At 40.3% G+C, this 144,179-nt stretch overlaps 3 protein-coding genes and 1 long non-coding RNA gene across 21 annotated transcripts in view; 3 read left to right on the top strand and 1 right to left on the bottom strand.

The window, feature by feature from the left end:
- LOC131817051 (zinc finger protein 883-like) overlaps window positions 1-10,809 on the top strand; it is a 13,379-nt gene extending 2,570 nt beyond the window's left edge. For all 6 annotated transcript variants that reach the window (XM_059150428.1, XM_059150432.1, XM_059150429.1 and 3 more), the window contains 4 exons: window positions 1,398-1,486; window positions 4,691-4,823; window positions 5,309-5,404; window positions 7,848-10,809. In XM_059150428.1, the coding sequence (XP_059006411.1) occupies window positions 1,454-1,486; window positions 4,691-4,823; window positions 5,309-5,404; window positions 7,848-9,466 (1,881 nt within the window). In that variant the 5' untranslated portion in view covers window positions 1,398-1,453 and the 3' untranslated portion in view covers window positions 9,467-10,809. The remainder of the gene's footprint in view (window positions 1-1,397; window positions 1,487-4,690; window positions 4,824-5,308; window positions 5,405-7,847) is intronic.
- A 14,366-nt stretch (window positions 10,810-25,175) lies between these two features.
- Window positions 25,176-69,292, bottom strand: LOC131817050 (zinc finger protein 624). Of its 8 annotated transcripts, XM_059150419.1 has the most exons (7): window positions 69,199-69,292; window positions 66,041-66,253; window positions 62,435-62,523; window positions 59,243-59,308; window positions 38,697-38,823; window positions 37,892-37,987; window positions 25,176-28,145 (listed from the first exon to the last, which is right to left on the bottom strand). In XM_059150419.1, the coding sequence occupies exons 3-7, from the start codon at window positions 62,519-62,521 to the stop codon at window positions 25,927-25,929; spliced, it is 2,595 nt and encodes an 864-aa protein (XP_059006402.1). In that variant the 5' UTR covers window positions 62,522-62,523; window positions 66,041-66,253; window positions 69,199-69,292; the 3' UTR covers window positions 25,176-25,926. The 8 variants fall into 8 exon arrangements, with proteins under 8 accessions (XP_059006402.1, XP_059006404.1, XP_059006401.1 ...); XM_059150421.1 differs by lacking the exon at window positions 59,243-59,308; XM_059150418.1 differs by lacking the exon at window positions 66,041-66,253.
- Window positions 68,478-79,769, top strand: LOC131817053 (uncharacterized). Of its 2 annotated transcripts, XR_009348299.1 has the most exons (4): window positions 68,478-69,637; window positions 70,490-70,602; window positions 74,622-74,722; window positions 78,518-79,769. It is a non-coding gene; the product is annotated as an uncharacterized LOC131817053 (long non-coding RNA). The 2 variants fall into 2 exon arrangements; XR_009348298.1 differs by lacking the exon at window positions 78,518-79,769 and having other exon boundaries at window positions 68,507-69,637; window positions 74,622-75,787.
- A 22,052-nt stretch (window positions 79,770-101,821) lies between these two features.
- ZNF286A (zinc finger protein 286A) lies at window positions 101,822-130,902 on the top strand. Of its 5 annotated transcripts, none has more exons than XM_059150438.1 (7): window positions 101,822-102,281; window positions 102,678-102,915; window positions 103,936-103,991; window positions 107,433-107,547; window positions 108,750-108,839; window positions 125,093-126,344; window positions 127,265-129,362. In XM_059150438.1, the coding sequence occupies exons 2-6, from the start codon at window positions 102,879-102,881 to the stop codon at window positions 126,319-126,321; spliced, it is 1,527 nt and encodes a 508-aa protein (XP_059006421.1). In that variant the 5' UTR covers window positions 101,822-102,281; window positions 102,678-102,878; the 3' UTR covers window positions 126,322-126,344; window positions 127,265-129,362. The 5 variants fall into 5 exon arrangements, with proteins under 5 accessions (XP_059006421.1, XP_059006418.1, XP_059006417.1 ...); XM_059150435.1 differs by lacking the exon at window positions 127,265-129,362 and adding an exon at window positions 130,429-130,902 and having other exon boundaries at window positions 101,834-102,281; window positions 103,903-103,991; XM_059150433.1 differs by having other exon boundaries at window positions 101,837-102,281; window positions 103,903-103,991.
- Window positions 130,903-144,179: the final 13,277 nt, after the last annotated feature.

Here is a 144,179-nt window from a genome sequence, read left to right as displayed (position 1 = left end):
TGATAAATGACCTTTACTGAATGCTTATTCTGTATCAGGTACCGATTTAGGCTATTTATATACATTAATGGACAATGCTTTGAAGTAGGTACCATTGTTTTTCCCATTTCTCCAATGGGGAAGCTGAAGCATAGAAGAAACTTGACTACAGCCATGCAGAGCCAGGATTTAAAAGCAGGCAGGCAACCTCCAGAGCCATTGTTTTAGTGAGAAAGCATGGTAGGAGGCATAGATTTGTTTTTTAAATCGTGAAACTCTGTGCTGTTTATAATGATAAGGACTTGAAATTCCTCCTTCTTCCCCAAATAAATCCACAAAACTTTTTTTTTTAAAATAAAAAGATTGATTGATTTATTAGAGAGCATGTGTGAGTGTGAGTGCACAGGGAGGGTCAGGAAGAGAGGGAAAGGTAGAGAGAGAATCTCCAGCACACTCCCCTCTGAGCAGGGAGCCCTATATGGGGCTCAGTTCCATGACCCCCAAGACCATGACCTGAGCCTAAATCAAGAGTCTGACACTTAACTGACTGAGCCACTCAGGCGCCTCCACAAGGGACTTAAAGTATTGCTTTTTGGTGGTAGGGGAGAGTGAGGGTTCAAGAAATAAACTGTGGAATGTTAGGAAGACAATTATATGGAGGATAAAATAAGTGACATACAATCCCACCACCCAAAGATAAGCTCAAAGAAGTGCTCAACATTGATACTGGTTTTCTCCCAGTAGGCAAATAATCAAAATGGGAAAGGAGATCGTGAGTAGCAGGTTGCTTGATGGGCGTGGAGTCAAAGTAGTTGGGGGGATTAGGAGTTCATTCTCAACACTTTGGGGCTCTGCAACCAGGCATAGTATGTTGGGTGCTTGGGATGCAGGGGAGTACGAGATGACAGACTGCGATTCAGTGGATCCCATGTGCGGTGTCACGAACCTAGGATAGCTGCAGTCTTAGCGGGGGCCTGGAATAGTCACAGTCTGGTGGCTGGTGCTTCCTGTGCCCTAAACTGGCAGGACAGGTCCTGTTGCCCTTTGCCTCCATGGCTCCTTTTCCTTGTTCTCTATTTGTAAACAGAGGAGTCGAGGCAGGAGGTCTGGAACCTTCATGCAAGCCCTAATAGTATATGGGTTTTGGTGTTACCATAGGGATCCCCATTTTCTCAAAGCACAGGCTCAGGCTTATCCCGAACCCAGTTAATGACCATACCTTTCCCTGACTTAGTTTACATTCAGTCAACTCTCTGAGGTTACCTTGGAAGCCTCATTACACAGGTGTCTGTGCGATCCTTCCAACCACATGACAGCCAAGGTCAGAGGGACTTTTTGTCATAAGTGGCTCTTTCTAATATAATGGGTCCGAGACACACAATAATAAACTGGGTTCCTTTATTATTCTTCCCTTCCAGTTCCGGCATCAAGGGAGTCTGCCCTTTTCCAAAAGGGGTATCTTGAGGAGGAGAATATGGCTGCTCTTCTCCAGGCAGCAAAGTCCCAGGTGAGTTGGGGATTTTCCTCTCATCCCTAAAATCTCATCTCAATTCCTGAAGGAAATAAATTTTCCCTCTCATCCCATGAAGCTCATCAGTCCTATTAGCCTGGGCAGTTTTCAAAGATGGGATTAAGAAGGTGGGATAGTGGGGCGCCTGGGTGGCTCAGTGGATTAAAGCCTCTGCCTTCGGCTCAGGTCATGATCTCAGGGTCCTGGGATAGAGCCCAGCGGGCGGGCGTCGGGTTCTTTGCTCAGTGGGGAGCCTGCTTCCTCTCTTTCTGCCTGACTCACTGCCTGCTTGTGATCTCTATCTGTCAAGTAAATAAATAAAATCTTTAAAAAAAATAAAAATAAAAAATAAATTAAAAAAAAAAAAAAGATCTCTCTCTCTCTCTGCCTGCCTCTCCACCTACTTGAGATTGAAATAAATAATATCTTAAAAAAAAAAAAAGAAAGAAAGTGGGATGGACCGCCAGCAACATGGCAACTGGGTGTTTCTTTCTGTGAAAGTAGCACTGCAGGTGGGGCTCAGCAGTCTCTCCTATAGGTTGGCCACAGAGGACAGAGGTCCGAGAGCAGGGTGGGGAGAGAGCCAGGTTCCCTTTTGTCCAGTTGAGGCACTTGGCTTAGATCAGCAAAGGCAAGTGAGGTACCTTTCGTATCCATCTGCCGGGAGGAGAAAAGACCCATCCACAAATCAATCAGCCAATTAACTGACCCTCTACTTCAGGGAGAATGTTGGATGGTTTCAGAAGAGAGCGAGCAAGCATGTCTGGCTGAGAGAGTTTGGGGAGGGCTTTATTCATTCAGCCAGCATCTTTGAGCCCTTTTAAGGAGCCCCGGGCTAATAGAAGCAGTGAGATTTGGAGTGGGCCTTGAAGGATGAATAAGTTTTTTTTTTTTTAAGATTGTATTTATTTACTTATTTTATTTTATTTTTTAAAAGATTTTATTTATGTATTTCACAGACAGATCACAAGTAGGCAGAGAGTCAGGCAGAGAGAGAGGAGGAAGCAGGCTCCCCGTGGAGCAGAGAGCCCGATGTGGAGCTCTATCCCAGGACCCTGGAATCATGACCTGAGTAGAGGCTTTAACCCACTGAGCCACCCAGGTGCCCCTTACTTATTTTAGAGAGAGAGCAGGGTGATGGGCAGAGGGAGAGAAAATCTTGAGCAGACTCTGCTTGTTTGCAGAGCCTGGACTTGATCTCATGACTTAAGATCAGGACAAAATCAAGAGTCAGACACTTAATGACTGAGCCATCTAAGCGCCCTGGATGAGATTTTTGAGAAGAAATATTTGGGAAGTCAATGACATAAGTGGCTTAATATTGAGGAAAGGTACTACTTCTTCTGATACAGGAAAAAAGGAAGTACAAAGTACATTGAAATCATGGATATAGGACACCTGGGTGGCTCAGTCTGTTGAGTGCCTGCCTTCAGCTCAGGTCATGATCCCGGGGTCCTGGGATCAAGCCCCAAGTTGGGCTCCATGCCCAGAGGGGAACCTGCTTTCCCTACCTACCCCCCAACTCGCTTCCTGCTCCCCGATTGTACTTTCTCTCTTTCTCTCTCTCTCGCAAATAAACAATAAATAAAATCTTAAAAAAAAAAAGAAAGAAAGAAATCATGGATATATTGTCCTATAAAAACTTAAGCTTCTGATCCCTTTGCCGTATACTAATAATCACACAAAATTCTTTCCTGGCTATAAGTCTCAAGCTTGGTATATTTCTCAGTTTGTTATGTACCATGTCTCTTTCTTAATGAAGATAACTTTAAGGCTTGCGAGCAATAGGCTTGGATGGGAACGCCATATCCTTAACTTGATCTTTTTTATAGGGCTAAGTTACTTTGTTTAGCTGGGAAGTTTCAATGGACCTTTGTTGTTCAAAGCCTTTTTTAGACTTCCTATTGTATATGAGATCTAGAAACAAGTTTGCTTTTCCAGCCAGTGAAGCTCCAAATTTCTGGACTCTGTATTCTATTTGTTTTAGCTTGAAAATTGGTAAATTCTTTCCTGGGCTCAACTCTTTTTTTCTTTGCCAAATATATCCAGAAGCGTCCTGCACAAGCTAGCAGTCTGGCTCTTGTCCAGCCTGTTCCCCCAAAGCTACAGGCCCAGTGAATTTTTGGTCTGCCTTCCCAGGTACTAATTACTTTGCGGGTTATAGATCAAGAGTCTACATCAGTGGTGCCTGGGTGGCTCAGTGGGTTAAAGCCTCTGCCTTTGGCTCAGGTCATGATCTCAGGGTCCTGGGATCGAGTCCCACATCAAGCTCTCTGCTCAGCAGGGAGCCTGCTTCCCCTTCTCCATCTGGCTGCTGCTCTGTCTGCTTGTGATCTCTCTCTCTCTGTCAAATAAACAAAATCTTAAAAAAAAAAAAAAAAGAGTCTACATCTTTCCAGCCTTAACTACCTGTTTCTTTGAAGCTTGCCGCCTGTCAAGCCTTTGCCCCTGTATATTTTAGGTGTTTGTTTTGATACCTTCTACTTGAGGGTGTGAGTTTCTGAATTAATTGGGATTGGCTAACTTGTAACTGGTAAAACCAATAGACCCAAAATGTGTAGTAGCCCTAGTGTAATAGAAGTTTATTTCTTGTTCTTGTAACCATACGACTGGGTCGTAGGTTGATAGGGTGGCCATTCAGGGCCTTGAGCTATCTGAAGCTCTAATATCTCTAGCACATGGGTCCCAAACTCACTTTTGGGGTCATCCCCATGACCCGGCCACAAGGGAAAAATAGCATGGAGGAACGTATGCGAGTCTGGCCTGGAAACTGGTGCATCTCACTTCTGCTTGCATTCTCTTGGCTTAAACTCAGCCACATGGCCACATCTAACTGCAAAGGAGACCGGGAAATGTTTGTCCACCTAGAAAGAGGAGGAGGGGACGTGTCCTTTAGTGAGCAGTTAGCTGCTTCTGCCACTCTCCACAAACATTTAGGTTATTTAGAACTATTTTGTTATTGCAAATTATAAATGGATGAGGAATCTGGTGATAACTCTTTACTCATATCTCCGATCATTTTATTACAGTTGATTTCTAGATATAAGATCAGTATGTCAAAGGGTAAAACATTTAAGGCTCTTTAACCTACGAGTCTGTATGCCTTTGACACTGTGAACATGGTTGGATCCATTTCCTCTCCATTCCATGGATCTCCCCTAATTCTGCCTTATTCAGCCGTTACTTCCGAACCCTGTGCAGGTGTTTCAGGGCTTGTCCTTCGAGGACGTGGCTGTGAACTTCACCGAGGAAGAATGGAGAGAACTGGACCCCGCTCAGAGAGACTTGTACAGGGATGTAATGCTTGAGAACTACAGGAACCTGGTCTCCTTGGGTAAGGTTGAGTGCTTGCCACAGGTAGGCATTTTGGGATGCCATTGCTTTCTAAGGATTCCAGTGCTCCTGTGAGGGGATGATCAGAAAGGAGGCTTTGTGGGGAGTCTGGGTGGCTCAGTCAGTTAAGCATTTGATTCTTGATTTCGGCTCAGGTCATGATCTCCGAGTTGTGGGATCCAGCCCCGTGTGGGACCTGTGCTCAGCAGGGACTCAGCTTGTCCGTCTTCCTCTGCTTCTCCCCCCACCCGCCAAAAGAAGGAAAAGGAAGAAAGATAGGAAGGAAGGAGGCTTTGGTTAACATTTTCCTCCATGACCCAGAGCAGATCCTTAAACTGTTTCTCCCCCTACTTTGGTAGAAAATATATAATTGCATTTGACAATTATTTGTCTTGTTTTCTGCTTTTGAAAACACAAGAGTGGGACTGAAAATGGGTGATCCTTTGTCTTGGAAGCAGTCACATGCTATTTCTTTTCCTTGAGTAGGATTTCCATTTTCTAAGTCTGATATCATCTCCCAGTCGGAACAAGCAGAAAACCCGTGGATGCAGGAGAGAGAAGTGCCCAGAAGCAGCTGCATATGTAAGTGAGAATAAGGCAGACAACTGATCTTTTGAAATATAAGTCAGGGGTTCTTCTCCACATCCTCCAAGTCTGTAGAAAATATTGAGACTCAGTGTTAATATTAATTATTTAATATTAGTTAATATTTATTGTTAATTATTAATAATTATTAATTAATATTGATTAATATTAATATCAACATTAATATTGAGTCTCAATATTTTCTACAGTCTCATCTTCATTTGGATATATCAGAGTCTCATTAGCCCAACTCTGCTTCTTCCCAGACTCAAGGAAGGGTACTTCCTTCTTAAGGTATACCCCTGACACTCGATCCAGTGATCATGGTGGTGCCTTCCTCCGGCATTTTATGAGGTCATTCCCTTTTCCTCTCTAGAGGCTGGAGTCTCTCCTTCATTTACTTTGTCTTCGTTGAGCCTAGGTTTTGCCTACCTAAAAAGTGAGAAGAGAATGAAAGAATTTGAATGTAAGTCTAAGGAATGTGATTTCACATCCAATTTTAAGGTTGTAATATTGATAGAATTTGCTGAACTTATGTAGGAGGTGGGGGAGAAATAAGACAAAGGTGATTTCCAGGTTTCTGGCTTGGCTGTGTAGGTAGATGGAAGTTCATTTCCCTGAGATGGAAAAAATAGAAGAAATGGCGAGTTTAGGGGGTGATGGGATGGAAGGTGAGTTCTGTTTCTTCTGCTTGAAGAGTCTGTAGCAGATCTAAACCAGTGGTTCTCAAATAGGATCGGTTTTGCCACCAGGGGGCATGTCTGAAGACTGGGAGGATGCTATGGGCATCTAGTGGGTCAAGGCCAAAGATGGTACCAAGTATCCTACCATGCACAGGACAGCCCCTCCCACAAAGACTTGTCTGACAAAATGTCGGTACTGCTGCAGTTGCGAAAATTAAGTAGCGGTGTCTAGAAGGTAGAGAAATATATGGAGATGTCAAATGGATCTTGGCGAGGGAAAGAGATACCTGGTGGTACAGGAAATAGGTGGTAATTAAAGACACTGGAGTGGATAAAATGTGAAAAGAGAGAAATAGGGCATGCAAGAGAACTTAGAAGCCCAATGAACATACAGATTTAAGTATCTGCTGGATGTCTATCTATATCTGTATATATCTATATCACTTGTGTACTTAAAAAAAAACACGTGGGGCAAAATGGTGTCAAAATAATAAAATAGCAATAATTCTTAATAATGGGTGATGGCAGGAGAGATATGTTGTACAGATTTTATTAAAATAAATGAAGGAAAGGGAATCCAGAAAGGATACTAGGAAAGGGTGGCCAGAGTAGAAGGAAACCAAGTCAGATTCTTGTCATAGAAGCCTGCAGAAAAGAGCATTTCAGGGTGGGGAGGTGTGCATAGTGATAGACACTAGAGAGGTCAAGTAAGGACCTGAAGAATGTCCATTGGAATTAACAGGTAGTTCCTTCTTTTTGGCTAATGTGGTAGTGGATTAGTGCCCTGCTACCAACTCTCCCCCCTAGTTAACTTACGTTGCCTTCTTTTAACTTCCATTTTCCTACATTATATAAGGTTTTCAAAGCCACATACTGAGTTTACGTTGAAGGCAGTCCAGCTTGCAAAACACATGTGCTATTTGTCTTACCCTTCATCGGGCTGAAAAACTCCTTACAAGATCCCTAATTACAAAGTCCCAACTTTACAACAACTCAAATGTCATTTATAGTTTACCCATAAGAAAGCTGAACTAGTACTAGTAGTAAGCCTAAGCCCCGATCCTCCTAAAATTTCTGCATCCTCCTGAACTTTGACCCTCTTTGTCTTTTCTTGGGGCATGTACGTGTGTATTTGGGGAGGCCCAAAGAGAGAGAGGGAAAAAAGGGAAAGCTGAGCAAGTCTCTGGCAAATGCTAACATTCACAGTAGCAAGGGAAAATATGGCGAATGATTTTACTGAATCCAACAGCAACCTCAGGCATAATCAAGGACAGTTACTGGGGAGCTGTGCCAGTGGGAGTGGAAGAGGTAGGCATTGAAGGATGTCCCTAGCAGGAGTGAACTCCAGACAGGGAACATGGGACTGCTGGTGGTGGTGGCATCAGAAGCCAGGAAACATTCTCATGGTTCAAAAGCTAGGGGCAGGGTAATCATCCCAGTGTATGGTACTGATCGTTTCCAATTGAAATCTCCCTCACCCAAATTTTACAGCATTCATCATTCTTAAAATTATTTAATACTTGTTTTCCCCAAAAGACTGTAAACCTCAAAAGAGTTGATACTACATCTGCTTCGTTTATCATTGAATCCTGGCATATAACACAGTGACTAGCCCATAATAGGTGTTCAATAAATTATCTATTGACTACTTGGCTTATACTTGTGACTAATCGTATGTATGCAATTTTATTATCTCATTCCTACTTGAGTCATTTCCTCCTTCTACTACAGGGAACATTTTTACTTTTCCCCTCCAGATTTGGAGACCAGAAAGTCAAACCCAAAGGAGTTATTTTCTGGAAAAGAATCATACCAGGGGATAAATATGGAGAAAAGCACAGGGGCTGATGTTCCTTCCAGTTTGAAGGAAGCCTGGGGATATGCAGAGATCAAAGAGGATGCTCAAGATAGACTCTGGAAAGAAGCAACAGTTCTCCTCAAGAAAAGAACTTCTATGGCCGATAGTAACCCCATATGTATTGGATCTGGCAGACATGTTAGTCTGAAGTCAGACTTTGTTATACAATCAAGACACCCCGAAGAAGAGAGACCTTATACATCTGATGCTCAGGGAAAGAGTTTTAAACAGAATTCAAAATTAATAAGACATCAGGAAAAGGGCATAAATGAGAAAGCTCTTCAGTGTAATGTACGCAGTAAAATACTCAGTGATCATTCAGTTTATGTCCAACATTGTACAGTTCATAATGAAGAAAAAAATGTGGAATGTAATCAGTATGGGAAGACCTTTGGTCATGGTATACACCAAACGGAACATCAGAAAAGTAATACTGGAGAGAAGTCTTGTGAAGATGGGAAAGTCTACACCTGGAACTCACACCTTGCCAAACACCATCAGAGCGTTCATGGTGGGAAGGCACATGAAAGAGCCTTAATTCAGAATGCACTATTTATTCTGCATCAGAGATCTGAACATGGAGAGAATCCTTATGAGTGTAGTGAATGTGGAAAAACTTATGGTAATTATTCAGCTCTTACAGTACATCAGAGAATTCACACTGGAGAGAAACCCTATGCATGCAAGGAATGTGGGAAAGCCTTTAATCATAACGTCTCTCTTATTCAACACCAGAGAATCCATACTGCAGAGAAACCTCATGAATGTAGTGAGTGCGGGATGGCTTTTAGTCAGATAAGGCACTTTATTCAACATCAGCGAATTCATGCCCGTGAGAAACCTTATGAATGTAACGCATGCGGTAAAGCCTTCAGTCATGACTCATCCCGGATTGAACATCAGTTTATTCATACTGGAGAGAAGCCCTTCAAATGCAGCGAATGTGGGAAAGCCTTTAGTCACAACTCTTCCCTAACTGTCCATCAGTTTATTCACACTGGAGAGAAACCCTATGAATGTAGCGAGTGTGGCAAGGTCTTTAGTCAGAGCTCACACCTCTATCAGCATCAGAGAACTCACACTGGAGAGAAACCGCACGCCTGTAAGGACTGCGGGAAAACCTTCAGTGATCCATCAGCCCTTATTCGACACCAGAGAACTCATACTGGAGAAAAACCCTACAAGTGCAGAGAATGCGGTAAAGCTTTCAGCCAGAGCTCAACGCTCATAAAACACACAAAAACCCACACTGGAGAGAAACCGTATGCCTGTAAAGACTGTGGGAGAGCCTTCAGCCAGAGTTCATCCCTGACGCAACATCAGAAGATTCACACTGGAGAAAAGCCGTTCAACTGTCACGAGTGTGGGAAAGCCTTCAGCAGGAGTGCCCATCTTACTCAGCACCAGAGGATTCACACCGGAGAGAAACCCTGTGGGTGTAATGAATGTGGCAGAGCTTTCAGGTGTAGTTCAGCCCTCATTAGGCATCAGAGGCTTCACAGTGGAGAATCACTCTGAATGTGTGGTCATTCCGACTCTCGCTTTGTTAAAGACCAAAGAATCCTACTTTCATGAGTTACTATAATTGTGATTCCCCCCCCCCCGCCTTTTTTTGAGGGCTGATAATCCTTGCCTCTCATTTTCTCCTGCAAAGAATTAGCTGCCAGCATATCACAAATCCATGTGAAAAAGTACTGATCTGGAAGATGGAATAGCCCGAGAGCAACCATTGGTCTTTCTGCGTATATATTTTCATCATGCCTGAAGATGACTGATGTCACCATGAAGTGAATTTTTTTCCCCTAACCCCAGGATTGGACTATTCCAACGTGCAAAGGAATTCCGGTTGTTTAAACTTGAGCTCATTGCCCCTCTTTGTACTGATCGGAATACCGCCCATGTCCAAGTCAAATAGACTCACGGTCGGTCGTATATTTGAAAACCGCCTTTCTAGAAATCTTTGCCTTAATGTAAATCATTCCTACTCCTAGCAGTACTGTCTTCACTAAAAGGGCTACTTTGAACTCTCCCTTCTCACTCACTTCCCTGTCCTTCTCTTCTGTTTAAAGGGTTAGCTACAGCTTGAAGTTCAACAGGGCTTGAGTTTCAGAGCTGAAAAGCACAACTGAAGATAGAGGGAAAAAGGATTTTTGTTCTGAAAATTGTAAGACAAAGTACTCTGAAGAAATGGTGACATCTGGAAATAATTTTTGAAATATATGAAATTCTTAGTAACTTTTAGAAATTGGAGGCAAGGAAAAAAAGAGTCCTCCAAGGAAGGGTCTTGTTATTAGAATCAGAGCTTTTCAAACAGTGGTAGTTAACATGTTAGGTATAACAAGGTCCTTTCAAAAAACTTTTCTTTCCTGGAGCCAGTTAGTTTGGGTTGTGGAGAAACATTTGACCTTCCTTCCTTCAGAGGTCTCATCTATGATAACCTCATTTAGAATGAATTTATATGGTTAAAACTAATTTATGTGTTAAAACTGCTTGTGATTGACTTATTTGTGTTGAGTGGAAGGAAGATTAACATACATGTTTCATCTCAAATTCCTCCAAGAAGGATAGTGTTCAGTATTGTGATGAGTTTTCAGTCATTGTATGATGACCCCAGGCTTGATTTGAGGATTGCAGGAAGAGAACTTTGTTGATTAAAGCAGGGCTTTCTGCTTTTTCTGAGGAGACATAAATCCTTTTTTGTTTGTTTGTTTATTATTATTATTTTATTTTTTTAATCAAAAGGTAGTTGTCACATCAGTCTTTTCAGTTTGCAAGTCAGTCTTCTTTAGGACCCAACTTAAAGTGTCACTTGACCACCACAATTGCAAATAAATTCCTCCTCTGAAAAACTTTGCAACTCATGAGATCCCTCATATATGCCTATAAAACATTTTTAGTTCCATCTTTTTTTAAAAAAGATTTTATTTATTTATTTGACAGACCGAGATCACAAGTAGGCAGAGAGGCAGGCAGAGAGAGGAAGAAGCAGGCTCCCCGCTGAGCAGAGAGCCCGATGCAGGGCTCAATCCCAGGACCCTGGGATCATGACCTGAGCCTAAGGCAGTGGCTTAACCCACTGAGCCACCCAGGTGCCCCTTAGTTCCATCTTAATATCTGGTTTTATCTCCAGCTTTAACAGTTTTCCCCATGAGGAAGATAACTAACTTGTTAGGTCTTTTGTTGTTGGCTAAGAAAAAAATAATACACGCAGTTTTAAAAATTCATATGAGTTCAGTGAAAAGTCATCCCTGTAGTACCTTTGATATGCATCATATGCTAGATGATTTCTGGATATGTTTTGCCAAAGTCATACATATAAAATATAGTGGCTTGAGATAACCATCTTGGGGAAAATCATATCATACTTACATTTTACTTAATAAGAATTCAACCATATGCACCAAGACACTCGCCTCCAAAAAAAGCCCAACAGATAAATTAGTGAAATTAGAAATACTGTAAAATTATATTTTACATAGAGATATAGCATTCTGTTGTTTACCTGTACATTTTTATGTATGAACACGTAATAGCCTGCATTATCAGAGTTATACATAAAGCTATGTTACTGCATTTTATGAGCAACACAGAGATTTATAAGGACAATATTGATAATACTCTATTTCCATCTTATAGGCTCACCACTGAAAGTGATTTTGTTTCTCCAAAGAATTGAGAGGCATAGCCAATACATTTACATTTGTGTATTACTTAACTCCTCTCCATGAATGTTTCTACTCAATTGGCCAGAGTTGATTATATGAGAAGATATGCTGATTCATCCTAGTAGGAAGGTTGCTATGATACAGCATCATGGAGAACTGGGAAATACTTCTGTTTCATCTAGGTTAAAAAAAAAATCCATTTCCCCAAATAAACCTGGCCTGAGGTATCCATAGCATTGCCTCAGTTTGTAAGGCAGACCTCATTTGTACCTCCTCTTTAGTAAATGTAAGAAAGGAAAGTTACCTGGCTTTTCCCCTTATCCTAGAAAGGCAACTCAAGAGGTAGGCATTGATACTCCATTCCTTTCCTTTTATAAGCATAAAGTAAGGCAGAATTCAGTGTATAATTTGTTTTTTCTTTGTATTTCAGTTCTTCCCAGACCCCTTTCAGAGGATTTCCATGACAGTAATAGCTAATACTTGTAGTAAAGGTTTATTCCATGCTAGACACTGTTCAGTCACTTTTGTATGCATCAATTCATTCATTTCTTCCAACAATGCCCTTAAATAGGCACACCATATCCCTATTTTGTAGAGGAGGCCACTAGGACTCAGAAAGGCAAAGTCACTGGCTGACCTGGAAACTGTGGGGCTGAGATTTAAACTCAGGGAGTCCGGCTCAAGAGTCCTTGTTCTTAACCTGTTTACTCTACTGCCTCTCTGCACATGTGTATATGTACGTGTGGCTCTGAGATAAGGATTGAGGAAGGCTACTGAGCGTGCCAGTTACCAGGGCGCTTGTTATGGATGGTAGAAGCATCAGGGACTGATGGAATCACGGATGTCCAAATTTGGCTTTTCTCCCTGTTGTACAATCTGGGAGCCTTCGGGAGGACAATATGCCAAGAGTAGACGCTTCTTTATTGACTTAAGAGCTCAGAGTTAGAGCACACTTCACATTAAGACACCATCCAAAAGGAGCCGTGTTGGATGGGACAGTATTGTTGGGATTTGTTCCTGTGTAGGCTTCAAAGGAAACATTTCTGGATTAAGGGATGCCTCCTCTAATATAATCCAGGTTACGGTGCCTACTTAGGCAACTGCTATAAATGCAATAAGATATTGAATAGCATATAGGAAAAAGTGGTTTTCCTTGGACAGAATAGCCCAACTTTACTTACCCAGTCCCTTTTGAGAGAGGCCAATGTTTTTGAGAACTTCTGTGTGGTCCTTGAGATTCTTAACTGTGACAAGGACCGGGGCCTCTTAAGAGCAGAGAGTGGGGCTGATAGTCCCTCCTGAAGAAGGCTTTCTGAATCCTGCCCCCGCCCCCGTACTTGATGACTGACATGGTAATAAGCGCACACGAGAAGGGATTCAGAGGTTTCTCTGTGGAGGAAAATCAGGAGGTCAGAGTTCGAGGAAATTAGGAGAAGAAAGAGACAATCCATGAGATTCGTTGCCTTTTATTTCTTGCCGTTTTAAGAGTGCAGCATAGGATTCCTGGGACCCTTCCAACATTATTCATAGTCCAGTGATGTCATTGTTCCGTTTGCCATGAGAGGAAAGGTCTCCAGCAGAGGAGAAGGCTGGTAAATCAAAGATGAGTTGGCGGGGTGGGCGGGGTGGGGTCCTTCCCTGCCAAGCTGGTCCGAGGGGAGGGCAGTCGCAGACCCTGTCCTTTGAGGGGTTGGTCTCCTCCCTCCTGGAGCGCGCCCTTGCCTTGCCCCTGGCGAAAAGCTCTTCGCTTTCTGTGTTGGCTACAAGGTTGTCCATCTTCTCTGCCATTTTGGGAGGATATTTCGTCTTCGCATCCTTAGTTGCCGGTGGTTATTTCTCACTTTCATTTTTGACTTTAAAAAGATTTTTTAATCTTTTATTTGTAAAGGCCGTTTATTTAGTTTTGAGATCTCCCACCCAAGGTGGGGCTCAGCCCCACAAGGACATCAAGAGCCCCTCGCTCTTCCGACTGGGCCAGCCCGGGGCCCTTATCCTTCACGTTTCAGAACGTGTCCTCTGGCTTCCTCTTTCAGGGACGCTCACATTCGCGCAGCTCCCCGGCCTCTTGTTCCTGGTTCTGGATCTTTCTTTCTCCTGTTCTTGTTCATCGATCAGGTGGGGCCGTGAAGACCTTTTCCTCTTACGACAGCCCTACCTGCTTAAGATGATAAGCACAGAAATTAGCCCCCTTCCTCCTGCCTTTTTCGTCTCTTGGCGCTGATGCTCTTGGAGGTTGGGTTCACCGTTTGTGGGACGGGGAGAGACGCTCAGGAGTTGTCATGGAGACCAGACGCGGGCGAGTCGCTTGGAGGCGGGGCGAGGAAACGCAGCCGCTGCTGATTGGCCAGGAAGCCACGCTGTTGCTAGGAGACCGAGAGATTTCGGTGCGCAGGCGCATTGCTTTCCGGGCCGAGAGGTGTGGCGCCGTTTGTCTTGGGGTGTGCGTTGGGATCCCGGCGGGCTCCTGGTCGACTGATCCCAGTGCGGAGCTACGTGTCATAGCAGACCGCGGGGCGGGACTGATTCCCGCGCGGCCCGCGTGCTGACTCCGCCGCCACTTCCGGAACTCCCCAGCGAGGCAGGCCCGGGGCGCTGCGGCTTCGCTTCGGGTCCATGCGCCAGCTCACCGCGGTCACTCCTGGAGAGGCTGCGCGGCCGGGCAGGTGCCGGCCTGGTGGCTCGTACCGCGGCGCAGCGACTCGGGCGCCAAGGACGGCCGGTGGCCTTGGGCGGTTATCTGCTGTGGGGCGGCGAGTCCCGCTGTGTCCACTGTGGGAGCCCGGAGAGCCACTGACCGTGGGTGCGGCGAGGAACCCGCGGGGACATGTTCGAGAGGGCGCAGGACTCCGTCTGGAGCCTTTGGAGCCTGCACAGGAAGAAACTGCAGGCGAGACTGTCCCTAGCCAAGGAAGGCCCCCATTCGGATGGTGTCTTAAATCGATGTGGGGGAATTTCCAGCAAGGTGGCTGGGTGCCATCCCGGTCTCCTCCTGACTCCTTTTCCTGTTTCAGGACTCCTGTGTTGGCAGGAAGGAGCACTAATCCGGCCCAATTCCCCGCATGCCGATGCTCTTGTCCATCTTTGCTATGGTGCTGAGTGCTAAGATTTTATTTTGTCCCTCTTCATCACGGCATTGGACTTCTCAAAGAGTAAAGATGGGGACCCCCCACCCTTTTCTTTTTAAAGATTTTATTTATTTATTTGTTAGCGAGCGCGTAAGCATAGGCAGACAGAGTGGCAGGCAGAGGCAGAGGGAGAAGCAGGCTCCCTGCTGAGCAAGTAGCCGGATGTGGGACTTGATCCAAGGACACTGGGATCATGACCTGAGCCAAAGGTAGACGCTTAACCAACTGAGCCACCCAGGCGTCCGGATGGGAACCCTTTTTGTCCACTCCCTCACTTAGGGGAGAAATATTCAGGCCGATTGTTTAATGACAGTAAAAATATTATATAATAGGGTAAGAAAATGTTTCCAGGTATTTTTCGTGTGCAAAATTTTAGTCCTTACTATGAATTAATGTCTCTAAACTTTTTATTTCAAACCTTCCCTCACAATCAAATTCCTACTTGAAAGACCTAAAATGACTTACAAAACCATTATGAATCTTCTAGTAGAAACACTGAAGTAGACTTGAAGAATCAGGTTTTTTTTTTTAAGATTTTATTTATTTGACACAGAAGGAAAGATCACAGGTAGGCAGAGTGGCAGGCAGAGAGAGAGAGGAGGAAGCAGGCTCCCCACTGAGCAGAGAGCCCGATGCAGGTCTCCATCCCAGGACCCTGGGATCATGACCCCAGCTGAAGGCAGAGGCTTTAATCCACTGAGCCACTCAGGCGCCCCTAAACAATCAGTTTCGAAAGGAAAAATGCTCACCAGGGAACTGCAAGACTAATCAATTAAATGTCTGACTTTACAAAACAATTTGCATTTGAGGAAGTAACTTTACAAAGCTTTACAGAACAGTTTGTATTTGAGTAACAATTATTGTTTTAACAAAATGGCTCTTGGAGTCTTGGGTGGTTCAGTTGGTTAAGCAACAGACTTCCACTTGGTTTCAGCTCAGGTCTTGATATGGGTGGTGGGATCCAGCCCCATATATAGGGGTTTGTGCTCAGCGAGGGAGTCTTTCCCTCTACCCCTCCCCACCTGTGCACGTGCTTGTGTGTGGTGAAGATAAGTCAATACGAAGACCCATGAATAACTTAGGGGTTTGGTTTTAAACACACAGTCTTAGCAGGGGCTTCCCCCAACGCTGACTCAGACAAGAGTTTAGGAGGCAAGTAGTTAATCTGGAGGTGATCCCAAGAACCATGGTGAGGAAATGGAGTAGTGAGAAAGTCAATAAAGGGCAGGTAATGAGCAGGTGACCATTGAGGCTCACTGCCTCTGTAGACCCCCTGAGAGACTGTGTAGATGACGTCTCAGACTTGCCCAGGAAGGGTCCAGGAACATGGGTGTTTATTCACCGACTTCCATTCCTCATTGGTTGAGGTTTGCTTTTGGAGTCTTAATTGGCACTTTGTACATCTTTGCTGTATAACTTTTTTTTTTTTTTTTACTTATTTATTTAGAGAGCATGTTAAAGGTTGGAGGGCAGAGGCAAAGGGAGAGAATCCCAAGCAGTTTCCACACTGAGTGTGGAGCCTGAGGTGGGCTCCATCTCACGACCTGAGATCATGACCTGAGCTGAAATCAAGAGTCTGATACTTAACTGACTGAGCCTCCCCAGTACCCCCTGACTGGTTGTATCTTTAAGATGAAGTGCCAGAAGTGGAATTTCTTGGTCAAATTATACCTGTATTTTAATGGGTTTTTTTTTTAAGATTTTATTTATTTATTTGAAAGAGCAAGAGTGAGAGCAGGAACACAAGCAAGGGGAGTTGGAGAGGGAAATTAGACTTCTTGGCCTGAGGTAGGGCTTGATCCCAGGACCCTGGGATCACAACCCAAGCCAAAGGCAGGCACTTAATGACTGAGCCATCCAGGTACCCCAAAATTATACCCATATTTTAAACAAATATTGTCAACTTGCCCACCCAAAAGTCACCTACATACCTTCCCCCAGAGCTTGTGTTGCTCTCTTGGCCGTGTGAGCAGAAAACGGAAGGGCTGCTTGTGACCCGAGAATCGCAGTGGGTAGGCCGGGCAACTGTGAGGGTTGGGCTAGGTGGAGGGGAAGAGTTTTTCATGTCTTACCGTTCACAGAGGACAGAAATGGCAGGCTAAGATAATATCAAAGATAATTTTCTTGTACCTTATTTAGATACTGAGAGACAAACTTCCTGATATTTTTTAGGAAAATAATAAGGCAAGCATTTAAAAGGGGATTTTAAGCTAGGGAATCTCAAAACTTTTTATTTTTAATTGGAGGATAGTTGACATATGAGTGTCGGTATACAACATAGTGAAGGGATGATTGTATATGTTGTGGAATGCTCACCATGATAAGGGCGGCTACCATTTATCACCAACTATTATAATACTATTGGCCATATTCCCAAAGCTGTACTTTTCATTTCTGTGACTTATGTATTGTATAACTGGAAGCAATTTTTTTTCCTAATTTGCCTATCCCTCTATCCCGCTACCCTTTGGCAGCTGCCAGTTTGTTCTCTGTATCTCTGAGTCTTTTTATGTTTTGTTATTAGACTCCACATAGAAGCTGGGGAAACTTGATTTTATTGGAGAGGTGCACCTTCTCTCATAGAGAGGTGTATGTGGAACTTGGTACACCCAAGGGTATGCTGGGAAATTCTCAACAACTAGACTTTGGGAGGGAGAGCGGGGAAAGTCTGGATTTGTAGTATTAGCCATTTTCTGCGGTGCAAGTAATGCCATCATGGCTGATTTCAAGCTACCAACAGCACCGAGTCAGGAAAACATGCACAACGTTTCCTAGGCATTTCAAATATTTTGAAATTTTGCCAAGTGTCTCCATAACCCATAGTCTCAAAGATCTTCTGTTTTCTAACTCCCAACTGATCCCAACTGAATTGTAAATGTTTGCCATATAACCATCTTTTTTTTTTTTTTAAGATTTTATTTATCCTCTTAGCAGGACCACTTTTAAAGGATTCCAAGTGACATTAGCACCAGGGTACATGTGAGTAGTGCCCCCCTACCCTCACCTCTGGAGTTTCATAGAGCACAGGCTCAAAAGAGTAGTAGAAAGATTTCTGCAGAATGTCTCTTCTCTGGAATGTCTGTGTTTGAATAAGACTGTGAAAGCCTGAAACTAATATAACACTATGTTCACCATACTAGAATTTAAAATAAAATGGCATTAGGGTGGCTTAGTCCATTAAGCCTCTGACTCTTGGTTTTGGCTCAGGTCATGATCTCAGGGTCATGAGACTGAGCCCTACATCAGGCTCTGTGCTGAGTGCGAAGCCTGCTTACAATTCTCTCTCTCCCTCTCCTACCCCTCCCACCCCGCCAGCTCTCTCTCTCTCTTAAAAACCTAAAACCAAAAACCAAACCAAACCAAAGGCTTATGCTAGAAAGAAGCCATATAATGCAGTAAGTATGGAATGGCCTTCAGTAATCACGGAAACCTAATTTGATATAAAATAATCCATACTTGAAAGAAACCCTCCGAATATTTCAAAAGTGGAACACCCTTGACCGTGACACACATCTTGCTCTTCCAACACTCACACCAGAGAGAAGAATATGGATGCAACTACCGTGTCAAAGCCCCTGGTCTTAGCTCCCCCCTTACTCTTTATCGGACAATTCACACTAACAAGAAGTCTTACAAATGCTGTGAATTTGAGGGGACCTGTCATCACTGAGCTTTTAACCTAGCTCTGTGAATTCATCCTAGAGAGATCATATAAATAAAATAAAACCTTCTGTTTTCAGTTAACCTTAATCAGCACCAGATAACTTACATACTACACATAAAATAAATATGAATATATTAATATAATGAAAATGAGAATACAATTCATATAGTATTGATATCAGATAATGCCCACTGGCAAAAACAACACAGCCCCAGAAATACAATAAATGTATCGGCAGGGCACCTGGGTGGCTCAGTGGGTTAAAGTCTCTGCCTTCGGCGTCGGTCATGATCCCAGGGTCCTGGTATCAAGCCCACATCGGACTCTCTACTCGGCAGGGGGCCTGCTTCCCTTCCTGTGTGCCTCTCTGCCTACTTGTGATCTCTATCAAATAAATAAATAAAATCTTTAAAAAAATGTTTCAGGAAACTGCGGTTTAGAATTCTATGCTTATTCAGCAATTACAATTCTTATAGGACACCCAAGTCCTGGAATTAAAATAGACAAATAGATAAATAAAAAGACTCCAGTAACACCTGCTCAATTTTATACAGGATAATCCTTACTGGAGAAAATACTTACATTGCCATTGGCATAGCAAAGCCTATGGTGGATCATTTCCAGTTGTCTCTAATCATAGATTTTAGAACTGAAAAGGAGCTTCAAATATGTAGTATTAATCTTCTGTTTCATAAATAAGGAGATTGAGATCTGTTGAGATTAACTGTGATGCCCAAGGCCATGTTTGAGGTTTTTGTTTCTGTGGTTTCTGTGGGTTTGGGGGGGCAGGGGTAATCAATAGCAGAGGTTAATTTCCACAGAGGTCCCCCCGCCCCACATTCCACCCTCCTACCCTCCACCCCCTCCACCCCCCACCTGCCAAATACTTCTTGGTAACCTGTAGACTCTAAGGCAGTAATACTGTGAGTGCAATGGACATAGGAATGGTTCCACACAGGGTAAATCAGTCGGCTGAGTGAGGGACAGGAGGTGACCGGCTTACTGTTTTGTGGCACTTACTGCCTGGGGCACTGGGCTGAGGCCACAACGTAGGGGGCTGTGAATTCCTGCTGTGGGTCTGGGAGCGGGGTGTGGGGCACCCGTGCTGGGATTTACTTGAGGCAGTTAGGGATTCACTGGATAAGAATGGCTTTTCTTTTTCTTTCTTTTAAAAAAGATCTTATTTATTTATTTATTTATTTGACAGAGAGAGCACAAGCAGTGAGAAGGGGCAGAGGGAGAGGGAGAAGCCGACTCCCCACTGAGTAGGGAGCCCAAGGTCATAAACCCCAAGATCATGACCTGAGGCAAAGGCAGATGCTTAACTGACTGAGCCGCCTGGGAGCCCAAGAATGGCTTTTCTTGCTACTGAATTTAAGCCTCAGAGTATTGCAAAGCTATGAAAAGAATTCTGTGTGGGCACAACCATGGGTCAAAGATTGTTGGTTCCAGCTGACATTAGAAACAGATCTCGTAAAGATACCTTGTCTACTGTAAACTTTTTAAAAGATTTTATTTATTTATATGACACACAGAGAGAGATCACAAGTAGGCAGAAAGGCAGGCAGAGGGGGAGGAAGCAGGCTCCCTGCTCAGCAGAGATCCCAGTGCAGGACATGATCCCAGGACCCTGAGACCTTGACCTGAGCTGAAGGCAGAGGCTTAACCCGCTGAGCCACGCAGGAGCCCCTACTGTAATATTTTTGTGAGTGAACAAATGAGCACATCTTGTATGTTTACTGTACATTCACAAGACTTCCATTCTCTTAGATCAGGGGTTCTCAACCAAAGTCAGTTGTGCCCTGTCCCCTTTGTGGGGGGAGAATTGCCAGCCTAGAAACCTCTTAAGTTGTCACAACTTAGGGAGAGGGTATCACTGGCATCTAGAAGTTAGAGGCAAGGGACGCTACTAAACATCCTGCAACACACAGGACAGCCGCCCATCCCACCCCACCCCCATTTATCTGGCACCAAATGGCAAGAGTGCAGACATGGAGAAATGTTCAGATGCGCAATTTGTCATGACTCTGTGTGACCACCAGATGACAGTCATGACGCCTGCTGCCGAGCCCGTAACAGAGTTCACCAGGGGCAGAGTTGATTGGAGCAGTCTTTCTCCTTTCAACACAGACAGACACAAACTGTTTTTACATTACAAAAGTGAAAATAATTTTACAATAGGGTCAAATAATATACAAGTTTATACACTGGGGGCCCCGGGTGGCTCAGTCGGTTAAGCGTCTGCCTTCGTCTCAGGTCAGGATCTCAGAGTCCTGAAATCCAGCCCGGCATGGGGCTCTCTGCTCAGCTGGAGTCTGCTTCTCCCTCTCCCCCTGCTTGTGTTCTCTCCCCTTCTCACTCTGTCAAATAAATAAATAAATATAAGTATATACACTAAAAAAACTAAGTATATAAACTAAATATAAACTATGAACTATAAATATGAACTATTATAAACTAAAAAGGGTTGTTCTGTTCCCCCTTCAATTTTTCAAGCCTTTAGAACTGTTTGACGCGGACCTGGCCAGATTTCTGTGTACTTGTGTATGTACACACACATATAATTAGTCTCATACTGTTGGTTATGTTTTGCAACTCCTTTTAATTCTCAACACTATACTGTGAACGAAGTAATTTAGAGCTACCTCATTTTGTTTTTTGAGCTACCGCATTTTGTAAGTGGATACATAGTATTCTGATATTACATGGACTAGAATTTATTCAAATATATTCTTATTGATAGGCATTTGGGTCGTTGCAATTTTTTGCTGATACAAGCAATTCTGTGTTGTTGCTGTTATTTCTGTAGGACAGACTCCTGGAAATGTGAGAGCTGGGTCAGAGTGCAGGTACATTTAGAATCTTGACGAATTAGCAGTACTCATCTGTACTCTCATAGTGTAAGGGAATACCTATTTCCCCATAGTTTTTCCTACATTGGATATGATCAATATTTTATCTTAATTTATATTTTATTATACTGCCATTCTTAGTAATTCATCATTTCATATACTTATCTATATTTTCATCTTAGTCCATGAATTGCCCATTGAATCACCCATTCATTTCCTTTTCTCATTATTATATTGAGCTGTTTTCTTTTTATGAGTTTGAAGTAGCTTTTTTAAAAATTTTATTTATTTATTTGACACATAGAGAGAGAAATCACAAGTAGGCAGAGAGGCAGGCAGAGAGAGAGGAGGAAGCAGGCTCCCCACTCAGCAGAGAGCCCGATACAGGACTCGATCCCAGGATGCTGAGATCACGACCTGAGCCAAAGGCAAAGACTTAACCCACTGAGCCATCCAGGCGCCCCTACGTTTCACATTTGAGACAATTTCAAACTCACAAAGGCAGTGGAGAAAATAGGACAGAATTTTCGTATACCTTTCATCAGACTTCTCTGAACATTAACACTTCTTTAACTACAGTACATTGACCAAAACCAGGAAACGAACATCAGTTTTCTGCTATTAACCAATCTGTAGAATTATCCGAGCGTTTCAGCAAGCGTGCCAACCAGTGTCCTTTTTCTGGCCCCTAGTCTGATCCAGGATCACAGATGTTTCCCTGCCTCCTTAGTCTCCCCCAACCTGGGTCCAATCCCTTAGCCTGTCTTTCATGAACTTGGCAGGTCGGAAGCTCCTGGCTAGTTACCAGATGACTCCCTGTTGTCCTGTCATTGTGTAGTTCTGATCTGGTCTGTTAGCATGTTTTAGAACACTGTGTTTCCAAGGGCGCCTGGGTGGCTCAGAAGGTTAGGTGTCTCCCTTTGGCTCAAGTCACGTTCCCCAGGGGTCCTGGGATCCAGTCCCGCACCAGGCTCCCTGCTCCTTGGGGAGCCTGCTTCTCCCTCTGCCTCTCCTTCTGTCTCTCATGAATAAATAAATAATTAAAAAAAATAAAACACTGTGTTTCCGATCAGGACATAACCAGTCCATATGCTTTCATCTCCCAGGAGAGGCAGAACTGCATATTTTTATGACATTTGGCAAATTAATCTTTTTGGGACACGCCATTGAATCCTGTTACTGCTTGTTTTCTGGGGGTGACTGCTGGTTGGATAAGTGCGGGACCTCCTTCTCCATGGAGCCCCAGGTTCCAAGGACTGTTTCCTGTTTTTGCCACGGCTCCTACTTTTTCTCAGGACCTCTCCACTTCCACATAGTTTCCTTTATGTATTCTTTCCTGCTTCCTGAAAGAAGCACATCTGTATTGTTATACACAGATCTAATGAATACAAGAAACCAAACACGCTTTATTCCTGACATTAAGATAAAGATGAAATATATCATATTATAACCTCTGTTCTTTGGCATTACGGAGGTCTTTGTCCACACCCGATACTAACTTTGTGTTTTGGGGGATTGTGACAAACTTTGAGGCTTTTATAGAGTCCACTTGTTGGACCTGTCAAAGTCATGTGGCTCAAATTGCCAACTTGACCAGTGGGGACCACTCTTCCTCCTTTAAGAGTTTAAAGGATTTTTTTTTTATGGATTTTTTTTTTTTAAAAGATTTTCTTTATTTGACAGACAGACATCACAAGTAGCCAGAGCATCAGGGAGAGGAGGAAGCAGGCTCCTTGATCCCAGGACCCTGAGATTGTGACCTGAGCCGAAGGCAGAGGCATAACCCACTGAACCACCCAGGCGCCCCAAAATATGCCTTTTTAAAACACATTTTTTGGGGCACCTGGGCGGCTCAGATGGTTAGGCATCAGCCTTGGTCTCAGGTCATGATCTCCAGGTACTGGGATCGAGGCTGCATCAGGCTCCCAGCTCAGCAGGGAGTCTGTTTCTCTTTATCCCTCTGCCTTTCACCCTCCTTGGCTCTCACTGTCTTTCTCTCTCTTAAATGCATAAAAACAGAAAAACACATTTTTTGAGGTGTTATTGATATACAACGTAGCCTAGTTGTACGTGTACAAGATAATGATTTGACATACACCTATATTGTGAAATGAAGAGTATGGTTAGCATCCATCACCTCATATAGTTACAAAATTCTTTTTAAGATTTTATTATTTATTTGACAGGAAGAGATCACAAATAGGCAGAGAGGCAGGCAGAGAGAGAAGGGGAAGCAGGCTCCCCGCTGAGCAGAGAGCCCGTCCAGGCTCCATTGCAGGACCCCGGGATCATGACCCCAGCCGAAGGCAGAGGCTTTAACTCACTGAACCAGCCATGCACCCCACCCCCACCCCCACCCCCGCTTTCATTTTTAAAGCGAAGTTCGGTTCTCAGACGCAAGCATAGCTCACAGTCGTGTTTCTCAAAGTGCGATTTCCCCACCAGCGGCGTCAGCACCATCCAGAAATTTCTTAGAAATGTAAATTCTGGGGCTCCCAGCCTGGATTTAGGAATCAGAAACTCTGGGGACCGGGCAAAGCAGTCTGGTTTATTAAGGCCTCGAGGCGATTCTGAAGCCCGCGCGAAGTGTGAGAACCACGGTTCGCATCTCTCTCTCCCTAACCGGCTCTGCTCGTCAACTGCCAGCAGCTGGGCTTCCAGCTTTTCTGTGCTTGTCTCCGTCCTCCCCCTCGTGCATCATAAAACACGTCGAGCCAAGGCCCTTGTGTTCCACCTTTCAAAGTCAATGGGCCATTTGAAAGCCTAGAAATTGACGGGCTTCTCGGGAGCAGAAACTTTGCTCGATTGACTTTGAAACGCTGCATGAAGGAGAGATGATGATAAAATGTGAGTTTCCCCCGCTTTCCCGGGGGAAAACCAGTGACAGCTGGTCTCACACATCTGATCTCATCCTAGAGGGAAGCTGTAATTTTTAAAAAATTTTATTTATTTATTTGACACAGGGAGAGAGAGATCACAAGTAGGCAGAGAGAGAGAGAGAGGGAAGCAGGCTCTCTGCTGAGCAGAGAGCCAGATGTGGGGGGTCGATCCCAGGGGCCATGACCTGAGCCTAAAGCAGAGGCTTAACCCTCTGAGCCACCCAGGTGCCCCCAGGAAGAGAGAGAATCTTAAGAAGGCTCCCAAACAGAGCTTGATCTCATGACCCTAAGACCATGATCGGAGCCCAAACCAAGAGTCAGACACTTAACTGACTGAGCCACCCAGGTGTCCCGCGTGTCTGTCATCTTTAACCTCAGGTTCCCAACTTTTGTCTTCATCATTCTAGTGTTTTTTCTTCTTTTCTGTTCTATTTCACTCTCTAAAAATGCCCTGTACACATAAAACTCTGTAATAAAGCAATTATCAAAATTGTGGAAATACCTTGAGATCAACTAGTGTACATATAACTAATTTTAAAAATCACTCTCATGCTGTTCCACAGAATGGTTATATCACCATTTATTCAACCATTCCCCCATTAATGGTCATTCACTTTGTCTCCACTTGGTTTTCTACTTGCCTCTACAAACAATAGTTCAACAAAACGCCTTAACTGTATCTTTATGCATTGAAGATGTTACTTCTGTGGGGGCAGATTCCCAACATGAGACTGCTAGGTCAAAGGATTTTTATTTTAAAAATTTAAAAACTTACATATTGCTGAATTGCTGCTGGAAATATAAGTTGATATATAACCTTTTTGTAAAAGTAGATGGTTTCCCAAAATGCACTAGCAAAAGATCTCTTTAATTTTTGCCAACTTCACGAAGTCAAAGTGATAGCTCATTGGTTGGGGATTTTTGTGTGTTCTTTTTTGTTTTTCATTGGTTGTTTTAATTCACATTTCCCTGAGTACTTCTTAGATTCATTAACACTTTCAGAGATTAATCGCCATTTGCTCTTCTATGATTAGCCATCTAGTCCAGATGGATTAAAGACTTTAATGTAAAAAATAATCAAAATCTCAGAAACAAATTAGGGATTAAGGAGACCATTTTAACTTTTTAAAAGAGTAAAGTAACAATCTAAAAAGGAGAATATATAAATATCTTACTGTGAAAAATTAAAATGTTCTTTTACTATATAAAAAAAGCATAAAGACAATCACTAGATTAAAAAAATTTGCAACACACATGAAAAAAGATTAACATTTCAAACATATAAAGAGCACCTCCAGATTTATAAGAAAGTCAAACCAATACAAAAATAGGCCAAAAATATATAGGCAATTCACTGAAGATGATTTGTTGAGTACAGTATGAAATCTGGATGAGTATTTTCATTTGTCCATTATTTTTCTCTATTGTTAATTTTCTTAGAACTTCTAAGATTTAATGATGGTATGCTTTAACACATTCTTATGTTTCTAAAGTATCTCTCTCTTTTTAAAAGACTATTTATCTGAGAGAGAGCATGAGAGAGAGAGCAAGAGCAGGGGGAGGGGCAGAGGGAGAAGCAGACTCCCCGCTGAGCAGGGAGCCCGATGTGGGGCTCCATCCCCGGACCCCAGAATCATGACCTGAGTGAAGGTAGATGTTTAACCAACTGAGCCACCCAGACACCCCCTCTAAAGTATCTCTTAAGTGTGTATTTTCTCTGGTGAATTGTCCATAAAAGATACAGTTTGATTCTTCTTGTGGTTTTGGCATCTGGATGAATGCTTTATTAATCTTTATATTAGCTGAGTTTCTCTTTGATGGATTCTTTGATGTACAGTAAGGCTGGAGCTACTCCTAAAGGCTTTCCCACACTCATTACATTTATAGGGTTTTTCTCCAGTATGCATCCTCAGATGTACAGTAAAGTCTGAGTTGGTTCTGAAGGCTTTTCCACATTCTTCACATTTATAGGGCCTTTCCCCAGTATGAATTCTCTGATGGAGAGTTAGCTGCGATAGAGTGATACAACCTTTTCCACATTCCTTACATGTGTAGGGTTTTTCTCCAGTATGTGTTCGCCAATGCACTGTAAGGTATGAACCTCTCCTAAAGGCTTTTCCACAGACATCACATTTATAGGGTTTCTCTCCGCTATGGATTTTCTGATGTTCTGTGACATGTACCATCTGGCTAAATGCTTTCCCACAGTCATTACACTTAAATGGTTTCTCTCCAGTATGTGTTCTTTGATGGGTATTAAAGCCTGAGTTACTTGTGAAAACCTTCCCACACTCATTACATTTATAGGGTTTTTCTCCAGTGTGCCTTCTTTGATGTACAGTAAGTTGTGACGTATTAGTGAAAGCTTTCTCACATTCATTACACTTATATGGTTTTTCTCCAGTATGGGTCCTTTGATGTACAATAAGATATGACTTAGTCCTGAACGATTTTTCACAATCACAGCATTTATAAGGTTTCACTCCAGTATGAATTTTCTGATGTTCTTTGAGATTTACCATTTTGGTAAATGCCCTCTCACAGTCAGTGCACTTATATGGTTTCTCTCCAGTATGAATCCTCTGATGTACAGTTAGGTGTGATTTTATTCTGAAAGATTCCCCGCACTCATTACATAGGTAAGGTTTCTCTTCAGTATGAATCCTCTGATGTATAATTAGGGATGAAGAACGCATGAAGGCCTTTCCACATTCATTACATTTATAAGGTTTCTCTCCTGTATGCATTCTGTGGTGTACGGTAAGGCATGAATAATTAATGAATGCTTTCCCACATTCATTACATTTATAGGGTTTTTCTCCTGTATGAATTCTTTGATGTTCTGTGAAATTTGCTATACGATTGAATGCTTTCCCACATTCATTACATTCATAGGGTTTTTCCCCAGTATGAGTTCTTATATGTACAATAAGGCTTGAATTACTTCTGTAGGCTTTCCCACATTCATTACATCTAAAGGGTTTCTCTCCAGTATGAATTCTCTGATGGACATTAAAAATTGTGGTATTCTTGAAAGATTTCCCACACTCATTGCATTTATATGGTTTCTCTTCAGTATGGGTCTTCTGATGTACACTAAGATATGACTTATTCCTAAAGGCTTTCCCACAATCATTACATTTGTAGGGTTTCTCTCTATTGTGAGTTTCCAGATGTCTTGCAAGTTTTGATTTATCACTGAATGCTTTCCCACATTCACTACACTTATAGGGTTTCTCTCCGGTTTGAATTCTCTGGTGTTGATTAAGGCGAGCACACTGGCTAAAAGACTTTCCACAGACATTGCACTGATAAGGTTTCTCCTTAGTATGAATTCTCTGATGTACCATAAGTGATGAAGAAGCAATGAAGGCCTTTCCACATTCATTGCATTTATAGGGTTTTTCTCCTGTGTGAATTTTTTTGTGTTGACTGAGATATGAAGGCTGGCTAAACATTTTCCCACATTCATTACATTCATAAGGTTTTTCTTTAGTGTGAGTTCTCTGATGTTGAATGAGCAATGACCTGTAACGGAAGGACTTTTCACATGTACTACATTTATAGGGCTTTTCTTTATTATTGTATTTTTCCCCTATGGTAAGTTCTGAAGTAGGCCTTATGGCTTTGCCGCCTTCTGTATCCTTGCAAAGTTTCTTCCCCAGATGGGTATCTGTAATCAAATCTAAATTCTCAGTGGAATTCTCATGTGTTTGACATTTGCTGTGGGGTTCTTCTGTGATAATGCCTGCTTCAGGAAAAAGAAGAGATCCAAATCTAAATCTTCTTTGACCAGAGGGAATTTTCTTGTGAGTAACTATTTTTTGATTCAAATGATTTTCCTGACTGTTTTGCAATTTTAATTTCCTTTCATTCCATTTCCATAATCCTCCCATTCTTGAGTTCCATAGACCATTCTCTGTGAGTTTATCTATTATGGTCTCTTGTGATACATCTTCAGAACCATCCTCTGTTGATAAAGCATTCTTGGTTGCAGGTTTGGTCTCCAACTCTGGGGGAAATAAAAAAGAAAGCAAATGACTCCTATTTCTGAAGTTAGGAAGATCTCAGTAAAAAAGAAAATAAAATGTAAACCTTAGCTGATAATGAATGTCAAGTTTTAACTGCTTGCAAACTGGCCTTGTTTTTAAGAAGAAAGACGTATGTTTGAAGGAGGCCAGTTGAGTCAAGAACCAAAGCAGCAAATTCACTTTTCCCCTACAAAAAAAATTCATTCATGGTAACCCTCCTAGAATCTAGGTATCTCTAATACTTCTCTTTTCATTCCCTTAATAATAAACTTTTTTTTTCCCAGACCATTCTTCATAGGTTGTGATTATTTTTTTGATTCCCATTTACTCTACAAACCAGATGTTGCTCCCAACCATACTTTCTATTTATTCTCACTCGTTTGCTAGCTTTTTAAATGATGGCTTTCTCAACTTTCTGTGTCAGAGTAGCTTATTCAAATCTTTTTATGTAGTTTTTAATAAAATGTTAATGGAAAACAACACTTTGATTTTTCAGAAAGTAGGCTGAACAGTAAATTAGTCAAAATTAATGTTTATAGTTATTAATATTTCCAACAGTGATAATAATTATGAAGGGTGGTTTTGCAACCTTCTTGTGTTTTAAGATCATGCCTAAAAGCTTGTTCAAAAAAACTGGATAAAAACGACTTACACACTGAATTTTAAAGCCATGAAGCATTCCACTATCCACAAAAGGTTTTGATCTAATTAGTTTTTAAACATTTAGAAATAATTGCCTGAAAATTAGTTAGAAATTTAAAAGAAGTATAAAAATACAGAGTGCCTGAGTGGCTCTGTACTGACTCTTGATCTCTTGATCAAGAGCATCTGACTCTGATCTCAGCTCGGGTTTTCTCAGGGTTGTGAGTTCAAGCCCAACACTGCATTCCATGTGGAGCCTACTTAAAAAAACAAAGTATAAAACTGTTCTAAAAGTAAACTATTGGGGAGCCTGGGTGTCACAGTTAGTTAAGTGTCCAGGTCTTAATTTCAGCTCAGGTTGTGATCTCAGAGTTGTGAGATCAAGCCCCGGGTTGGGCTCTGTGCTGTGTGGAGTTTGCTTTAGATTCTCTCTCCCTCTCCTGCTTCTGCTTGTGTTCACTCTCAAATAAATCCTTTAAAAAAAGGTAAAATATTCGGGCACGTGGGTGGCTCACTTGGTGAGTGTCCATCTCTTGGTTTTGGCTCAGGTCATGATCTCATGGGTTGTGAGACTGAGCCTTGCACTGGGCTCCACACTCAGCAGAGGGTCTGCCTGAGGATTCTTTCCCTCTGCCCCTTCCCCCACGTGTGCAGGCACACATGTTCGGTCTCTCTCAAATAAATAAATTTTTCAAAAAGAGTAAAATTTTAAATTGTATATACAAGCAAGTTTTAAGACAACCATCCCACAGTGTAACCTTTTTTTAAAAAGACCAAGAGTTGAGGGGCGCCTGGCTGGCTCAGTTGGTAGACCGTGCAACTCTTGATCTCAGGGTTTTAAGTTTTAGCCCCATGTTGGGTGCAGAGATTACTTAAAAATAAAATCTTTAAAAAAAAAAAAAAAAGACAAAGATTTGAATTCCAAGACACCAAAGAGGAGAACCCTAGAACCCAGTTCACTTAAATGTCTAATTCAATTAAGGTAACTGGGGATGGTTACAGCCTTTACCCTAGCAGCCCACCAAAGCAAACAATTCTCCATGGAAAAAGGTTACACAATCCAGAACTTCAAACTATTTTTACAGGTTCTCATATCAATGCTTGACAATGAAAAATAATAAACATATAAGAAGATCAAAGTCTTGTGTCTCTTGACAAGTCATGTCTCTCAACCAAAAAGTCAAGAGAGGGGCACCTGGGTGCTGCAGCTGGTCAGTGTCCAACTCCTGGTTTCAGCTTGGAGGGTTGTGAGATCAAGCCCTGCACTGGGCTCTTTGCTGAGCCAAAGAGTCTGCTTAAGTTTCTCTCTCTCCCTCCCCACCCCCATTCTCTTTCTCTCTCAAATAAATATTAAAAAGAGAGAGACAGAGAAAAGAAAAAAGTCAAGAGAAAAAAACAGATAATACAAACAGATTTAAAAGGTATCCAGACAATTGAGGTTTCAGACATAAACTTAAAATAATCACGATTATACATTTAAGAAAATAAGACCCATAATTTCACCAAATAATTGGAAAGTTTAAATATAGAAGTTAAAATAAGAATCAACTGGCAATTCTAGAACTGGACAATAAGAACTCAAAGACTAAAAGCACAGTAGATATGGCACATGAGCGTGTTAACAAAATGGAAAATAGGTCAGTAGACAATATGCATATTGAAGTACAGCATGATGAAAAACTTGAAAAAATTATTTTAAAAAATTACAGAGAAATACAGGATAGAGTGAAAAGGTCGATCACAGATGTCCCAGAAGACTAGAAAGGTGTGTGAGACAGAATGAGATTAAATCAAATTCAAAGACATTAACACCAAAGCATTTTCCAAAACATTTAAAAAATATCAAGCCATAGATATTAGAAGCCAAATGAATCCCATGTAGGAGAAATACAAAGGAAATATAATATATTATGAATCATTAAAATTATATGAATTTCAAATTTCAGTGTCCATAAATAAGATTTTAGTGGAATATAACCACATTCTTTGGTTAACACTTTGTCTTTGGATGCTTTTGTGCTTTTAATTGCTAAATGGTGTAGTTGCAAAAGAGCTATCATATTCCCCAAATGCCTAAAATATCTACTGTCTTACCTTTTACAGAAAAGGTTTGCCAAGTCCTGAATTAAACAGATGGTTGACTTGTCAACAGGTATGATATAAGACAGAAAAAAATGGAATGATACCTTCATAATGCTGAAAGAATTTAATACAAACCTAGAAGTCTAAACCTACCAAAAAACTATCCAAAAATGAAGATTAAATGAAGATAAAAAGAAAAATGGAGGGAATATGATATTGGCAGGTATGAATAAAATTAAATATTAGAGGGTATTCTTTATGCAGAAGAAAAATAATCCCAGGTAGAAGCTTAGAAATGAGGAAAAATAAAAAGAGAAAGTATAGGCAAAATTATAGGTAAATCTAAATGAATACTGACTGCATAGAACATAGTCTTTTGAAATTTGACATATAAATAGGATTAAGGGGCGCCTGGGTGGCTCAGTGGATTAAGCCGCTGCCTTCGGCTCAGGTCATGATCTCAGGGTCCTGGGATCGAGGCCCGCATCGGGCTCTCTGCTCAGCAGGGAGCCTGCTTCCCTCTCTCTCTCTCTCTCTGCCTGCCTCTCTGCCTACTTGTGATTTCTCTCTGTCAAATAAATAAATAAATAATCTTTAAAAAAATAAAAAAATAAAAAAAAAAATAAATAGGATTAAAATACATAATTTGAACAACATAGAAATTAGGTTAAGTAAGTTATTCTAAGGGATGCCTGGGTGGCTCAGTTGGTTGAGCAGCTGCCTTCGGCCCAGGTCATGATCCCAGCGTCCTGAGATGGAGTCCCACATCGGGCTCCTTGCTCAGCAGGGAGCCTGCTTCTCCCTCTGTCTCTGCCTGCCATTCTGTCTGCCTGTGCTTGCTCTCTCTCCCTCTCTCTCTCTCTGACAAATAAATAAAATATTTTTTTAAAAAAAGTAAGTTATTCTAAGATCTCTGTGTTGTTTGGTAAGAGAGAAAATCTAATCTAAGAGAGAAAATCTAAGATGAATCATTGATGTGTGCTTTAATCTCAAAGTTAACCACCACACAAATAATTCTAGAAATTTATAATTACCAAGTGATTAGGGAGGAAATAGAAAAATAAAAGTTAATAAACCTGAAGGCATAAATGGGGAAAAAGAGAATATAGAACAGGAAAGAGACTTTCATAGTCAGATGACAGATTTAAACACTATATAATTGTATTATGTAAATATAAACTAAATACTCCAAAAGATATGGACACTCCCTCAGGTTATTTAGAGGTAATTTTGTACCATCTGCCTTAAAAACAAAATCTGGTTAAAACAAAAATCTAATATGCTACTTATAAGAGAAACAAAATACAAGGATATACAAAAGATAACAGTGAAAGAATTAAAATGAGGCACCATATACACAATAACTGAAAGAAAGATGCTACTGTAAAAAAAAAAAAAAAGAAAGAAAGAAAATCAACAAAAACAAAAAAGAAAGATGCTACTGTGATGTGAGTATGAGGCAAAATAGACTTTAAGGCAAAAACCATTATGGAGATAGAGAAGACACTTCAGAAGAATAAAAGGTCCAATTTAACTGAAAGGACAGTGTAACTTTGTATTTGCCTAATAACACAGCCATAAAATACATAGACCAAAAATTAAAGTAACTAAAATAAGAAACAGAGAAATCTACAGTCTTACTAGGAAATATTAAAAATCTCTCTCAGGGGGCACCTGGGTGGCTCAGTGGGTTAAAGCCTCTGCCTTCGGCTCAGGTCATGATCCCAGGGTCCTGGGATGGAGCCCCACGTCGGGCTCTCTGCTCAGTGGGGAGCCTGCTTCCTCCTCTCTCTCTCTCTGCCTGCCTCTCTGCCTACTTGTAATCTCTGCCTGTCAAATAAATAAATAAAATCTAAAAAAAAAAAAAATCTCTCCCAGTACCTGACAGAAAAAGCTGACAATCCGTAAGTACATAGATTTTAGCAACATAAACAATTTGACATCGCTGGGGTGCCTTCATAGCTCAGGCAGCCAAGCCTCTGACTCTCGGTGTCAGCTCAGGTCCTGATCTCAGGGTCGTGAGACTGATTAGGAGCCACACTTGGTGCAGAGTCTGCTTGCGATTCTTTCCCCCATTTTCCTGCCTCCGCCCTCTGTTCCTCCCCATTCGTGTGCTCTCTCAAATAAACAAATGAATAAAATTTAAAACAAAAACTTGTATCTAAAACTGCACTCAATACCTATAGACTACACATTTTCCAAGTGCACACAAAATATTCTCAAAATTGTCCATGTGGTGAATAAAATTTTAATAAATTTGTAAAGACTGAATTCATACACAGTATCTCTGACCACAGGAAAAAATAAGGTAGCAAGATTACCAAAAACTCCCCAGATGGTACAACATTAAGAAAAATATTTCTGAATAACTTGAAGGACTAAGACATCACAATGGATATTATCAAATGCTTGGAATTCAGTAATTATGAAGTTGCTAATCTTAAAAAGGTTTGATATAGGGGTTTTTACTTGTTAATTTTTTTTTTGTCCTTTTTGGGGTGTGATGCAATCTAGATAGCCTTAAATAAGTTCTAAAAAAAGAATGGCTGAAAATCAATGATACAAGTATCCAACTCAGAACTTAGACAAGATCAGCCAATTAAATGCTAAAAAGGTTAAAAACAATAAAGAGCAGAAAATAATGATAACAGAAGTCAAACATACAAAAAAGATTCTTTAAAAGCCAAATAAGATTGATAAACCCTAGGCAAGACCTTGATAAAAGAGAGAAAACAAAGAAACAAAAAATCAATGTCAGGAATGAAAAGGGAGACATCACTTCAGATCCATACCGACATTTAAGAGAAGATAATATGCCAATAAATTTAAATTTTAGATAAAATGGATCCACTGCCAGACAAACATAACTTACTAAACTGAAACAAAAAGAACCAAGACATATCAATATTTCTATAACTACAGAAGGAATAGAAGCTAAAAAAACCTTCCATAATAAAAGCATCAGGCCAACATGGCTTCCCTCATGAAATCTATGTACCTTAAAATATCTATCGTTCCCTCTCTCACAGCTCTTTCTTTACTCCTCACCATAAGCTGATGGTCTTGCTTCTTATTTTTCTATCAATTCAGAATCTATTATAATAGAATGCCTTGATCTTCCTATCACGGGTTGACCTATCATCTGCACTTGCCTTCTCCATCCTTCCAAGTGTTAGAACCAAAGAGGCGGCCTCTGCCTATAAATGGTAAAACCCTCCTTTTCCTTTCTTGAGTTTATGCACTTTAACCTTCTGACACACTTTAGTTTTCATTCTTCACTGAGTCCCATCTTGGTCTTGCAACATAAATTTCTCCCTCTCTACTACGGCATTATTCTTATCAGCACTCAAATATGCCATAAAAACTCCCATCTCAAATATAAGACAAAAGAGCTTTGTTCTTCATTCTGTACTTTCCTGTAGCTACTGCCCCATTTCTCTTTCCCTCTTCATGGTGGTGGGGGGTATCTTCTTCTCTAAAGAGTCATATAAACTATCTCCAAAGTCTACTTTTCATTCGCTCTTTTAAAAATATATAGTATTTTCCTTTTTTAAATTGTTTTTATTTTCTTAAAGATTTTATTTAATTGTCAGAGAGAGAGAGGGAGAGAGTGCACCAGCAGAGGGAGAAGCAGGCTTCCCGCTGCGCAAGGAGCCCGATGTGGGACTGGATCCCAGGATCCTGGGATCATGACCTGAGCCAAAGGCAGAATGCTTAAAAATATATATAATATTTCCAACACTCAATGTTAATGAAAAGGACTGAAGATGACACAAACAAATGGAAAGGTATTCCATGCTTATGGACTACAAGAACCAGTACTGTTAAAATGTCCATACTACTCAAAGGAATATACATATTCAATGTAATTCCGATTAAATACCAACAATATATTTCATAGAATTAGAACAAATAATCCCAAAATTTGTATGGAACCAGAGAAGACCCCACATAGCCAAAGCAATCTCAAAAAAAAAAAAAAAAAGGGGGCTCCTGGATGGCTCATTTGGTTAAGTATCTGCCCCTTGATTTTGGCTCAGGTTATGATCACCAACCCCTTTCAAAAAAAAAAAAAGAAAAGAAAAGAACAAAGCTGGGGGTTTCAGTCTCAGATTTCATGATATATTATAATGTGGCAGTGATCAAAACAGTGTAATACTGGCACAAAAACAGACATAGATCAATGCAACAGGACAGAACAGAGAGTCCAGAAATAAACCCATATTTATATGGTCAATTAACAAAGGACGCAAGAATATATAACAGGGAAAAGATCGTGTCATCAACAAACAGTGCTGGGAAAACTGGACAGCTACATGCAAAAGAGTGATAATAGACCCCTTTCTTACACCATGCAGAAAAATAAACTCAAAATGGATTAAACACCTAAGTGTGGGAGCTCAAACCATAAAATTCCTAGAAGAAAACATAGGCAGTGATTTCTTTGACACTGGGCACAGAACATTTTTCTAGATATATCTCCTCAGGCAACGAAATCAGAGGAAAAATTAAATTACTGGGATCACACAAAGCTAAAAAACTTTATGCATAGTGAAGGAAATCACCCACAAAACATGAAGACAACCTACTGAATGGGAGAAGATAATTGTAAATGATAATTCTGATAAGGGCTTAACATCCAAAATAAAGAACTTAACACCCAAACAACAAACGATTCAATTGAAAATGGGGAGAAGGCAGGAAAACACATTTTTCTGAAGAAATACAGAACGGAAACATGGTAAGATGCTCAACATCACTACCCATCAGGAAAATTCAAATTAAAATCACAATGAGATATCCCTCACACATGCCAGAAAGGCTGAAATAAAAAAACACAACAAATAAGAAATGTTGGTGAGGATGTGAAGAAAAAGGAACCCTCAAAAAAACAAAACAAACAAACAAAAAACAAAAAGGAACCCTCATTCACCACTGGTGGGAATGTAAATTGGTGCAGCCTCTGTGGGAAACAGTAGGTAGGTTCCTCAAAAACTTTAAAACAATTATCATATGATCCACTCATTCCACTACTGGGTACGTACCCAAATAAAACAAAAACACTAATTTGAAAAGATATATGTACCCCCATGTTTACTACAGCATTTTTTACAATAGTCAAGCTATGGAAGCCACCCACGTGTCCAATGACAGAGGAATGGATAAAGGTGATGTGGTGTGTACATACAATAGAATATTACTTGGCCACGATAAAGAATGAAATCTTGCCATTTGCAACAACATAGATGGACCTAGAGAGTATTATGCCAAGTGAAATAAGTCAGTCAGAGTTTAATACAGGAAACAAAACAATGAACAATGAAAAAAAGAGATTAAAGAAAACCCCAGACTCTTGAATACCAAGAACAAACTGGTGGCCACCAGTGGAGGCAGGTGGGGGATGGGTGAAATAGGTGAAGGGGATTAAGAGCACATTTATCTTGATGAGCACCGAGTGATGAACAGAATTACTGAATCATTACATTGTATACCTGAAACTCATATAAAACTATGTTAATTATACTTGACTAAAAAATCTGTAATATTGATACATGAAAAGACATGTATAACACCTACTGAGTTACCAATGGCATCACAATAAAATTCTCAAGTGAACTAGAATCCAACTCGTGGATTCCATCTCCACTATCAGCTTAACCCAAGTTACAATCTCTGCCTAGACTATCCTAACAACCTCATTACCTAGTTTAATGTCCTCAAGCTCGATTTCCACATACACAGTTACTTCCTAAAAATCCTTGATTAAAGTCCTTCAATGCCTTCACACTTGCTTTGATTAAAATCCAAATGGTTTTAAGCTACAAAGCTTAAAGTAGGCAGGCGGTTGTCTACGCAGTCTCCTGCTTACTTAGGCTTCATTCATAGCAGCCTCCTTTTCATTTTGAGAACACATTTCATTCCTTTACTTTTTAAAAAAGATTTTATTTATTTGACAGAGAGAGACACAGCAAGAGGGGGAACACAAGCAGAGGGAGTGGGAGAGGGAGAAGCAGGCTTTTTGCTGAGCAGGGAGCCTGACATGGGGCTCGATCCCAGGACCCTGGGATCATGACCTGAACCTAAGGCAGAGGCCCAACGACTGAGCCACCCAGACGCCCCTCATTCTTTTCTGTGTCCAGTCCTTTGCCTGGAATGCTTCTCTTTTCCCCTTCCCTTGGCTGGTTGCTTCTGAATCTTCAAGGCAGATGTCGCCCCTCAGAAGCCTTCCTTAACCATTTGGAGGAGGCACCCTCATCCCCATCCCAGTCACTCTTTTATATCCCCCAATTTATCTCATAAATGAAGACTTACAGCCATTATTTAGCTTCTTTTTATTTCTATACCTGTTAATTTCTCAAAATTTAATCTTCATGATGGCAGGGACCCGGTCCATCTTACTCATTGCTCTAGAACTAGTACCTAACCCACTACGCAGAATACAGATATCCAATAAATATTCATTAAATACATAAATACTGTATTTTGACTTTCCACTGGTTCCTTGTTTGTATTTTCAATTAGCAAAGAATTTGGAGGAGAAGAGGAGCGTGCCCCCAGAATTGCAGCAGGCTTACAGGGGAAGAAAGTTAAATAATGAGTAAGTAGGTCTGGCTTAAACGGAAAGAGTAGGGACCCTTAGAAAAGCATTTTCAGGAAAAATAATGAAGGAAGAGATGTCAGAAAATGGTTAAACAGATGAGAAAAGTGTAAAGTTAAAGTTAACTTAAGAGACAGAACTGAAAGCGGTGCTTCCTGCATGTCTGAATGAAGGACTAATTACGAAGATCATGTCCTCAAGAAAGTAAAGTAGCATGGAAATCAAAAGCAGAGAGGAGAAACAACAGGACAGGGAAAAGGAGAGAGCGAGCAAGGGACGGAGAGGCTCCCTTCTTCTGAGATCGTTTAGAGCAAGGATACTGCCCAAAATATTTCAGAGGTTCTGCTCCATCCATAACCCATGAACTTGAAAGAAATCCACTCCTCCTGGTTCTTATGCACTCACCTGGGTAGGGGGTTCTTGCAATTTCTCTCACTACCACCCATGGTCCTTTTCCAGCCTCCAAATGAGATATCATGTCTGGTTTGGAAACTGCGAGCCCTGTTCAGAGAAAAATGAATAGGACTTGACTGTGTCTAGGAGTAAGAACTACTGCCAAATTTACTCTCAGCTCTTAATCTTCAGTGCAGAGTGGTTATTATGGAAGGTTCTAGAGATGCACTGCCCAATACAGTTGTCAACAGCCACAGGTGGCTATTTAAATTTAAGTTAGTGAAAACTATATAAAATTTAAAATTCAGTTATTCCATTGGACTAGCCAGATTTCAGGTTCTCAGCAGCCCCAAATATCTAGTGCCTGTCATACTGGACAGCACAGACACAGAACATTCTATTGTACAGCGGTGTTACAGATGATTACAAAGGAGTCCAACACTATGATCCTAGGTTTTCTGGGATTATAGATCATGGGAATAATCTGCATTTAGAAAGAAAATGAACACATCTGTTCCTTTCTTTCTGGAGGTACTGATAACTCCCATTTATAAAAATGATCAGAAAAAAATTCAGTCTTAAATCTGGGGAGCTGTCCACAATCTCCCAAGATGCCAATGAAATATGTATTTCTTACTCTACAATGGGTGGGCCACTTAACTAAGAGCAAGGGATAGCATGATCCCAACAATATCCCCCTAATATGAGATTTTAATGCCTAAACTCTAAGTCCAGGTCAGTTAAGTACTTTAGAGGCTCTGTATCTTCAGCACACCTGATCAAGTGGGTAGGTAGGGGAACCGGAAGTTATTCTTACCCAGGGAGACAAGATTCCTATAATTCTCTAGCATCACATCCTTGTGTAGGTTCCTCTGTGAAGGGTCCATCAACCTCCACTCTTCTAACGTGAAGTCTATAGCCACATCTTTAAACGTCACGGGATCCTAAAATAAATACACTGTGATCACCCAGCACTACACAGGGAGACCTGTTGGGCAGAATGATACATATAAAACTGGAGGAATACTCCAGAAATCAGAATCACCAAACTACCACTGAAGTCAACCAGTTCAACCCTCAGAGGCTGACGGAATCTCTCCAGCAATAAGAACTTAAAACCACAAGACGAAGCCCATTCGATTTCCTGAGTTTGACTTGAAGCAGGATTTTCTTTTCAGACTAATTAAAATCTGCCTTTCTCTAATTTTGAAATATGGGTCTTACTATATTATCTGGAGTAAAACAGCATGGTTTCCTCCTTCCCTAGAAAGTCCTAACATCTGATAACAGCTAGTAGTCTCTACCCAAATCATCCTTTCTCCCTCAAAACTCTGGCTTATCTATACTATCTGCTCTTCTTCAGTACCAAATCTACATAATATGACTTAATAAAACATACAGTTTATCATTCAGATTGTAGATACAGAATATCATAAGCTCTGTCTTTGAGCAAGAAAAAAATAAGAAATCATGGGCACTGTGGAGAACTTCTTTGGTCAGGATATGAATTATACATGTGCTTGTATAAAAAAATGCAAGAATGAGCCATAAAATTTTTTTAGTGGTTACCTGTTAAAAGAAGAAGGGAACAGAGAGAGTGCAGAGGACTGGAATTAGAAGCTAGATTCTTTTGAATATTTCTTGTTTTGTAGACCATGTCAATGTGTTATGAAAAAAATTAAAATCTCCAAAAATTAAAAGGAAAATGAAACCAGTCTGAAGCACATTCATCAAAGATGAAATATTTTAAGTGACTTTAAAACAACAATTTTTTATATATCCTTTGTTAAATATATCCCAAGAAGAAAAAGAACGGCAAAAAGCAAAAACTGTTTTTTTTGTTTTGGTTTTGGTTTTGGCCAAACTTTTTATTTAGTATTCTGTAGTTGCTTAACATATACTTAAATGGTCTTATTGGTGGGAGGGGAAAGGGGAGGTTCTTGTAGATTCCCACGGAAATGTCAGAAAGGCAAAATATGGCCTGCATTATCCATTTGGTTTTTTGGGTTTACTGGGTGAATAGCACTTTCCTTACATAAGCATCCAATCTCAGGTTTTTCATACTGAGAACATTGAGATTTCAGTTTGAAAACCCTCTGAAATCCTACAAGTAGCATACCCCGACCACCCTCTAACAGCTAGCTTGTTTGTATAGGCAGAAGGATTCACCTCTCCAGTTTAGATGGCTAGATGTTTGTGGAAGGTCTTAGAATTGCTTTGCCTCACTTACTGGGAAAAATCGAACGTAGGAAGTGGCCTTTAGGGACACTTTTAACTTGAAAAATTACAATACTAGTACAAAAGTCAAGTCTTACCACATTTAATATTTGCTTATTGAAAGCAATGTCATAAAGTCAAATAAGATTAAACAGGTTTTACTTTTTTTCCCTCACAAGAACATAAAAATTATAAAAAACTATGTTTTCAATAAAAAACCATACTGTTGGTGGTAGTGAAGAAAATGTTATTTTGTAACTGCTGTGTGCATAGTGTTTGCTAAAGCAAATTAGTATATTGACGCCAATGAGAACCAATAAAATTAGCGTGATAGAAAGAAGATATATGATATTGGTGAGATGATGTAATAACTCCATAGATCCAAATTTGAATTGGAAGTATCAGTATAAACTCATGAATTATTTTAGTTTTAAGGAAGAAAATAAAATATATTTCTTAGTTTCATCTATGGAAAAGGCCTAAAAATATAAACAATAACTAATAAGGTAACATGATGCAAGCTAGAATTTGGCCTCTAAATATTACTTATCACTAAAAGGAACAAAGGCCTGGAACATTCTGAGATACCAAAGGCAAGGCAGCTATCAAAGACTACTAAGATCATATCTAAGATGCAGGAGAAACTTGAAGAGACTCCCACTACTTAATAATAATGGGATAATTTTAATATCAGTGAGGATAATAAATAGAATGGGTTTCAAAAACACATTTAAATTCATGATTCCATATACTACTATAAAAATACTCAATATTTTTGGAGGATGACTGGAAACTGATAAATAGAAAGAATTAACCTTTTATCCATTTCTTATGGAAAATATTTATGGCTTGCATAGTAATCAATTGTGATCACACAATTGGTGAGGAGAGATTTCTCTTTATGGAAGGATTCCAGCTAATACATGAAAAGGAACAGAAAATTCAAATATCATCATTTTGCAAGCTCTAATAAATTAAAGGGTCATCAGTGGGGCATTATGGGCCTTCTGGGGGTATATACCAGATATCTGCCAAAAATATTTTGAAAACAATCATATCAGAATCTGATTAAGCCTCCAGATCCAACTAACAATATCCAGGGACAATCAATAAAATCCATGTTGTATGAAATGCTAAATCAATACTGTCCAATAGAAGTGTATTGTCCAATAGAAATGTATTGCAAGTCACATATGTAATTTAAGGTTTCTAGCAGACCCATTAAAATAAAAAGAAACAAGTGAAATTTTCAATATTACTTAGCCTAATATATATGCAATATTATAATCTCAACACACAATCAAAGTAAAAATTATTAATAAGACACTATCCTTGGTACTAAGACTTTGAAATAGGACACGCATTTTATTTTTATTTTTTTAAGATTTTTTTTTATTCGACAGAGAAAGATCACAAGTAGGCAGAGAGGCAGGCAGAGACAGAGAGAGAGGGAAGCAGGCTCCCCACTGTGCAAAGAGCCCGATGTGGAGCTCGATCCCAGGACCATGAGATCATGGCCTAAGCCGAAGGCAGAGGCTCCCAGGTGCCACTGAGCCACCCAGGTGCCCCATGACACGCATTTTAAATTTACAGGGCATCCCAATTTGGACTAGTTACATTTCAGGTGCTCAACAGCCATATGTGGCTAGAGGCTACTCTACTGGGCAACAGTACAAGTAAGTACAAATAACAGTACAAAGAAAGTACAAATAACGTGGGTTTCTTCAACGAATTATTACAAGGAGAAAAAAAGAGGAAAGCAGGAGACACTATTAACCAATCATAACATATGAATCAACCAGGGAAACAAATACCAAGTCAACATTTGATAATATTAAGGCTTTCTGCTGATTTTTAGCTGAAACTATGGTAATATACTTAACATTAAAAAACATGTTAAAGATATGTGACAAGATATTTATCAATGAAATTATATAACGTATATGCTTAAAAATAATTAATGAGAGAGGGTAAGATTACAAATGAAATATGATTATCCAGTGGCTGATCATTGTTGAACACAGGCATTAGGTACAAAGGGATTCATGAAACCACTCTCTCTTCTTTTGTATACATACAGTGCATAATATTTGTCAGGTACTGATCTAAGGCCTTGTTATATAATGACTAAATCTTCCAATAACAAAGGTGCTAATAAGAAAATTGAAGCATGAAAAGGTTCCATGTCTTGTCCAAGTTCTCATAAAGGTAAAGTCTAGATTCAAATTCAGGCAGTTTGACTTCAGAATTTAAACTCATAATCCCTAACTCTGTGATCTAATAAACTAAAGATCCTGATTAGCTGATTAGCCAAAAGCCTCAAGTTAGATTTTATTTGTCTATGATTTGCTCTATATCAGAAGAAACAGATTTCCTCTGGGGAGTTTTCCCGCCATATAGATCTGTATACTTGTCAACTGTTTAAACCCTTTATTTATTTGTACCTGAAAGTTCATGAAACAAACTTTTCATTCTGCTAATAATAAACTATAGCTAATATGGAAGAGAATGACAGTACATAAACTTTACTGTTAAACACTTCACATGTCACTCAAAGTATAATGAACTTACTGGGCTTTATTTTCTTTTCCCACCAAGAGCTAAGCCCCCAGTTAAGAAGGCCCTCAGCTCTCACCTTGGGCTTACCCTGAGGTTCTGTGAAAGTAGGAGTTGTAAACTCCTACTTAAGACTAGGAAGAGAAGGTATGCCCAGCACATACAAAAATCTTCTGACAAGTGCTAGAAGACTTGCTGGTTTAAGATGTTTAAGGAAATCTCTGTCCAGTCATTAATTACTATGTCAACCAAGCAGATTATTTCAAAGACTGCACATGACAAAGAATACAAACTTTACTGAATTAGTCCAGAAAAGTCACAAAACAGAACAGCATAGCAGCAGCAGCAACAACAAACCCTGGGGACCAGAGAATCTGATTTCTAGAGTTGCTGCATCATTTTATTTAAATATGTGTTTTGAGGGGCACCTGGGTGGCTCAGTGGGTTAAGGCCTCTGCCTTCAGCTCAGGTCATGATCGCAGGGTTCTGGGATTGAGCCCTGCATTGGGCTCTCTGCTTAGCAGGGAGTCTGCTTCCTCCCCTCTCTCTCTCTCTCTTCTCCCTCTCTTCCTACTAGTGATCTCACTCTCTGTCAAATAAATTTTTTTAAAAATATGTTTTTTGAATAAGAATTACAACATACACAAAGAAATTGGGGCACCTGGGTGGCTCAGTGGGTTAAAGCCTCTGCCTTCGGCTCAGGTCATGATCCCAGGGTCCTGGGATGGAGCCCCACATCAGGCTCTCTGCTCAGCAGGGAACCTGCTTCCTCCTCTCTCTCTGCTTGCTTCTCTGCCTACTTGTGATCTCTGTCTGTCAAATAAATAAATAAAATCTTTAAAAAAAAAAGATATAAAAGAAACAAGAAAGCATGGGCCAAGCTTAAAAAAAAGTCAATGGAAAATGTCCTTAAGGAAGCCAAGAAATTGTACTTACCAAATAAAGATATTAAATGAATATTAAAAGTATATTCAGGGGCACCTGGGTGGCTCAGTGGGTTAAAGCCTCTGCCTTTGGCTCAGGTTGTGATCTCCGGGTCCTGGGATCAAGTCCTGCATCGGGCTCTCTGCTCAGCAGGGAGCCTGCTTCCCTTCCTCTCTCTTCTGCCTGCCTCTCTGCCTACTTGTGATCTCTCTCTCTGTCAAATAAATAAATAAAATCTTTAAAAAAATATATCCAAAGATCTAAAGAATTAAAGGAAATTATGAAAATGGTATCTCATGAAATAGAAATTCTGTAGTTGAAAAACATAATAACTGAAATAAAAAATTCACTAGAGAGGTTCCGTGAAGGGAAAGAGCAAATTGAGCAGCAGTAGAGTGTGAATGTTTGTGTCTCCTTCTCCTTCCCCACTTTCATGTGTCAAAATCATAATGCCCAGTGTGATGACATTAGAAAGTCTGGCCTTTGGGAGATACTTAAGTCATGAAGGTGGAACCCTCATTAATGGAAGTAATGCCTTAGTAAAGTAGCTCCAGACAGATCCCTAGCTCCTTCTGCCACGTCAGAGTACAGTGAGAAATCTGTGACCCAGAAGAGAGCCTTCATCTGAACATGCTGGCACACTGATATCAGACATCCAGCCTTCAGAACTGTGATGAATAAGTTTCCATTCTCTATAAGCCACCCAGTCTTTTGTCTATAGAAGCCCAAACAGATTAAAATAAGGAGGCAAAAAAGAGAGAGAGAGAGAGAATTGGTAACTTGAAAAAAGATAAAATGACATTATTTAGACTGAGGAACAGAGCAAAAAAGAATGAAAAAAGTAAATAGAACTTCAGAGACTTGTGGAACAATGAGAATACCAATATACGCATGATGGGAGTCCATGAAGGAGAGGGGGGAAAGAGGCAGAAAAAATATTCAAATAAATAATGGTTGGGGCACCTACATGGCTCAGTGGGTTGAACATCTGCCTTCTGCTCAGATTGTGATCCCAAGGTCCTGGGATAGAGTCCTGCATTGGGCTTTCTGCTCAGTGGGGAGCCTGCTTCTCCCTTTCCCTCTGTCCCCCTCTCATGCACTCTCTCTCTCATTGTAAAAAAAAAAAAAAAAAAAAAAAACCTCCCCAAATTTGGTGAACATTAATCTGCACATACAAGAAGCTCAAAGAACACTAAGTAGGATAAAATCAGAGACCCATGCCTACATATGTCATAGTCAAACTGATGAAAAGATTAGGAGAGAATCTTGAAAAAAGCAAAACAGAAGGGACTCCTTATGTGCAAGGGATCTTCAGTAACGATGTTAGTTGATTTCTAACCAGAAATCAGTGAAAGTAGAAGGCTGTGTTACAACATTCAGAATGCTGGAAGAAAAAAAGTCAACAAAGAATTCTACAACCAGCAAAATTATCCTTCAAAAATGATATATAGGGTGCCTGGTGGCTCAGTGGGTTAAGCCGGTGCCTTCGGCTCAGGTCATGATCTCAGGGTCCTAGGATCGAGGCCCGAATCGGGCTCTCTGCTCAGCAGGGAGCCTGCTTCCCTCTCTCTCTCTCTGCCTGCCTCTCCATCTACTTGTGATTTCTCTCTATCAAATAAATAAATAAAATCTTGAAAAAAAAGATATATAAAACATGAGAGAATACACTGCTAACACATCTGGCCTGCAATAAATTCATTTCAAGTAAAATGAAAGGACATTAGACAGTAACACAAGTCCACATAAAGAAATAGAAAAACATAATTCTACAGATAACAAAACAAACATATTTTCATTTGTAAATTTTTCATTTCTTATTTTCTGTTATTTTTTATTTTTCAAAGATTTATTTATTTGTGGGGCACCTGGGTGGCTCAGTGGGTTAAAGCCTCTGCCTTTGGCTAAGGTCATGATCTTGGGGTCCTCGGATTGGGCCCCACATCAGGCTCTCTGCCTGGCAGGGAGCCTGCTTCCCCCTCCTTTGCCTGCCTCTCTGCCTACTTGTGATCTTTCTCTCTCTGTTAAATAAATAAATAAAATCTTTAAAAAAAATTGTTATTAGAAGCAAAGAAAGCTATTTTGTAATGATAAACTGGTTAATTTATTAGTAAGACATAAAAAATTTAAACATATATTCCCTTAAAGGAATCTCAAAAAAACAAGAAACAAAATTCATTGAATTGAAGAAACAAAAACATTAGCCAACAACAGACTTCAATGCCCCATTTCCAAAAACCGTACAAGTCAAAAGATCAACAAGGAAACAGTTGACTTGAACAGACATCTGTAGAACACGGAGGCATCCAGTTATAGCAGAACATACATTCTTCTCAAGTGTACATGGAATATTTTCCAAGACTGACCATATGTTAGGACACAAAGCAACTCTCAAAATTTTAAAAGACTGAAATCGTACAAAGTATCACTTCTGATTACAATGAAATGAAACTGCAAATCAACAAAAAAAAAAACTAGAAAATTCAAAAGCACATAAGAAATAAATAATTCTTAAAAAACTAATGAGTCAGGACACCTGGGTGGCTCAGTGGGTTAAAACCTCTGCCTTCAGCTCAGGTCATGATCCCAGGGTCCTGGGACTGAGCCCCGCATCAGGCTCTCTGCTCAGCAGGGAGCCTGCTTCCTCCTCTCTCTCTGCCTGCTTCTCTGCTTACTTGTGATCTCTGTCAAATAAATAAACAAAATCTTTAAAAAAAAAAAAAACCTAATGAGTCAAAGAAAAAATCACAAGAGAATTTAGAAAATAATTTGAGAAAAATAAAAATGAATTACTTTCTATCAAAACCTGTGGGATAAGTGTAAGAAGTGTGTGGTTGGAAGAAGATGCAGTGTAAGAAGTGTGTAGTTGGAAATGTATAGCTGTGAATGCCTACATTAAAGAAAGAAAGATATCAAATCAACACTCTAAACTCATACCTTGTGGAAATAGGTACTATGCAGACCCGTACTCTGAAAACTATAAAATGCTGATGAAAAAAACTGAAGACAACACAAAGAAATGGAAAGATATTCCATGTTCATGGATTGTAAGAACAAACATTGTTAAAATGTCTATACTACCTAAAGCAATGTGCAGATTAAATGCAACCCCACTCAAAATACCAACAGCATTTTTAACAGAACTAGAACAAACAATTCTAAAATTTGTATGGAACCACAAAAGACCCTAAATAGCCAAAGAAATCTTGAAAAAGAAAAGTGAAACAAGGTATCAAAATTCCAGACTTCAAATTATGTTACAAAGCTGTAGTAACCAAAGCACTATAGGACTGGCATAAATACAGACACATAGATCAATGGAACAGAATAGAAAACCTAGAAGTAAAACCATAATTACATGGTCAACTAATCTTCAACAAAAGAAGAAAGAATATACAATGGAAGAAAGACAGTATCCTCAGCAAAGGGGATTGGTAAAACTGGACAGCTACCTGCAAATGAATGAAACTGGATGACTTTCTTACACCAGACAGAAAAAATAAACTCAAAATGTATTGAAGGCTGAAATGTGAGAACTGAAACCGTAAAAATCCTAGAAGACCACACAGATAGTCATTTCTCTGACAACAGCCATAGCAAAATTTTAAGATACGTCTCCTGAGGCAAGGGAAAGAAAAGCAAAAATAAACTACTGGGACTACATCAAAACAAAAAGCTTCTGCACAGAGAAGAAAGAACCAACAATCCAAAAACAATGTATTGAATGGGAGAAGATATTTGCAAATGACATATCTGATAAAGCACTAGTATTCAAAATATATACAGAACTGATACAACTCAACAAAAACACAAATAATCCAATCAAAAAATGGACAAGAGGGGCGCCTGGGTGGCTCAGTAAGTTAAAGCCTCTGTCTTCGGCTCGGGTCATGATCCCAGGATCCTGGGATCGAGCCTCACATCGGGCTCTCTGCTCAGCAGAGAGGCTGCTTCCCCCCGTCTCACTCTTATGCCTCTCTGCCTACTTGTGATCTCTCTCTGTCAAATAAATAAGTAAAATATTTTAAAATTTTAAAAAATGGACAAGAAGACTTTAACAGACATTTGGCCAACAGACACATGAAAAGATGCTCAACAACACTCATTAGGGAAATGCAAATCAAAACTACAATGAGATACCATCTCACACCTGTTAGAATGGCTAAAATCAAAAATCCAAAAAGAACTGCTGGTGAAGTTGTGAAGAAAAGGAACACTCATGCACTACTGGTGGGAATGCATCCTGGTACAGCCACTGTGGAAAACAGTATGGAGCTTCCTCAAAAAGTTAAAAATAGAACTACCCTATGATCCAGGAATTGTATTTCTGGTTATTTATCTAAAAATATGAAAACTAATTCGGAAAGATATATGCACCCCTATGATTACTGCAGCATTATTTACAATAGGCAAATTATGGAAGCAATCCAAGTTGTCCATCGATAGATGAATGGATAAAGAAGATGTGATATACATGTGTGTATACATAATGGAATATTATTCATCCATCAAAAATGAAACCTTGCCACTTATAACAACATAAATGGATCTAGAGAGTATAATCCTAAGTGAAATAAGTTAGTCAGAGAAGGACAAATATCATATGATTTCACTCATATGTGCAATTTAAGAAACAAAACAAATGATTAAAGGAAAACAAAGAGAGAGAGACAAACCAAGAAACAGATTTTTAACTATAGAGAACAAACTGATGGTTACCAGGGGTGAGCTGGGTAGAAAGATGAAGGAAATGGGTGATGGGGATTAAGAGTACACTTATCACGATAAACACTGAGTAAGGTACAGATCTGTTGAATTGGTTAGTATATTGTACACCTGAAACTAATACAACACTGTATGTAACTATACTGGAATTAAAATTAAAAATTAATACAAAATAAATTTATACCTTAAGGAACTAGAAAAAGAAGAACTAGAAAAGGAACTAAATTTTTCTTTAAAGCAGAAGAAAATAATGAATATCTAAATGGAGATAAACAAGATAGAGAATAAAAAAAAGAGAGAGAAAATCAACAAATGCAGAAGTTGGTTCTTTGAAAAGATTACAAACCCTTAACTAGACAAAGAGATAAGACTCAAACTGTTAAAATCAGGAATGAAAAAGGAGACATTGAGAGAGCAACGGAGCACAAAATCGGGACTTTTACAAGTCTGTTCCACTGAGGGACAACGCTCCAGAGGCTAAAACGGGACGAAGCCCACGCGGGGTCAGCGTGGCCTCAGGTCCCGCGGGGTGACAGAAGGATCGGGGGTGTCTGAGTGTCCCAGAGCTTGCGGGTATTGGAACGGGAAAGCCGGCTACAGAGACAGAGCCGACAGTAAGATCACAGCTCGGGGTTACTTTGAACCAGTCGCAGGCTCGGTGAGCTCGGAGCGTGGCCGGAGGTCAGGCAGACAGGAGTTACTGGGTGCTGTTCTCTGAGGGCACACTGAGGAGTGGGGCCCCAGGCTCTCGGCTCCTCCGGGCCGGAGACCAGAAGGCCGCCATTTGTATTCCCGTCCTCTGGAACTCTACAGAAAGTGCTCAGGGAAAAAAGCTTCTGAAAGCAAACCTGAGCGGATTACTCAGCCCGGCCCCTGGTAAAGGCGGTGCAATTCCGCCTGGGGCAAAGACACTTGAGAATCACTACACCAGGCCCCTTCCCCAGAAGATCAACAAGAAATCCAGCCAAGACCAAGTTCACCTACCAAGGAGTACGGTTTCAATACCAAGGAGAGCAGCAGAACTCCAGAGGAGGAGAAAGCAAAGCACGGAACTCATGGCTTTCTCCCTGTGATTTTTTTTAGTTTTGCAGTCAATTTAATTTTTTTCTTTTTCATTTTTTTTCTCTTCTTCTGCTAAAATTTTTTTTTAACTTTTACCCTTTTCTTTTTTAACGTTTTTAACTAGTTTATCTAATATATATATTTTTTCCTTTTTATATTTTTCTTAATTCGTTTTCTTTTTTTTAAATTCTTTTATTTGCTTTCTTTTTCTTTCTTTTTGAACCTCTTTTTATCCCCTTTCTCCCCCCCTCACGATTTGGGATCTCTTCGGATTTGATTAAAGCATATTTTCCTGGAGTTCTTGCCACCCTTTTAGTATTTTACTTGCTCCTTCATATACTCTTATCTGGACAAACTGACAAGGCGGAAAAATTCACCACAAAAAAAAGAACAAGAGGCAGTACCAAAGGCTATGGACCTAATCAATAAAGATACTGGTAATATGTCAGATCTAGAATTCAGAATGACAATTCTCAAGGTTCTAGCCAGGCTCGAAAAAGGCATGGAAGATATTAGAGTAACCCTCTCGGAAGATATAAAAGCCCTTTTTGGAGAAATAAAAGAACTAAAATCTAACCAAGTTGAAATCAAAAAAGCTATTAATGAGGTGCAAACAAAAATGGAGGCTCTCACTGCTAGGATAAATGAGGCAGAAGAAAGAATTAGTGATATAGAGGACCAAATGACAGAGAATAAAGAAGCTGAGCAACAGAGGGACAAACAGCTACTGGACCACGAGGGGAGAATTCAAGAGATAAGTGACACCATAAGACGAAACAACATTAGAATAATTGGGATTCCAGAAGAAGAAGAAAGAGAGAGGGGAGCAGAAGGTATACTGGAGAGAATTATTGGGGAGAATTTCCCCAATATGGCAAAGGGAACGAGCATCAAAATTCAGGAGGTTCAGCCGTGAGTTTCCGTAGTGTAGTGGTTATCACGTTAGCCTAACAAAATTCAGGAGGTTCAGAGAACGCCCCTCAAAATCAATAAGAATAGGCCCACACCCCGTCACCTAATAGTAAAATTTACAAGTCTTAGTGACAAAGAGAAAATCCTGAAAGCAGCCGTGGAAAAGAAGTCTGTAACATACAATGGTAAAAATATTAGATTGGCAGCTGACTTATCCACAGAGACATGGCAGGCCAGAAAGAGCTGGCATGATATTTTCAGAGCACTAAACAAGAAAAACATGCAGCCAAGAATACTCTATCCAGCTAGGCTATCATTGAAAATAGAAGGAGAGATTAAAAGCTTCCAGGACAAACAAAAACTGAAAGAATTTGCAAACACCAAACCAGCTCTACAGGAAATATTGAAAGGGGTCCTCTAAGCAAAGAGAAAGCCTACAGGTGATAGATCAGTAAGGAACAGAGACAATATACAGTAACAGTCACCTTACAGGCAATACAATGGCACTAAATTCATATCTCTCAATAGTTACCCTGAATGTGAATGGGCTAAATGCCCCAATCAAAAGACACAGGGTATCAGAATGGATAAAAAACAAAACCCATCTATATGTTGCCTCCAAGAAACTCATTTTAAGCCCGAAGACACCTCCAGATTTAAAGTGAGGGGGTGGAAAAGAATTTACCATGCTAATGGACATCAGAAGAAAGCAGGAGTGGCAATCCTTATATCAGATCAATTAGATTTTAAGCCAAAGACTATAATAAGAGATGAGGAAGGACACCATATCATACTCAAAGGGTCTGTCCAACAAGAAGATCTAACAATTTTAAATATCTATGCCCCCAACGTGGGAGCAGCCAACTATATAAACCAATTAATAACAAAATCAAAGAAACACATCAACAATAATACAATAATAGTAGGGGACTTTAACACACCCCTCACTGAAATGGACAGATCATCCAAGCAAAAGATCTGCAAGGAAATAAAGGCCTTAAATGACACACTGGACCAGATGGACATCACAGATATATTCAGAACATTTCATCCCAAAGCAACAGAATACACATTCTTCTCTAGTGCACATGGAACATTCTCCAGAATAGATCACATCCTCAGTCCTAAATCAGGACTCAACTGGTATCAAAAGATTGGGATCATTCCTGCATATTTTCAGACCACAATGCTCTGAAGCTAGAACTCAACCACAAAAGGAAGTTTGGAAAGAACCCAAATACATGGAGACTAAACAGGATCCTTCTAAAGAATGAATGGGTCAACTGGGAAATTAAAGAAGAATTGAAAAAAATCATGGAAACAAATGATAATGAAAATACAACGGTTCAAAATCTGTGGGACACAACAAAGGCAGTCCTGAGAGGAAAATATATAGCAGTACAAGCCTTTCTCAAGAAACAAGAACGGTCTCAGGTACACAACCTAACCCTACACCTAAAGGAGCTGGAGAAAGAACAAGAAAGAAACCCTAAGCCCAGAAGGAGAAGAGAAATCATAAAGATCAGAGCAGAAATCAATGAAATAGAAACCAAAAAAAACAATAGAGCAAATCAACGAAACTAGGAGCTGGTTCTTTGAAAGAATTAATAAAATTGATAAACCCCTGGCCAGACTTATCAAAAAGAAAAGAGAAAGGACCCAAATAAATAAAATCATGAATGAAAGAGGAGAGATCACAACTAACACCAAAGAAATACAAACTATTATAAGAACATACTATGAACAACTCTATGCCAACAAATTTGACAATCTGGAAGAAATGGATGCATTCCTAGAAACATAGAAACTACCACAAATGCACCAGGAAGAAATAGAAAGCCTGAATAGACCCATAACCAGTAAGGAGATTGAAACAGTCATTAAAAATCTCCAAACAAACAAAAGCCCAGGGCCAGACGGCTTCCCAGAGGAATTCTACCAAACATTTAAAGAAGAACTAATTCCTATTCTCCTGAAACTGTTCTAAAAAATAGAAATGGAAGGAAAATTTCCAAACTCATTTTATGAGGCCAGCATCACCTTGATCCCAAAACCAGACAAAGATCCCATCAAAAAAGAGAGCTATAGACCAATATCCTTGATGAACACAGATGCGAAAATTCTCACCAAAATACTAGCCAATAGGATTCAACAGTACATTAAAAGGATTATTCACCACGACCAAGTGGGATTTATTCCAGGGCTGCAAGGTTGGTTCAACATCCGCAAATCAGTCAATGTGATACAACACATCATTAAAAGAAAGAACAAGAACCATATGATACTCTCAATAGATGCTGAAAAAGCATTTGACAAAGTACAGCATCCCTTCCTGATCAAAACTCTTCAAAGTGTAGGGATAGAGGGCACATACCTCAATATCATCAAAGCCATCTATGAAAAACCCACCTCAAATATCATTCTCAATGGAGAAAAACTGAAAGCTTTTCCGCTAAGGTCAGGAACACGGCAGGGATGTCCATTATCACCACTGCTATTCAACATAGTACTAGAAGTCCTAGCCTCAGCAATCAGACAACAAAAGGAAATTAAAGGCATCCAAATCGGCAAAGAAGAAGTCAAATTATCACTCTTCGCAGATGATATGATACTATATGTGGAAAACCCAAAAGACTCCACTCCAAAACTGCTAGAAGTTGTACAGGAATTCAGTAAAGTGTCAGGATATAAAATCAATGCACAGAAATCAGTTGCATTTCTCTACACCAACAAAAAAACAGAAGAAAGAGAAATTAAGGAGTCCATCCCATTTACAATTGCACCCCAAACCATAAGATACCTGGGAATAAACCCAACCAAATAGGCACAGAATCTATACTCAGAAAACTATAAAGTACTCATGAAAGAAATTGAGGAAGACACAAAGAAATGGAAAATTGTTCCATGCTCCTGGATTGGAAGAATAAATATTGTGAAAATGTCTATGCTACCTAAAGCAATCTACACATTTAATGCAATTCCTATCAAAGTACCATCCATCTTTTTCAAAGAAATGGAACAAATAATTCTAAAATTTATATGGAACCAGAAAAGACCTCGAATAGCCAAAGGGATATTGAAAAAGAAAACCAAAGTTGGTGGCATCACAATTCCGGACTTCAAGCTCTATTACAAAGCTGTCATCATCAAGACAGCACGGTACTGGCACAAAACCAGACACATAGATCAATGGAACAGAATAGAGAGCCCAGAAATAGACCCTCAACTCTATGGTCAACTCATCTTCGACAAAGCAGGAAAGAATGTCCAATGGAAAATAGACAGTCTCTTCAATAAATGGTGTTGGGAAAATTGGACAGCCACATGCAGAAAAATGAAACTGGACCATTTCCTTACACCACACACAAAAATAGACTCAAAATGGATGAAGGACCTCAATGTGAGAAAGAAATCCATCAAAATCCTTGAGGAGAACACAGGCAGCAACCTCTTCCACCTCAGCCGCAGCAACATCTTCCTAGGAACATCGCCAAAGGCAAGGGAAGCAAGGGCAAAAATGAACTATTGGGATTTCATCAAGATCAAAAGCTTTTGCACAGCAAAGGAAACAGTTAACAAATCAAAAGACAACAGACAGAATGGGAGAAGATATTTGCAAATGACATATCAGATAAAGGACTAGTGTCCAAAATCTATAAAGAACTTAGCAAACTCAACACCCAAAGAACAAATAATCCAATCAAGAAATGGGCAGAGGACATGAACAGACATTTCTGCAAAGAAGACATCCAGATGGCCAACAGACACATGAAAAAGTGCTCCGTATCACTCGGCATCAGGGAAATACAAATCAAAACCACAATGCGATATCACCTCACACCAGTCAGAATGGCTAAAATCAACAAGTCAGGAAATGACAGATGCTGGCGAGGATGCGGAGAAAGGGGAACCCTCCTACACTGTTGGTGGGAATGCAAGCTGGTGCAACCACTCTGGAAAACAGCATGGAGGTTCCTCAAAATGTTGAAAATAGAACTGCCCTATGACCCAGCAATTGCACTATTGGGTATTTACCCTAAAGATACAAACGTAGTAATCCAAAGGGGCAGGTGCACCCGAATGTTTATAGCAGCAATGTCCACAACAGCCAAACTATGGAAAGAACCTAAATGTCCATCAACAGATGAATGGATCAAGAAGATGTGGTATATATACACAATGGAATACTATGCAGCCATCAAAAGAAATGAAATCTTGCCATTTGCGACAACATGGATGGAACTAGAGCGTATCATGCTTAGTGAAATAAGTCAAGCAGAGAAAGACAACTATCATATGATCTCCCTGATATGACGAAGTGGTGATGCAACATGGGGGCTTAAGTGGGTAGGAGAAGAATGAAACAAGATGGGATTGGGAGGGAGACAAACCATAAGTCACTCTTAATCTCACAAAACAAACTGAGGGTTGCTGGGGGGAAGGAGGTTGGGTGAAGGGGAGTGGGGTTATGGACATTGGAGAGGGTATGTGCTATGGTGAGTGCTGTGAAAGTGTGTAAACCTGGCGATTCACAGACCTGTACCCCTGGGGATAAAAATATATGTTTATAAAAAATAAAAAATTTTTAAAAAAGGAGACATTACTACTGACCTTACAGAAATAAAAAGGATTATAAGAGAATACTAGGAACAACTGTATGCCAAAAAATTAGAAAACCTAGATAATATGGCAGATTCCTAGAAACACACAAACTACCAAAACTGACTCAAGATGACATAGAAAATACAAATAGGTCTATAATAATTAAACTTCCCACAATAAAAGCCCAGGTTCAAGTGGCTTCCCTGAATTCTAACAAACATTTCAAGAAGAATTAATACCAATCTTACACTAACTCTTCCAAAAAAACTTTAGGAAATAATCCTCAACTCATTCTATGAGGTCAGTGTTAATAAAACAAGACAGATGCAAAATTTAAGGAAGAACCAGGCAGAACTAATTCAGTCTGATTCAGTTTGAATCTTGCAACAAAGAAAACAAAATATATGCCATGGCAAATGCGATTTACCCCAGGGATACAAAATTCATTTAATATCTTAAAATCAACCAACATAACACATAATATTAGCAGAATAAAAAACAAAACCCACACAATTATCTTAACAGAATCAAAAAATTATGTGACAAAACCCAACAAACCAGAAACAGAAGCAAGCTTCATCAACGCGATAAAGACCATCTATGAAAGCATGAATCTAACATCATACTTAACAGTGAATGGCCATATGCGTTCCCCCTGGGATTACAAATCTCACAAAGATGTCCTATCTCCTCACTTCTATTCAACAGTGTACTGTATGTTTAAGCAATAAAAACTAGAGAAGAAAAAGAAATAGAAGGTATCCAGACTCAAAAGGAAAAAGTGAATTTCTATTTGGAAATGACATAATCTCTACTTACAGATGATATCATCTTACATACAGAAAACCCTAAGGATTCCACACTCGTGCACATGCACATACAAACAAACAAAAACCCTTTTCCTATGAAAAAAACTAGATTAGCAAGGTTCAGGACACAAGATCAATATACATAAGTCAACTGTTCTATACATTATCATTGAACATTTCAAATAAGAAACTAAGAAAAAAAATCCATTTAAGAGAACAAAAAGAATAAAACACTTAGGAATGAATTTAACAAAAAATGTGTAAGACCCATACATTAAAAATACAAAATATCACTAAAAGAGACTGAAGGACACTTAAATAAATGAGAGGACATTCCATATTCTTCTTACTAGAATGCAGTATGAACACAGGAATATTTCCCAAATTGATTAACACTTTCAACACAAGCCCTAAGAAAAGTCTATCTGCCTTTCTTGGAGCAACAGAAATGTTAAAATGTATCATCAAAATACTGGTTCTACTCAAATTAAAATTAAAACTAGGGGCACCTGGGTGGCTCAGTCAGTTAAATGTCTGACTCTTGATCTCAGCTCACATCTTCATCTCAGGGTTTTGAGTTCAAGCCTCAAATTGGACTCAATGGTAGGCGTGGAGCCTACTTTAAAAAAAATATTAAACAAAACTAAGCTCAGTACTTATAAACAGGATGCAGAATTTAAGAAAGAGTCAGACAGGGGGGTGCCTGTGTGGCTCAGTGGGTTAAAGCCTCAGCTTTCAGCTCAGGTCATGATTCAAGGTCCTGGGATAGAGCCTCACATCCAGCTCTCTGCCCAGCAGGGAGTCTGCTTTCCTTCCTCTCTCTGCCTGCCACTCTGCCTACTTGTGATCTCTATCCCTCAAATAAATTAAAAAAAATAAAAAAGGAAAGAAAGAGCCAGACAGAATTAACCTTCTCCCAAGGACTCCCCATCAGAACAAAAATAAACCCCATGAATTTTTCACCATGTCAAAAATAATGGTATTTTCCGACAGTTCATGGTTCAAAGCCTGAAACTATTAATATTTTCACCTTAAAAATTTTTAAGTCTAAACTGTCATATGTTCAAGGACAAATTTAAGAAGGATTGGCCCAGTATTAAATTTCAAAAAGACTATATAAAAATTATGTGTAAGAGTCTCAGAATGTATGTTGTCACAGAGCAAAAAGAAAAGCCCAGTTTCACATAAAATATTCTTGGAATAAAACCAAATTCTAAAGTGTAATTTTGTAAAAACTTAAAAACATAATTCTGGGGGAAAAAAAAGGAGCTGAACTTCAACATACTCTTTTTTTTTAAACCATAATTATCTATAAGAGAGGAAGTAAGAATATAAATGGGGAAAAGGCAGTCTCTTCAACAAACGGGTATGGGGAAAGCTTGAAGCTATATGGAAAAGAATGAAGCTGGACAACCTTCTTATACCCCCCCACAAAAATAAGGTAACAACAAATTAAAGACCTAAATATAAGACCTGAAACCATAAAACATCTAAAAGAAAACAAGGACAGTAAACTCTTGGACACTGGCCTTAGCAACAGTTTTCTGGATCTGTCTCCTCAGGCAAGGGAAATAAAAGCAAAAGCAAACAACTGGGACCATATCAAACTTAAAAGCTTTTGCACAGCGGAAAAATCACCAACACAAAAATGGAAGAAGGTATTTGCAAACGATATATCTGATAAGGAGTTAATATCCAAACTATAAAAAATGCATACAACTCAGCTAAACACCAAGTAACCCAATTAAAATTGGGCAGGGGACCTGAACAGATATTTTATCAAAGAGGACATACATATAGATGGCCAACAGACACATGAAAGGATGCTTAACATCATTAATTACCAAAGAAATGCAAATCAAAACCACGATGAGAAAATACAGCTGTCAGAATGGCTAAAATAAAAAAGACAAGAAATAACAAGGATTCGCAGGGTGTGGAGAAAAGGGGCCACTTGGGCATTGTGGGTGGGGATGCAAGCAGGTGCAGTAGCTATGGAAAACAGTATGGAGGTTCCTCAAAAAATTAAAAATAGAATGACCATATATGATCCAGTAATTCCACTGCTACTTATCCAAAGAAAATGAAAACACTAATTCAAAAAGACATGTGCACCCTTATGATTATTGTAGCATTATTTCCAATAGCTAAGATACAGAAGGAATCCAAGTGTCTACCAAAAGATAAATAGATAAAGATGTGAGATATATATACACAATTCAGCCATAAAAAGGAAAAAAATTTTTGTCACTTGTTGTAACACCAATGGACCTAGAGGGTATTATAATAAGTGAAATAAATCAAAGACAAACACCATATGACTACACTTACATATGAAATCTAAAAAAAAACAAAACAAAATGAACAAACAAAAACCAGAAACAAGCTCCAAAATTTAGAGAACAAACCAGTGGTTCCTAGGAGGGGAGGGTAAAGAGTGAAAGAGGTGAAGAGGATTAGGAGGTACAAACTTCCAGTTATAAAATAAATAAGTCACAGAGAAGAAAAGTACAGTATAGAGAGTATAGGTAATAATACTGTCACAACTTTTTACGGTAACAGATGGTAACTACAGCTACTGCGGTGAGCACTGTGTAATGTATAGAGTTGTCCGATCACTAGGCTAGACAACTGAAACTAATAAACTTTGTACATCAACTAGACTTCCAACAAAAAATTTTAAAAAAATTTAAACCCCACAATTCTAAAATCAAAAGAAGCCAAAGATTAATGTAAGTCATTAATCAGAGATCAGCTGCTTGACAAAGCTGGTTCAAAGTGGATACAAAAACAGGTACTGACGGCAGAAAAAAGAATGCCAAAATAAGACAGACATGTCTAATATGACACTGAAATGGTATACATTAATTTTTTGATTTATTTCTTATTTCTAAGTTTTAGATAATTTATCTTACATAATTCATAAATTTCTGACTTCGTTATTTTTGAAAAAGTCGGGTGGATTCTGTACTCACAAATAAAAAAGCAAGCACATGATAATGAAAGAAAAAATGTAAACTAATTTAAACACATCTTAAGAATGTTTCCACTCACATTGATGCATTCTTGTTTTCGTACTTTTTCTTAATTTTTATTTATTTATTTGAGAGAGACAGAGTGTGACAGACAGCAGGGGAGGGGGCAGAGGGAGAAGGAGAAACAGACTCCTGGCTGAGCAGGGAGCCAGATTCCAGGCTCGATCCCAACACCCTGGGATCGTAACCAGGGCAAAGGCAGACGCTTAACTGACTGATCCACACAGGTGCCCATTCTTGGTATCTTCAATGACATTGAGTCTCACAAGGCAAATTGAGAATCAGAGAATGTCATAAAGGATACTTCATCAATTAGCCATGACAATGTGACCATCTGCCACATTAGGGCTGCCACCACTGACAGAAATGAAATCTGCCAAATGGATGGGACCAGCCCTGGGGTTACCACACCTATCAAGTGAGATGGTGTTCACTGTAAACTTGCAGTGAACTAGGAACATTAAGAACCAGAGGCAGTAAAAGAGACCCTTCTCCATCTCCTTACATATATGTTAAGTTATTACCTTTACCAGCTCTGGCTCTTCTGGCTGAAGGTAAGGATCATTATCTGCCTGGGAATCTTCAGGATTCTGAGGGGATACAGGATAAGATCTTTCAGTGACAGGCTGCCTATGACCTATAGCAGAGCCTCAAGAAGCAACATCCGTCCACGGTGGATATGGCATATATAGGATAACCTCTTTTGTTGTTTTATTTAGGGCTGAAATTAATGTCCTGGAGTAACATCCAACTATAATTTTCTGTGACCTTGTTTAAGACAAGGACAAACATAAGACTGAGACAGATATAGGGGTGCCTGGGTGCTCAGTGGGTTAAGCCTCTGCCGTTGGCTCGGGTCATGATCTTGGGGTCCTGGGATGGAGCCCCACATCAGGCTCTCTGCTCCGTGGGGAGCCAGCTTCCCCCTCTCTCTCTGCCTGCCTCTCTGCCTACTTGTGACCTCTGTCTGTCAAATAAATAAATAAAAGCTTAAAAAAAAAAAAAGACTGAGACAGATATAACTGCATAGTTTCTAAAGCAGGCTTCCAACAAAGAACCTACCACAACAAAAATAAATTTACAAAAAGAGGCCTTCAGATGCTACACAATTTTCCCTTTAGATGTAGGGTTCAAATGTATTTCTCAGAAACAATCTCTCTCACTCAAGAAAAGTACTCAATACCTGCCAACACTACATATTTTTCACAGCTGAAAATCATTACAGTGTTGTGGGGGGGTCCAAGGGACCATCTCATTCAGGAAATATTTCAGGGACTTCTCACTATATTGTTTTCTTCCAAACCTTATAAACTGTATCCCCATGAGGGCCTGATTTTATAGATGAAATGATCTTTTATTGTATCTTTCCATTAGCACTTCACAATTTTAGGTTTTATGTGTGTCATTTTAAAAACTATGGGTAATATAACTATCTAAAGTCCATTGAGAAAAAAATGTTATCTTTCTCCCCTCCCAAGTTCTTATCTAAAAAATGTGAACTTCAACATCTGGTAATTAGGGATGGGTTTGACCACGTCAATACTAGACATATGCTTTGGATCTACTGATCAAATGCAATATTATGCTTTTTATTTATCTTTTCTCTTTTTCAAAAAAAAGGATCCATGTGGAGGTCCTGAACGCAGAACCTGAACCCAAGACCCTAAGATCAAGATGTGAGCTGAGATCAAGAGTCAAACACTTGAGGCATCTGAGTGGCTCAGTTGGTTAAGTGTATGCCTTCAGCTCAGGTCGGCATCCCAGAGTCCGGGGATCCCACCCTGCATCAGGCTCCCTGCTCAGCTGGAAGCCTGCTTCCCACTCTCCCTCTGACTGCTGCTTCCCCTGCTTGTGCTTTCTCCCTCTCTCTGTCAAATAAATAAATAAAATCTTACAAAAAAAATAATCATACGGGCGCCTGGGTGGCTCAGTGGGTTAAAGCTCTGCCTTTGGCTCAGGTCATGATCCTAGGGTCCTGGGATCGAGCCCCACATCACATCGGGCTCTCTGCTCAGCAGGGAGCCTGCTTCCTCCTCTCTCTCTGCCTGCCTCTCAGCCTACTTGTGATCTCTGTCTGTCAAATAAATAAATAAAATCCTAAGAAAAAAATCAGATGTTCAACCAACTAAAGCACCCAGGTGCCCCTCACTTACATTTCAAGGTATGTTTTAAGGACTATTTTCACTGTACATCCCAACAACAAAGAATAAAAGATCACAACTACAGGTTACTGCGGATTATTACTAGAACAAATTATATTTGTTGGTATCATCTTTCTTCGGGATCTCCTATTTCAGAAAGTCATGCTAAAGTATAGCTTTTATCACATTAACACCTATCTCAAACACATTCACACACACATACATACATACACTTAAATGTCTTCAGGGAAACATTGAAAGACTCAGCTTTAATATCTAACTCCCAGGCTTCCTTTTCATAACTTTCCCACTGGAATCACTAGCTCACTGCACTGTTCTCTGACGCAGAGCCTTGCCCTTGAACTCCCTTCTCACCTAAAGTACTTTCACAAACACTTCAAGACAATTTAAATCATTGAATCATTGCCTGGATACCACCTTAAGTCTCATTGCCCTCATGAGCTTTATCATAGACCAATTTTGCCCATACTCATGTCCCATTTCTTTTCTTTCTTTCTTTTTTTTTTTTTTAAGATTTTATTTATTTATTTATCTGTCAGAGAGAGAGGGAGAGAGAGAGAGCACAGCAGGCAGAGGGGGAGAAAGAAGCAGACTCCTATGCAGGACTCAATCCCAGGACCCTGGGAACACGACCCGAACCAAAGGCACCAGCCTAACTGACTGTGCCATCCATGGGGTCCCCATTTCTTTTCTCTTATAGCAATCATTTCTTCAGCATATGGCTAAGCAACCTCCATTCACCTAAATAAATTATGGAACTATTTCTTTTGTATGCCTTACTCAATGAGACGATAGTTCCCTACAGCCAAGCACTGTGTCTTAAACATTTTCTCTCTCTCCATGTCATCTATTAAGCTCAATCACTTCTTAATGGGTAGAAAAGAGGAGATCACTGAGAGTGGTGGACACAAGGGGAATGGTCCCTCTTAATTAAGAGGGTATATGGGTGTGTCTGTGTGTGTACATTTTTTTCCAAAATTTCCTAAACAAAATTTCCAATTTAAAATATTCCATTCTTTGGGGCACCTGGGTGGCTCAGTGGGTTAAAGCCTCTGCCTTCAGCTCAGGTCATGATCTCAGGGTCCTGGCATTGAGCCTCACATCGGGCTCTCTGCTCAGCAGGGAGCCTGCTTTCTCCTCTCTCTTTGCCTGCCTCTCTGCCTACTTGTGGTTTCTGTCTGTCAATTAAATAAATAAAATCTTTAAAAACATAAAATAAAATAAAATATTCCATTCTTCTATCCCATAAATATCTGAAATTTCCTGGGAACTATACAAACTGAACATCAAAAGTAAATTTCCTAGGCTCTCTATCAAAACTAGCAAAAGTATTTTTTGAAAGCTCATGTACCTTGATAATTGGTTCAATATGTATAATGAATCTTTTTATAGAGTCCAAGCTTTACTATGATGAACCCAATTTCCATGGGTGAAACAATTTGATTCAGTTACCAGAAGGGATGTGGGTAAGGTAGAGAAGTCACAGACTTCAACAAAAACCGACATGCTCTCAACCCACAAGGCAGGTCAGGACCTGAAAAAACCCCAACTTACCAGAGGTCCAACTGAAAAAAACATGGCAGCCATAATCTCTTCCTCTGTGTTCCCCTCTCTGGCAAGAGTGGAGTCCTGCAGGGGCATACCTGAGAAAGAGAAATAAGCCATGAAAACCCATGCTGCCTTGGAAATCATAGATTTACGCAGGTGGAACCCTGACATTACAAGAAAGCAATGACTTCCCTAAAGAACACAAGATTAACCCTCCAAAATCAGTGAGAAAAAATGATCCTTGATCCTGGAGATCTTGTCATTTTAATGCCATTAAATGTAGTCATGGCTAGGAGGCCAGACATTGTACAAGGTTCTTTTAATTTGAACTTCACATCAGTCCAATGGGAATTGTATTGCCATTCCACTGATCAGGAAAATGAAGCTTAGAGAATACTATTTATCCAAGGCAATGCATGACCCCAAATCAGTCTAATTCCAATGCTCACAACTTTTCCATTAAATCAGCTTGCTACGTGATGTGGATGAAAACAATATAATCTTTCTTTGCCACAATCACCTATTCATCTAAAAATGAAACATTCGAGGGGCGCCTGGGTGGCTCGGTGGGTTAAAGCCTCTGCCTTCGGCTCAGGTCATGATCTCAGGGTCCTGGGATCGAGCCCCACATCGGGCTCTCTGCTCTGCGGGAAGCCTGCTTCCTCCTCTCTCTCTGCCTGCCTCTCTGCCTACTTGTGGTCTCTCTCTGTCAAATAAATAAATTAAAAAATAATAATAATAAAAAAATAAATAAAAATGAAACATTCGGGGCACCTGGGTGGCTCAGTGGGTTAAGCCTCTGCCTTCAGCTCAGGTCATGATCTCGGGGTCCTGGGGTCGAGCCCCTCATCAGGCTCTCTGCTCAGCAGGGAGCCTGCTTCTCTACTCCACCTGCTTGTGATCTCTGTCAAATAAATAAGTAAAATCTTTTAAAAAAAATAAAAATAAATAAAAATGAAACATTCTAAGAATCTCTTCTTCCTTTCATGTGATGATTAATTTGCTAACATTTTCAGAGATTTCAGCTACAAATTCCAAATTTAAAAGAAGCCCTGATATGTTTCTCTCAATCTCATATTCAAACAGATCTTTATCTAGTCATTCTGTATCAGGCAAACCCAAATAAGAAGGAAGCAGAGGGGGGAAAAAAAAAGAATATGACCCAGCTAATGCTGAGTTTGGTTGCAAAACGAGAGTCTGCAAACTCTTATAAAAATGTTTGTAAACGTTCTCTTAATTAAAGGGCAAAGTTTCAGGATGATGCTGTAAGACATATAAAAGGGCAGTGGTGCAATAAGAATAAAGCTTCCCAGATTTTGTGAAATTCATATTAATGACAGTTTCCCAGGAAGTTTGATGCTCTCACCATGCAGTAGGGCTTGTGGGGCCCAAGGGAATCTGTGCAGAATCATGCTGAATCTGTCCCTGCTTTACAGAGTCCATTTGCCTCCATTAAGAATTCATATCCAAGACCTTTGTATTCAAAAGCGTAGTCCAAAGAACAGCAGAATAAATATTATTGGAGGGCTTGTGAAAATGTAAAATTTGAGGTCCAACTCCAGAACCGATTGAATCAAGAATCAGCTTTTTAATAAGATCTCTAGCTGATTCATGTGCACACATCAAATTTTAAGACAATATGGATCTAATAAAGATCATGCCAACAAATGGACAACCTAGAAGAAATGAGTAAATTCCTGAAACATACCAATCTACCAAGACTGAATCATGATGAAAGAGAAAATATGACTGACTGAATACTAGTAAGGAGATTGAATCAATAATAAGAAGTCTCTCAAAAAACAAAGTCCAGGACTAGGTAGTTTCATTGGTGAATTCCACCAAACATTTAAGATATGAATTAGTACCAATCCTTCTCAAACTCTTCCAAAGAACATAGAGGAAGGAATACTTTCAAACACATTTTATGAGGCCAGAATTATTGTGAAACCAAAACCAGGCAAAGACACCACAAGAAAAGAAAATTAGATGTCAATGACCCTCTTGAATATAGATGCAAAATTCCTCAAAAAAATTAGCAAACTGAATTCAACAATACATCAAAAGGATCATACACAATGACCAAGTGGGATTTATTCCAGGGATCCAAGAATGGTTCAACATCTGCAAGTCAATCAATGTGATGTTCACCACATTAATAAAATGAAGAATAAAAATGATATGATCATCTCAAGTGATACAGAAAAAGCATTTGGCAAAATTCAGCATCCATTTATGATTTTAAAAACTTTCAATAAAGGCCATATATGACAAGACCACAGCTAACATACTCAGTGGTGAAATGATAAAACTTCTCATCATTGCCCACTCTCAACATTTATATTCAGCATAATATTGGAAGTCCTAGCCACAGCAATTTGGCAAGAAAAAGAAATCAAAACTATACAGACTGGAAAAGAACCATTACTATTCGCAGATGACATAATATTATACAGAGAAACCCCTAAAGACTCTGCCAAAAAACTGTTAGGATAAACAAAAAACGGTTAGGATACAAATCAACTTACAAAAATCAGTTGCATTTCCATACGCTAATAATAAACTGTAAGAAAGAGAAATTAAGAAAATAATCCCATTTAGAATTGCATCAAAAAGAAAAAAATACCTAGGGATAAATTTAACCAAGGGGCTTAAAGACCTGTGCATTGAAACCAGAAGACATTAAATGGAAAGATATTCTGTGCTCAAGGATTAGAAGAACCAATATTGTTAAAATGTCCATACTACCCAAAGCAATTTATAGGTTTAATACAATCCCTATCAAGTACCAACAACATTTTTCACAAAACTAGAACAAAGCATACTAAAATTTCCTCAAAAAATTAAAAATAGTACTACATTTTCCAGCAATTCCACTTCTGGGCATTTATCTGATGGAAACAAAAACCCTACCTCAAAAAGATATCCATACTCATATGTTCACTGTAGCATTAATTACAATAGTCAAGAAATGGAAGTGTTTGTTGACAGCTGAATAGATAATATAATACCCTCAGAGGAATATTATTCATAAAAAAGAAGGAAATCTTGCCATTTGTGAAAAACGTGGATGGACCATGAGAGCATTATGCTAGGTGAAACAAGTCAGACAGATGTAGACAACTATCACCTCGCTGCTATGTGGCATCTAAAATAAAAAACAAAACAACCGCCTATTGCAAACTTGAACTCACAGATACAGAGAACAGATTGCCAGAGATGACTGCCAGAGGCAGCGGTGAGCAGTGGACGAGATGGGCAAAGGTGGTCCAAAAGCTATAAACTCCTAGTTACAAAATAAGTCAGTCCTGGCGATGTAATGTACAGAATGGTGACTATAGTTAATAATATTGTATTATATATTTTAAGTTAATAAGGGTAAATCCTAAAAATTATCATCACAAGAAAAAAAAAACCTGTAATTACGTGTGATGATGGATATTGACTAGATTTGTAATGATCACTTTGTTATCTATATCTATAATGATTATTTTATATACCTGAAACTAATAATATTTATGTCAATTACATTTCAATTAAAAAATGAAGTACTAAGTATCTCTGTAGATGAAAAAAAGAAAGCAAGCTCTCATTATAAACACACATACATACACTAAAATAAATCATCATGCCAGGGGGTGGGGAGGTGGGGGGCACATGGGTAGCTCAGTTGGTTAAGTGTCCAACTCTTGATTTTGGCTCAGGTCATGATCTCAGGATCATGGGATTGAGTCCCATGTGGGGCTCCATGCTCAGTGTGGATTCTGCTTGATTCTCTCTCTTCCTCTTCTTCTGTCCCTCCGCCCGCTCTCATATGCTCTCTCTCTAGAATAAAATAAATAAAACCTGAATATATGACGTTCTCTAACCATGATGTAGTAGAATTACGAATTTAAGTTTGGAGAGGGGGGAACCCAATCACCAGGAAATTAAAATAGATCCTCCTGAGTACTTATACTTATTAAGTCAAAGAGAGAACTTTAACTGCCAGTGAAACAGAAAATGAGAGAATTATAGGTTAAAAACTCATGGGTTGCCAAAACTTTCAGAAAGATAAAATTTATATCCCTAAATACATGCAACTGAAATTTTTAAAAATAAAAATATTTTTTTTAAATTTATTTATTTATTTATTTATTTGACAGAGATTGCAAGTAGGCAGAGAGGCAGGCAGAGAGAGAGAGAGAGAGAGAGAGAGAGGGAAGCAGGCTCCCTGCTGAGCAGAGAGCCCGATGCGGGACTCGATCCCAGGACCCTGAGATCATGACCTGAGCCGAAGGCAGTGGCTTAACCCACTGAGCCACCCAGGTGCCCTAAAAATAAAAATATTAAACATTCAACTATATAAGAGAAATAATTAACAAGCAAACCATAAAGAAAAAATAATAAAGAAACTAGTAAGAAAACAAAACAGTTGACAAAGGCAGGAGCTGATTCTCCAAATAATGAAATACATATGCCACTGGCCAAAGAACAAAAATACCAGTAAATCAAAAATAGAAACAAGAAAGGGGCTATAACATATAAATCATCTTAAAACCATATGCCAATAAAAAGAAAATTTCCCAAAGAACAATTTTTGCTTAAAAAATTTGTAAGACTGACTCAAACGGCAGGAAACTTATGTAGGCCAAAGTAGCAGATACTGCTAATTGCCTTCCAACATCCAGTCTCCCCTTTTATACAGACAACGGCTTGAAATCTCAGCTGGACACAAGGCCACCCAGGTAGAGACATTTCCCAGCCACCACACAGGCAGGTGTGCCCATGTGACTAAATTATAGCAAATGGGATTTAAACAAGAGAGCTGACGTCACATATTTAAAAGGGAGCTGCAAGGCCTCCAGTTCCTCATTTCCCCTTCCAAAGGCCTGGAACAAAACGGGCTGAGAGTGAGCCAGCCTCTGCCATAGGAAAGACAACACATTCAGGAGGTGCCAAAGCGAAAAGCTGAATGGAAACTGGGTTTCCAGAAAACCGAATGGATGAGAGCTGCCTACTGCTATCACCTTGGGCCACCTAACAGCTCAGACTTCTGTATCAGAAAGAAACAGGTTTTCTTGTTCAAATCACACAGACTCTGTTAAAGCTGAGAAATTAATTTCCTAGTTAGTAGAATGAGTGGCCCTGAAAGAAAAATGGCGAGTTCTCAGGTAAGCAGGGGAGAGTAAGGTTTTCGTTAAATCAACAAAACATGTGGGGGGGAGGGGCCTGGGTGGCTCATTGGGCTCCAGTCATGATCTCAGGGTCCTGGGATCCAGTCCCTCATCAGACTCTCTGCTCAGCAGGGAGCCTGCTTCTCCACCACCCCTCCACCACCACCCGCCTCTCTGCCTACTTGTGATCTCTGTCAAATAAGTAAATCTTTAAAAAAAAATAAATAAATAACCTAAAGAGTGCATGGGTGGGTGGCTCAGTGGGTTGAGCATCTGCTTTCAGCTCTGGTGGAGATCCTGGATCCTGGAATCAATCCCTAAACTGGGCTCCCCGATCAGCCCAGAGACCGCTTCTCTCTGTCCTTCTGCCCCTCCCCCATCTGTGCTCTCAAATAAATAAAATCTTAAAAAAAAAAAAAAAAGAATGACATGTGTCATCATTGCTTTTTAAATTTGTAAGGATTAATAAACTCCCCCTGGGCAATATGCCATACAGATAATGCTAGCTAAATATGGTTAATACCAAACTGTGCCATAAACATCTTTTAAAGTTTTATCATCAGAATAAGCAATGCTACTTCAAATTCAATAAATTCAGCCTGATCTCAGTTATGTCAAAATAATGCACAGAGACAAAGACAGCATGCGAATCAGCCAAAACTCCACTGTGACCTGAGCGCTGGGCCGGAGGTGTCTACCTTCCTTCAGTTTTTCTTCACTTTCCACGTTGACAATGAGGAGGAGTCTGGTGTAGGTTCTAACTTAACTTCGGTTTGGCTACAGTGGAGACTCGCCCACAAGCAAACCATCTGGGCTCAAGGCGAATCATCTGAGCAGTCGCTCCTTTCACCTCCGACAGGACACAGAAGATACCCAGGCCGATACTTCATTCAGCAGTCATAATTTCCTAGATGTTTTCTCTGGATATTGCGACTTCACCCAAGCCCTGTCTACCCAAGCACTGCGGAAGCATCAGGGACTTGAGAAACTTCTCTCGCTGTGGCTCCCAAGCCAGCTTTGTTATTTTAAAATAACGACGGGGACCCTATTCTCCGTGAGAACTTCAGCGCCTGGGACCAGTGCAGCATTTCCCAGCCGAAGCAATGGTGCCATTACCACGTCAGGGAGAGACAAGGGACTTAAAAGTGATGATGTGAAGTGCCATAAAACGAGGCAGGGAAAAACTGCCCCGGGCACAGAAGGACAGGAGTTCGTCCGCCTGTCAGGTCACCAGGTGTGAAACCGGTCCGTCCCCGCCGCTTCAGGAAGACTCCTTCCTCCCCGGTCGCCCCCTTCCCCAAGGAGCACATCTGGCGTCCCCTCCTCCCTCCGTCAAAGGCGCGGGACTGGGAAGAGAAGGCCAGCCCCGGTCGAACCACGCAAGCCGGGGCCCCGCGCCCGAGCCAAGGACACCGACGGCTTCCGAGCCAGGCCAGCTGGAGACCGAGCGGAAAGCCAGGCAGGAGGCCCAGCCCCAGTCGCCTCTCAGGTGGGCGTGTCGGCTCAGGGACAGGGACTCCGGAGGGACCCGCCACGCCCCAGACGCCGCCGGGAGCCAAGCGCCGAGGGAGGGGCAGCGGAGAACCGGGGCCTGGCGCCGGGGGCAATGAGTACCTGGCTGCCGAACTGAGGACAACTGCGGGCACTCACAGAGCCGGACGAGACCGCTTCCATCAATGGCGCCGGCTTGGCGGGGCCGGCCACCAGGCAAGCCAGTGCGCCTGCGCAGTCGGGCTGCCGAACTACAGCGCCCGGAATCCTCAGCGCGGAGCGTTTTTGGTTTTGGTTTTTTGTGGGGTTTTTTGGCCCCCCATTTTTCTTCTTTTTCTTCTTCTACTTTTTTTGTCTGGCTTAAGAGGAAATTGGATGTGTTTATCGACAGTTTGGGTGACTTAAAAAAATCTATTCAAATTGAACAAACTTGTATTGAGAGGCTATAACTATGTGTCAAGCATTAGCACGAAAGAGGCAAAAGATGACACCACCTCTTGTCAATTATAGAAGATAAAGGCCTTTTGCAAATTAGCTGAAACTTCGGATGCCAGTAGAGTTGGTAAGTGCGTGGGCGCACTTTTGCTTGTCTTTCTTGTATGAAAAATTATAATGCTTTCATTATAATTTCTGGGGTTTTTATCTAGAACTTTCTCAGCTCATCCAAATTTAAGAATAATTTTTATATTAATTTATAGTAATATTTTTATCTTATTATTCATATCGGGTTTTATTATATTATTATATATTATATATGATAAAGCATGCATTTCTTTGCCTCAGTTCCACGGTTTAACGCCCAAAGGCCTTATTTTCCATAGTGAAACAGGCTCCATAAAGTCTCTAGGGCATCTTCCCTCAGTGAAACCATTTCCTCCCTAACCCAGTCCTACTATATGTGCCTTGGATTTTATGCTGCTGTGATTGTATATGGGGCCCACACAGGGTGAGCATATGGGGAGCATATGACATATGGGGATCTTCAGGGAAATAGCTCAGTGAAGCTGAACGCTGTAGAACTGGGTTCTTCGGATCTCAAAAAGCCAGTGGATAACTTTGGTGAAAATATGACATGTGACACTTGAACTATGAAAGGAAAAATTTTAAGTGGGAAATCAAACAATTGGAGATAACAAGTATATCTGAAATGGAAAAAAAAAAAAAAAAACAGAAGATTAAGAGCTAATTAGACACTGCAAAAGGAAAGAATCATGAATTCAAAGGCACAGAAATAGAAACTGTCCAAAATGAAACACAGGGAAGAAAAATAGAGCATCAGTGAGTTATGGAACAACATGAAGTAGCCTGTGTGTAATTAGAATGGTAGAAGGAGGGGAGAGAGATAGGGTGTAGAAAAATACTTGAAGAAATGACTAAATACTGTCAAAATTTGATGAAAATTATAAATCCACAGATCCAAGAAGCTCAGTGAAATTCAGAGAAAACACATGAAGAAAATCACACCAAGGCACAGCATAATCAAATTGCTACAAACCAGTAATAAAGGAAAATCTTAGAAAAACAAAAGTAAGTATTTACTGGGTTCAAAGATAATTACTTTTCATCAAGGGGGGGAAAAAAGCAAAAAGCAAGCCAGAGGACAATGGAGTGCTTTTAAAGTACCGAAAGGGGGTCCACCTGGGTGGCTCAGTGGGTTAAACCTCTGCCTTCAGCTCAGGTCATGGTGTCAGGGTCCTGGGATCGAGCCCTGCATGGGGCTCTCTGCTCAGTGGAGAGCCTGCTTCCCCCTCTCTCTGCCTGCTTCCCTGCCTACTTGTGACCTCTCTCTGTGTCAAATAAATAAATAAAATATTTAAAAATAAATAAATAAATAAAGTACCGAAAGGGGGGGAAAACCTGTCAACCCAGAAATCTATACCCATCAAATTATTCTCATAAATGAAGGTAAACTGATAGTGAGATGAGATGGAATAGGAACACTTCTCTCTGTATCCATTAATTACAGCTAAAAACCCTTGATACTCTATATAAAACAAATTAAGAAGACTCTGAAAGTTGGACAGGAGGCAGACCAGCTAGGGATCTTACAACCTGGGGAAAGACACAGTGGTAGGTTTTCTACATTTTTGTTTTGCATCCTGTATCCTGAGCTGGGTGCTGGAGAAGCTGGCAATCCAATATTCCAGTGGGTGCAGATACCAAAAAAGAAAGAAAGAAAGAAAAAGAGAAAAAGCTCCAAGGAAAGCTTGTCGCTCTCCGGCTAATGGACCAAGAAAAGAGCAGCCTAGAGTGGCAAAAATCCTTTAAGAAAATAACCACTCTGCTTCAGCCAAACACCACAGAAAAAACTGTGGTCCTATTTCATCCCCAACAACAAAGACTGAAATGGGGTGCTCTTCTTTCCTTGCAGGGATAGTGTCAGAGCAGGCAGTATGGGCAGCTGCAACCTTCATTCCCACCCAGCTAGTAGTATTGAGCCTCCCTACACACAATGTCAGTGACAGCTACATGGAAGTGGTAAGAGATGCCTCTCTTCTCCTAGACAAGGTGTCATTAATGGTGATGGTTTAGTGAGGAGCCTGAAATTCTACCCCTGACCAGCAGGAACAAGAAATAACCCTCCTCAGAGCTGTTAATAGAAGCTGAGTTTCTTGGACTCGAATTCCCACCATAGTGGTGAACATCCTTCTCCCACCAGAGTGGTGTCAGGGGAGGCCTGCTAAAACACAGATTTAACCAAAATTTGGTCTCTAAATTTGACCTAAGACAAAATTCTTCATATGCAAGATGATAAGAAAATGCCAACTGCAGTCTAATACAGATCATAATCAAATTCTTGAGAACTAAAGATGAAGAATCCTGGAAGCAACAAGAAATAAAGGACATTGTACAAGTAACGGAAAAACAATTCAAATGACAGTAGACTTCTCATCAGAAACCATGGGGGTCAGAAGGAGATGAAACAACATTTTTCAAGAAAGAAAGTAATTGTAAACCCAGAATCTGAATTTAGTCAGTGACAATGAAGCAAACATTCTTCCCATCATGTCTCTACCCTTGTACTGCAATTTAAAGGTACATGGAAACAAGAAAATACATTGTTTGATATAACATGCTAAGATTCTTCCTGAAGATGAGCCAAAAACTATTTGATGACAACAGTCAATAATTTAAAGAAGAGAAACTGTAAGAGAAGCTAGAAGTGAAAGAATAAGAAGCAGTGTGGGTTAAAAATAGATGATCTAGGAGAAAAGTAAAGTTCTCCAGCATGTAGTATATAGTTAAGCATGTGCCTTCTGGCTGCAATGGTGACAGATGGTCTTTATTTCAAGTTGTTCAGATGCTAAGATAGTTCATGAAAGAGGTTTGCCAAGCACAGAAGGGTCAGAAGCATTTTCCTCTCTTGGACCCTGGATGTCAGAGCTGGTTCAGAATATGCATAGCTGAGAAAACCTTGGGTGCTCACTGCAGACATGCTGAGCTGGTTTCCCAGATGAGCATTAGCTTTTCATGGTGTAATGTGTTAGGTAGTGGGGATGCCTTTTTTTCTGGATACTTGGGTGCCTAGGTGGCTCAGTGGGTTAAAGCCTCTGCCTTCGGCTCAGGTCGTGATCCCAGGGTCCTGGGATCGAGCTCTGCATCGGGCTCTCTGTTTAGCAGGGAGCCTGCTCCCTCCTCTCTCTCTCTCTGCCTGCCTCTCTGCCTACTTGTGGTCTCTGTCTGTCAAATAAATAAAATCTTTTTTTAAAAAAAGAAATGAAAATACATACTTCTTTTTGCCATAAAAATCAGTTACACTTGAAAATCAAAGTTTTCTCTCTCCCAGTTTCATAGGAATTGCAAATTTCTGCATTACCTCAAGATTCGGTATTCAAACAATAGCAAATTGCCAGATTTCATTTTTATAAATATTTCACCGCATATGTGATGGTGTCATCACAAGAATAGAATATTCTTTTTTTTTTTAAAGATTTTATTTATTTATTTGACAGGCAGAGATTACAAGTAGGCTGAGAGGCAGGCAGAGAGAGAGGAGGAAGCAGGCTTCCTGCTGAGCAGAGAGCCCGATGTGGGGCTCGATCCCAGGACCCTGGGATCATGACCTGAGCTGAAGGCAGAGGCTTTAACCCACTGAGCCACCCAGGCGCCCCAAGAATAGAATATTCTTAAGTAAGAATATTTCACATAATCAGATCTACAGAAAAGCAACTTGGTCATCATCTTCATGTTCTCCCAAAATGAAAGTTTTGACAACTTAAAATAGATGGTTCTATGATATCAGTATTTTTCAAAGGCACAGTTTAAAAGGTACTACACATTTAAGACTTTACAACTCTGGAAATTATTCCCAAGTGTTACCAGCATTAAAAAAAAAAAAAAATCATAGCAATTGTTCTTTGCTTTTGTGTTCTAAAGGGCTTGGAAAAATTAACTTGGTAATCCTTAGCCATTGTTCTTTTCTAGAATTTTCCTTACATTTGTTAATGACGTACATGTGTATATACCATGTCCAAATTCTATTATGCATATCCAAATCCTTGTTTCCAACTCTTTTGTATAGCACCAGGATTTCAGGAGTAAGAGAGTAGGAGAAATTTATTTTAAAAAGATCTTTCTTTAAAAAAAAAATGGGGGGGGGGTCTTTCTGTACTTTAAAATTAGAACTAAAAATTGTTTTTATATTTTTATTTGCAGAATTTCTTTCTTACTCAGCCTCCCTGTTGCTGTTGAACTTAAATGAACTGGACTCTTGAACATAATAAATATAGTATCTAAGAATTTCATATTTTCATGGACGGTTAGAATGAGATCATTTTAAGTTACATTAGTTTTGGGCCCAAAGCAAACTGCAGCTGCCTTTAGGCATAATGTAACCAAAAAAATCCTGTGTGTTGGCCATGGCTAGGATGTTCAGTTATTGACTTAATATGGATCTAAGAGCTTAAAGGAGGCAATACTGAGATGATTTTAAATGAATCTTTTTTTTTAAAGTGCACACATTATAAACATTTCATAAGTGAAATACAAGTTTTCATCTTGAATGTGTCTATATATTTCATACATTTATTCGCATGTATTGAGCTTTTTTGTTCTAGATGGAAGAGTAAGAAAACGCTTTAAACTTAGTGCTTTGTCTAGTCTATCTTCCTCAGGATGGAAATTATTTTAACTTATTTATTTTTGCTTGAAAGTTATCTGAGATGTCACTGTTTTTTTTGTTTTGTTTTGTTTTTTGTTTTTTGGGGTTTATTTGAGAAAGAGAGAACATGAGTGGGGGAAGGGCAGAGGGAGAAGGAAGAAGAAACACCTGAATGCGGAGCCACTGGACAATCCCAAGACCCTGAAATTATGACCTGAGCCTAAGGCAGACACATAACCAACTGAGCCACCCAGGCACCCCTTACTTATTCAAAAGATGTCTCAAGATAATAGATTCTTGGGGGTAAAAAAACCTTCTGAAGTGTGATGTTAAAATGAAAATATTGGAGAAAGCCCCAAGATAACGATCAGATGTACATTTTAAAAGTACATGGCCAAGAATGAATTAGATGGCTCCTAATTCTTTTTTCCCCCTCTCTATTAAGGTCATAAACTGGAGAATACAAAAAGACTTTTAAAGATCCCTTGTATGTATTTGATATGCATTCTCTGCAGATGAAGTCTGACCACTGAAGAAATCCAAAGGGTAAGAAATGAGGTGTCTAATGGCTTATATGTATGAGAGGAGTGGTTGCACGAGTGCCTTGCATTTGCAGAGTTCCTTAAGGCAAAGTGTCCATACCATGAACATGCGAGAGATGGCAATGGGGTCATCTCTGAGATGAGAGGTAGAGTACATGGGCTTTTAGCAGAAGCAGCTGAAGTTACTACCAGCTTCCTAAGAACTGAGGAAGGTATAATTGCTTAGTGCTCAGATGCATGAGCACATACTAGAATTCCAGAAACATGAGAAGATTCCAGAAAGATGGGAAGATTGCTTAAGAACCCGTGGAGGGGCCCCTGGGTGGCTCAGTCATTAAGCATCTGGCTTCTGCTCAGGTCTTGTCCTGGGAACAAGTCTGTGTCCAGGCTCTGTGCTGAGCAGGGAGTCTGCTTCTCCGTCTCCCACTCTCTGCTTGTGTTCCCTCTCTTGTTGCTCTGTCTCTATTAAAACACACACACACACACACACACACACACACACACACAAAACAAACCCATGGAAGTGTTGAGTCACTTTTACACCTCTACAAAGTCCGAAAAGTACAAGACCAGGCTACAACAGCACCAGCCAAGGACTTTTCTTAATTATATGGAACCAGCCATTTTCATTTCTAAGTTGTGACTACATTTTACAAATACAATCACAAAATCTCTTTTTCCCAAAATGTTATGGGGCTCCTTTTCCCCAAATTGTGATGGACAGGATTCAAGATGACTCTATTGCCATCCCTCTCACATGTGACCCTCAGTTGGTTCATATTCATGTGATGCAGACTTTGCCTGAATTTTCAGCCAAATGAAAAACCAGCCATTTATGAAATTTCAACTTAAAGTGACACATAAAAATTAAGTTGCTCCCTCCTCCTTCTCTTGATTTCTGTTTAACACCCTGGTTACACTTCACACCACAAAGGGGAAATATATCTATGATGTAATGTTATGGAAACATCTGCATAGTGAGATTTTTTTTTAAGTTCATTTACTCTTTTTTAGTAACCATTACACCCAATGTGGGGCTCAAACTCTTGACCCCAAGATCAAGAGTCACATGCTCTTCTGAGAGAGCCAGGAACCCCCTCATCTGTGTAATAAGATAAAAACTACAAAATAGGTACATAAAAATAAATCCTAGAATAAACATGTGATACTACTTATTTCTGGGTGGCAAGATTTAGGTTGTTAACATTTTTCTCTGTTTTTACCCTTATTACAATGTTATTTTTACAATACAACATATGGCTATTTTATTTTTAGGAAAGACTTGAGGGGTGCCTGGGTGGCTCAGTTGTTAGGAGTCTTCCTTCAGCTCAGGTCATGATTCCAGGGTCCTGGCATCAAGCCCCACATGTGGCTCCCTCCTTGGAGTGGGGGCTGGTTCTCCCTCTCCCACTCCCCCTGCTTGTGCTCCCTCTCTTGCTGTCTCTGTAAAATAAATAAATAAAATCTTTTTAAAAAAAGACTTGAAATAAATAAGCAAAATTTATGAAATGATTATTAGGATTGTTGGGTTATAGGGAATGTTTTCTTTTTTCTATACTTCCTTAGTATCTAGCAATATAATTACATGGGTTTTATAAGATAAAAATAATTTTTAAAATTTTGCATATCTTTCTGTGCTAGATTATACATGTTACTGATTTTCTACCAAAGTTTTTATTTTACTAATTAACATAATTCTTTCAGAGACTGATGAACTAGGGACTTTTGTTTTCTCAATTTTGAAGTTGAATACTTACTTCCACAATTCACTCTCCTCCGTTTGTTGTGCTATACAATTGATTTCCAAGATGGTTTCCAAGGTATTCAGTGAAAACTGAAAGAATGATATTTGGAAAAAAAATCCATGTCAATTATGGTTCATTTATTAACTCTAAATTTTCTAGTAAGCCACAAAACTCGATATATAATTAATTTCCCATGTTTGTTATAGTTGTAAGTTTTCACTCTCCAGAATTTTTTTGATGAATATGAGTTGTAAATAATTGCTGAAGATTTTCCGTCCTGTATTCATTAAACATATAAAATGTATTTCAGCATGCATTCTGACATTATATGGCCTCTTGTATTCCTTATAGCCATACTGTTTGCTATGTTCTCTGATGTACGCTAAGGCACGAGCTACATCTGAAAGCTTGTCCACATTCACTTATGAAGTTTTTCTCTATTATGTACTTTGTAATGTACAGTAAAGTCAGAATTACTCCTGATGGTGTTCCCACATTCCTTCCATGCATAGGGCTTCTCCCTGATATGAGCTCTCCAAAGAAGGATGAGTCGTGATACACTGGTAAAACATTCCGGATATTTCTTCTCTCTAGTATGTGTTCTCAGATGCACAGCAAGGTTAAGAACCTTTATTGAAGGCCTTTCTAAATTCATCACATTTATGGGGTTTCTCCCCAGTTTGAATTCTCTGATGTTCTACACCATGTATCATCTGGCTGAATGCACTTTCCATAGTCATTACCCGTCAGTGGTTTCTCTCCTGTATGTACTCTTTTTTTATTTTTTAAGATTTTATTTATTTATTTGTTTGTTTGTTTGATAGAGATCACAAGGAGGCAGAGAGGCAGGCAGAGAGAGAGAGGAAGGGAAGCAGGCTCCCTGCTGAGCAGAGAGCCCAATGCAGGGCTTGATCCCAGGACCTGGAGATCATGACCTAGCTGAGAGAAGAAGCTTAACCCACTGAGCCACCCAGGAGCCCCTCCTGTATGTATTCTTTGATGGGCATTGAGGCCTGCATTACTGGGTGAAGACCTTTTCACATTGATTACATTTGAAAGGTTTCTTTTATTTTTTTTTAAGATTTTATTTATTCATTTGACAGAGAGAGAGATCACAAGTAGGCAGAGAGGCAGGCAGAGAGAGGGGGAAGCAGGCGCCCTGCTGAGCAGACAGCCCGGTGCGGCGCTTGATCCCAGGACCCGGAGATCATGACCTGAGCAGAAGGCAGAGGCTTTAACCCACTGAGCCACCCAGGTGCCCCACATTTGAAAGGTTTCTCACCAGTAGGAAAGAATTTATGCAGACTGAGCTGTGACATGGTAGCAAAAATTTCCTACATTCATTAATGTTTTTTCTTCATCGTGGGTCTTTTGATGTACAATTACTCCTCAAAGATTTCCCACACTAGGTACATTGAGATGGTTTGAATCCAATGCGAATTTTCTCACGTTCTGTAAGACTTACCATTTGAGTGAATACTTCCTCACATTCAGCACATTGGTACGGTTTCTCAACAGTACGGATTCTGTGGTGAACAATTAGGTGTGATTTTAGCCTGAATAGTTCCTTGCATTCATTACTCCCATAAGGTTTTTCGCTTGTATGAATTCACTGATGAACAGGAAGAGATGAGGAACACGAGGAGGCCTTTCCATATTCACTGCACGTGTACAGTTTGTCTCTCATGAATTCTTTTTTTTTTAATATTTTATTTGTTTATTTGACAGCTAGAGAGAGAGCACAAGTACGCAGAGTGGCAGGGAGATAGGGAGAGAGAGAAGCAGGCTCTCTGCTGAGAGCCTGATGTGGGGCTTGATCCCAGGACCCTGGAATCATGACCCGAGCCGAAGGTAGCCGCTTAACCAACTGAGCCACCCGGGCGCCCCTCTCATGAATTCTTTGATGTACAGTAAGGCTTGATTTATTTCTGAAGTTTCTCCCACATTCATTACATATATACATGTAAAGCCACGTATATGGCCACGTAATTCTCTGATGTGCCCTGAGGTTTTGTATACAACTAGATGATTTTCCACATTCACTACATTCATAGGGTTTCTCTCCAGTGTGGATTCTCTGACATATGGCAAAATCTGGGAAACTCCTGAATACCTTCCCACATTCATTGCATTTACGTGGCCTTTCTTCAGAATGGATCCTCATGTACAGTAAGGTATAAGTTATTGCTGAAAGCTTTCCCACAATTGCCACATCTGTAGGGCTTCTTTACAGTGTGATTTTCTTGATGTCTGGTGAGTTTTGATGTTGGAGGCTTTACTGGAGGCTTTACCCCATTCATGACATACATAAAGTTTCTTCCAGTATGAATTCTCAGTAGTTGGGTAAAGGGTGCACATTTCCCAAAGGCTTTTCCACAGACAGTGTGCTCATAAGGTTTGACTTCAGCATAAATTTGCTGATAAGCGATTAAAGTTGAAGAAACGGGGGCATCTGGGTGGCTCAGTCAGTTAAGTGTCTGCCTTTGGCTCAGGTCATAGTCTCAGGGTCCTGGGATCGAGCCCTACATTGGGCTCTCTGCTCAGCGGGGAGCCTGCTCCCCACCCCTGCCTGCTTCTCTGCCTACGTGTGATCTCTCTCTCTCTCTCTGTCAAATAAATAAATGAAATCCTTTAAAAGTTGAAGAAACAATGAAGGCTTTCCCACATTGATTACATTTATAGGGTTTTCTTCACTGTGAATTTTCTGTTGATTTTCTTCTGTTGATATGAAGGTCTGCAGGTTGACTCAAAACTTTCCCACATTTATCACATTTAGATTCATACAGTTTCTCTCTAGTATGAATTCTGTGGCATTGAATAAGGGATGACCTAAAACTAAAAGCTTTTCCACATGTATTACATTTATAAGATTTCTCTTTACCATTACTTATCTCTTCTATTTTAAGTCGGGAGGCCTGGCTCACATCTCTGTTGCCTTTAGTAGTTTTGAAAATTGTCTTACCCAGGTTAGTTCCTGATGGAATAATTAGCTCAGAGTTTTCTTGACAACTTTGTCCATATAGATCACTTAGGTATCACTATCTTCTATAAGAATTCTCTGTTCTTTAAAGTTTGGTTTTTTTTTTTAATTTATTTATTTGACAGACAGGGATCACAAGTAGTCAGAGAAGCAGGCAGAGAGAGAGAGGAGGAAGCAGGCTCTTGGCTGAGCAGAGAACCCGAAGTGGGGCTTGATCCCAGGCCCCTGGGATCATGACCTAAGCTGAAAGCAGAGGCTTTAACCCACTGAGCCACCCTGGTGCCCCCAGAATTCTCTGTTCTTTAAAGAGAATAGACTTCAACAAGAAGTAACTTTCTCGGGGACAGTTTTTTCATGGGTAATTGTTTTCCATTCAAAATTTCCTAACTATTCTGTCACAATAACCTGTTATATCTTTTCCAGGATTCTCTTAAACTAGGGTCCTGTGGGTCATTATTAATGAATCATTCTATTATGGTCCCCTGGCAAGTTTCTTCAGAAGTATCTAGGATCAGGTTGCTTAGTTTCAAGTTTGATCTTGTAGTCTGAAAGAGATGGAAAAAGCAGAAAATTATTTCCAATGCAAAGGGAAAGTTAACTGCTCTAGTGTAAAAGTGATAGTGAAAGTGAAAAGGATCAACTTTCTACTACTAAATTATTACTAAAATGAATTCCAATCATTTGTCAAAGCATGCAAACATCACAGTGAATTTTCATTGTATTAGCTTTTCATCCCATGACCATCTACACATGGAATATTATATAGCCACCAAGTATTTTTATTTTTTTTAAAGATTTTATTTATTTATTTGACATACAGAGATCACAAGTAGGCAGAGAGACAGGCAGAGAGAGAGAGAGAGAGAGGAGGAAGCAGGCTCCCCGCTGAGCAGAGAGCCTGATGTGGGGCTCGATCTCAGGACCCTGATCATGAGCCGAAGGCAGAGGCCCAACCCACTGAGCCACCCAGACGCCCCACCCACAAAGTATTTTTTAAAAGACAAAGTAGGGTGCCTGGGTGGCTCAGTTGGTTAAGCATCTGCCTTTGGTGCAGGACATGATCCCAAGATCCTGGGATTGAGTCCCGCATCAGGCTCCCTGCCACTCCCCCTGCTTGTGTGCTCACTCTCTGGCATATAAATGAATATAACCTTTTAAAAAAAGACAGAAGTATTGTACTAGATACTTTAAGGTTTTAAAAATAAGATAAAAGCAACATATGAAGGTATATAAAATATAATTCCATTTCTGTAAAAACAATGACCAATGTCCCCAAATGTGAATATTCAAGTACATATATATGTGCATTTAAGTACAGAGAAAAATATGTCAAAATACATATGTTTGTTAACATGGGTCATCAGAGGTGGGGAGAGGGGAATATTGGAGGGAGGGCCTATCAAAAGAGAAAAAGAAAATGAAAGACTCTACTAAATATAAATAGTAAATGATTCATGCATTTATTTAAAATTAGGTATATTTATGGAAATAAGGGTTTAAAAAATTAAATTTATTTTCAGCAAATGCAACTTATTTTCCAATATAGCTATTTAAGTGATATTTTGACAACATATTTTACATTTTAGTATCTTTTATTACCTTTAGCATAAAATCCCCTGCTTTACTCATATTTGATACAACTTATATACCAAGATTACAACTACAGTGAAAAGTATTTATAACTATAATATAGATTTAGGATACAAGAGAAGGGTAATGATATTTTAAAATTGCCCAACTTAGAAAATTAAAAAAATTAATGCATGGAAGTTTATAGAGATAACTAGAGTCCATAAAAGTCATCATATATTAACTAATGATTGAAAAAATTTTTTCTCAGTAATTTGCTTTATGACAATTCCCATAAAGTTGAAAGAGACAAAAATTCATGATCATAGTGCCAATTAAGTAGAACATATATAAATGCTTGGAAACAAATAGGAAATTTTAAAAAGCAAAAATTCTTCAAAATGCAAAGAAAAACTATAGAAATTCTCCACCGTGCATATAAAATGAGAGTTCTTAAAATACAATAACTGAAAGTATTCATTTACAGCATTCTTTTTTTATTTTTTTCAAGGGCTATTCATCTACAAGCTGTGGTAAGATTTATTTACTTCTAAATAAAAAGATTTATTTTCTTCTACTGCCAAAGAGGAAATCTTGGAAACAGAAACTATGTGTCATGGAGTTTATTATCCATGCTGACTACTTGGCAAAGGGCTCATATAATAAATATAAGAAGAATGAATTATTTAAAGCCCTCTTTCTAATATATTCCCACATGTAGATATGCTCAGGGAAAGAGGCAGATTCTCAAAGGAGAGTGGTATCAGAGATTAATTAAACAACATATTTTTCACACAAGACTGGAATAAAAAAAGTGTTTGCAGTGAAAAAGATTTTTAAACGTGTTTCTTTAAGGGATGCCTTGGTGGCTCAGTTGGTTAAGCGTCTGTCTTTGGCTCAAGTCACGGTCCCAGGATCCTGGAATAGAGCCCCACATTGGGCTCCCTGCTCAGTGGGGAGCCTGTTTCTCCCTCTGCCTGCTGCTCCCCCTGCTTGTGCTCTCTTTCTGATAAATAAAATCTTTAAAAATAAAATAAAATTGAAAAAATATTTCTTTAGAATATTCTGAGATTAGAAACTGAGCAAATGCAAATCTGTGGAGACCCCAGTTCACTATAAACTGAACAACAGTGCACCCATACCCAGCTTAAAAAAAAAGAAACAATAAAATAAAATTAAATTAAATTAATCATTACCAATACATTTGAATCCACCTGTGTGGCCTTCCTGGATTTTATCCTTGTGGGGGTAATAACCTATCCTAAATGTTGGGTTAAACATTTCCTTGCTTTTCTTTATAGTTTGACTAAATGTATATGTATCTCTAAACAATACACTGATTAGCTTTGTTTCTGTTACAGAAACCAATTGTATCTATCAAATTTAAGTGACCATCAACTTAATACACACTACTATATGCATAAGATGTTATATATAAACCTAATGGTAACCATAAATTAAAAATCAGTATAGATACACAAAAACTAGAGAGAAAGTAATCCAAGTATATCACCAATGAAAGCCCGAAAACTGTGGGAAAAGAGAGCAAGAGAATAACCATAAAAACAATCATGACAAGTAACAAAATGTACATACCTATAAATGAACTGGATGCTCCAGTTAAAAGACAGAGGGTGATGGAGGGGATTAAAAAAAAAAAAGACCTATCTATATGCTGCCTACAAGACAGTCAGTCATTCCAGAATTAACGACACATGCAGATTGATAGGGAAGGGATGGTAAAGCATTTATCATGCAAATGGATGTGAAAAGAAAGCCAGGATAGCAATATTTATATCAGACAAAACAGACTTTATGACAAAGACCATAATAAGAGATGAAGAAGGATACTTCATAATCATAAAAGGAAGAAACCCAAAAAGAATGTAAAACAATTGGGATGCCCAGGTGGCTCCGTCAGTTAGGTGGCCGCCTTTGGCTCAGATCATGATGGCAGGTTCCCGGGATTGAGTCCTACATTGGGCTTCTGGCTCAGTGGGGAGCCTGTTCTATCTGCATGTTCTATCTGCATGAATTCCATCTCTTGCTATCAAAGAAAAATTTAATAAATTTTTTTAAATAGCAAAAACTTCATTTATATGAAGAAATCTACATTTTTTTAAAGGACAATAAAAACTTGAGCTCTCTCCTTTTCTCTGCTTTTGTGATGTATATGGTTGACTGCTCCTTGCCTTGTGTTCTCAAAAGACTTTCAGGAGGGCACCTGGTTGGCTCAGTTGTTAAGCGTCTGCCTTTGGTCTGGGTCTTGCCGTGGGATGGAGCCCTGCACCGAGCCCCACATCGGGTTCTCTGCTCAACGGGAAGCCTGTTCTCCCTCTCCCACTCCTCCTGCTTGTGTTCCCTCTCTCGCTGTCTCTGTCAAATAAATAAATAAAATCTTTTTAAAAAAAAAAAGGACTTTCAGGATCAAGGGCTTCCTGGTCATGAAACAAAAGGAGAATTGTCCCATTCCACAGTGGATTCAGATGAAAACTGGTAGTAAAATCAAGTACAACTCCAAAAGGAGGCACTGAAAGGGAACAAGCTGGGTCTATAAGGGTGGCACATAAGACCACACACATATTTATGCCGCTTGAAGGTCACACGCTTCTATCTTGTCACTCTATAAACATCCCTACTATATAAACAACAGACTTGTTTCATCACAGAAGTGATTTTTTTCTGTTACTATGCTTCTGCACCAGTAGGTTGGTTCAGTAATAAATATGTGAGACCTTTTGAGTGAAAAAAAAAAAAGGCATTAAAAACTTGAAAAATGGGAACCTATATCATTTTTCCTAGGTTGGCAGACTTAATGTCTATCAATTGCCTCCAAAATAATCTATAAATCCAATACAATTCCAATTATAATGGAATATTTGCTACATGGCATATTTGCTAAAACTTGGTAAATAGATTACAAAATTCTGATAGTCAATGTACTAGAGTAGTCAAGAAACTTTCCTTCCTTCTTTTTTTTTTTTTAAAGATTTTATTTACTTATTTCACACAGGGTGGGGAAAGCAAGCACAAGCAGGGGGTACGGCAGACAGAGGGAGAGGGAGAAGCAGATTCCCCGTTGACCAGGGAGCCCCATGTAGGGCTTGATCCCACGACCCTCGGATCATGACCTGAGCAGAAGGCAGCTGCTTAACTAACTGAGCCACCCTGGTGCCCCAAGAAACTTTCAGAAAAGGAAAATATCGGAAATATTTTCTACCAGATATCTGCTAGTGCTTTATATCTCTATAAATCAGGACTATGTGATGATCCTCGTGCACAAATGTATAAATACATCAGTCAAACAGATTAAGGAATAAGGAAACACTACCTGGTACATAGATCAAGTTGGTTTATAATAAAGGCAGCATTTCAGACAACTGAGGAAAACATGACTCGTTCAGAAAATATTGCATCGGCTACTCATTTGGCAAGATAGATTTTTACTTAATTGATCTCTAAAAATAAATTCCATAATGTGATACATTTTCTCATTAGTACATGCCTGGCAAAAATGTTGAAGCTTGACAGCACCTAACATTGATATTTACACGTACTGGAAATTGATATTCTCATTCTTATTTACAAATGATGAGAATCTTTCAAAAGGCATTTTTGAAGCCTCTATCAAAATCTTTAAGGTGGAAATCTTATGATCTGTAACACATTAATACAAGTCTGTAAATGATTTGTGCAAGAATTCTTGCTGTAGCATGGAGTGTAAAAGCAAGGAAGTCAGCCACCAAAAGGGGAATATATGAAGAAATTATGGAACAACCATATGATGCCATATACAATCACTTAAAAGAAGAAGGTGCTTCTAGAACATTCGAACGTACACGCACTCAAACAAGTGGGACAAAATCCCAATGGTCACATCCCAAACTTGCTAACAGTTATTTCTGTGGGGTGGGACTGAAGGGATGATAAAAGGTTTCACTCTTTATTTTACAAACTTCTTTGTTATTTAATGAAAACCAAAATAGTTGTTTAGAAATGGCAGAAGGAAAAAAAAAAAAAAAAGAAATGGCAGAAGGTACATCCTACCTCACACAAAACTGATAAATGTAGAGCAGTCATACTTCCTATGGAATTCTCCTCTAAATGATGGGGCTCTGGGAAGACTTTACCTGAAGACGAGATAAAAGACATGAAAATCAAGTCTATCTTGAAAGTCCCAGACACTTCGGACTCGAAATCCTGACATACCAATTCATAGGAGTGTGATGTCCTCACCCAGGAGCACCCATCAGAACCCTTACAGTGTCCCACCTCAGAAGGGTCACAAGAGTTGCTACATTTCCTCACAGATCCCAGAGAGGGGCATCCGTGGTCCTTGCTGCCAGGGGTCTTAACACTCTCACTATTTTCCTAGAGGCCAGCAATAACCACAAAGCAGATTAGCTCCGGATATCAGAACACACATACAAGAAAGAGAAGGAAATGTTTGTTGAGTGCCTTCCTTGTTCCATGGAACTCTACTAAGATTTACCTGTATCACTACATCTAATGTTTATTTCATCCCCATACAGAAGCTATAATTTTGCACATTTCCTTTTTTTTTAAATTTTTTTAAAAAAGATTTTATTTATTTATTTGACAGAGAGAGATCACAAGTAGGCAGAGAGGCAGGCAGAGAGAGAGGGGAAGCAGGCTCCCTGCTGAGCAGAAAGCCTGATTCGGGGCTTGATCCCACGACCCTGGGATCATGACCTGAGCGAAAGGCAGCAGCTTAACCCACTGAGCCACCCAGGTGCCCCCATTTTCTTTCTTAAAAAAAAGATTTTATTTATTTATTTGGGAGAGAGCTCATGAGCAGAGGGAGAGGCAGAGGGAAAGGGAGAAACAGACTGAGCTGAGAGAAGTTGATTCCAATCATATGGATGACTACTTCAGTAGAGGAAGTTACTGAAGAAGTGGTAGAATTAGTAAGAGACCTAGAATTAGAAGTGGAACCCAAACATGGGACCGAATTATTGCAATCTCATGATAAAACTTTTATTTTATTTTATTTTATTTTATTTTATTTTAGGGAGAGCCAGAGAGAGAACGGTGGGGGCAGGGGCACTGCAGAGGGAGAAGGAGGGAAAGAGAATCTTTTTTTTTTTTTTAACATTCCAAGTATCTTTATTTTATTTTATTTTTTTTATATAATTTTTTATTTTTTATAAACATATATTTTTATCCCCAGGGGTACAGGTCTGTGAATCACCAGGTTTACACACTTCACAGCACTCACCAAAGCACATACCCTCCCCAATGTCCATAATCCCACCCCCTTCTCCCAAACCCCCTCCCCCCAGAAACCCTCAGTTTGTTTTGTGAGATTAAGAGTCACTTATGGTTTCTCTCCCTCCCAATCCCATATTGTTTCATTGATTCTTCTCCTACCCACTAAAGCCCCCATGTTGCATCACCACTTCCTCATATCAGGGAGATCATATGATAGTTGTCTTTCTCCGCTTGACGTATTTCGCTAAGCATGATATGCTCTAGTTCCATCCATGTTGTCGCAAATGGCAAGATTTCATTTCTTTTGATGGCTGCATAGTATTCCATTCCATTGTGTATATATACCACATCTTCTGATCCATTCATCTGTTGATGGACATCTAGGTTCTTTCCATAGTTTGGCTATTGTGGACATTGCTGCTATAAACATTCGGGTGCACGTGCCCCTTTGGATCACTACGTTTGTATCTTTAGGGTAAATACCCAATAGTGCAATTCCTGGGTCATAGGGCAGTTCTATTTTCAACATTTTGAGGAACCGCCATGCTGTTTTCCAGAGTGGTTGCACCAGCTTGCATTCCCACCAACAGTGTAGGAGGGTTCCCCTTTCTCCGCATCCTCGCCAGCATCTGTCATTTCCTGACTTGTTGATTTTAGCCATTCTGACTGGTGTGAGGTGATATCGCATTGTGGTTTTGATTTGTATTTCCCTGATGCCGAGTGATACGGAGCACTTTTTCATGTGTCTGTTGGCCATCTGGATGTCTTCTTTGCAGAAATGTCTGTTCATGTCCTCTGCCCATTTCTTGATTGGATTATTTGTTCTTTGGGTGTTGAGTTTGCTAAGTTCTTTATAGATTTTGGACACTAGTCCTTTATCTGATATGTCGTTTGCAAATATCTTCTCCCATTCTGTCTGTTGTCTTTTGATTTTGTTAACTGTTTCCTTTGCTGTGCAAAAGCTTTTGATCTTGATGAAATCCCAATAGTTCATTTTTGCCCTTGCTTCCCTTGCCTTTGGCGTTGTTCCTAGGAAGATGTTGCTGCGGCTGAGGTCGAAGAGGTTGCTGCCTGTGTTCTCCTCAAGGATTTTGATGGATTCCTTTCTCACATTGAGGTCCTTCATCCATTTTGAGTCTATTTTTGTGTGTGGTGTAAGGAAATGGTCCAGTTTCATTTTTCTGCATGTGGCTGTCCAATTTTCCCAGCACCATTTATTGAAGAGGCTGTCTTTTTTCCATTGGACATTCTGGGAAAGAGAATCTTAAGCAGGCTCCACACCCAACGTGGAGGCTGATTTGGGGCTCGATCTCATGACCCTGAGATTATGATAAAACTTTAACAGATGAGAAGTTGCTTCCTATGGATAAACAAAAAGCTGTTCCTTGAGATGAAATCTATCCTGATAAAGATGCTCTGAAGAGTGTTGAAATGACACCAAAGGATTTAGATTACATGAATTTAGTTGATAAAGCAGAGGCAGGGTTTGAGAAGACTGACTCCAATTCTAATAGAAGTTCTGCTGTGGGCAAAATGCTATCAGTCGGTACCACATGTCACAAAGAAATTGTGAAAGGAAGAGTCAACCCATGTGCTTACCTTCACTGTTGTCTTATTTTGGGAAATTGCCTCAGCCATCCCAAACTTCAGCAACCACCACCCTGACTGGTCAGCAGCCATCAGCACTGAACCAAGACCCTCCGCCTGCAAAAAGATTAGGACTTGCTGAAAGCTCAGATGATGGTTATGTGCATTGCTTTTTTAGATATGATGCACACTTAATGGACTACAGTATAGTCAATATAATTTTATATGTACTCATAACACTCATTTCTGATTTTTTAAATAATTTTATGATTTTAATTATATAATTAAATTTTATGATTTGTAATTTTAATAATTATAATTATAATTTTATAAATTTTTTATAATTTTATATGTACTCATAACACTCATTTCTGATTTTTTTTCTCACTGCTATGATTTATCAGTAGGTTCCGGTTATAAAACTATTTTTGGAATATTCTAAAAATATGTACTATACTGACAACAGTGGTTCCTCTGAGGAGATGGAGGAAATGATCTTAAGGTGGTAATCAAAGGAGTCTTTAGATTTACCTGTGATGCTTGGGGTTTTGTTTTTAGTTGAAAATTGATTTATGTTTTATTTGTATCTTGTATAAAATTTAAGGATTAAAGAAAAATGGGCAAAAAAGTAGGCAGTTTCACAACATGAAATGCAATGCCCAATAAACATGAAAAGATAGTCTCAGCAATCATTAGTGAAATAGAAATGAATCAATTTAATCAATTCATTCAATTAAAAAAAGTGATACAGTAAAAAGTTCTGACAATACCAAATGTGGCAGAATGTGGGGAAACACTGCCAGTAAATACAGGCAGCAATAAAAAATAAATAAATAAATAAATAACATTAAATAGTATAACCACTGTAAGGACAAGTTGGTGATAAATATTTATGTAATCAGAAGATTAAAATCTTTTGATCTGTAATTCCATGTCTTGATTGTGGCAATGCCTGGAAGGGTGATTTGGGCAATTTCCTTCCGCTTCAGGGCTTTGGGTAACCTCTTTTAAACAGGGAAAACCATCCTATTTTCCTTTCTCCCTCTAATAGGAAGTGTCCTCTGCCAGTCATCTGCTAAATGACCAGCTACTTCCCGCCCCTTAGGTCAGAACATTTTCCTGGGGTATTTTAGGGTGTTGTTAATTTAAATCTTCAACCTCTCAAAGCAGGATGGCCAAGATTAGGTGATGTGTAAGCAGCTTGGGTATTTTATCAGAAAGAAATTTCCTATGCCGTGATTCCTAAACCTGACTTGCTCTGTAAAATACATGAGATCATCCCTTGTGTGATCTTCAGGGCCCCAGCCCAATCTAGCAACCCTTGATTCGTGCAATCATAATATGCCAAGGAAGAGGGATTTAAAGGGGATTATCTGGGCACCTGGGTGGCTCAGTGGGTTAGGCCTCTGCCTTCAGCTGGGGTCATCATCTCAGGGTTCTAGGATAGAGGCCCGCATTGGGCTCCCTGCTTGGCAGGGAGCCTGCTTCCTCCTCTCTCTACCTACTTGTGATCTCTGTCAAATAAATAAAATCTTTTTAAAAAAAATAAAAAAGGGGATTATCTGCACTGCCTCTGCATTCCAGCGGGCTTACAAAAAAGGGACTGGGTCCAAGGAGAAGAATGCCCACCTGGCAGGAAGGACACGTGACCCTCAGAAGGCAACCACTCACACCGCCAGATGCACTTTTCAGAAGACACCTGAGATTCTATCAGCTTCCTCCTCCTGCCCAGGTTGAGCAGGGGACACGCGGGCTAGGGGGCCCTACTGCCAGGGGTTGGCACGTTAGGCTCTCGGGGGAATAGGCTCCAGGCCCAGGACTCCCAACACCAGGACATACAAAGTTGTTGGCCTCTGGATGTCCCCCAAAGAGAGTCAACGTTACTCCCCCCAATACGCCTCAGCCCCTCTGGCATTTCAGGGGTCCCCCAACCAAAGGCAAGAGGCCTGCCCAGCGCCCCGCACGGGTCTGGCCCTGTGCCTGGGGTGGCACGGAACGCCCAGTTGGTCACAATGGCGCTGGCGGGCAGCAGGGACACTCAGTGCGCGTGCACTCCAGTGCACTCCAGTACACACGAGGGGCTTGCCTTTGCTTCGGGTTTCGGTGAATGGAGGCTGGTCTGCTTGATGCCCTAACCCAGGGTGGTGCAGGGCACTGCTGGGCGAGGCAAACCCAAGGAAACCTGTAAGGGCATACTTAGCCAGAGCGAGCCATTTTGTTGTTTATGCAGTAAACTTAGATTGAACCTGCCCCTTCCCCCCCAAGAGGAAAGCGCTTAGAAACAGAACTGGTTAAATACGGCCAAATAGCCCCAATAACGGAACACAGATACCAGGACATGTCAGGCTGGGCAAAAATAACGGAGCCCAGATACAAGGACCTGTCCGGCCAGGTGGAAACATCCAATCAGTAAAAGCACACGTATTACCTCCCTACCCGCCAAAGATGAGCCAGGCCAGGTGGAAACGTCCAATCAATGGAAAGCGCAGGTATTACCCCCCAAAGAGTGTGAGCCCCGCCTATCAGGCGCCAGACAAGGGTGCCGATTCCAGCCAAGGTCACAGGCTGAATTAAATGACTATCATGGGGTGAATTGTAATTCAATTGGCCTCCTGTCTGTGGCCAGGCTCAACCACATGGCCTTTACTCTATAAAAGTTAGTCTGTGAGGCTGGGAGGGTCGCCTCTTTGCAAGAGACGGCCCTGGCAGGTCAGTTTGATTCTCGATGTTTGGCACAAAATAAAGCCCTGCTTAACTTTCGCTTTGTATCAGTCTCGTCCTTTTGCCACAGACCCTTTCAAACCGATGTAGACTCCAATAGGGACTGTAAAAGTATGACTGAGAAGCACACGAGAGACTGTGGCCCACAGGCAGGATAGGCGGACTTTTGTAACTTAGGTAAAAGCCTTCGATTCTGGCCTGGAGGGGCCCATGGTGTCCAGTCCTCAGCTCGTTCTTCCTCAGATCCGCGAATGAAAACCCTGCCCTCACCCCATGCTCTGTAACAGAACGTCCCTTTCCTGGGTGTTGGGCCACATATTCCTCCTGGTGCTGCCCCAGTTTTGTTCTTAATACCCAGAAAAGTATCTTCCAGCTCTTTGGTGAAGTTGAGGACATTTGGGTTCTTTGAGGCTGCTCCACTTAAGCAGGAGAGGGTTCTCTCTCTAGACTGTTCCTGCACCAGCCTGGGGGCTCCGGGTTCTCCTCCTGCCTTCATGGTAGCAGCTCGTGTCTCACACCTGTTTTGGATCCACTTCTCACAGTGCAAAGCAGTATTTTTGGTGGTGTTGCATGTCATCAACAGCCATGAGCATGTAGATAACTGCCTTATTGCTATGTGCAGTTCACACTAGAAAGCTCTAGCTACATCATAATGATTAGCGTGTATAGAATTTACTATGGACCAGGCGGTTCTAAGCAGCTTACATACACTGATTCATTGAATTCTCACAATAACCTATCAAGAATGTATTACGTTATTATGCCACTTTTCAGATAAGGTAGTACAGAGAGGTGATCTGACCTGCCCAGGGCCCCTCTAAACACCTCAGATGGAACCTGTCCCACATTGAACTTACTGTCTTGTGCTGTCACACAGGCTTCCCCCATTTTATTCATTTTAATGATATTAGCTTCTGTCGGGTTGGAGGAAACTTGTTTTTATATAGATGAACCTACCACATGCTGCATACAGCACTCTAGTGTTTTTTCATCAAAATAGACACACTGTTCTCCCTAACTGCCTTGCTAGCAAGTGAACTTTGAACTTACAACATGGATGTATTCTAATATAACGTCATTTTGTCTATGTTCCACATTGAGCTTTTACAGAAGAAGATGATTTGCAAATAGGATTTTGTTGTTGAAAATGTTTGAAAAGCCCACTGAGTCCCTGATCTCTTTCTGGGTCATAAGTGACAGCAGAAGCCTTCTGTTTGGAAACCTGCGGGACCATGTGCACTCCGAGGGCTAGCTGTAATGACCCAAGTCATCACTCCTGGATGGATCATAAGCCGCGGCAAATGGTAAAGACCTCACGAAATAGGTACACCACATTTCATGTCCTTCTTTTTTTTCTTTTTAAGTGGGCTCCACTCAGAGTGAAGCCCAGCATAGGGCTTGAACTCACTTTAATGATTCGTTAATTCTTTTAGGTATTCTCTAGAGATACTCATACCCTGTTATATCACCAGCAAATAACTACATAAAATACATAAGAGTTCAACTCATTTAATCCTCTCTTAGATAGCTCATTTCATTTTCACACCACCATTGAAGTATGTATTACTTATTGCCCTCATTCTACAAAAAGACAACTGAGATACAGAGATGTTAAGGAATGCGCCTGGGGTCATATAATATGCAGCAGAGCCAAGATTTTAAATTTAATACCTGGTAGTCGGGCTCTAGGGTCTGTGATCTTAACTTCTATGTATATAAATAATTGCCATTCAGATGTTATCTCTTCCAACACCCTAACAAGCCCCTCCTCTTTTCTCCCCCCTCCTTCCTTATATTGGGCAGTACTGTATTTTCTCTTCTACTATGTTGAACATCAACAATGATAATGTTCTTGTCTAATTCCAAGTCTGCAAGGGAATGCTCCTAATCACCCTTATTAAACTCACATTTATGCTTTTGGAATATAGATTTATAAACGTTAAGAAGGCTTGGGGCGCCTGGGTAGCTCAGTGGGTTAAAGCCTCTGCCTTCAATTCAGGTCATGATCCCAGGGTCCTGGGATAGAGCCCCCCATCAAGCCCTGCATTGAACCCCGAATCAGGCCCCGCATTGGGCTCTCTGCTCAGCAGGGAGCCTGCTTCCCTTCCTCCCTCTCTCTGCCTACTTGTGATCTCTTTCTGTCAAATAAATAAATAAAATCTTTTTTAAAAAGTTAAGGAGGCTAAAAAAAAAAGGGGGGGGGGCGCCTGGGTGGCTCAGTGGGTTAAACCGCTGCCTTCGGCTCAGGTCATGATCTCAGGGTCCTGGGATCAAGTCCCGCATCAGGCTCTCTGCTCAGCAGGGAGCCTGCTTCCTCCTCTCTCTCTCTGCCTGCCTCTCTGCCTACTTGTGATCTCTCTCTGTCAAATAAATAAATAAATAAAAAAGTTAAGGAGGCTTATCTGAGTTTTCAACCTAATCGTAAATAGATATTGAACTTTACTAATGATATTTGTTTCTGTTGATTTAATCATTTTAATTTTATCCTTTAGAGTCCATTAATGTGGAAAATTTCATAGCTAGATTTTCTGATGTTAAAGTCTGTATGATCATGGTATTAGTTAAATTCAGTTACCTAATATTCTATTTAGGACTTTTGCATCTATATCTAAAGTTAGAATTACTTTATAATTTTCCTATTCCATATAGTGTTGTTATCAATGTTAAGAATCCAGGTTATACTGGGTTACTAAAACAAATGTGACAGCTTTATCTCTTTTTATTTTCCTCGGGTTTTTTTTAATCATTTTTTTAACCATTTAATTTATTTATTTATTTGACAGAGAGCTAGAGAGCACAAGTAGGCAGAGCAGCAGGCACAGGGAGAGGTAGGAGCAGGCTCTCCACTGAGCAAGGAGCCTGATGCAGGGCTTGATCCTGGGATCGTGACCTGAGCCGAAGGCAGCTTCTTAACTAACTGAGCCACCCAGGTGCCCCTTTCCTGGTTTGTTTGTTTTTTAAGATTTTATTTATTTACTTGAAAGAGAGAGAGAGCAAGCACAAGCAGGTGGAGGGAAAGAGAGAGAGAGAAAAACAGACTCATTGCTGACTAGAGAGCCTGACGTGGGGCTCGGTCCCAGGACCTGGGGTCATGACCTGAGCTGAAGGCAGAGGCTTAACCAACTGAGCCATCCAGGCACTCCTATTTTCCTGTTTTTAGAACATCTTACATAAGATAGAGATTTATTCCTTAAAAGTTTAGTAGAATTTGGAAATTGGCTTCTTATTTCAATCTTTTCAATCTTTTATGGTAATTGATCTATTAAAATATCTATTTTAATTTTGTACTGATTTTTTCATTGTATATTTTCTCGTATTTTATGGTAAGTGATCTATTAAAATATCTACTTTAGTTTTGTACTGATTTTTTTCATTGTATATTTTCATAAATTTATGTTTTCAAATGTATTGTTTATTAATCTGTTGTGTCTCCATTTTTTCTGCTTAGTTCATCTGTCTGCTTTCTTTTTTATTTTTTTAAGATTTTATTTATTTATTTGACAGACAGAGATCACAAGTAGGCAGAGAGGCAGGCAGAGAGAGAGGAGGAAGCTGACTCCTGGCTGAGCAGAGAGTCCCACGAGGGGCTTGATCCCAGGATCCTGGGATCACGACCTGAGCAGAGGCAGAGGCTTCAACCCACTGAGCCACCCAGACACCCCTGCTTTCTTTTTGAGATTCATTACTGTCACTGCAGTTTTTTTGTAACTTCTTAATCTATTTATTGAACCAGCTTTGGTTTTATCTTCTCCATTGGTTTTGGGTATGCTACTTCATTGACTTTAATCCTTTCTTATTTCCATATTTCTTATTTCTTTTGATTAATCTGTCCTTCTTTTTAGCTCTTTGAATAGACTCCTTAGCCCATTTGTTTCCAATTTTTCTAAAATGTGTTTGAAATTATGTGTATCCCCTTAAGTACTCTTCTGGTTGTGTCCCACAAATTTTGAATGAATCTTTTCATTGTATTCCCTTATTTCTTTCACTATTTCCTCTTTAACCCAAAATTTATTTAGTAGTATATTTCGTTTTGGTTTTATTATTCGGAAAGAGAATTTTTAGCTCTTTTTATTTTTGATTTCTGTTTTATAACATATGGTCAAAAAAGATAGATCTGTGCTATCCAATATGGTAGCCAATAGCCATATGTGGATAGAGAACTCGAAATGTGCCTAATCTGAATTGAGATGTGCTATTAGTGAACAATACACACAGATTTGGACAACTTGGCACAAAAATACAAAGTGTCTTATTACTAAATTTGATATTGATTGCAAGTTAAATATATTGGGTTTATTGGGTTAAGTAAATATATTTAATATATAAATATTATATATAATATATAAATATTTTAAAAATACAGCTACTTTTTTAAAATTATTATTATTTTTTTTTTGACAGAGAAAGCACAAGCAGGGGAAGAATCAGGCAGAGGGAAAAGCAGGCTCCCCAATGAGCAGGGAGCCTGATGCAGGACTTGATCCCAGCACCCTGAGATCATGACAGGAGCCAAAGGCAGATGCTTAACCAACTGAGCCACCCAGGTCACTGGCTAGTTTTAAATTACATATGCGGTTTACATTATATTTCAATGATCTATAATGTATGTAGTGAATAGATGTGTGATAGTTAAACTCACTGAGGCATCTTCTGTATTAAAGCCTATAGTCAATTTTTCTGAATAATGCCTGTATATGAGAAAAGAATGCATATCTGTTTGTTGCATGTCAAGTTGCATGTCAATCTATTACCTTGGCCTTCCTTTTTAAAAACATTTTATTTAGTTATTTGACAGAAAGAGAGAGTATAAGCAGGGGGAGTGTCAGGGAGAAGGAGAAGCAAGCTCCCACTGAGCAGAGAGCTTAACGCAGTGCATGATCCCATGATGCTGGGATCATGACCTGAGCTGAAGGGCAGACGCTTAACCAACTGAGCCACCCAGATGCCCCTTATCTTGGGTTCCTTAATCCTGTTATTCAAACTTCTATAGCTCTCCTTCCTCTTGTCTGCTTATTTCACCATTTTCTCAGGGGTTATGTAAAACTTTCCTACTATAATTATTGATATCAGTCATACTATCTACTTGATCTCTCATTTCTTTTATAAGTATACAATCGGTCTAGATGAGATGATACGTAGACTTATTTCTCCCTAATCCTTCCTGCTGCATTTATTATAAATTCTAGAAATAACAAACAAGAACTCTGACAGGTGGAAAGAGGAACGTGGACTGGGTAGAGAGACAGACCTCAGGACTTGAGGAACAGCATGGTGGCAGGGCAAGTCACAACCCAAACCTAGCATGGGAAGGTGGCCCAGGTGGACTCATTTCTCCCATAGAATGAATAGAGGCCCTACCTATAATACCAGGGGATCCTTGTAGCACTGGAAGGGGGACATATTGGAAGCCCCACCAACAATAAGAAGCCAGGGAAAGTATCCTCCTTCCCTACCAGCCTGACTCTCTTCCCCCATCCATAACACCAAGTAGATGGGCAGCACTCGCAAAAGGAGAGGATCTGCCACATCGTCCAGTCAGGAAGCTGAAACCTCCCTCCCCAACCTAGAGCTAAGGTAGGAGGGGACTGTCACTAATGAGAAATGGCACTGATAAAGGGGATCCCACCACTACAACTGTCCTGATTGAGAAGCTTCTTTGCCCCCCCCCCAAATGTGAGACCTCTCTCATGCACAGAGAGAAACAGACTCTAGATGTCACAATCTGGGGGATCTGACCACAACAACCAGTTGGCCCAAGAAGTGCTCTCTGCCCCAGCTAGACCCAGGAATCCCCACCTGCCCACCGCAGCACACATCCACACCCACATCTAGAGATACCAGTTGGATGGGTCCTACTGCTGGCATGTGAATGCCACCACATAAAGGGCCCAACCCAGGAAGCACTCTTCTTCTTCTTGGGCTGGAAACCCTTTACCCCACCTTAGCCCAGCCTGGGAAGCTCTTTCCACTCACTCAAGCAGCACCAGCAGGGACCAGTGGGAGACCCAGCAGTACCAGATACACCAACCAGACCAAAATTGTACCACAAAAGCTCTGAAAATTAAATTCTTGCTGAAATCACAGACTACAAAAGTAGGCTAAGACCTGTATGCTAAGCCTAAAAAGAGTGATAGTGGTCTAAAACAGAAGATTTAAATAGAACACCGAGTCTCCTAATATAACAGGCAAAATCTCCAGGAATCAATCCAAAATTACCCATCATACTAAGAACCAGGAAGATCACAACCTAAAGGAGAAAAGGCAGTTGACAGTGCCAACACTGAGAAGGCAGTGGAGAGATGTCACATTACCTACAGGACCACAGCTATTTGAATGACAGGAAGTTTTTCACCAAAAACCATGAGAGCCAGATGAAAATAGCACATTTTCAAGTGCTGTCAGCTTGAAGGGAAAAAAATTGCCAACCATGACGTGAGTATCAAAAGTATCTTTGGGAATGAAGAGATGATCCAGACATTCTCAGATGAGTGGTAACTAAAAAAATTGGTCACTTAGCAGATCTACCCTTAAAGAATGGCAAAGCGAAATTCTAAAACGACAAAAACAAACAAACAAACAAACAAACGATATAGCAAGGACTCATAGAACATCATAAAAGAAAGAACCATGGAAGAAACAGAAATGTAGGCAAATACAATACTCCTCATGAGTTTTACAGGTATATAGATCCCTCTTTTGTCCATTATGGTGCTTTTATCTTGAATCTAATTCTATTAATAACATTTTATGTGGGTATTATTTTAGTTCAATTTGCTTGGTATATCCTTTGTCATCACTTTGTTTTCCATTTTTCTGTGTTGCTTCATTTCCAATGTGTATTTTGTAAAGAACATATTGCTGCATCTTTGGGTTTGTGTTAGTTTTTTTTTCTTAATTAATTAATTTTAGAGAAAGAGACAGTGAATGCAGTGGGTGGGGGAGGACATAGTGGGAGGGAGAAGTAGGCTCTCTGCTGAGCAGGAAGCCCAACACAGAGCTCAATGCCAGGTCCCTGGGATCATGACCTGAGCTAAAGGCAGATGCTTAACCAATTGAGCCACCCAAGTGCCCCAGTTTTTGGTTTTGTTTTGAATTCAAACAGAGATTCCCTGCCTTTTGATGGATGAGTTTGACTCATTTACATTTTTTGTAATAAGTTATGTAACAGGTCTTATTCTGTGTTTTCCCTTGACCATACTTTATTGTTGTTTCTCATTTTCCTCTTGTCTGGGTTTCCATTAAATTATCAGTTCTTGGGGTGACTGGGTAGCACAGTCGGTTAAGTGTCTGCCTTCAGCTCAGATCATGATACCAGGGTCCTGGGATCCCTGTTCAGTGAGGAGTCTACTTCTCCCTCTATCTCTGCCCCTCACCCTGCATGTTCTCTCTGCCTCTCTCAAAAATAAATAAAATCTTTAAAAAAAATTTTTTAAATCAGTTCTTTGGATGTTATACATGTTCTTTTACTCTCATGGTACTTGTACCTAATTTATTAAAACTCACACCTACATTTCTTACCCACAGCCCATCTCTTTATCCAACTTGTAACTATGTATATCCTCCCTCTACTCAGGACAAGTAACTTAGTCATCTTATTTGTGCATTTCTACTTCCCAACCTCATCCTCACTGATACTAAAATTTTAGTGGAATTTTTATTTACATGTAGTTGGTGTCACCCTGTTTCACTACCTCTGTTCCTTAAAGATGATAACAAATCCTTTATTAAATTATTTTTGCCCTTACTGTCTTTTATATCCTAAAGCATCTTCCTGAACTCTTTTCCTTCTTGCTGACATACATCCTCCAAGAAAATTTCCAAGGTCTTGTATGCACGAGAGTAGCCTTATTTTGACTCATTTGCATGATACTTAATTAAAATATAAAATTCTAGATTCAAACTTTTAATCTTTTACAATTTGAAAATATCATTACATTTTCTTCTGTAGTCAGTACTATTAGTGAACAATTAGGTTTATTTATTCAATTATTACTTATTAAAGGGCCACAAAATGCCAGGCACTGCTTTTAACACAGGGGATTTGGCAGTGAACTCTGTTTTATATGTGATCAGTTTTGTATCTGGGAGGTTTTAGAATTTCTTGCCATTTTTTGTGTAAGAGGTCATGAAGAGTGACTTCCAATTGACCTATGAGCTACACCCAAGCAATGGGAGACTCCTCACCCCCTCCCCTGCCCTTGGAAATATATGTTCTACCCAGCATTCCCACAGTAGGAGTCATTTTGGGGATGTAGCCTTGAGAGAGTAATGTGTTATTTAGACCATATGGACTGAATCCAGTTAAAGCCTGTACAGAAACTTTAAAGATTCTGGTGGGCAGGTGCAGAGATCAACTTGTCTCTTGAACAGCTGCTCAAGAGAACCTAGTATATTAGTTCCCTTGCTTATTAAAATTGCTGCCTACCAACCTGCAGAAGTCTGCCTCTTCCTTCAGTCTTCCCTTGCCATATATGGGGGCCAGTTTCAAATCCCACCTAGGGAACTCCCAAGGTTGTAAATCAAAATTTATGTTGTTATATTTTATTATAATATGCAGTGTCTTTTCATATTTTTCTTGTTTGACTTTCTAGGAGAACTTTCTATTGAAGTTCCTAAACTTTCATTTCTCTATAATCCTTGGTTATTATTTCTTTAAGTGTTTTACCTGTTTATTCTTCCTTTCCTTTTAGGATTCTCATTATATAAGTAACTATTCAGTCTCCATGTTGCTTAACATTTCTTTTCTAGGGGCACGTGGGTGGCTCACTTGTTAGACATCTGCCTTCAGCTCCAATCATGATCCCAGGGTCCTAGATCAAGCCTGGCATCAGGCTCCCTGCTCAGCCAGAAGCCTGTTCTCCCTCCTACACTTCCGCTGCTTGTGTTCCCTCTCTCGCTGTGTCTCTCTCTGTCAAATATTAAATAAAATCTTTTTTAAAAATTTCTTTTATATTTTTCAACTTTTTATCCATTTCTGTCTCTTATGGAAGAGTGGTGCCCAGCTTTAAAATTTACTCTAGCTTTATACATTCTGGTATTCAATAAAATATTGACTATTTTATTTCAACCATTTATTTTTCACACATGGTTTCGTTTTTATGATACATTCTCACTAAATATTTCTTATGCCCTCCTTTATCTTTTAGGACAACTTTTTTAAAATACATATATTTTATCCTAAATGATCCACTAATTCTGCTTTATCTTCTATAAATTGTCCAGTTTAATTTTTTTCAGTTTATTTTCTTTTTATGGCAACAGAGTTCTTCAGGTATTTCTTTTTCCCTGTAAACCCATACTCTCCAGGCCCAGGTTATAAGCTGGTAACACAGGATGGGAAGGGAACCAAGCCCTGGAGTGTTTCCTCAGTCTTCTTCAACTCACCAGGAAGTGCCCAAGTTGTAGATCATATGTTTGTATGTAGACAGGGCAAAGACTATTTAGGGGAATTTGAGTTATTTTAAAAACAGAGAATCTATGGCATTTACTACTCTCTACCTACCAGATGATCTTATCCCTCAGAGAACCTTTCTATCTCTACCTCTTTTTTTTTTTTTTTTTTACAGTAATTGCCTGGCTCAGTGTGTGTGTGTGTGTGTGTGTCAGAATGGGAGAAAGCTCAATAAAACCCTTTGAGGTGGGTATGATTGCATCTATTAATATCCACTCTTCTCCTGGCCCTGTTCTAGGGCTACCCTGTGCAATGGTGAAGGAGTGGGCAAAGAATTACACAGGGTAGTGTGGGAGTAGATGGAAAGGAGCACAACAAAACACCAAAAAGCACCCCACTTCCTAGGACCAACTGTAGCCATCTACCTTCCAGAGGGTTTCCAATCAATTTTTGCTTTAAAGATTTTATTTATCGGACAGAGAGACACAGCGCGAGAGGGAACACAACAAGGAGAGTCGGGGAGAGAGAAGCAGGCTTCCCGCTGAGCAGGGTGGTAGATGTGGGGCTCAATCCCAGAACCCTGGGATCATGACCTGAGCCAAAGGTAGACGCTTAATGACTGAGCCACCCAGGTGCCCCGCCAATCAATTTTTCAATAGTTTCTCAATTCAACAACCTCCCTCCTTCCAATGGATATTCAGGTTAGGTTTTGGGAAAGGAGTTAGTCCTCTACATTAGGATGCTGTATTAGTAATCTTTTCTTTGCATAGCAATATTACTATATACTTAGTAGCTCAATACAGCATACATTTATTATCACATGGTATCTTTGGGTGAGGTCTGAGCACAGCTTATCTGGGTCCTCTGCAGCCAGCTATTAAGGTTTGGGCCAGGACTGGGTTCTCATTGACGATTCTACTAGAAATGATCCGCTTCCAAGCACCTGGGGTTTGTTGACAGATTTTAGTTCTTGCTGACTGTTGGCTGAAGTCCATCCATAGATCCTTGCCATGTGAGCCCTCCAACATCACACCCTTGCTTCATCAAAGCCAGCAAGAAGTCTCCAGCCAAGAGGCAAGAGACACATCACCTTTGTTGTGTTCAATTGTTTTAACAGTAAGTCCCAGGTGCTACTTAACTCCTGAAGAGATTACACAGGAAGAGAGGATTACACAAGCGTGTGAGCCACAGCAGATAATGGGAACCAGAGAAGGAGTACCTTCTCCTGGGGACTAACAATCATCTTTCCTCAAAGTTTTTTGAAAGCCATTTCAAAAGTTTTAAGCAGTAAAGGAACATTAAATTCTGGCTCTAGAATGATCAGTGCCCAGAAAGTGTGGAGAATGGACACACAGGAGAGAAAAATGGAATTAGGAAAATCACTTAGGAGACTCGGTGTAATCCTCGTGAAATGGTGGTGGTCGGAGATAAGGGAAGGCCAGTGGGAATAGAAAGAGATGAACAAAACTGGAGAGCTGTTTAAAAATGTAACAAATAGGACTTGGGAGATAAATAGTGAAAAGGAAGAGTTGAGGATATTCTGGTTCTGGCTTTTGTGAACGGGTTTATGGACAGTGAAAACAATTCACTGAGAAGAGGAAGAGCAGTTTAGATGTATTTAGATGTTTAGTTTGGGCTGGGTAGCTTCGTGCAAGAGCAGAATCGGAGACTAACAGTGCTCCACTGAGCAAACAACCTCTTTATATAAATTAAATTTTTACGGCTGCAAGGAAATCTGTTGCTCCAAATTTGTTGAAACTGGCTGAGTCTTTTCAACTCATCTATTTCATGCAAGTTAATATGCAGTATCACAAAGCAGTCTATGGATACAGGAACATCGGTCTGGGTAGACAATCTGCTGTTCTGCAAAACACGACTTTCACGTTGTTTGAAGGCAAAGGCTGAGTTTGGGGAGGGCAAAAGCATGGGAAAAGACATATCCTGTAATATAGTTTACAGGTAAGTCATTAGGGTTGAATTCCTCAGCAGCCCTAAGCACTGCGGGGCAGTCCCACGAGCACACAAGGCTCGGGTACCGATACCAACTCTGCTCTGTCTCTCCACCGTTCGCGCTCTCCCTTGGGTGAATCCGACACCAGCACCGCGGCCCGATACTCTCGCGAGAGGGAAGGAGACCACAGCTCCCTCGATTCTCCCAACCGCGCCACGTGTGCTCCCACCTGCAGAGAAACGGAGTATGGCAACGCCCAGGGGCTTCTGGGATTCGTAGTTCCGGGGCTGGCTGAGGCCTGGCAGCCTTGCCCCGCTCCTTCTTACGCATGCGCGACTCCGAGCCGGCCCAAGAAGTTCGTAGCCTTTGTCAGGCCCGGGATGGGAGGTGAGTTGGCCGTTCCCATGGCGCTCTTCTCCACTCAGCCTGGATGGTGGCCCCTAGGGCATCAGTTCATGCCCAGTCGGGGCTGGAGTGCGCGTTTATGGAGGGGGCCTCGAGGGCGGACCATGAGCCCCATCCCTTCGCGCTCCGTCCCGAATCCCTCCCGCGGCTGCCGCCTCCCCGGGACGCGGGTGTGAGCACGGTGCCGGCGGGTGCGCGAGGGGCGGGGCGCGGGGCCTTGGCGGGGCGCGGGGCCAAGCCCGGAGCGCGGCGGGATTTGTCTGCGCGCCTGGTACCTGGCTGGTCCCTCGCAGCCGCTCAGTGCCCCCAGGGACAGCTGCAGGCGGCAGGGACAGGCACCTGGCACCCAGCCTCAGGGATGCTGTCCCCGGTTTCCAGATTCCAGCCTCGTAGGACCGAGCCAGGCTCGAGAGTGAGGAAAAATCCCGACCCGATCTGATCGAAGCCTTCCAGCAGAGCCCCCGGAGGGAGGGCAGGAAGGAGGACGACGAGGCCGCGGGGGCTTCTCGCTGTTCTGCCTGGAGAAGTCTGAACTGGGTGGGAGATCAGAATATTCGGAACCCGGAGCAGGGAGTGATCATGGAGACCGACTTGGCCGACAAGCCTGAGAAGAGAGGTAGGAGTTGCCGAAGTGTTGTTGAACTTGTGTTGGGGAGGGAGAAATTCTTTCCTCCCGAAAGGAAAATCAGTTGCCTCACAGAAGGTGACTCTTGGCCGAGAGGGCTGTCCGTCTCCTTTGTCTGGGGGACCCATGGGCTCTTGCAGGGAGCACGAAGGGCTTGGTGTGGGATCCACCCTCTCTCCTCTCCAGCTGGGCGCATAATGGACCCTTCAAAGCCACCCCCAAAATCCGAGCGTAAGGTTAGCTTCTAAGGCGTGAGCAGAGCCTCGATTACTTTTTCCGCACACGTTCTTCCTCCCAGATGATTATGCCAACTTAGCCTCAGTCGTGGGTCTGAGAATTTCGCTTTCTGGTTGGCAAAATATTTTCCACACCTTTTATGCCACTTTGCACGATTACCATGTGACTTCAATAAGCAAATCATTTTTTGTGTTATATAGGAGAAAGCGGGCCTAGAAGTCAGTAACTGACCTCCAGTTTACCAGAGCAGTCTTTGTTGAAGTTTGGTCTGTGACCTCCTACATCAGGATTACCTTCCTGAGTGCCTGTTAGATTTCTAGATTGCACCATAGATTCAACTAATGATAATTATTTGGAGGTGGTATGCAGCAATCTTCGTTTTAAATAAGCTTGCAGGGTGATTTCTGAAAGCTACTGAGCCTGTTTTTTTTTTTTTTTTTTTTTTTTTATATGGACATTAAGCTCAGGGGGAAAACTGACTTAGTTTTATTTCTAGATCAGAGTGTGCCATCTTTCCAGAATGTGTTAGAATTACAGCAACTGAGTGAACTTAAGTCCTGAGTAGCAACACTTGTAGACATTTCTCCATGATCCCGGGATCCTGGGTTTTTTGGGGCTCCCTCCCTTTCTTTACAGTGTTTGTAGGGAGCACCATTAGTATGGGGAGGGAATTTTCGACTTGTAAATCAAAGTCACAGGATGGTTCTAGGCCCTATCATTATACTGCTTTCTTGTCCTTAGCTCTGTCTTCCCAGGACTCTCCCTTTTCCCCAGAGCAGAGCACAGAAGAGGGAGAAGTGGCAGCTCTGCGCCTCACAGCTAGATCCCAGGTGAGTGTGAGTCTCTGTTAAAAAAACCCCTCTCCCCGTTATTTCTCAGAGTACAGATGTACTCTCTCGCTTTTGATTAGGAGTTTCTGTGTCCGGTAGAGCCCGTATAGAGAGCTGGATTCCAGCTCTAAGAGACTCCTTGAGTATCTAATGAACTCGGTAGAAAATGGCTAGTATGTACCTCTAGTACCTTCTCCACCTAGTGTTTATTGTCATTATCAGTAGGTATGTAGAAAGCCTTGCCCTTCTTTTAACTTTTATGCTAATTTCTGTGCTTGAATAACATAGGAAAACTATTTTGAAAGATGTGGCACATACCTATTGAAATATGTGTCTGTCTAGGGGAAACAACATACATATGACTGTTAAATAGAAGTGTAAGAAAGCACCTTAAATGCTGAAGCGAATTATGAAAACAAAGGTTCAAATAGTTCAAAGAAGTGCTAAAAGGGGAAAGCCTGTGCAGGATTTAATTTAAAGAGCTAGAATCCGGTCTTCCGTGATGATGAACATTGAAGTATTTTAGAGGTGAAGTGTTAACGTCTGCGGCTTACTTCCCAACCCCCACCCAAGAGAATATATCAGGGATTGTTGAACTTGAGTGGTGGCTGTACCATATGGGTGAATAGTGTGTTAGTCTCTCAATTTTTTTGTATATTTGAAAGTTTTTTTTTTTAAAGATTTATTTATTTGACAGATCACAAGTAGGCAGAGAGAGAGAGGAGGAAACAGGCTTCTTGCTAAGCGGAGAGCCAGATGTGGGGCTTGATCCCAGGATCCTAGAATCATGACCCGAGCCAAAAGCAGAGGCTTTAACCCACTGAGCCACCCAGGCACCCCTGTATATTTGAAAGTTTTTATGAAAAGAAGGTGGGTAGGAGAAAAGAACTCTCCATGATGTGTGTGGCATACCTCTGTTCGCTTTCTCTTTGCTACTATAATCAGAGTGTAGAAAGTAGACATTGCACTACTATTACTATTTGAAAAGTGACTTCTCAGGATCCCTTTTTTTTTTTAGTTTTTTTTTTTTTAAATAAGTTTTTTACTTATTTAAGCAATCTCCACACCCAACTTGGGTCTTGAATTCATGACCAGAGTCATAAACTCATCTGACTAAGTCAGCCAGGCATCCCTTCTCAGGATCCTTCTATACTTGCTTATTTCCATTGCTTTCTCAGCTGCCTTACATGATTACTGAAGACTTTATCAGTCAAGAAGTTGTAAGTTGCAGCTCATGAAAATTCAGATTGGCTTAAGCAAAAAGAGTTATTGAGTCACATAACTGAAAAATCCAAGTGTGGCTAGAAATAGAACCCAGACAGTAATATTAGCATGTATTCTCTCCATTTCATTGAGTTTTATTTTTTGTTTTTGTTTTTGTTTCTCTCATTGTGTTCTCAAGCAGGCTTTTTTCCTTAGTGCCTGTTCCTAACAAATTCAAGCTTACATCTTCCCTATGTTGAAGACCACTGAAAAAAGTTATCTTGTCTCCTAGTCACTGGAGCCCAGGTCCTGGAATTAACTCTTGAACGGGTATGAGGAATATTCTGGCACCATTTTTGGCCAGATATAGTTGTAATTCTCTAATTAATTGGTGAGGCCTAGGGAATAAACCTGCACACACTCAAACAAATACACATCCCATCCATGAATCAGGGATGGAATTAGTAATACCTGAGCTATACTAACAGTAGCCAAACATAGTGGCCAGAGGAGAATCAGGGTGTAGGTACCAGAGGAGGGGTGAATGCTTTATATATTTCAACACTTTGATATTGGATTTAAGACTGTTAATAGCTTCAGGATGGATTAGACCTTTTTTTTTTTTTAAGATTTTATTTATTTATTTGACAGAGAGAGAGAGAGAGAGAGATCACAAGTAGGCGGGGAAGCAGGTTTCCTGCTGAACAGAGAGCCTGATGTGGGGCTCAGTCCCAGGACCCTGAGATCATGACCTGAGCTGAAGGTAGAGGCAGAGGCTTAACCCACTGATCTTTTATATAAATTTTAAAAACTGTCTTTTGCATTGCATTAGATTTTGTTTGATGCTAACAACTATCTTTCTTACTGGAATTTGCCTGAGCTGGTTGCTCTTTTTTTTTTTTTTTTTTTTTTTTATCTTTAACGTATTAGATTTTTAAAAAATATTAAAGTTTTAATTCTTGCTCACTGTAACCAGGTGAACAGCACAGATATATATAATAAGCATACTATTACTTGCCTCCCCAAATTCAGCCCTCCCCCTCTCCCTACGGAGGAGGACAGTTTGGTGTATATCTCTTTCCACTTCCCTCTCATTCCCAGCTTTGGGTTTTTTGTTTGAGTGTCCTTTCTGTAAATAGGATTTGGATTTTTTTTTTTTAAAAAAAAACACCTTTTTATGCGGTAAATGAACTAAGTCATATTAACTTTATGTTTCAGATTTTTCTTGCCACATGATTTTTATAATTGTTTATTATGCTTTATTTCTTTTGTATTTTCTGCCTTTCATGCAATAGCTTGCATTTTTGTTTGTTTTTTTTCTTTTAATGGTTTGGAAATTAATTCCTATTGTGTGTCATTTTAGCTACAGATATGCAGATTATAGGAACAAGGTCATTTTTTCCTTATAATATCTACTCAGTGGCTACTTAATGATTTTCATATTGTATTTTATTTTCCAAAGATGATTCTTGATTTTGTTTTATTACTTAAGTCTCAGATTATTTCTACTTTGGAAACTTTATTTTGAAATAATTTTAGATTTAAATAAATGTTATAAATAGTAAAAAGATTTTTCATATTCTCTCCAGTTAGTCTCCAAAAGTTAACATTTACCTTACTTTTTATAATTCATCACAGCTTTTATATATTTTGTGTTATATGAACTTGACCCTGTGATATTTACACAGGAACATTTATAAGTTATATCTGTACCTTCAATTAATTTGTTCCTGTTAGTTTCTAGTTTAATGCTTTTTCCTTTGAATTCTGTGCTTGACTGTCAGTCTTCTCACTGCGTGACTATTTCGCATTTCCAAATCCTGTGTTTCAGTTCATCTTCTGGTTGGCTAGATTTATTCTTTAAGTTTTTATTGAGGACACACAAGGAGAATGACTCAGACATGCCTTTTTCCTCGGGCCAAGTTTTGTTTACTTTGCCAACCTGCACTGCTGACCCGTTGATTCATGTTTTAACTTTGTATTCCCTAGAAAAATGATAGTCTCAATGGAGAAACTGTAGTCTTACCTCTCTGGATTCTCATACTGAATCCGCAGTCTGCCTGGCACATGATTGATACCCAGTGGCTTTATACCTAGAGTATTTCAAATCTAGTACATTACTGTTATTTCCTGTCCTGTGTATAGCTTACGCATCTGCTCGAGGGCCAGCAGAAACTGGGGGTTGAAATTGAGTCTGTTAAGTGAGAGATGGTGAACAAAAGTGTGTTTGTGTCTTAGGCATCAGTGACGTTCAAGGACGTGGCCATGGACTTCACCCCAGAGGAGTGGGGGAAGCTGGATCCCGCACAAAGGGAGGTGATGCTGGAGAACTATAAGAACCTGGTCTCGCTTTGTAAGGATGGGTTCTCATCGTGACTCTAGAATCTGTGTATGGGGACATCATTACGTTACTGGAAGTGAAATAGCTTAATGAAGCCTTTACCTTTGCATTCAGGAATCATAAAGTATTGCTCCCTTTGTGCCCAGAGAAAAATCTATTTCTGCCATAGTTTCTTGGTGAAATGTCTATGCTGGTTTTGTGTCAAAATTCTTTTTCGAATGTTAGAAACCTAATTCACACTGGCTTAAAGGGGATAAAAATATTGATTCAGGGAATCCTATATACTGGCAGAAATTTTCTTAATTTTTTTAAACATGTGGCTTGGCATTACTCCTGTCTAAGCTTTATTCTTAGGATCTCCCCCTGTGGCAGAGATGGCCATTGGCAGCTCCAAGGTTGCATGATTCTTCCAGTTAGAGTACTCTCCAGCCAGTAGGGATCTCGTGTTCACCTCTCTGGGGGTGTGTGTGTGCGCGTGTGCATAATGTGTGCCCCTATATGATTCACACTGGGTAGAAGAAACTATGTTAACTCTTCCCAGTGATAGTTACACATGAACATTGTAAATTACATCTGAACCCCTAATTTGTTGCCATCGTTTTCCAATTGAATGCTTTTGGCCTTGAGTTCATTTTGTGCTTATGTAATAAATTCTCTAAGAAAGTGGGTTCTGGTAACTAAAGAAGGAAGAAGAGAAAAACCTTTAGAAAGAAGACAAAAATTCTGGTCACCATGGTCACAACTTTTAGCCACTGAGGTCCGCTTTCTTCATCTCTTCCCAAAGCTAAAGCACTCACCTGTAGTGTCTCCCTGGAAGAGAGAATTCCTCAATAGAGAAAAAAGAGAAATTCTCTTCTCTCTGTCTTTTAAAGTAAGCTCTCTGCCCAGTGTGATTCTTGACCTCATGACCCTGAGATCAAGGGTCCCATGCTCTGTGGACTGAGCCAGCCAGGTACCCTAGAAGTTCTCTTCTTTTTGACAGGCAAAAATATCTGCCTTTTCCAATGCATATAAGCACCTTCCCAGACCCAGACTCTTGCTTCAAATACTTTAAGCAGCATTCAGAAGCCCACCCTCCCTCATTCCTGATCTTCCTATAATACCCTGTCTTTGTAGATCATAGGATTGGGTCTATGTTATAGAATAGGTCTTTGTGCCCATCACAGATAGTTAAGTCCTGTTTCTTTTTTGTTCTTTCTTTTTTAAACGAGCAGGGCTTCCAGTTTCTAAACCTGAGAACTACAGTTTGGAGAATGGAAAAGAACCATTGGTGCTTGAGAGAAAAGCCCCCAAAAGCAACTATGGTGAGTTGGCCAAATGGGGGTCTCCAGAAATAACAGCCCCACAGGACAGCAGAAAGGGGCACTTTTCAGTGCTTAAGAGAGAATATTAGAAATGCCTATGTGGTTTTATTTTAAGTGGTGCACTTATTTTAAGTGATAGAGCACTGTGACTAATATAAAAGTAGAGAAGAAAAGTAACATATGGTTTCACTGTCAAAATCAAACATACTCTAATATTCTGTTCCTCTTTCCTTTGTTTCTTTCTTCTGTTTGGCAACACAAAATAAAAATATCATAACTGGGGGCGCCTGGGTGGCTCAGTGGGTTAAAGCCTCTGATTTTGGCTCAGGTCATGATCTCAGGGTCATGGGATCGAGCCCCACGTCGGGCTCTCTGCTCAGCAGGGAGCCTGCTTCCTCCTCTCTCTCTGCCTGCCTCTCTGCCTACTTGTGATCTCTGTCTGTCAAATAAATAAATAAAATCTTAAAAAAAAAAAATCATAACTGTACGGGTCTGTGAATTTTCACAAATGAACACGTTCATGTAACTAGTGTCCAGATCAAGGAGCAACCTTACCAGCCTAGCAGTACTCTTGTCACTCATTTCTCCCAAGGATAACCTTATCTCAACTTCTAACACCACAGACTAATTTTGGCTGTTCTTGAACTTCATACAGACTATGTTCTAACGTCTGGCTTTCTTCACTGAATGTTACTGTGAGAAACAGCCATGTCTTTGCATGTAGATGGGTTCCATTCTGTGTTGTGTGGTCTTTCACTGGTCTAGACCAGTTTATCCATTCTCTTGGGATGGGCATCGGGGAGGTTTCCAGTTTGGGGCTATATGAGTAGCGCCACTGCGTATATTCTTTGGTATGTCTTATGGCGAACCCATAGAGGCAGACCTTGGAGATAGTATGGGTTAGGTTTCAGAGCACCAGAGTAAAAGTGAGCATTGCAAAAAAGGAAGTCAAATGAATTTTTTGTTTCCCATTGCATGTAAAAGTTAACATTTATACTATACTGTAGCCTAGTAAGTGTATAATACCATTAAATCTAAAAAAAAAAAAAGTGTATACACCTTAATTAAAACATATTGTTAAAAAATGCTAACCATTGCGGGGTGCCTGGGTGGCTCAGTGGGTTAAGCCTCTGCCTTCAACTCAGGTCATGATCTCAGGGTCCTGGGATCAAGCCCCGCATCAGGCTCTCTGCTCAGCGGGGAGCCTGCTTCCTCCTCTCTCTGCCTGCCTCTCTGCCTACTTGGGATCTCTGTCAAATAAATAAATAAAATCTTTAAAAAAAAATTGCTAACCATCGGGGTGCTGGGTGGTGCAGTCGGTTAAGTATCAAACTCTTGATTTTGTCTTAGGTCATGATCTCGGGGTCCTGAGATTGAGCCCAGCGTTAGGCTCCAAGCTTGCTTAATATTCTCTCTCCCTCTGACCCTCTCCCACTGTCACTCACACTTTCTTTCCCAAAAAAAATGCTCATTGTCATCTGAACTTTTAGCAAGTCATGAACACTGATGACATCACCATAACAAATATAATAATAATGATAAAGTTTAAAATATTGCAAGAATGTGACTCAGAGACACAAAATGAGCAAATGCTGTTGGAAAAATGGAGTTGTTAGACTAGCTTGATGCAGAGTCTCTGCAAACCTTCAATTTATAAAACAAAACAAAAACGCAGTATCTGCAAACTCAGTGAAGTAGACGATAATGAAAGCAAGGTGTGCCTATCTGTGCGTTTCTGTTGCATTAACACACGGGGAGCAGTGTTGGGTCCTGGGATAGGTGCATGTTTACTTCTGGTAGATAACTGCCAGATAGGCTTGCAAAGGCATTGTCCTAGTTACAGTTGCACTTCTACTAGCAGAATATGTGATTGTGGGAGCTGCTCAGCATCCTTCCCAGCACTTAATATTGTCTGATGGCTTCACTGAAGCCATTCTTATTGGTGCATGAAATCTTTTCAATAAATAAGAAGAGTTGGGGCCCCTGGGTGGCTCTGTCAATTAAGAGTCCAACTCTCGATTTTATTTTAAGTCATGATCTCAGGGTCATGAGATCGAGCCCCACATGGGGCTCTGCGCTTGGTGGGGAGTTTGCTTGAGATTCTCTCTTCCGTCTGCCCATACCCCAACTCGTGCTTGCACACTCTTTAAAATAAATAAATAAAATCTTTTTTAAAAATAGAAAGTTTCTAAAAAAGGAAAAATGTTACAGATATAGTTGAAGTCCTTTTGCTTTCTCCATAGAAGTAACTAGTTGGGATAAATCATTTTAATGTGTTTTGTGTATCTTGAGAGTTGGTTTAGGTCCATAACTAGAGTAAGAACTACTGGATCTTCAAGTATCACATGTTTAGCTTTCTTAGGACCTGCCAAGGTCCTACCACCATCCTGGCAAACAATTGATGCTATTGCATTTAGTAATTTGTGTCAGTCTGATGGGTATGAAATGAAATTTCTTATTTGTTTTTTTAAATTTATTTTATTTTATTTATTTGAGAGAGAGAGACCATGAGAGGGGAGAGGTCAGAGGGAGAAGCAGATTCCCCGCTGAGCGGGGAGCCCAATGGAAATTTCTTATTTCTTAATTTACATTTCTCTAATTTCTTAATTTACATTTCTCAAACTCATGAGTTTGAGTATTTCATATGTTTATTGACTATTCAGGGTTCCTCGTTTGTAAATTACCTGTTTATATCTTTTGCCTTATTTTTTGAAATTGGGCCATTCCCATCTTTTTCTTGATTTGTTGGAGTTCTTTATACATTTTCAATAGTAATACATGACAGAGGTACCATTAGAAATCAGTGAGGGAAAAAAACGGTCCTTTTTATCTGTGGCTTAGTCTATTTTAGGGTGTCTTATGCATACAAAATTTTAAAATTTTAATGTTATTAGATTTATTTCTTTTTTTTAAGTGCTTTACTATTTTCTGAATTGCCTTCCTTATTCCAATGTTGGGAAGATGATCTCTACTTTATTCTAAAATGTTCAAGTTTTGTCTTTTTTTTTTTTTTTTTTTTTAATATTTTATTTATTTATTTGACAGAGAGAGATCACAAGTAGGCAGAGAGGCAGGCAGAGAGAGAGAGAGAGAGGAGGAAACAGGCTCCCTGCTGAGCAGAGAGCCCGATGCGGAACTCGATCCCAGGACCCTGAGATCATGACCTGAGCCGAAGGCAGCGGCCTAACTCACTGAGCCACTCAGGCGCCCTCAAGTTTTGTCTTAACGGTAGGACCTCTTGGGGGTTTTTTGCATGCTATGTGAGTAAGGAACTACCTTTAATTTTTTTTCCATGCTGAAAACTGGTAGTCCAGAATCATTTATTCAAAAATCTATGTTTTTTCACAGATTTGTAGCGCTAACTCTGGTAGACTCTGGTCCCATGTATACTTTGGTCTGTTTCCAGGCTCCTTGGCTTATTTGTCTGTCTTTACCACAGCAACACGTTGTTTGAATTATACTTTCTAGTATGTATCGCTAAAATGAAACTTACTGTCATATTCTGTTTTTAAAATCTTCTTGGTTTTGGAATGTTGAGTTTTTAAATCTTCCCCTGTGATTGTAGATATGTCTGTTTCCTCTTGTATGTAAGCCTGTCAGTTTTTGTGACTTTCCTATTCACCACCCTTCTCCCTTTTTATGAGGGAGATATTGCCATTTTCTGAATGATCTAAAACTCTTCATACCTGAGGCATTTATTATTATTGTCAGACATTTTTTCTAGCTTTTGCTTTTAGGCTTTGCTTTTTAATGTACAAATTTAATGCATTACAGTCTTCTCCATTTTCTTTCTTTTTTTTTTTTATAAACATATATTTTTATCCCCAGGGGTACAGGTCTGTGAATCGCCAGGTTTACACACTTCACAGCACTCACCAAAGCACATACCCTCCCCAATGTCCATAATCCCACCCCCCTTCTCCCAACCCCCCTCCCCCCAGCATCCCTCAGTTTGTTTTGTGAGATTAAGAGTCACTTATGGTTTGTCTCCCTCCCAATCCCATCTTGTTTCATTGATTCTTCTCCTACCCACTAAAGCCCCCATGTTGCATCACCACTTCCTCATATCAGGGAGATCATATGATAGTTGTCTTTCTCCGCTTGACGTATTTCGCTAAGCATGATATGCTCTAGTTCCATCCATGTTGTCGCAAATGGCAAGATTTCATTTCTTTTGATGGCTGCATAGTATTCCATTCCATTGTGTATATATACCACATCTTCTGATCCATTCATCTGTTGATGGACATCTAGGTTCTTTCCATAGTTTGGCTATTGTGGACATTGCTGCTATAAACATTCGGGTGCACGTGCCCCTTTGGATCACTACGTTTGTATCTTTAGGGTAAATACCCAATAGTGCAATTCCTGGGTCATAGGGCAGTTCTATTTTCAACATTTTGAGGAACCGCCATGCTGTTTTCCAGAGTGGTTGCACCAGCTTGCATTCCCACCAACAGTGTAGGAGGGTTCCCCTTTCTCCGCATCCTCGCCAGCATCTGTCATTTCCTGACTTGTTGATTTTAGCCATTCTGACTGGTGTGAGGTGATATCGCATTGTGGTTTTGATTTGTATTTCCCTGATGCCGAGTGATATGGAGCACTTTTTCATGTGTCTGTTGGCCATCTGGATGTCTTCTTTGCAGAAATGTCTGTTCTTGTCCTCTGCCCATTTCTTGATTGGATTATTTGTTCTTTGGGTGTTGAGTTTGCTAAGTTCTTTATAGATTTTGGACACTAGTCCTTTATCTGATATGTCGTTTGCAAATATCTTCTCCCATTCTGTCAGTTGTCTTTTGATTTTGTTAACTGTTTCCTTTGCTGTGCAAAAGCTTTTGATCTTGATGAAATCCCAATAGTTCATTTTTGCCCTTGCTTCCCTTGCCTTCGGCGATGTTCCTAGGAAGATGTTGCTGCGGCTGAGGTGGAAGAGGTTGCTGCCTGTGTTCTCCTCAAGGATTTTGATGGATTCCTTTCTCACATTGAGGTCCTTCATCCATTTTGAGTCTATTTTTGTGTGTGGTGTAAGGAAATGGTCCAGTTTCATTTTCTGCATGTGGCTGTCCAATTTTCCCAACACCATTTATTGAAGAGGTTGTCTTTTTTCCATTGGACATTCTTTCCTGCTTTGTCGAAGAATAGTTGACCATAGAGTTGAGGGTCTATTTCTGGGCTCTCTATTCTGTTCCATTGATCTATGTGTCTGTTTTTGTGCCAGTACCATGCTGTCTTGATGATGACAGCTTTGTAATAGAGCTTGAAGTCCGGAATTGTGATGCCACCAACTTTGGCTTTCTTTTTCAATATCCCTTTGGCTATTCAAGGTCTTTTCTGGTTCCATATAAATTTTAGGATTATTTGTTCCATTTCTTTGAAAAAGATGGATGGTACTTTGATAGGAATTGCATTAAATGTGTAGATTGCTTTAGGTAGCATAGACATTTTCACAATATTTATTCTTCCAATCCAGGAGCATGGAACAATTTTCCATATCTTTGTGTCTTCCTCAATTTCTTTCATGAGTACTTTATAGTTTTCTGAGTATAGATTCTTAGCCTCTTTGGTTAGGTTTATTCCTAGGTATCTTATAGTTTTGGGTGCTATTTTAAATGGGATTGACCCCTTAATTTCTCTTTCTTCTGTCTTGTTGTTGGTGTAGAGAAATGCAACTGATTTCTGTGCATTGCTTTTATATCCTGACACTTTACTGAATTCCTCTACAAGTTCTAGCAGTTTTGGGGTGGAGTCTTTTGGGTTTTCCACATATAGTATCATATCATCTGTGAAGAGTGATAGTTTGACTTCTTCTTTTCCAATTTGCATGCCTTTTGTTGTCTGATTGCTGAGGCTAGGACTTCTAGTACTATGTTGAATAGCAGTGGTGATAATGGACATCCCTGCTGTGTTCCTGACCTTAGCGGAAAAGCTTTCAGTTTTTCTCCATTGAGAATGATATTTGAGGTGGGTTTTTCATAGATGGCTTTGATGATATTGAGGTATGTGCCCTTTATCCCTACACTTTGAAGAGTTCTGATCAGGAAGGGATGCTGTATTTTGTCAAATGCTTTTTCAGCATCTATCGAGAGTATCATATGGTTCTTGTTCTTTCTTTTATTGATGTGTTGTATCACATTGACTGATTTGCGGATGTTGAACCAACCTTGCAGCCCTGGAATAAATCCCACTTGGTCGTGGTGAATAATCCTTTTCATGTACTGTTGAATCCTATTGGCTAGTATTTTGGTGAGAATTTTCGCATCTGTGTTCATCAAGGATATGGGTCTATAGTTCTCTTTTTTGATGGGATCCTTGTCTGGTTTTGGGATCATGGTGTTGCTGGCCTCATAAAATGAGTTTGGAAGTTTTCCTTCCATTTCTATTTTTTGGAACAGTTTCAGGAGAATAGGAATTAGTTCTTCTTTAAATGTTTGGTAGAATTCCCCTGGGAAGCCGTCTGGCCCTGGGTTTTTGTTTGTTTGGAGATTTTTAATGACTATTTCAATCTCCTTACTGGTTATGGGTCTGTTCAGGCTTTCTATTTCTTCCTGGTTCAGTTGTGATAGTTTATATGTGTCTAGGAATGCATCCATTTCTTCCAGATTGTCAAATTTGTTGGCGTAGAGTAGCTCATAGTATGTTCTTATAATAGTTTGTATTTCTTTGGTGTTAGTTGTGATCTCTCCTCTTTCATTCATGATTTTATTTATTTGGGTCCTTTCTCTTTTCTTTTTGATAAGTCTGGCCAGGGGTTTATCAATTTTATTAATTCTTTCAAAGAACCAGCTCCTAGTTTCGTTGATTTGCTCTATTGTTTTTTTGGTTTCTATTTCATTGATTTCTGCTCCGATCTTTATGATTTCTCTTCTTCTGCTGGGCTTAGGGTTTCTTTCTTGTTCTTTCTCCAGCTCCTTTAGGTGTAGGGTTAGGTTGTGTACCTGAGACCTTTCTTGTTTCTTAAGAAAGGCTTGTACCGCTATATATTTTCCTCTCAGGACTGCCTTTGTTGTGTCCCACAGATTTTGAACCGTTGTATTTTCATTATCATTTGTTTCCATGATTTTTTTCAATTCTTTAATTTCCCGGTTGACCCAATCATTCTTTAGAAGGATGCTGTTTAGTCTCCATGTATTTGGGTTCTTTCCAAACTTCCTTTGTGGTTGAGTTCTAGCTTCAGAACATTGTGGTCTGAAAATATGCAGGGAATGATCCCAATCTTTTGATACCGGTTGAGTCCTGATTTAGGACCGAGGATGTGATCTATTCTGGAGAATGTTCCATGTGCACTAGAGAAGTATGTGTATTCTGTTGCTTTGGGATGAAATGTTCTGAATATATCTGTGATGTCCATCTGGTCCAGTGTGTCATTTAAGGCCTTTATTTCCTTATTGATCTTTTGCTTGGATGATCTGTCCATTTCAGTGAGGGGAGTGTTAAAGTCCCCTACTATTATTATATTATTGTTGATGTGTTTCTTTGATTTTGTTATTAATTGGTTTATATAGTTGGCTGCTCCCACGTTGGGGGCATAGATATTTAAAATTGTTAGATCTTCTTGTTGGACAGACCCTTTGAGTATGATATAGTGTCCTTCCTCATCTCTTATTATAGTCTTTGGCTTAAAATCTAATTGATCTGATATAAGGATTGCCACTCCTGCTTTCTTCTGATGTCCATTAGCATGGTAAATTCTCCCCCCCGCCCCCAACTTTAAATCTGGAGGTATCTTTGGGCTTAAAATGAGTTTCTTGGAGGCAATATATAGATGGGTTTTGTTTTTTTATCCATTCTGATATCCCGTGTCTTTTGATTGGGGCATTTATCCCATTAACATTCAGGGTAACTATTGAGAGATATGAATTTAGTGCCTTTGTATTGCCTGTAAGGTGACTGTTACTGTATATGGTCTCTGTTCCTTTCTGATCTACCACTTGTAGGCTCTCTCTTTGCTTAGAGGACCCCTTTCAATATTTCCTGTAGAGCTGGTTTGGTGTTTGCAAATTCTTTCAGTTTTTGTTTGTCCTGGAAGCTTTTAATTTCTCCTTCTATTTTCAATGATAGCCTAGCTGGATATAGTATTGGCTGCATGTTTTTCTCGTTTAGTGCTCTGAAAATATCATGCCAGCTCTTTCTGGCCTGCCAGGTCTCTGTGGATAAGTCAGCTGCCAATCTAATATTTTTACCATTGTGTGTTACAGACTTCTTTTCCTGGGCTGCTTTCAGGATTTTCTCTTTGTCACTAAGACTTGTAAATTTTACTCTTAGGTGATGGGGTGTGGGCCTATTCTTATTGATTTTGAGGGGTGTTCTCTGAACCTCCTGAATTTTGATGCTCGTTCCCTTTGCCATATTGGGGAAATTCTCCCCAATAATTCTCTCCAGTATACCTTCTGCTCCCCTGTCTCTTTCTTCTTCTTCTGGAATCCCAATTATTCTAATGTTGTTTCGTCTTATGGTGTCACTTATCTCTCGAATTCTCCCCTCGTGGTCCAGTAGCTGTTTGTCCCTCTGTTGCTCAGCTTCTTTATTCTCTGTCATTTGGTCTTCTATATCGCTAATTCTTTCTTCTGCCTCATTTATCCTAGCAGTGAGAGCCTCCATTTTTGTTTGCACCTCATTAATAGCTTTTTTGATTTCAACTTGGTTAGATTTTAGTTTTTTTATTCTCCAGAAAGGACTTTTATATCTCCCGAGAGGGTTTCTCTAATATCTTCCATGCCTTTTTCGAGCCTGGCTAGAACCTTGAGAATTGTCATTCTGAACTCTAGGTCTGACATATTACCAATGTCTATATTGATTAGGTCCCTAGCCTTTGGTACTGCCTCTTGTTCTTTTTTTTGTGGTGAATTTTTCCGCCTTGTCATTTTGTCCAGATAAGAGTATATGAAGGAGCAAGTAAAATACTAAAAGGGTGGCCATAACCCCAGGAAAATATGCTTTAACCGAATCCGAAGAGATCCCACATCGTGAGGGGGGAGAAAGGGGATAAAAAGAGGTTCAAAAAGAAAGAAAGAAAAAAAAAGAATTAAAAAAAAAACGAATAAAGAAAAATATAAAAAAGAAAAAAATATATATTAGATAAACTAGTTAAAAAACGTTTAAGAAAAGGGTAAAAGTTAAAAAATATTTTAGCAGAAGAAGAGAAAAAAAAATGAAAAAGAAAAAAATTAAATTAACTGCAAGACAAAAAATCACAGGGAGAAAGCCATGAGTTCCGTGCTTTGCTTTCTCCTCCTCTGGAGTTCTGCTGCTCTCCTTGGTATTGAAACCGCACTCCTTGGTAGGTGAACTTGGTCTTGGCTGGATTTCTTGTTGATCTTCTGGGGGAGGGGCCTGGTGTAGTGATTCTCAAGTGTCTTTGCCCCAGGCGGAATTGCACCGCCCTTACCGGGAGCCGGGCTGAGTAATCTGCTCAGGTTTGCTTTCAGGAGCTTTTGTTTCCTGAGCGCTTTTCGTAGAGTTCCCGAGGACGGGAATACAAATGGCGGCCTTCTGGTCTCCGGCCCGGAGGAGCCGAGAGCCCAGGGCCCCACTCCTCATTGCGCCCTCAGAGAACAGCGCCCAGTTACTCCCGTTTGCCTGACCTCCGGCCGCACTCCGAGCTCACCGAGCCTTTGGCCAGTTCAAGGTAACACCGAGCTGTGAGCTTACTGTCGGCTCTGTCTCTGTAGCCGGTTTTCCCGTTCCAATACCCGCAAGCTCTGGGACACTCAGACACCCCCAATCCTTCTGTGACCCTGCGGGACCTGGGGCCACGCTGACCCCGCGTGGGCTTCGTCCCGGTTTAGCCTCTGGAGCGATGTCCCTCGGCGGAACAGACTTTTAAAAGTCCTGATTTTGTGCTCCGTTGCTCTGCCGCTTGCCGGGAGCCGGCCCCTTCCCCCGGGGGTCTATCTTCCCATCGCTTTGGATTCACTTCTCCGCCAGTCCTACCTTTCAGAAAGTGGTTGTTTTTCTGTTTCCAGAATTCTTCTCTTCTTCTCTTCGATCTGCCGATGGATTTGCAGGTGTTTGCAATCTTTAGATAAGCTATCTAGCTGATCTGCTAGCTGAAGTAGTCTCAGACTGCTACTTCTCCGCCATCTTGACTCCTCCTCTCCATTTTCTGATATTTGATCAGTGTTTCAAAAGTTCTCCCTCCAAGATGAAAGACATATTTGCTTCTGTTCTATTTGTCTTTTAATTTTTCTTTTGAATCCATAATCCATTTGGAATCACCTCATCTCGGGTGGTATCTTCTTAGGTTTGTTTTCTGAACATTTGCGTGTTTGAATGGCTCAAGGATTGGTTTTAATCTCTCATCCCTCTATGTATTTGGCGTCATAATCTTGAGCATCCGCCTGGGACAGCAGGTAACACACCTGAGTGAAGCAAGCTGGGTAAGCAGGTGGGGCTGATATACTGAAAGAGCACACAGCTCAACAGAAAGGAGTGGCCCTCCTTCCATTTAGCCGTCGCTCAAGAGCTGGCAAATTTTTTTATGTGAAGGGCTAGATAGTGAATAATTTATCTCTGAGACATATGGCCTCTGCTGCAACAACTCAGTCTGCCATGGTGGTGTGGAAAGCAGTCTTAGTTCATAAATGAATGGGTATGGTTGTGTTCCAATAAAGCTTTATTTTAAAAAAAAACAACAGCAAGCTATAGTTGCTGGTCTTTGCTCCGGCTGGTTGTTGACATGCAGTATGCCTCTAGTATTTTCCAAAATTACCCAAAATTTGAATTTCTGTGTGAAGTCTCCCCATTTTTAAATGTTGTCACTAATCTCAAAAATTTCTGTAAACAATGTGGGCCAAACAAAACATGTCTGAGGGTCAGGTTTGTCCCACTGGGCACCTGGTGGCAGCCTCTACTTTGTCCCATAACCAAATTATCAGCTTTGTCTAATGAATCCCAAATTTGTATCTCGAGCCTAGATCTCTCCTTCAGCCTCCTGTTCTAAACATTTGTGTAACTATTTGATGTTTCCATGTGCTTATGATAAATATAACCGCAATACAGCATGTTTATTTTTTGTGAAGATTTTTATTTATTTACTTGCAGAGATCCCAAGTAGGCAGAGAGGCAGGTGGGGGGGCAGGGAGGAGCAGGCTCCCCGCTGAGCAGAGAGCCCAGTGCGGGGCTCGATCCCAGGACCCTGGGTTCATGACCTGAGCCGAAGGCAGAGGCTTTAACCCACTGAGCCACCCAGGCGCCCCTTCAGTTGTCTTAATGACACTCACTGTTTTACCAAATTACACAAGCCAGAAATGTGTGAACAGTTTTTACACTCCCTCTCTCCTTTACCCAGTTCAACTTCGCATTTATCCAGTCATCCTGTAAATATTTTTTTTTTTTTACTGTTAGCATCCCTCTCTCTTTTGTTGGCCTGGACCACTGTGGTAATCTCAATTCTGCTTCTGTCCCCATAGATTTACACTAGTCTATATCACAGTGTGAGTGATGTTTTCAAAATACAGATCTGATGGTGTCATTCTTTGGCTTAAAACACTCCAGTGTCTTCCCATTGCTCTTAGGATAACAACCGAAATCCTTGAGGCCTATACAGTCTTATAAAATCTGGCTTTTACTCATTATTCTAATCTAATCTCACACCTGCTGTCCCTGTTTTTGTACTCTAACATAGCAGTTCTTAAGTACTTTGCCATCAAAGGACCATGTTTAAAATTACTGAGGACCCGAAAGAGCTTTATTAATACACTTATATTTTATGTTTGGGTTATATTTACCAGTACTTACTGTATTAGAAATGAAAATTGGAAAAAATTTTAAACTATTAAATCATGTAAAAATAATTAAAACCCATTTCATGTTAACACAAATAATATAATTTTTATATAAACACCTATTTGCTACAAAAATTTATTGACAAGAATGCATTGTTTGGGGTGCCTGGGTGGCTCAGTGGGTTAAGCCGCTACCTTCGGCTCATGATCTCAGGGTCCTGGGATTGAGTCCCACGTCGGGCTCTCTGCTCAGTGGGGAGCCTGCTTCCTCCTCTCTCTCTGCCTGCCTCTCTGACTACTTGTGATCTCTCTGTCAAATAAATAAATAAAACCTTAAAAAAAAAAAAGAATGCATTGTTTTACATTTTTGCAAATCTATATTCTCACTCCACTTCTGGATGCAGTTGTTGTGATACATTGTTTTGGTTGACATGTATGAAAAATCCAGCCTCACACTAAAATATAGTTGGAAAGGGAGAAACATTTCATAGCTTTTTCAGGTAAGTGTAGCTGTTGTATTACTACACCAAAAACTGGGCAAGTGTTAGCTTCTTTCTTTCCTTTTTTTTTTTTTTTTTTTTTTTTTTTTAAGATTTATTTATTTATTTGAGAGAGCATGTGTGTGGGTGCCTTTGAGCAGGGGGAGAGGCAGACAGATAGAAAATCCTCAAGCAGAGTCCCCACTGAGTGTGGAACCCAAGGTGTGACTCAGTCTTGGGACCCTGAGATCATGACCTGAGCCAGAATCAAGAGTCGGACCGTTAACCACCTTTGAGCCACCCAGGTGCCCCTGGGCAAGTTTTACTTTCTTGAAGATCAGATATAATGTGGCATCAGGAACCAGATCCATGAATTTTTCATACTCTTTTGTTAAAATCTACTGATCTTTTGGAAAATACTGGTTCATTGAGTTATGCAGATCTCAGGTTTTTTAAAAAGATTTTATTTATTTATTTGACAGACAGAGATCACAAGTAGGCAGAGAGGCAGGCAGAGAGAGAGAGGAGGAAGCAGGCTCCCTGCTAAGCAGAGAGCCCGATGCGGAGCTCTATCCCAGGACCCTGGGACCATGACCTGAGCTGAAGGCAGAGGCTTTAACCCACTGAGCCACCCAGGCACCCCCAGATCTTCTAAGTATTGACACATTATATCGTGTAGTGTTTTTAAAATTACAACTTTTAATATCACCACTGACCTTATCAGAAAAGTCTTTAAGGATTAAAAAACTACCAGGTTCTCAAGAGCAGATACAAGTTTTCCAAAACTCTGATTTCTGCCCAAAAGCTGAAATTTTACTGAATACTCTTGATTGTTTTTCTTGAAGTGACAGGCTCAGTTTGTTCTTTTTTTTTTTTTTTTTTTTTTTAAAGATTTTATTTATTTACTTGAGGGGCACCTGGGTGGCTCACTGAGTTAAAGCCTCTGCCTTCGGCTCGGGTTGTGATCCCAGGGTCCCAGGATCGAGCCCCACATCAGGCTCTCCATTCAGCGGGGAGCCTGCTTCCTCCTCTCTCCCTGCCTCTCTGCCTGCTTGTGATCTCTCTCTGTCAGATAAATAAATAAAATCTTTAAAAAATATATATATTTATTTATTTACTTGACACACAGAGAAAGAACTCACAAGTAGGCAGAGAGATAGTGGGAGGCAGGCTCTCTGCTGATCAGAGAACCCAATGTGGGGCTCGATCCCAGGACCCTGAGATCATGACCGGAGCCAAAGGCAGAGACTTAACCCACTGAGCCACCCAGGCACCCCAGTTTGTTCATTTTGGAGGAAATATCTGTCAAATACTCAACTTGGATAACATATTTTGTCTATCAGTCATTCTTCCAAGTAAAAACTGTGGTCCATGGGAAAAGTGGCTAGTTCAGCTCACAGCTCAAATGATCCCACAAGTGGTTCTCTTCAAGACAGTCATCATACTTTGACAGGAACAGAGCTGCCTTATAATATTTCCTATTTTCTCAATTCAGAAATTTTAAAAGATGTATACTCAAGGCTTGAAATTTAATAAAATCAGTAGTGTTTACTGTTTCCTAAGACATTTTTAAGTGAAACTGGCTCCTTTTTTCCTTAACTGAGAGTACATGCCAGGGCTAGGTTACAGCTGCTACTAAGTTTATTGTTGTCCTGATTTGTGCTAAGTCATAAGCAGTTTTACCATGATGACTTTTGTAACAGTGCAAATGACAAGACAATGAAAGAGACATATAACATCTAAACATTATATTGAAAATAGTTTTGAATTTCTGGCTTCCCCAGGGTTTATGGACCATACTTTGAGCTTTCTACCTACATCCCTATATCAGCCTTACATCAAATTATTAGCTCTTAGGCTGTGTCATAATTTTTAGTGGTTTATATCCCTTTAATGCTTATTAAGGTAAGTATTGTTATTATTCCTCATGAAGTAGATACTGTTATTGCCCATCTTACAGATAAAAAAACTGAAATAGAGAGGTTAAATAATTTGCCCTAGGTCACACAGCTCATAAGCGACAGAGCTGGGATTATCTTCATGCATTCTGATTCTAGAGTCCATGCTCTCAACCACTGTGCTTTCCCTGTATGTCCCTCTCATCTTGGCACTTTGGTTCGTATCATTCCCTCTCCCTGTAATGCTCATCTCTGTGATTTGTACCAGTTACCTGCAACATTCACCCAAACTCCAACTGCACTTTCATTCCAGCTCAGTGATTTATTTCCTCAGAGAAGCCTCCCTCATCTCCCTAGATTTCCCCCCATATTTTTTCATAGTCATTTGCCTTTTATTCCTCAATACTTAACTGCAAGTACTTTTTTTGAAAAGATTTTATTTATTTAATTGAGAGAGCGAGAGAATATGAGAGAGGGGAAGGTCAGAGGCAAAAGCAGACTCCCTACCAAGCAGGGAGTCTGGTGTGGGACTTGATCCTGGGACTCCAGGATCATGACCTGAGTTGAAGGCTGTTGCTTAACCAACTGAGCCACCCAGGTACCCTACAAGCATATTTTTACATGCATTTGTGAATGTTAGACAAAATTCTCTCTCCCCTCCTGTGCATGTGTCTTTTTCCAGTGCCTAGCACAGAGCCTAGCGTATGGTAGATATTCAATGGATAAGTGTTGAATAAATGCATAGAAAAGTAGCTTGGTGAAGGAATAGAAGTCATTTGGCTGTATAGAATGAGGGACAGGTCTAACTTAATTTTCTTGTAAATGTGTAATCAGTTGTTATAGCAACATATGTTTGAAAACAGATTGTCTTTTGTTGACTGAAATATCACCTTTGTATTGTTTTTATTTGTATATGCTCGACTATTTCTGAAGTTGCTCTTCTGTTTCATTGATCTGTTGCTTTGACCCACTACACTCCTTAAATTAGTTTAGCTTTATAGTTTTATATTAGACAGAATATTCTAATACATTAGATGTATTTAGAGAGCTCTAGCTTCCATCTCTGCCCTCTCTCCTCTATTCTGATACTTTGCCTATAAGCAACCATTTTTATTAATATTTCATTTGTCCATCCTTGGTTTTTGGAAATATAACCAAATATGTGCATATATTTATATCTCCCTCCCCATTTTTTCTACATAAATAGCAGATTGTACACGCTCACTTGCAGCTTGCTGGTTTTTAAGATTTTATTTATTTATTTATTTGACAGATTGCAGGCAGGCAGAGGGGCTGGGGGGAAGCAGGCTCCCTGCTGAGCAGAGAGCTCGATGCTGGGCTCTATCCCAGGACCCTGAGATCATGACCTGAGCCAAAGGCAGAGGCTTTAACCCACTGAGCCACCCAGGTGCCCCAGTTTGCTGGTTTTAAAAAAAAAATTACTTAATATATCCTGGAGATAACTTCATATCTATATATGGAGATCTTTGTGATGTTTTAAAAAGTTGCAAGTACTGCATTTTATGTCTATATCATACTGCATTTAATCAGTTCTCTGTAATCAGTGTTGAGATGTTACCAGTATTCCGCTATCTCAGTGTTAAAAGGAGTAGTCTTATGTATATAAGATACCATATATTTGCCATTATATCTTTGGGAGATCATAGGACATTTTTGATCAGAGACATATAAAAGCATTGTTAGGGAAGGTTAAACTGGAAATGGAATGCCTATTTGGATGTGGGTAGGACTGCATGACTGGAAACCTGAAAGTCATAATGTCCTCTAAAGTGATAACAGTATATTTAATATAGCAAGTGGGTATTCAATAAGAATTTGTTTCTTCCCTCTTCTGATCTAGTGTGCTCGTTTCCTGCGCATCCAGCGATAATACTGGTTCATCTGCATCTCTCCTTCTGTATTTCTGGTCATCTTTTACCCCCTTTTGACTATGCTGGATAAGGTCTACTCATTTTCTCCACATAACACTGTGCGTTTGTTTCCTTCCATTTGCTTCTCTTTGCAAGTCATCTTAAAAAAGTCAAATCCACTTCCTCCTCGGAAGCATGCTTTTCATCTTTATTAGCTGTTACAGAACTGTCTTTTGTTGAGCACTGAAAACAAAGGAAATTTGCATTTCCAATTTCTTTCAGACCTGGAAACTAAACCTGAGGACAAAGACTCAACTTCAGTGCAAGATCTTTCCAATGAATCATGCCAGACTGCAATAATAGATAGACTGACAAGGGATAGTGTCTATGACTCCAGCTTGGAAACAGCTCTTGAATGTGAAAACTGGCTAGAGAATCAGCAAGGAAATCAGGAGAGACACTTGAGAGAAATGCTCAGCCATGCGAATTCACTCCCCGAAGAAAGAGCTCGTGAGCATGATGTTTATTGGAAAAACCTGAGTCCAAAGTCTGTTCTTCTCACTCAAGACAGAGCTCCCAGAGGATCATATGCCTTCCATACCCTTGAAAAAAGGTTGAAACAGAAATCAAACTTAATGAAAAAGCAAAGAACCTGTAAAGAGAAGAAACCTCATAAATGCAATGATTGCGGTGAACTCTTCACTTACCATTCAGTGCTTATCCGACACCAGAGGGTCCATACTGGAGAGAAGCCCTATAGCTGCAGTGAATGTGGGAAATCTTTTAGCCACAGAGCTAATTTGACTAAACATCAGAGAACTCATACTAGAATTCTCTTTGAATGCAGCGAATGCAAGAAGGCCTTCACAGAAAGTGCATCCCTTGCAATACATCAGCGAATTCACATTGGAGAGAGACCATATGAATGCAGTGAATGTGGAAAAGGGTTTAATCGAAGTACACATCTTGTGCAGCATCAGTTGATTCATACTGGGGTGAAGCCTTATGAGTGTAATGAATGCGATAAAGCTTTCATTCATTCATCAGCTCTCATTAAACATCAGCGGACTCATACTGGAGAGAAACCCTATAAATGTCAGGAATGCGGGAAAGCCTTCAGCCACTGCTCATCCCTTACTAAACATCAGAGAGTTCATACTGGAGAAAAGCCATATGAATGTAGCGAATGTGGAAAAACCTTTAGTCAGAGCACACATCTTGTTCAGCATCAGAGAATTCATACTGGAGAGAAACCCTATGAGTGTAACGAATGTGGGAAAAGCTTCAGCCGGAGCTCAAATTTTGCTAAACATCAGAGAATTCATATTGGAAAGAAACCATACAAATGTAATGAATGTGGAAAAGCCTTTATCCATTCATCAGCTCTAATTCAACACCAGAGAACTCATACTGGAGAGAAGCCCTACAGATGCGATGAATGTGGGAAAAGCTTTAAGTGCAGCTCATCCCTCATCAGACATCAAAGAATTCATACTGAAGAGCAACTCTGAAAAATTCCTAAATGTGAAGAAATGTAAGTTGGCTTTATCACTGTGTTAAATATCTGAGTAGTTTAGGTGGGACACCCGTAAAGTCCTGCCCAAGGACCAATTTTGTATGCATCTACTTTTACTTGCATAACAGATAGTTTTGAGCCCTAGACAGAATGTTCTTTATATTCATTGATTTGATCATTATGAAAGCTTCTGGCCAGGGATCTCCTATTTTGATCCCCCACCACCACTACCAAATAGCCCTTTCATGGAAATTCAAGAAATCCTTGGAAGTGGATAACTGTATAATCATTGTGAGTCTGGTTTCTCCCTCTCTTTGTTACATGAGAGCCTTGTTACAGCTTCTCACTCTGTAAGGAAATTCTTATTTATAAACGTAGGTGGAAGACTCCTATCTTTATCATCAGGAAGACACGGAGTTGTTCCTCTTTGGATCCAAAGTAGATCTCCAGATGTACAGCTAGTGTCATTCCTTCAGGGAGGGTTATTTCTTTTATATTAGCTATAAAATGTAAAGTTAAGAGTTGAAATATGCTTCGGATTCCCTCCCTCCCCAAAGGCTATTATCTAATTTGATGAACCTAAAGTAGAATGTATTGCAGGTTCTAAGTTATGTTCCCCTGGATTATGCTGGTCATACATTTAGATAATTGTTATCCCTCTGTTGTGTAGATTTTTATTTTCTCCTTCCTTGGAATTTCCCTGAAGTTAAGAATGGGTCAAAATCTTAACTGCAGTTTTTGATCAAATGCCTCTTTTTGTATCTTTGGCATTAAATGAGTCCTTGGTTTTTCTATAAGCAAAGTATTAGGGATATTTCATTTCCAACTCATTTACAGTTATTCTGCTTCTATAAACGATGCTTTGTCGCTTTGAGAAAAAGCCCCTAGGATGTTGAGGGTATGGAAAGTTGATGAGTTCAATGTGTTATTATATTTAGGGTCCCAGTCAAGGAGGAGAAATGAAGCAACTCTGAGACACAAGGACACACCTTCCTGTCAAATATGGAAAATAGTTCACAGGACAGTGACTCAATGGAGGATAACAGCTTCCCTCCATGAAGAAGAGGTTGCCATTTCTCTGGCTTTCATGTCTACCCACATTTTGTTGTTGTTATTGTTCTCCCTATATGTTTGTTGGGTTATGTCCAAGAGCCCTAAAGAAGGTAGAAGAGGCATGAAACCACATGATAAGTTACACGGGTGATCAAAAACAAGTGGTGGGATTGGAAATGCAGAAGCAAAAGTTCAAATAAATATTTAGTAGAACACTATACAAATGTCAATTTTTATTGTTACTCTGTTGTATGAAGAGAAGAGTATAGAAGAGATAGAAGGAAAATAGTTACAGATTTCTTTCTCTTCTAAATTCTATCCTTTAAGAACGTTCAGCAACTAGTCCTTGCTCTTGGCCTTCTCCACATTATCTCTGTTGTTTCCTATAATTCCTTCGCTGTAAATCTTAGTTGTATTATTGAGGAGAAGTAGAGGAATAGAGTTTAGAGCAAGATCATTAAGGATGAATGGATTAAATCCAGCCGTGATGGAAATTAAAACAAAAATGGGGCTGAATGAACTGGGAAAAGGTTTTGGGAAGAATAAAAAACACGTTGGGGGTGGAAGTGGGTGGGAAGGCTCAGGGACTGAGAGGTCAGGGTAGGAGGCTGACACAGGAACAAGGTAAAGAGAAAGGCGCTCCCCTTCATACTCAGTATTCATGTTCAAAAATAGGAACTGACAGGCTGTGACCTGGACCCACGATGAAGTCCACTTTCTGCCTGTATCTCAGAATAATGTTTAGTTGGATCTTGACCACATGCATTCATTTACATTTGGTTGTTACAACAGTTGCAACAGTGATTGTACGTCCCCCCAAAGCCTGTAATACTTGATACTTCTCTGTGTGCCAGTTGCTTGAGTGAAAATAAATTCATTATTTTGGGGCCAAAATTTGACTTCCAGAGTAAGATCCATTTGGGCTTTCCAAAGCTGAGTTTGGATTCTCCCCCTCCAGTTAACATTTATGTGACCTTACTACTTGCTGTCTCTAGGTCTCTGGGCCTCCATCTGTAAGATGGGAATAAATCATCCCTTTCTTGTAAGGTTGTAAGGGTTAAATAAGACAATGTGTGTCAAAGACCTGGCTCACAATAAATTAAACAGATGGCTTCTATAAGTATATGTTTATAAGGTATGTAAACATATGCAGATATATGTATTTTAATGAAACGTCAGTCCATTTGGGCTGCTACAATGAAATAACTCACCACAGACTGGCTACAGTTCTGGAGACCGGGGCCCAAGACCAAGGCCCCACCAGGTCATGTTTGGGGAGGGTCTGTTTTCTGGTTCAGGAATCACCATCTTTCTGTTCTGTCTTCACATGGTGAAAGGATAAGGGGGCTCTGGTGCCTCTTATAAGGCCAACTAAACCTTTTCCCAAGAATTCTGCCCTCGTGACCTATTCACCTTCCAAAGGCCCCCACCTCCTAGTACCATCCCTCTGGGGGTTAAGTTTCAAGATAAATTTGGGGAGATAACAAACTCAGTCTGCAATAAGTGGCTAAGCATTGATCAGATAGAAATTACTTAGGAATGAATGTGTCTTCCATGCTTTTTGTTAACATCAAGAACTGTCACCATCCTGCTGTATAGCGCAGCATAGAGAAGAGGCTTCTCTTTCTGCTCGTCTTTCCATCTGGTGCTGCTCCCTACACAGCCTCCTTGAGACCTTGGGGAATCTGCTTTATTCTCTCCTAAGTACCACTTAGCCAGAAGCTATCGATAGTTTCAGAGACTCACGTTTGTAATCTAAGTGCAGTTTAAGGAATGTTAAGAGACTAGCTCTAAGTTTTACTGGGAACTCTGGCCCTTGACATTTCAGTATTCTGTTTATGTTTGACGTTCAATAAGACTGTATTTGTACTCCAACATGAACCTTGGAAGTTTTAGTGTTCCACTTTTCAAATGTTTTTGGTTACCTATAAACTAAATTTGACTGCTCTTATTGGCCCACTGTCAATAAAGATGTTGTTTATATATTTATTGTCAGAAACTTTTGTAATTCGCTTCTAAAGTTTCCTAATTTAAGCATAGTTTAAGAGGCAAAGACAGACCAACCATAAACTATCTCCATAGCATTTGGGAAACCAATCACATTTCTGATTGTTCATCTGGGCTTAGAAATTTCTGAAGACATGGGTTGGGGAATTCCCCCCACAGCCCATGTCTCTGCAAAAAGCTTAAAGAGTACAGGAAAGTTGTTTCTACCAAACAGTGTTGAGTCCTTTGGCCAAGTGCAGGTGCCACTCATTTAGGAGGGGATATTGGGGAAAAAAGACACCACTCATTTATCAGGGGTAACTATAAAAAGTAGTGTTACAACTAGACAAGATCAGGTAGACTGATTTAGTGTAAATTTATTTATTTATTTATTTATTTATTTATTTATTGGCAAGATTTTACTTATTTGAAAGAGAGCACAAACAAGTGGAAAGGCAGAGGGAGAGCGAGAAGTGGGTTCCTCGCTGACCAGGAGCCCAACATAGCACTTGATCCCTGGACCCTGGGATCAAGACCTGAGCCAAAGGCAGACCCCAACTGAGCCACTCAGGTACCCCTAGTATAAATTTTAAATTACATCTGGCTTTTGGGAGGACGATGTTACATCACCCAAAGAATTAAAGCAATAGTACTGTATAAGAACACCGAACAGGGGATACCTGGGTGGCTCAGTTGGTTAAGCCCCTGCCTTCAGCTCAGGTCATGAGCTCAGGTCGTGGAATCAAGTCCCTTATCTGGCTCCTTGCTCAGCAGGGAGCCTGCTTCTCTCTCTGCATCTGCCTGCCGCTCTGCCTGCTTGTGCGCTTGCTCTCTCTCCCTCTCTGACAAATAAAATCTTTAAAGAAAAAAAAAAAAAAACGCCGAACTTAAAAAAAAGAACACCGAACAGTATTCAAATTAGCAATTGGCTAGGTTCCATTGTCTATTAAAAGTTTCTAATAACTTTGTTTTCCTAGATGAGTTTTCACTTTTTAATATCACAACAGGACTCAAGTTGGAAGCTCTTCATCCCTGCTTTCTGCCTTTCCTTACCTCTTTTTAGGTCCCAATGTGGCAGTCCTGGATCCAGAACCACATGAGCTGTCCTTCACCATAGGTTGTATTGCCAAGAGGCAATCACCGAACATAGCATCTATGGATTACCTATAGTTCCAGTTGATGTGCTCAAAAAAATCAGATGTTTCATTGAATTGTTCTTCAAATTTTTTACAATGTAACCTCGTATTTTTTAACCTCTGTTGGTCCATAAACCAGATAATCTGCCCTTAGATTGAATTGACTATACATAAAATGTGCTTACTTCGCTCTCCTTCCCCTTCCCCCCCAGTTCACCCATAAATATGACTGTGGTGGGGCGCCTGGGTGACTCAGTGGGTTAAGCCTCTGCCTTCGGCCAGGTCATGATCTCAGGGTCCTGGGATTGAGCCCCGCATTGGGCTCCCCGCTCCGGGGGGATTCTGCTTCTCCCTCTCTCTCTGCCTGCCTACTTGTGATCTCTATCAAATAAATAAATAAAATCTTTAAAAAAAAAAAAAAAAGACTGGTGTCAGAAAAGTTCAAATGTCTGAGGAATCAGGAGTGAAACTAGAGACTCAGACATTCATTGATCTGCGACTGTTTACCCCCATCTGCATTGTTTTTTTCTGTATGGGCTATATTCTCATCAGTCTTTCCCAGTGATGACAAATACATCTCCTGGCAATTCCAAATTAGTATGGCTCTAAGCATTTACAACCCCAAGGAGAATACTTCTTTCTAAATATCTCCAGCAAGGGGCACCTGGGTGGCTCAGTTGGTTGGGCGGCTGCCTTCTCAGGTCATGATCCTGGAGTCCTGGCATGGAGTCCCACATCGGGCTCCCTGCTTGGCGGGGAGTCTGCTCCCGCTGACCTCTCTCCTGTCATGCTCGCTCGCTCTCTCTCAAATAAATAAAATCCTTAAAAAAATACATCTCCAGCAAAATCCCAAGGCTATTTCTGAGCTTTGCTTGAGATCATGCTGATTGATCCTGAACATTATTGATTCAGTTTTTCAAACTGGAATACAAGAAGTAGAGTAGATAAAACTATTACATCCATTAAATTTATTGAAGCATATCCTTATTGGGAAATACACATTGAAGTACATAGAGGGATGAAAACAATGCACATTCTTACTCTCAATGCAGAAAAAGTATGTATACATAGAGTAAATGATAAATGATATCCTTTGCTAATACAACTTCTGTAAGTTTCAGATTATTTCCAAGTAAAAACATTTTAGGGCACCAGGGTGGCTCAGATGGTTGAGCATCTGCCTTTGGCTTGGGTCATAATCCTGGGTTCGTGGGATCAAGTTCCACATTGGGCTCCCTGCTCCTTACGGAGCCTGCTTCTCCCTCTCTGCCCCTCTCTGCTCATGAGTAAATAAATAAAATCTTTTAAAAACTTTTTAAAGTAGAACAATACATTAACAGGACCCCAAATCAGACCCCCGCTATAACATACGTAAACAAAAGGGAAAAGTACAGACAATGCAACTATGTTAAAAGACTTTTTTTTTTTAAAGATTTTATTTATTTATTTATTTATTTGACAGAGATCAGAGGCAGGCAGAGAGAGAGAGGAGGAAGCAGGCTCCCTGCTGAGCAGAGAGCCCAATGTGGGGCTCAATCCCAGGACTCTGAGATCATGACCTGAGCCAAAGGCAGAGGCTTTAACGTAGTGAGCCACCCAGGCACCCCCAAAAGACTTTTTTCTATCTTACCTTAAATCTAAGTATCCAAAGATTACCCATTAATAAGTTTTTGAATGGAAAAGATTCTTTCACATTTAATCAGGAAAAAAAAAAAACAATTATTTTTTAAATTCTTCAAAACCATTTAGAAAGATTAACATCACAGTAGGAAAAAAAGTGCAGAAAACTTGCATAGACCCTTAAAAACTATATATAAATTTTTAAGAAATATAAAAAAAAATAGGCTCAGGTCTTCTAATAATTAAATGATCAAAATATATAAAGATGAAATAATAGATAAAATGAGAAAGAATGACAATCAGATCATTTCTAATATTGGGTAAAGGGAATAGCTATGCCTATCATGGTTTCTACTGTAGCCATCAAAACAAACTATATAGTAATTAGAACTCTCTTAAACCGGTGGTTGAGTTGCGTATTGGTCAAACACCTCTGGAAAACTGTTTAGTGATACATAATTTGAATATATGCAGGGACTCTGGCCAAGCCATTTTATAGGTTGGCCCATACTTAAGATATTGAAGGCATGTGCACCAAAGGAAACCAGCAAGAATGGTATGGTTGCCTCAATGCTAATGGCCCCACCCTGGAAACAAAGCAGATGTCCATTAACAGCAGAGCTGATAACCATGGTATATTCATAAAAAGAATAACACATTGCAGCAAGAATGAATGAATCGCTCGGTGAAACATGGATGAGTGTCACCAATATAATCTGAGTAAAAGAAGCCAGACACAGAATAATTCCTGCTGTATGGTTCTAAAATTTTTTTAAAGATTTTATTTATTGGGGCACCTGGGTGGCTCAGTGGGTTAAAGCCTCTGCTTTAAAATAAATTAGATTTATTTATTTATATTAGATTTATTAAAAAAAACTCCTACCATTCTCTAGAAATTAATCAGAATTCCTTTACCTAAAGTCTTTATAACTTAATTAATCCCCTCCAATTGTAGGGAAATATTTGAAAAACACACAGTAAGATAAATGTGTCTCATTTATAGACACAGATACGCAAATAGCTTGCAGCTTTTCACCAACATTAACCACAAGTCAAAAGTAAACAATGCAAAAGCTCACCTGTGCAGGTCTCATAGGACTGCTGTCCTTTTTGATGAATAGGAGACATTTTCTGGAGTTGTATGAAATCACATACAAACAAACCAATTTTCTATCTTCTCCCACACATCAGTAGGTTCATCTGCTATCACCTGCCCAACATAGATCTGATCTGAGGAATTTTTTTTCTTTTTTCTGTTTTCTTTTCTTCTCCTTTCTTTCCTCCCTCCTTCCTTCTTTATTTCTTTATCTTATATATTTATTTGACAGGACAAGCAGGGGGAGCAGCAGGCAGAGAGAGAGAAGCAGGCCCTCTGCACAGTAGGGAGCCTGATGTAGGGCTCGATACCAGGAACCCGGGATCATGACCTGAGCTGAAGGCAGCCCCTTCTCTGACTGAGTCTCCCAGTCACCCCTGATCTGAGGAATTTTCTAAAGCAGAAAAAAACCTAGGGGGCAAGAATGGGAAGACTTACAGTGCTGTCAACAGTCCACTGTGGAAAAATCCTAGGAACATGAAGACTTGTTGAAAAGGTAGGGGGTATCATCTGATGGAAAGTAGACTTTTTTACAAGATACCTCAAACTGGGAAAAGAGGTTTCAGATTGAAGTTTATCTTTATTTTACTACAGAGCCTTCAGGAAAGAGTCCACGTATGAATGCACATGAATGAAGATCACAAAGAATTCTGACTTAATCACCCATTGAAAAGTTACTTCAGAAAGACAGTTTTAATTGAAGAACCACAGACCAACACTAACTATTTTATATAAGAACATTTTCCCTAGAGAGAAAATGTGAATATGTCAACTTAGTGGGTCATGGGCATCCAGACTGGGTCAAACGTTATTCTGGGTGTGTCTATGAGGATGTTTCTGGATGAGATGAATACTTGAATCTACAGACTGAGTAGAGATTGCCCTATGGGGTGGGTAGGCCCCATTCAATCCACTGAAGATCAGAACTGAACAAAAAGGCTGAGTAAGAGGGAACTCCTCCCTGTTGAGCTGGAACATTGGTCTTTTCTGGCCTTCACACTTGGGTAGAAACATCAGCTTTCCTTGGGTCTCAAGCCTGCCAATTATCAGACAAGTAGGCAGAGAAGCAGGGAGGGGTGGGGAGCAGGCTCCCCGCTGAGCAGAGAGCCCGATGTAGGGCTCGATCCCAGGACATCTGAGACCCTGGCCTGAGCCAAAGGCAGACACTTAACTAACTGAGCCACCCAGATGCCCCCGTGCCACCCAGATGCCCCCGTTTCTTCAACTTTAATTGCTTATCAGCAAATTCATGCTGAAGACAAACCTTATGAGCACACTGCCTGTGGAAAAGCCTTCAGGGGGCGCCTGGGTGGCTCAATGGGTTAAGCCGCTGCCTTCGGCTCAGGTCATGATCTCAGGGTCCTGGGATCGAGTCCCGCATCAGGCTCTCTGCTCAGCAGGGAGCCCGCTTCCTCCTCTCTCTCTGCCTGCCTCTCTGCCTACTTGTGATCTCTCTCTGTCAAATAAATAAATAAAATCTTTTTTTAAAATAAATAAATAAATAAAAAAGAAAGAAAAGCCTTCAGGAAATGTGCACACTTTACTCAACTACTGAGAATTCATACTGGAAGAAACTTTATGTATGTCATGAATGGGGTAAAGCCTCCAGTCAGACATCAAAACTCACCAGACATCACACTGGATTCCTCACCAGAAGTCACACTGGAAAGAAGCCCTACAGATGTGGCAATTGTGGGGAAGCTTTTAGCAATAATTTATACCTTACTGTACATGAGGATCCATTCTGAAGAAAGGCCACGTAAATGCAATGAATGTGGGAAGGCATTCAGGAGTTTCCCAGATTTTGCCATCCATCAGAGAATCCATACTGGAGAGAAACCCTATGAATGTAGTGAGTGTGGAAAATCAATTATTTGTACACAAAACCTCAGAGCACATCAGAGAATTCATGCAAGGAAGAAGCCATATACATGGCTTTACATGTATACATGTAACGAATGGGGGAGAAATTTTAGAAATAAATCAATCCTTACTGTACGTCAAAGAATTCATGAGAGACAAACTGTGCACATGCAGTGAATGTGGAAAGGCCTCATGCTCCTCATCTCTTCCTGTTCATCAGTGAATTCATACAAATGAGAAACCTTATGGGAGTAATGAATGCAAGGAACCATTCAGGCTAAAATCACACCTAATTGTTCACCACAGAATCCGTACTGTGGAGAAACCGTACCAATGTGCTAAATGTGAGAAAGTATTCACTCAAATGGTAAGTCTCACAGAGCGTGAGAAAATTCACATTGCATCCAAGCCATCTCAAAGTACCTACTGTGGGAAATCTTTGAGGAGTAATTGTACATCAAAAGACCCACGATGAAGAAACAACATAAATGAATGTAGGAAATTTTTTGCTACCATGTCACAGCTCAGTCTGCATAAATTCTCTCCTACTGGTGAGAAACCTTTCAAATGTAATCAATGTGAAAAAGTCTTCACCCAGTAATGCAGGCCTCAGTGCCCATCAAAGAATACATCCAGGAGGGGCGCCTGAGTGGCTCAGTGGGTTAAACTTCTGCTCTTGGCTCAGGTCATGATCTCAGGGTCCTGGGATTGAGCCCTGCATTGGGCTCTGCTCAGCAGGGAGCCTGCTTCCCTTCCTCTCTCTCTGCCTGCCTCTCTGTCTACTTGTTATCTTTGTCTGTCAAATAAATAAATAAAATCTTCAGTAAAGGTTCTTAACCTTGCTGTGCATCTGGGAACACATACGAGAGAGAAGGAAGATCCGGAAAGTTTTACCAGTGTATCACAACTTACCCTTCTTTGAAGAGTTCATATCAGGGAGAAGCCCTGTGCATGGAAGGAATGTGGGAACACCATCAGGAGTAATTTTGACTTTACTATACATTATGGAGTACACACTAGAGAAAAACTTTATAAGTGAATGTGGACAAGCTTTCAGATGTAGCTCGAGCCTTGAGAGTACATCAGAGAACACAGCAAACAGTATGGCTATAAGGAATACAAGAGGCCATATAATGTCAGAGAATGCATGCTGAAATGCATTGTATATGTTTAATGAATACGGGAAGGAAAATCTTCAGCAATTATTTACAACTCATATTCATCAAAAAAATTCTGGAGAGTGAAAACTTACAACTATTACAAATATGGGAAATTAATTATATATCAAATTTTGTGACTTACTAGAAAATTTAGAGTTAATAAATGAACCATAATTGACATGGATTTTTTTCCCCAAATATCATTCTTTCAGTTTTCACTGAATACCTTCGAAACCATCTTGGAAATCAATTGTATAGCACAACAAATGTAGGAGAGTGAATTGTGGAAGTAAGTATTCAACTTCAAAATTGAGAAAACAAAAGCCCCTCATTCATCAGTCTCTTAAAGAATTATGTTAATTAGTAAAATAAAAACTTTGGTAGAAAAATAAGTAACACATGTATAATCTAGCACAGAAAGATATGCAAAATTTTAAAAATTATTTTTATCTTATAAAACCTATGTAGTTATTTTGCTAGGTACTAAGGAAGTATAGAAAAAAAATTCACTATAACCCAACCGTCCTAATAATCATTTCATAATTTTTGCTTATTTATTTCAAGTCTCTTTTTTTAAGATTTTATTTATTTATTTGACAGAGACAGCAAGGGAGGGAGCACAAGCAGGGGGAGTGGGAGAGGGAGAACCAGCCCCCACTCCAAGGAGGGTGCCACATGTGGGGCTTGATGCCAGGACCCTGGAATCATGACCTGAGCTGAAGGAAGACTCCTAACAACTGAGCCACCCAGGCACCCCTCAAGTCTTTCCTAAAAATAAAATAGCCATGTGTGTTTTATTGTAAAAATAACACTGTAATAAGGGTAAAAATAGAGAAAAATGTTAAGTAAACAACCTAAATCTTGCCACCCAGAAATAAATAGTATAACATGTTTATTCTAGGCTTTACTTTTATATACATATTTTGTAGTTTTTATCTTATTACACAGATGAGGGGGTTCCTGGCTCTCTCAGAAGAGCCTGTGACTCTTGATCTTGGGGTCATAAGTTTGAGCCCCACATGGTAATGGTTACTAAAAAAAGAGTAAATGAACTTTAAAAAATCTCACTATGCAGATGTTTTCACTTAACATTACATCATAAATATATTTCCCCTTTGTGGTGTGAAGTGTAACCAGGGTGTTAAACAGAAATCAAGAGAAGGAGGAGGGAGCAACTTTATGTGTCACTTTCAGTTGAAATTTCATAGATGGCTGGTTTTTCGTTTGGCTGAAAATTCAGGCCAAGTCTGCATCACATGAATATGAACCAAATGAGGGTCACATGTGAGAGGGATGGCAATAGAGTCATCTGGAATCCTGTCCATCACAATTTGGGGAAAAGAAGCCCCATAACATTTGGAGAAAAAGAGATTTTGTAATTGTATTTGTAAAATATAGTCACAATTTAAAAATGAAAATGGCTGGTTCCATATAATTAAGAATCAATGTGAATTTGAGTTTTTTAAAAGATTTGTTCATTTTAGAGAACGCGCACGGGGGAGGGGCAGAGGGAGAGATGGTCCTAAGCGTAATCCGTGTGGAGCACAGAGCCTGTCATGGGGGCTCCGTCTCATGACCCTGAGACCAGGAGCCTGAAATCATGACCTGAGCCAAAACCAAGAGTCTGACATTTCACGTACTGCGCCACTCAGATGCCCCTCCAATGTGAACTTGATTTTAAAGTGAAACTTCCCTTCTGCTCTTTGTTTCATGCAGAGTTTTCATACATGTATGTGCAGGAGGAGGGCATGATAGACTCCTTTTATCTCAATAAAAGCTGCTACAGCTCCTCCAGAGTTGGAGCTAGGAGAGGAAAGAGGGCTAAGAAAAGCCCTTGGCTGGTACTGTTGTAGCCTGGGCCTGAGGTGTAAAAGTGACTCAGCACTTCCACGGGTTTGTTTTTTGTTTTTTTTGTGTTTTGGTTTGTTTTTGTTTGTTTGTTTTTTAACAGAGACAGAGCAACGAGAGAGGGAACACAAGCAGAGAGTCCAGGAGGGAGAAGCAGACTCCCTGCTCATCCAGGAGCCCAGACACAGGGTTTGATCCCAGGACAAGACCTGAGCAGAAGCCAGATGCTTAATGACTGAGCTACCCAGGTGCCCCTCCAGGGGTTCTTAAGCAATCTTCCCATCTTTCTGGAATCTTCTCACCTTTCTGGAATTCTAGTATGTGCAAATGCATTTGAGCACTAATTGCTTATACATTCCTCAGTTCTTAGGAAACTGGTAGTAAGTAGTACTTTAAAAGCACTCCATTATCCTCTGGCTTGCTTTGCTTTTTTTTTTTTTCCCCTTGATGAAAAGAAATTATCTTTGAACCCAGTAAGCACATACCTTTGTTTTTCTAAGATTTTCCTTTATTACTGGTTTCTAGCAATTTGTTTATGCTGTGCCTTGGTGTGATTTTCTTCATGTGCTTTCTTTGAATTTCACTGAGCTTCTTGGATCTGTGGGTTTATAATTTTCATCAAATTTTGACAGTATTTGCTTATTTCTTCAAATATTTGTCTACTCCCTAACTCTCTCCCCTCCTTCTACCATTCTAATTACACACAGTTAGGCTACTTCATGTTGTTCCATAACTCACTGATGCTCTATTTTTTACCCCTGTGTTTCATTTTGGACAGTTTCTATTTCTGTGCCTTTGAATTCATGATTCTTTCCTTTCACAGTGTCTAATCAGCTCTTAATCTACTGTTTTTTTTTTCTTTTTTCATTTCAGATATACTTGTTATCTCCAATAGTTTGATTTCCCACTTACTTTTTTTCCTTTCATAGTTCAAGTGTCACATGTCATACTTTCTCCAAAGGTATCCACTGGCTTTTTGAGATCCCAAGAACCCAGTTCTACAACGTTCAGCTTCACTGAGCTATTTCCCTGCAGATCCCCATATGTCATATGCTCCCCATATGCTCACCCTGTGTGGGCCCCATACACAGTCACAGCAGCATACAATCCAAGGCACACAGAATAGGACTGGGTTAGAGAGGAAATGGTTTCACTGAGGGAAGCTGCCCTAGAGACTTTATGGAGCCTGTTTCACTATGGAAAATACGGCTTTCGGGCATTAAACCGTGGAACTGAGACAAAGGAAAACATGCTTTATCATATATAATAATATAATAAAAATCAATATGAATAATAAGATTAAAATATTACTATAAATTAATATAAATATTAATTATTTTTTTAAATTTGAGCTGAGGAAGGATGCTCGAGATCAAAAACCCTGAAATTCTTATCGATTTTTCATTCAAGAAAGACAAACAAAAGTGCGCACAGCACTTCCCAACTTTACTGACATCCGAAGTTTTAGCTAATTTACAAAAAGCCTGTATCTTCTATCATTGACTTTATTTCTTTAGTCACCCTGAAACGTTCAGAGTCAAGGAGTGGTGTCATTCTTTTTTGCCTCCTTCGTGCTAATAATGCTTGACACATAGTTATAGCTTCTCAATACAAGTTTGTTCAATTTGAATAGTTTTTTTTAGGTCATCCAAACTGTCAATAAACACATCCAATTCCTCTTAATCCAGACAAAAGAGTAGAAGAAAAAGAGGAGGCAGCGAAAAAAAAAAAAAAAAAAAGCTCCGCCCTGAGGATTCTGGGTGCTGTAGTTCGGGAGCCCCGGCTGCGCAGGCGCACTGGCTTGCCTGGCGGCCGCCCCACCCCCATATGGCGCCATTCCCGGAAGTGTTCTTGTCGGGGCTCTGCGAGTGCACGCAGTTGTAAGTTTGGCAGCCAGGTACTCGTTGCCCTGGTTCTCCGCTGCACCTCCCTCGGCCCTTGGCCCCTAGCGGCATCCGGGCCATGGCCAGTACCTCCAGAGTTCCGGTCCCTGAGCCGACACCCCCAACTGATAGGCGACTGGGGCTGGGCCTCCTGCCTGGCTTTCGGCTTGGTCTCTCGCCGGCTTGGCTTGGCTCGGGGTCGGGAAGCGCCGGGGCGGGGGCCGGCTTGCGTGATGCCCTGGGGCGGGCCGCCTCTTCCCAGTCCTTTACCCTTGATGGAGGGAGGAGGGGACGCCCGATGTACTCTTAGGGAAAGGGTGCGAGGGGGGAGGAAGGAGTCTTCCTGCCGGCTTCTGAAGCGGCGGGGACGGACCGGTTTCATATGTGGTGACCTGACAGGCGGACGAACTCCGGTCTTTCTATGCCTAGGACAGTTTTTCCCTGCCTCATTTTATGGCATTTCATTGATGGGGTCCGTGGTCAAAGGAGGGAGACTAATACAAAGCGAAGGTCAAGCTAAGCCAAGGACCGCCGTCTCTTATGGAGAGAGGGACCACCCCAGCCTCACAGGCTAGCCTTTATAGAGCAATGGCCATGCGGTTGAGCCTGGCCCATAGATTGTAACACACAGAGAGGGTTGCATAGTCATTTTAGGTCACACGCAGGTGGCCAATTGAATTACACTTTGCCCTATAGTAGCTGTTTGAACTAGCCAATCACTCTGGTCAGAATTGACGGCCAAAAGGCCGGGTTTACATTCCTTGGTGGTTAGGGGATAGTGTGTGCGTGCTTTACTGTTTAGATGTCTCCACCCGGCCTCCTGCCGCGACTCGTCCTTGCATTCTGGGCTCTGTTATCTCCACCTTACCTGACCGTCCTTGTATTTGGGCTCCGTTGTCAGGGACTGTGGATGGGGGTGGGGGGTCAGGTTTAGTTTTACTGCACAAACAACGAACAACAGCTGTTTAACCGAGACGGAGTCGCTCTGGCGAAATAGGCCCTTACATTCACGTCATCACTTTTAAGTCCCTTGTCTCTCCCTGACGTGGTAATGGCACCATTGCTTCGGCTGGGAAATGCTGCACTGGTCCCAGGCGCTGAAGTTCTCACGGAGAATAGGGTCCCCGTCGTTATTTTAAAATAACAAAGCTGGCTTGGGAGCCACAGCGAGAGAAATTTCTCAAGTCCCTGATGCTTCCGCAGTGCTTGGGTAGACAGGGCTTGGGTGAAGTCGCAATATCCAGAGAAAACATCTAGGAAATTATGACTGCTGAATGAAGTATCGGCCTGGGTATCTTCTGTGTCCTGTCGGAGGTGAAAGGAGCGACTGCTCAGATGATTCGCCTTGAGCCCAGGTGGTTTGCTTGTGGGCGAGTCTCCACTGTAGCCAAACCGAAGTTAAGTTAGAACCTACACCAGACTCCTCCTCATTGTCAACGTGGAAAGTGAAGAAAAACTAAAGGAAGGTAGACACCTCGGGCCCAACGCTCAGGTCACAGTGGAGTTTTGGCTGATTCACATGCTGTCTTTGTCTCTGTGCATTATTTTGACATAACTGAGATCAGGCTGAATTTATTGAATTTGAAGTAGCATTGCTTATTCTGATGATAAAACTTTAAAAGATGTTTATGGCACAGTTTGGTATTAACCATATTTAGCTAGCATTATCTGTATGGCATATTGCCAAGGGGGAGTTTATTAATCCTTACAAATTTAAAAAGCAATGATGACACATGTCATTCTTTTTGTTTGTTTGTTTGTTTAAGATTTTATTTATTTGAGAGAGAGCACAAACAGGGGAGGCGCAGAAGTAGAGAGAGAAGTGGACTCTAGGCCTAGCAGGAAACCCAATTCCGGGATTGATCCCAGGATTCGGGATCTCCACCAGAGCCGAAAGCAGATGGTCAACCCACTCTTCAGGTCATTCATTTTTTTTTTTTTTTAAGAATTTATTTATTTATTTGATAGAGATCACAAGTAGGCGGAGAGGCAGGCAGAGAGAGGGGGGGAAGCAGGATCCCTGCTGAGCAGAGAGCCGGATGTGGGGCTCGATCCCAGGACCCTGAGATCATGACCTGAGCCGAAGTCAGAGGCTTTAACCCACTGAGCCACGCAGGGACCCCTTCACATGTTCTCTTGATTTAACTAAAATCCTACTCTCCCCTGCTTACCTGAGAACTTGCCTTTTTTCTTTCAGGGCCACTCATTCTACTAATTAGGAAATTCATTTTTCAGCTTTAATGGAGTCTATGTGTTTTGAACAAGAAAGCCTGTTTCTTTCTGATACAGAACTCTGAGCTGTTAGGTGGCCCAAAGTGATAGGGGTAGGCAGCTCTCATCCATTAGGTTTTTCTGGAAACCCAGTTTCCATTCAGCTTTTCGCTTTGGCACCTCCTGAATGTGTCTTTCCTTTGGCAGAGGCTGGCTCACTCTCAACCAGTTGCGTTCCAGGCCTTTGGGAAATGAGAAACTGGAGGCCGTGCAGCTCCCTTTTAAATATGTGACGTCAGCTCTCTTGTTTAAATCCCATTTGCTATAATTTAGTCACATGGGCACACCTGCCTGTGTGGTGGCTGGGAAATGTCTCTACCTGGGTGCCCTTGTGTCCAGCTGAGATTTCAAGCCTTTGTCGGTATGAAAGGGGAGACTGGATGTTGGAAGGCAATTAGCAGTATCTGCTACTTTGGCCTACATAAGTTTCCTGCCGTTTGAGTCAGTCTTACAAAATTTTTAAGCAAAAATTGTTCTTTGGGAAATTTTCTTTTTATTGGCATATGGTTTTAAGATGATTTATATATTATAGCCCCTTTCTTGTTTCTGTTTTTGATTTACTGGTATTTTTCTTTGGCCAGTGGCATATGTATTTCATTATTTAGAGAATCAGCTCCTCCCTTTGTCTACTGTTTTGTTTTCTTATTTGTTTCTTTATTATTTTTTCTTTATGGTTTGCTTGTTAATTATTTCTCTTACATAGTTGAGTGTTTAATATTTTTATTCTTTTTAAAAATATCAGTTGCATGTATTTAGGGATATAAATTTTATCTTTCTGAAAGTTTTGGCAACCCATGAGTTTTTAACCTATAATTCTCATTTTCTATTTCACTGGCAGTTAAAGTTCTCTCTTTGACTTAATAAGTACTCAAGAGGATCTATTTTAATTTCCTGGTGACGGAGTTTTTCTCCCCCCTCTTCAAACTTACATTTGTAATTCTACTACATCATGGTTAGAGAATGTCATATATTCAGGGTTTTTTTTTAAAGGTTTTATTTATTTATTTGACAGAGATCACAAGTAAGCAGAGAGGCAGGCAGAGAGAGTGGGAGAAGGAAGCAGACTCCCCGCTGAGCTGAGAGCCCGATGTGGGACTCCATCCCAGGGTCCTGAGATCATGACCTGAGCGGAAGGCAGTGGCTTAATCCACTGAGCCACCCAGGTGCCCTATTCAGTTTTTTTTTTTAAGGGTTTATTTATTTTATTCTAGAGAAAGAGCAGTGAGAGCAGAGGGAGGGACAGAAGGGGAGGAAGAGAGAGAAGCTCAAGCAGACTTCGCACTGAGCATGGAGCCCCACATGGGACTCAATCCCATGACCCTGAGATCATGACCTGAGCCAAAATCAAGAGTTGGACACTTAACCAACTGAGCCACCCATGTGCCCCCCACCTCCCCACCACCTGGCATGATGATTTATTTTAGTGTATGTATGTGTGTTTATAATGAGATCTTTCTTTTTTTTCTACAGAGATACTTAGTACTTCTTTTTTTTTTTTTAAGATTTTATTTATTTGACAGAGAGAGATCACAAGCAGGCAGAGAGGCAGGAGAGAGGAAGGGAAGCAGGCTCCCTGCTGAGCAGAGAGCCCGATGTGGGACTCGATCCCAGGACTCTGAGATCATGACCTGAGCCTAAGGCAGCGGCTTAACCCACTGAGCCACCCAGGCACCCCAGTACTTCATTTTTAATTGAAATATAATTGACAAATATTATCTTAGTTTCAGGTATATAAAATAATCATTATAGTTATAGATATAGATAACAAAGTGATCATTACAAATTAGTTAATATCCATTATCACACATAGTTACAGGTTTTCTTCTTGTGATGAGAATTTTTAGGATTTACCCTTATCCACTTAAAATATCTAATACAGTATAATTAACTATATTCACCATTCTGTACATTACATCTCCAGGACTTACTTATTTTAT

The sequence above is a fragment of the Mustela lutreola genome, chromosome 15 (genome assembly GCF_030435805.1).
Source record: "Mustela lutreola isolate mMusLut2 chromosome 15, mMusLut2.pri, whole genome shotgun sequence".
Taxonomy (NCBI): Eukaryota; Metazoa; Chordata; class Mammalia; order Carnivora; family Mustelidae; genus Mustela; species Mustela lutreola.
The sequence above is the reverse complement of the archived record's forward strand: the minus strand, read 5'-3'. Positions and strand labels throughout refer to the sequence as shown.

Excerpts from the sequence above, each read along its gene's own strand:
- LOC131817050 (XM_059150419.1), bottom strand. The coding sequence starts at position 62,521 with ATGCCCCTGCAGGACTCCACTCTTGCCAGAGAGGGGAACACAGAGGAA. Across the intron at positions 38,824-59,242 it reads AAGAGCCAGAGCTGGTAAAG|GATCCCGTGACGTTTAAAGA; the intron begins GTAATAACTTAA and ends TATTTATTTTAG. Across the intron at positions 37,988-38,696 it reads TAGGAATCTTGTCTCCCTGG|GGCTCGCAGTTTCCAAACCA; the intron begins GTAAGAATAACT and ends TTCTCTGAACAG.
- ZNF286A (XM_059150435.1), top strand. The coding sequence starts at position 102,879 with ATGGAGACCGACTTGGCCGACAAGCCTGAGAAGAGAG. Across the intron at positions 103,992-107,432 it reads GCCTCACAGCTAGATCCCAG|GCATCAGTGACGTTCAAGGA; the intron begins GTGAGTGTGAGT and ends TTTGTGTCTTAG. Across the intron at positions 108,840-125,092 it reads AGCCCCCAAAAGCAACTATG|ACCTGGAAACTAAACCTGAG; the intron begins GTGAGTTGGCCA and ends AATTTCTTTCAG.